This window comes from Mauremys mutica, chromosome 3, assembly GCF_020497125.1.
Source record: "Mauremys mutica isolate MM-2020 ecotype Southern chromosome 3, ASM2049712v1, whole genome shotgun sequence".
In the NCBI taxonomy this organism is placed as follows: Eukaryota; Metazoa; Chordata; order Testudines; family Geoemydidae; genus Mauremys; species Mauremys mutica.
The window spans coordinates 166,370,056-166,513,129 of NC_059074.1; the positions used below are offsets into that span (position 1 = coordinate 166,370,056).

Here is a 143,074-nt window from a genome sequence, read left to right on the forward strand (position 1 = left end):
TTAAGAGGCCAAATGATCAACAGTATCAAATCTATAGGCTCTCAGTGTAGGTCTTTTTCATAGCAGAGACAGGGGCTTAGAATTAATCTATGTGGTGCTTTGTTTTACAATTGCTACAGTTACAGCTACTTTGTTTCAATAGAGATCGCATTTCCAAATGCACTTAAGACCCATTTTCATCAGCAACTGGGGCACTTACAAGTACAACCAGGGAGAGTTTTTAGAACAGGGCTCAGATAACACAGAAGCATTAACTCCCTATCCCAAACCAGGAACCTTTGAAATCTTCACAAGACATGAACAAGAATTAAACCCTTAAGATGCTAGAATGGATACTGTGCACTAGACTAGAATGTTCTGTGTTTAAAGGGGAAAGAAGGAGTCTAAACACTACAATTTCACTTAGAAAACTTCACAATACAAACAACCTCATTTTGTCCCTTCACCCTTCTTTCCTCCTTTGATCCTTCATCTTCCCCCTCCCTACCCATCAAATACATTTGTTACTGTTAGATTTTCATTCCCTGCATTTTGTTGGGTTACGGCACAAATCGTTTGATTCACAAAGGAACGTACAGGCTTAACTGACTCTTTGGGCACCTAATGCCAACATTTAGGCACCGCTGACATTCACAAAATCGCTGCTCAGCTGCTGCCTAGCCCTGAAGGTGTCTATTCCCATAAGCAAGCAGGTTTCCAGTAGGGAGCATGTGCAAAGCCTTCTAAGTCCTAATGCTGCTAATAAGCTGCTCAGAGCCCTATCTCACGCCTAAGGCCCAGCGGGGATTCTCAAATGTGGCACTCCCTTATCCATTTCACCTGCAGGACCCAAGATGATAAAGCATGCCTAACCTGCACAGAAGACGGCCAGGGAGGCGGTGAACAGGTCAAAATTTTAGGGGTGGACTGGCTGGCATATGTGCATCCCAGAATACCTAAAAACCCAATGGGACATAGGAAACCCAGCTTTGAATCCCCAAACCGCCTGATTTGGAGGAGGGACTTGAACCCAGGTCTCCCACATCTCAGGTGGATTCCGTGACCACTAGGCTACACAGTCACTCTCACTTTCACGCTCTTGCTCTCAAAGAATATTTCATTATTAATACAACGTGGAACAGCTCTAACAGAAAGAGATCCACCCTAGACTAGCCAATAGCCTAGTGGTAAGAGAGTCACCTGGTTGGTGGAAGACCCAGGGGTTCTAGCCCCTGCTCCAAATCAGGCAGAGTAGAGATTTGAAAACTGGTCCCACAGGTGGATGCCATAACTACTGGGATAATGGCAATAATGGGGTGGCCTCTCTTGCTCTCGCCAGTTTTTCCTGACAATGGGCTGATATGGCCTAAGTCCAGGAGAGGTGCTTAGCAACCAAGATCAATGGAAATTAGATGCATAAATAGTGAGATGGATCTGGGCCCTGAGTACCACCCCCTTCCTCTGCATTTCACTCCTGGCTAGTTTACGCGGGTCCCCATTCAGCTTGCTGCCTTCTGAAAATCCCTTTCTTAGGGATCTAACTCTCCCAATGCAATACATAGGGAGCCTGGGCAATTCACTCAGGGGCTGTTATTTCCACTGGCAGCAGGGCACCTATTAGTCAGGCATTGCAACACCTAATTCCCCTTTATATTTATAGTCAATACTATAACTTGGGCATGGAAATACTCAGTAAATTTCACAGAAAAAGTGTGGGCAAAAGTGATAAGTCACAGAAAGTTAATCAAAGTAGTTTTTGTTACATCAACACATGCAAGAGCATAGTGAGGGGCGCTGAAAGGCGAGGCCTGGGGGAGTTATAGAGTGAGCTCACCCCACAGCAGCAGCTCCCCACGCCAGCTGTTGTGACTTCGTGCTGTGAGCTAAATGCACTAATCAGCTATGGTCCACCTGCCCCTCTGTAAATGGAGAAAGAAAGGCAGATAAGCCAAACCTGAGTAGCGCTGTGACCCTGTGCACCAGGTCGCAAGGCCACTCTGCTTGGGGGCATAATCAAATACGTTTTACAACCATTTCCAAGATTTCACAGACTTTATTCAAATTCATGATTTCCATGATCACTGTGACAAAATCAACCTTATTTATGACCCATAGTACAAAGAGCAGATGCTCCAGCTGATGCTGTGAAGCACTTCCCTTTCACAATTTGTTTAAAGCTGAAGGACAAATGTGTTTTACTTCTAAGCAAGCTGTTTGCAAGTTACATGATAAACACAAGCATTTAACTAGAGACTATCATTACAGTTCATGATGCAGAGACATGGTAAGGATGGAAGACATTTTCTGTTAAGTCAGCAAATACACAGAGGAGGTGTTTAAACACGTACAATGGAATTTCCACAACAACGTAAGACAACACAGATATAACTTAGATGGAGCCAAGGCTCTTGTTTACAACGTTCAGCAATAAAGGCACAATCTTTTTGTAAACATGTACTCATCTCACATCAGCTATCTAGAGTAGCATTCAAAGCATTTGATGGAGGTATATCAAGTCATAGCACTCCATTGCCTATGAACACTTTACCTTTGTAAAAGTGTTTCAAAATTCAATAGATCACTATTAGGTCTCCACTGTAAGTATTATGATGAATTTATGCAGAAAGTCTTTCCTCTTGCCTGTATTGAGGAACAACAAGTTTCATATACTGTGGTTTTCCCCAAGGCAATTAAAGCTTCAGATTTCACTCACTGACACATTCATGCCTGCAAATTTGTATTTATTTTCTTGTTCTATGTATTGTGCTAAAGACAGAATCCCTCAAACAGAAGGACTGGTTTAAAATTTGCAACACATTTATATTAAAAATACTGCTAAAATATCAATCCCTTTCAGTTGTGTGTCTGCTCGGTCCCTTTCTCCCCAGTAATGGATTGTGCATTAGGAAAGTATGACTTTGGGCAAATGAATTAACCAAATGTATTGACTTCATTAAAAACTTACTGGCCATTTGTTATGACATTTATATTTTGAGATGCAAGTTTCTTTACCATAAGGTTCTGAGCATGCACTGCTTTCAGGAGAGTGGACAACAATCAAAGAAACCTTTACCAATGAGACTACCAAATTTGAAAAACGCTATGATAAATATTCAATATAAAGTTAAAACCGTTTATGCCTCAGGCAAAATGAATTGTGCATCTTCATTCAGTAATACTGCACGACTCACACCAATAGTCTAACAAAATTCGTACTACTCATACATACAAATCCAGTGATTATGCTAATCAGTGCAGTTCACTATTTCATGAAACTTGTGCATTTCTAGAGGTTTTTTCCATCTGCCTCACATGGCTGATTCGGACTGGTTTTTTAACACAGTGTTATTCTTTTCATGATCTGTAGGACTGTCAACTGGTACCTGCAGAAAGAATTAAGGGATTAAGTAGTTATACAAATGAAGCTATCCCTGACTTCAGTTTGCCTGAGAACAATTAGACTAATCACTAAATTCTAAATATAGCCAGTTAGACTACATTACTGTTTTAGAAACTAGATTTGGTGAATAATTAGTCTGAGTTAGACGATAATAGAAAGGCATAAAAAACAGATTCCCTTTCCCCTCCAATTTTTGATTAAAAATTATATGGAATTTAGATCTCCTATAAATTATATAATTTTCCCATCTATATTACAGGTGGAGCGTTGACATGGATTTTACGGAGATTAACATTCAGTTCATCCCCAGTGTATTTAAATACAATAGAGGAGAATCTTGAAAATAAGGAAATCCTGCTGTAACTTATAGGTACATGTGAATTACCTAAAGTAGGCAGAAAACTGTGTGATAGATGCTGTTACAGTAAGACTTCACAAAGGCATCTTCATTTCCTTGAAGGTCAAGAAAACTACAGGATGGAAAGATTTCAATGGTTTACCCTCATTTAAACAACTAGTGACTACATAATATATTGCAAAGCTAACAGCTGGGGTGCACATCTTGTGATCTACTGAAGAACCTAAACCAATGCTTATTGCTCAGCTTTCCTGCACTTCAAAAGGAACAAAGGGATCGGCAGCCTGTCAGGGAAATCCGCTGGCGGGCCAGGACAGTTTGTTTACCTGCAGCGTCTGCAGTGTTGGCTGATCGCAGCTCCCACTAGCTGCGGTTCTCCATTTCAGGCCAATGGGGGCTGTGGGAAGCGGTGGCCAGTACATCCCTCGGCCTGCACCATGCCACTTCCCGCAGCCCCCATTGGCCTGCAATGGTGAACCGTGGCTAGCGGGAGCTGCAATCAGCCAAAACGGCGGACGCTGCAGGTAAACAAACCATCCTGGCCCGCCAGCGGATTTCCCTAACGGGCAGCGTGCCAAAAGGTTGCCAATCCCTAGGATACACCAAAACCACACTCAATAAATTCGTCATGGCATGAAACTCTACCATGCCTTTCTTTTAGATACACGTGGACCACACTTTTTGGGAAGACCATTATATCACTGAAATGTCAAATGTACAGCATGTACTCCTAAGCCACGTACTCCCGCTAAGAGATATACACATATCGGTTACATAGAGAACTAATCAGATAACTGAGGGCAGGTCCTGAAGTGTATCAGTTGCTCTAGCTAAATTAGGAAGCAGTCACATATTGTATTTTGATGTTAAATACTCATGAAATTACAAGTCAAATATTTAAGTGCAATAATACAACCGAAATAAAAAAGGTTAAATCACTTACAGCTTTAATATCTGTGTTCAAAATCCCAGAATTTACAGTGTGTCTCCGCAAATCAGATTTGATTAAGGCTGAAACAAAGAAAACATTTATAACTCCCAACTTTCCCATAACATGACCATTCCAGGAGTCTGACTGTACCATTATGGCACAGATGTGGCAGTTACTTTATCACTTGTTCACAGAAGATTTCTTTATTTGCACTCTGACTTATTCACCTACCCATAGTATTCACAAATTTTAAACTTGCCCCTCACAGAAGTAATTTAACAACAGTTTTTACATATGACATTTTCTTAGCCACATTAAGCCATCAATAAGGGTGTGGTGAATGTTGACATTCTTGGCACATACTCAGCTTTTTACATGTGTACCGGGAAGTAAGTCCCAAGTATAAATTTGTGAACCAAACAATAATTTCTCTAGTCTGAGAATGTTAGAGCTTCCCTCTTCTTGTCAGGCTGTTTGCATGTCTCTAAATCCCCTCAGAAGAAGGCCCTCAGAATAGAAGACCTATGTACAGAATCTCTTTTATCAAAGAACAACAGAACAGTTTTATTTCTAGAGGGAAAGCATCTACTTCCATGCCCCAGCACCTCTTCCATGTTCCCTCTCAGTGCACAATGTCCAGGGATTTCTTATTAAATATCAGCCCACCAGAGAAGAATGCTATCATGCCACCCACTGGGGAATGAAAGCATGTGAGTCGGACGCAGTACTCCAGGAATCACTCTCAGATAAGATTCCTGCAAGTCCGTTCCTCTCTTCAAAGCAACATGCTTTGACATTCAAATGCATTAAATTACAAGTGTGGTCTAGTGAACCAAGCACAGGCCCGAGTAAAAAAAATCCCACACACTAACCATAAATTTGACTTGCTGTGGCACATTGAGCAAGCCACTTTATCTGAGGTATAGATAAGCTCCTGTCTATAAAACAAGCGAGATTTGCTTCAGTTTCTTTGCACCACGTTACTGTAATAACCCTAATTCTTATATCTCAAAAATGTTCTGGATTACTACAAAAGTGAAGCAGTGCTTATTATTCACTTTTATGAGCTGATACTGTAAATAGGCCTATAAAGCTTTAACGACCAAATTTCTAGTTCTTCATTGGATAATTTACCTTTAAAAAAGGTCCATAAGCCAAGGAATCAAACTCAAGCTAGTGAGGGAAAACTTTCACATACACATAAAATGTCATTATTTCCTCACTAGCCAACTGACATCCAGCATTCCTCATAATCAAAAGGTTCTTATCTTAAGCACACTCTCAGTGGTGGGTATTTCTAATTGGCTAACAAGGTTAGTTTTTCTCATTATATTCGATAATGGACGGTTTTGCCTTTAACAAAGAAGTTGCAGACAAAAAATAAATGTGAAGAATGCCAACGCCATCCAAAAATTTAACAAGTCATTAAAAAGTGAATGCCTAATCAGTTCTCAAAAGCCAGCTACAAGATGACATGAAAGGTTTGCACATTAATAGCATACCGTTAAAAACCTTTATAAAAAAAGTTAGTAATTTGTAAGACAATTACTAGTAGAATTGCTTATGCCCCATATACATAGGGCGTCAGAAATCTCTTATCCCACTCAAACACCAATATGCACAAGAGCCCCATCCCCCAATACACACACACCAGTGCACATGTGGATATGTGCAATCCAACACTATAGTGATTGGGCCCACAAAACTTTGAGCTCTCTCGAGCCATCCGGTTTGAGCAAAGCCCAACGATACATTAGTTGCTAGTGGTAGATTTCTAGAGGATTAGTTTTTACAGATTTTAGCCAACTCCTTATTCTCATAATTTTGTAAATAGCACCACCCCTATAGCAGTCAAGTCTCCAGAGAATGAGATAGCTGCCATCACTGATGGCTAATACCGTAACTAGGCAATTCCATCCCTTTTCTTATGGCAACTGGAAGGAATTTGTGGTTTCACCTCCAAACTGGCAGATCAAGTTCAAACAAAGAAACCTCTTTTTCACAAAATAAAATTTTGTTCTGTCTGTTTGTACAACTATTGGATCATTCTATTCTAGAAGAGTGATCACCCCAGGCAACTACTAGAGATAGTCATTCACTCCAAAAATATTAAAATCAATTGTTAAAAAACCTGGTTTTTCATAGGCCAGAAAGGACCATTGTGATCATTTAGTCTGACGTCCTATATAACACAGGCCATACACACAAGGCCAAAATAATTCCTAGAGTATCTTTTAGAAAAAACATCCAATCTTGATTTAAAAACTGTTGGTGATTGAGAATTGACCATGACCCTTAGTAAGCTGTTCAAATTACATTCATTGTTAACAATTTATTTGTTATTTCCAGCCTAATTTGCAGTTATTTGCTGAGCAATGTATTTGATTGGATCTAAAAAAACCCCACATTTTTAAATAATCACTCTGGCTTGTAAACAGACAGACATTACACCCTGTAAATCCATTTAACCAAATCTATCCAAAAATCTCTACACCTTAAGTGTGCTTTTTCATACTTTGGGTTTAAAAATAAATCCAGTTTAATGTACTCTTTTAAACTGATGTATGTTTTTCTCATTTATGTTTACTAAGATGTTTTGCAACACTTTGAAAATAGTCAAATGTTCTAAATTTATGAAGACACTGTAGAGATGCAGCCAGGAACATGACTGTATATGTAGTTGCTGTGTTGTCCTTAGAATGAGGTATGCATGCAGTAAATATTAATAAAAATTCTTTAATCAAGGAATAATTTTCCATCCTTTGACATAGATAAGAAAACTGTGTGTTTAAACGCTATTGCTTTGTTGGAGACACTGACTCAACAACAAAGAACAAAAATACCCACCTAAATAAAGATAAATAGCAAATGTGATTAGTTACCTGTTAAAATAATGCCTACAAACATCCACGCACAGAGGAAAAGATTTCCCGCACGAGGGTCATAATCTGTTATGAGCTTTCCTTGAACCAGCGTAAAGAGAATCCCAAATATCTGTAATCAATCATCATAAAACATTTCAGATTTTATTAGACTCACTTAGTAAATCTCTTCTAATTTAGCTTATAAAAATCCACATCAGTGTATTGCAGTTTATCTACCAGTCTAGAGACTGGTAAAACAAACAAACAAACACTATAGGAGCGCAATAAAATGCCAGTAGCCAAATGTAGGCCTGTTTCCCCAAAAATTCAGGCAGAGAGGCTTTATTAAATGTTACCCTCACATACAAGAATAAGCCTGCAATAACCTGTGCTGAAGCATTAAGGAGTCCTGATGAAGTGCCTTCAGACTCTGGGTATGTAATTTCCGCAGCAAACTCAAAGCCAAGTGGGAGATAACCTGTCATGAAGAAGCTGAAGGGGCGGGGGGGAAAAGGACAAGAGTATCATAAGTGTGGCTCTAATCCATTGTTATGAATATGAAAAACAAACCTGAAGAAAGGTCATTTTAAAGTATCAGTTTACAGTGTCATGTGCTTGATTTGAAGAATTTATATAGTTTAGGGCTTCATCTGGCCCTCCCTAGTTATCTGCCCTTGTCTTACAATTTCATTCTCATATCCTTCCACCATGGATTCTAGTCCTGACACGTTTGTCTTGTTCTCATTCATAAATGATCTGGAAAAAGGGGTAAATAGTGAGGTGGCAAAATTTGCAGATGAATAATTTTGTATCAAGATACTCAAGTCCCAAGCAGACTGCCAAGAGCTACAAAAGGATCTCATTGGGTGACTGGGCAACAAAAATGGCAGATGAAATTCAATGTTGATAAATGCAAAGTAATGCACACTGGAAAACACAATCCCAACTATACATATAAAATGATGGGGTCTAAATTAGCTGTTACCACTCAAGAAAAATCTTGGAGTCATTGTGGATAGTTCTCTGAAAACATCCACTCAATGTGTAGCAGCAGTCCAAAAAGTGAACAGAATGTTGGGAATCATTAAGAAAGGGATAGATAATAAGACAGAAAATATCATATGGCCTCTATATAAATCCATAGTACGCTCGCATCTTGAATACTGTGTACAGATGTGGTCACCCCATCTCAAAGAAAGATATACTGGAATTGGAAAAGGTTCAGAAAAGGGCAACAAAAATTATTAGGGGTATGGAATGGCTGCCATATGAGGAGAGATTAAAAAGAATGGGACTTTTCAGCTTGGAAAAGAGACAACTAAGGGGGGATATGATAGAAGTCTATAAAATCATGACTGAAGTGGAGAAAGTAAATAATAGGCAGCAAGTTTAAAACTTAAAAAAAGGAAGTATTTTTTCACAGAATGCACAGTCAGCCTGTGGAAGTCCTTGCCACAGGATGTTGTGAAGGCAAAGACTATAACGGTTCAAAAAAGCTAGATAAGTTCATGGAGGATAGGTCCATCAATGGCTATTAGCCAGGATGGGTAAGGATGGTGTCCCTAGCCTCTGTTTTCCAGAAGCTGGGAATGAGTGACAGGGGATGGATCACTTAATAATTACCTATTCTGCTCATTCCCTCTGGGGCACCTGGCACTGGTCACTGGATACTGGGCTAGATGGACTTTTGGTCTGACCCAGTATGGTGTTTCTTATGTTCTCCCATAACCATCTCTATGTTTTGTTCCATGCCACCCTCTATATACAGAGCTCCCTTCCCAAAGCCACTACCCTCTCTTCACTAAAACCCCTCTACTAAAAGGCCAATTTCTTAAAAGCGCAGGACTTAGACAATATAGTCACCTAATCTATTTAATGAGTCAGCTGTTCATTTATGTGGAGGAATGGGGCTGACCATCAGTAGAGACACTAAAACTGCACCTGGGGATTGCTGTGGAAATTGGGCAAACTGAATGATGGAGGGCAGATGGGAACCCAATGTACTTACTTTTTACAAAATTATAAAACTTAGACTTAATGCCTATCATCACCACAATTGCTTCGCTTGCATATCCCTTTCCTCACCTCTCTTTGGTTTTTTTAGATTATACGCTCTTGGGGGCAAGGACTGCATCTTCCTCTGCATTTGGGATGTGCCTAGCTATTTTGGATGCTAGGAAAATATAAATTGTACATATTAGCAATTAGTATTAGTGAGCTCAAATGCCCAACCCCCTACTTTTGTTTATTTGGGGGCCTGATCCAATGCCCATTGAAGTCAATGGGAAGACTCATTTGTTTCAATGGGCTTTGGATCAGGCTCTCATGAGAAAGCTAAATTCTGATCTTCATCACACCAGTGAAAATTGAGAGTAAATCTACTGACTTCAGCAGAGACCAGAATTTGGTTCACTCACCCATTGTATCTGTAGCAGAAGATAGGTTGTATGTATGGAAAGGGAGTTTTACAAGTATAGTCTTTTAGTTTAAAAAAATAAAAGCCCTTAGATACCTTTAAATACAGTTTTTAAACTAGAATTACAACATGTCTTCTTTTCCCCTTTGATTCCTTACCCAAGCACTCCTCCAGTCACAAACACTATTACAAGGTTTCCAATGTCCAAGGTGAAAGTAAATATGGTCATTCCAACAAATGAGAGAATGTAAACGATTAAAGTAGTCTGTCTGCAAACAAAACCCAAGAGAAAATACCCATTGTAAACCTGAGAAGACAATACATATTGTCAAACATGGAACAGTCATGTAAATATTACATATTCTCTTTGCTACATCTGAAATATCAGTTTTAAAAATCTGCTTCAGGTAATTCCAACTCAGATATATCATGCATTTCAGCGAGGCTCTGTCCGTCCCCATTCTCCTCATTCCCTTAGTTATATGGCTGCTTTATTCAAGCCGCAATGGAGAGGAATGACTTGCTCAGACTCACAGAGGACAAGCAGTTGCACCAGAAGATGAAGTCAAGCCCTTTGTAGTTCCCTGCTCTATTGTATTCTCAAAATGATACTATGGGATTACATGCTATACTACATCAAATCTCAAGCAGCCAAACTGAACACTATTTCCAATAAAAGTGAAGAGTCAGATAAAAAACAAGCCTAATCTGATTAGAATGAATTATTCATTTTACAAATTGTATTACAGACTGAGCAACTGAGGCACATGCTTGTTTTATTAGCCAATCATATGCAGCACAGCAACCATCCTACTGCATTACCATCCACTAGGGTTATTAAAGCTATTGTACGTAATTTATGATAAAGAAACAGTCACTGAAATAAGAACTTCACTCTAAGACTGAGAGTTCTTGTTTTGAAAATCAACATCCCTTATTTCCCTTGTACATGTTTGCTAAATGCCACAGCATGTGCATACTACAGAGCCTGTAACAGTGTTCTGCTCCACAGACATGGCCTGGATTAAAGGCTGTGTTTATGCTTATTTAAAGATCCACTAGAGGGCGCAAACATTTAAAATAATAAATTAAACTCCTAATTTACATTATGACAATGTGGTGATGCCAGTATGCTCCACCAAAGGAGGAACTTGATGGGTAAAAACTGGAGCAAGATAAAATGGAGAGCGGTGGGACTTCTGGAACCCAAGATGCCTTTCCTATTTTGCTAACATCATGCATGCATTGTCCAGCCACAGGGATAGACAGAAACCCCTACAAATTCACATCACACCATAGTGGACTCAGCCCAACCTTGCCCCAACCTCATCCTGGCCAGAAACCAATGAGATCGAGTCTAAGACTCTTACCACAGTCTCAGTCATGGCACTCCCTCAAGGACAAAGAAAAATCATGGACATACTGATTTTTTTTTTAATCATTTCCCTTTTCCCTTCCACAAAGGTGCACTTGAATCTTTGCATTTTTATAGAAGACTTTTTTTCCCCTAACACAATTGCACATCCACCTACCCCTGCCCATCCCAACTCCACTCACTTACTTGTATGTTTTGGTGTAATCCAGCCACAAACCACAAATAATGGAACCCACCATTCCTGCTACCACCAGTGTCAAGCCAATCCTCCCAGCATTCACTTCTTCTCCCTTTCAACAAATATTTATATGGTTTTTATTAATAACTCACTTCCACTCAAGGAGTCAGACTCTCAGGCCTCATGACAGTTATAAGTACAAACACTAGTACTTATCACCTCCATAACTGTATGGAGCATGCAATTTTAAGGGACTACAAAGGAGACTCTGAATCCTTGATCACACAAAAATGCCTACAAAACATCTGGGACACTAACTCTACAGATATACAAATGAAAAAGCAAAGGATTCAAGAGAAACTTACCGGATAATGTGTTACTATCATTTGGTTCAATAATGTGGAGACAGAATAAAATGCCCCAGTCATCATACCTGCAATAGCAAAACAACATGATGTACCCTCCATATCATTAACCATATTGAAAGTGTCAATAATAATCAAACGTTTACATTAAAAGAAGCAACGTTCCCCACCAGGAAATTCATTAAGTCACCAGCAAGATGTCTACTAATTGCACTTTTTTTTTTAAGGGTTTCACTGTATCTTAAAGCACCCCCACCCTCCCCCTATAATCTGTGCCCAGACTCTCAGGGCTAGTTTTCAAGCCACCTTCTGTCTGGATGAGGAGAATTAGAATGACAACTTTAGGGGGTCTATGTTAGCTATTCCTTAAAAGGAGGCATGAAAATTTAAAAAATAAATAAATAAATAACATGTGCCTGAATGTATTTTACCTATTCTTAAAAATGATAATTAAGATAACAATACCTTAAAGATATTACAGAAGATATATTTATGTTTTCCTCAGTGGGTTTGCTTTGTGCATTTAAAAGCATTTTGTACACCATCAGCTTCATTGTTCCTACAGTTTGTTTCCCTAGGTCTTCCACACATCAGAGAAAAACAAAGCAATAAGCGAGAGGCAGGCAACCTTTGGCATGTGGCTCGCCAGGGTAAGCACCCTGGCGGGTCGGGCCGGATTGTTTACCTGCTGTGTCCGCAGGTTCCGCCGATCGCGACTCCCAGTGGCCGCAGTTCGCTGCTCCAGGCCAATGGGGACTGCGGGATGCGGTGCGGGCTGATGCTTCCCACGGCCCCCATTGGCCAGGAGCGGCAAACCACAGCCAGTGGGACCACAATCGGCTGAACCTGCGGACACGGTGGGTAAACAAACTGGCCAAGCCCGCGAGGGTGCTTACCCTAGCGAGCCGCGTGCCAAAGGTTGCCGACGCTGCAATAAGCAATAAACCTATTTTCCTCAGCAAGTCTTGCTCTCCCAGACTGCGTCTACACTAGAGAAATTTACCATGTGACATTTGTCCTCCCAGAACTACTCTCTCAATCATTTAGCAGCTATAAAGACTATGATGTCAAGGCTTCACATCAATTAAGCTTCAGTCATTCCAGGCCCAATTTGAATGCCAGAAGTGCTAGTACAATTAGTGTAAGTAGTCCTTCTACTATAGCGAGTGAAGGATGTCAGGAGTAGAGCTAATGACAGCCTTTCATCTACCTGCTTCATCCAAAAGTACCATGATGCACTGAATTCTGCTCATAGTTTTTTTAGAAGACCACAGGCCACCCACAGTTTTTGGTCTCAAGCTGCTAAATGAGTGATGGCATGGCAAAGATGAGATGGACTCTAGGAACATATCTAGCCTTTATTACCAGCCTAAAGACAGAAGGCACCACTCACCATAACTGATCAGCAAAAGCACAAAAGGAATATTTCTGAACAGGTTAATTATTGATTGTTTATAAGAGTAATCTTCAGGAGGAATGTCCTGGAGAACAGCTTGAGCCTGGCTTGGAGGAAATTTAGGCTTTTCATCAAACACTAGAACAAACACAAAAGAACAACATTAACAGAATTTTTCACCCTACTAATCTTTACCAGTATGCCTTGAGTAATGGCTTGGGATTTTACGTGAATACAAAATTTTTCAGTTTAAGGAACATTGTAAAGTAGATTTTTATGAAAGCGTAAACAAACCGTCTTCCATTCTAACTTTATCCTCCAATGAGAGCTGGCCAGTCTGAACATGCCACCTCCATTCACTCTGGTTGGAGCGCTACTAACAAACATACTCTAGAGACATTTTTCATCTGTCACATGTTTGGGCCCTTAGAATATAATTAGTCCGAGCAAATGCCAAAGTCATGCTGTGGCATAAATTAATTGGCACACTATTCAGAGCACTATGTCTCTCTCTTTTCAACATGACTGAACAGCTCACCCACACCACTCTACTTGGACCTGGTCCAGTTTGTAGTTGAAGTCCCAGAAGTAAACAAGCCAGTGCATCAGCACTTCCCTAAATACACCTTGAGCTAACTTCAGTTCAGAAAGAAGATGCAACAGTTCAAATCCTGAAACCGAAGCATTAATATTGGTAAGCCTCCACCATAACTTCTTTTTAAAGAGTTTATTTTCCTCCTGGTTGAGAGTAAAGGACCAAGATTAAGGGCTTGTCTACACGAATAATTAGTTTGCAGTAGCTGGGGTCTGAATCTACCCCACAATAGCCTGCTGTGAACTAAATGCCCATGTGGACTCTGCTCTGCACATAAACAATTTGTTAGCACTCTTTGATCTAGTCCTCTCTGAGATGGGACTAGATCAAACCGCATTAATGAACTGGTACAGTGTGTCAGCAGAGTCCACATGCACAGTTAATCCACAACAAGGTAGGTTAGGATATTTACACCCCTGCCTCCTGCGAACTAAATGTTCATGTAAATAAGCCCTAAGAGTCCTTTACTCTGGATATACTTCAAGAGAGACCATTTTGTTTCACTGGAAACTTGTCAAGTTACAGTAACTCAGTTCTCTTCTTTCTGATTGGCCCCACAGATAACTGAAGAACAAAACTTGAGAAAATCTGATTTGTGTCATTGCCCCTTACATTAAAGCTGTGATTTTCAACCTTTTCTCATTTGCGGACCCCAAAAAAATTTTGAATGGAAATGTGGACCCCTTTGGAAATCTTAGGCATAGTCTGCGGACCCCCATGTCCACGGACCACAGGTTGAAAACCACTGTTCTATAGTAACAACAATCTTTTGCAGACTGCTTAAATAACCACTGCATTAGAGGACTGGCAAAAAAAGGGAATAATGTTAAACTGTTAATTGCTCCCTCTCATGCTCTATCTCAGTGGTCCCCAACCTTTTCAGCTGGCAGGTACGAGTTGAAGGACCACTGCGGCGGTGGAGCACCCGCCGAAATGCCGCCGAATTTCAGCGGCATTTCAGCGGTGACGCCTCTCGATGATGTCGCTTGTCGACAGCAAGCGGTGTCAGCGAGAGGCGTCCCCGCCAAAATGCTGCTGCGGCATTTTGGCGGGTGCTCTCCCGGGGGCCAGGACGTGGGCGCATTAAGATGCCCCCGTGGGCACCATGGCGCCCGCGCGCACCGCGTTGGGGACCCCTGCTCTATCTTGTCCTTGTACTAAAGAGGAAGTCAGCTGACCCTCCTTGAAAGCATCTTTGAATCCTAGTTAGATAGGAGATATTCTTTTTGGCTAACATTGCTAACACAACCTATGACAACCTATATTAAGGCCTAAACATACTATAATCTATTAAAATCGTTTAAAAATATATATATATATATTTCATCAGTACATTTGCTGCCTACGTTTTAGAGTCAAACCATTCAACTGATGGAAGTCACTGGCTAAGTACCTGGAACCAGCATTTGTTGAAGAGCTAAACCAGCTTTTGACAGCAGTAGCTTCTTCTGCAGATGCAGAGAGAATATTTTCTTCATTTCAGTTTATTCCACTAGTTCAGTTCAATGACTAGTCAATTCAAAGGTAAGCAACTGACTGGGAGCTGAAAAAGCAGGAAAGCTTGTTTTCCTCTTCCAATGACTGAATAAAAACAAGATGTCAGATATCGACTAGCCCTAAAAACTTGAAGTACATGCAGATAAGAAACAATTACTTCAATTCACTATCTACAGACAGTACTTCCTTTGATTAATAAATCAGTTTGAATGCAAAACTTGTTTCGATTAACTTACTTGTTTTTGTATGTATCCAGCATATTTAAAGTAGTTTAATAAAAGCAATTTTAAAATGCTGTTCTTGTGTATTTAACTGAATTTCAATTTCCATTCAAATTCAATTTGCCACAAATCACAAGTTAAAAACAACAAAGAAAAATCATCTAACAAACAAGGAATGTGTCATTCTTCATTTTCTAATACAATAAAAATATAAAAATGAAGAAAATCTGAATGTATGTTAAAGTATAAAACTGCTAAAATAAATGTGACTAGATACAGTTTAGTAAAAGGTAGCACCAAAAACTTAGTGTAAGGGCTATATTTAATAGCAAATCAACATATTTCAATTGTTACCAACCAGTGAGAATCAGCTATTATTTAGGAAAATAACTAAAAAGTACAAAAGCAAAACAAGATTAGATGTGATTATTTAAATCAAGGTTTTCTGCTTCCTGATTTATATCATGATTAAAATCAATCCACTCTGGAATGAAGCAGGATCACATTAATCAGATCCCCTAACCCTTAAGTATTTAGATGTTCTGCTTACAGTGGCAAAATGAGGGCCAATCTAGCTCCCTTAATTAGTTATAAGGCCAAAAGTGCATTGCTATGCTAACTCCATTATATCTCAGTATTACAACATTTGTGACATAAAGGTCAGAAGATGGAAAGAAAAAAAAAAATCACAACTTTGTGCAGACGACCTGCCAAGGACCTCTATACTGTTTATGCACCATTTTAAAGGGCTTAAATGGTACAGAGTCTTCATGCAGACCCTCTACAGAAGGGTGAATTTCACCCCAATCCTTAAAGATTCTACAACACAAGAGAATAGGGCAAGAACAGACTTTCAGTGGTACCTGAATTTACATGCTTTGGTACGGGTTTGTATCAGACCCTTAACAGTCTGAACTTCTTTTATTTACAGCAGGGGTCCCCAACCTTTTTAGGTCCAGGGACCGGTTTCGTTTGCCGGACCCTCCGCAGGCATGCCTGCGGGAGGTCCAGCTGAGCCGCGGGACGAGCGCTCCCTCCGCAGTCGTGCCTGCGGGAAATCCGCTGCTCTCGGGGCTCAGCTGGAGCTTCCGCAGGCACGCCTGCGGGAGGTCCACCGGCTCCAGTGGAGCTTCCGCAGGCGTGCCTGCAGAAGCTCCAGCTGAGCCCCGGGAGCAGCGGACCTCCCGCAGGCACGACTGCGGAGGGAGCGCTCGTCCCGCAGCTCAGCTGGACCTCCCGCAGGCATGCCTGTGGAAGCTCCACTGGGTCGGTTCGCGGCCCGGTTTCTAAGAGGCCGCGGACCGGTACCGGGCCGCGGACCGGGGGTTGGGGACCCCTGATTTACAGTATTAAAAGTTGGATTTCTGTAAATATACTACTGGCTCCAGAGTTTCTTTAGGGATCTTTTGGATACAAATAGGCCAATGAACCCATTAAAATCTTTCTGACCTTTGTGTACATCTCTAAAGACATAGCCACACCCTACTAGCTCAATATCCTGTGGATATAAAAACAGTGTCAATAATTGTTCAAGTGCCATTCAGCTGTATTTGATGATTTAGCATTTTTCCTTTTTCACTGTAGGTGGAACCACTAAAACAAAGCACATAAAGACTTATGAAATATCTGGTGTAGGAGTAAATCAAGCTCAACTATAGGTAAAAGTTATACATGAGGAACATGGACATATTTGTCCATGTGAAATAAAGCAAAGGGAGTATATCAACTATGAAAGCCTGCAACTCATTAATTTATCATAGATGTAAATCTGCTGCGCACTAGCATGCTACACACAGTCTGCGTGCCGTGGACGCTGCTGCTGTGCGCTGGTTTTTAGCAACCAGCGGAATAAAGAACACTATCCCCAGGGTTCAAAAGGAGTACTCGAACTCTGGCAGCATTAAGCAGAGATCCTGTTTCTGAACACTTCTCTGAACTGACATCAGTCATTTAGGGAATCTCCTGATGTTGGGATGGCTGAAGATTTTACAGTTGTCAATTGAAGGAATGGCAGAAAATCGAGAGACTTCAGTTACAACAAGTCCAAAAATAGACTCAGAGGGAGCAGAGCATGAAGACATGTTATCTGCTGCCAACAGAGATAACCTTGTCCATACCTGGTAGTAATACTGGAGGGTTTTATGGATTGTAGTACAAAATGCAACTTTACTGGACACGCTAGATCAGAAGCTAATGTCTCATAATCCAAGCTGCAAGATGAAGAGACTTTGGCCTGGGGATGCAGAACAAGGCTGTCTTCTTGGGCTAGGCATTCTGAAGACAACCATGACAGATCCAGAAGATGCACATACCTATACTACTTGGCCCAAACAGGAGGGATCAGAATGACCCAGGCCTTGTCCTGTCTGATCACCAATGTACATACAAATCCACAGAATGGGAGAATTCGGCTCCAGTCCCAACAAGAACATATCTCTAAATGCGTTTCCATTGATCTCGGATCTGAAGCAAAACTGAGAGCGCTTTGCATTGCTACACCTGCAGCTAGCCACAGAAAAGGAAGATACTGAAGCAACTGGGGCCAGGCTCTTACAATCTCACCTGTGAACATTCAGTGCCTTGAGGGGACACTTGTGCAATCCCAACGCCCACTGCTTTTTGAGCAAGTTCCCAAAGCTCAGCAGCAACTTGGGGCACATCCCACAAGAGGTAACATGCAGAAACCACCTCAAGTATTATCAGTGTACAATTTATAGAAGCTTATTCTCAATTTTTTTGCTCCGATGGCATTTCAACTGTTTAAAGTTAAAACAGGAAACTGAGGCTAAATCTACTCTTAAAACATCTGCCGGTGTAGAAACATCAGTTAGGGTTGTGATTTTTCTTTTTAAATAATGTTTTATACCAGCAAAAGCTCTAGCTTAGATGCAGTTATACTGGCAAAAAAAAAAGTGCTTTTGCGGGTACAGCTCATATAATTCAGGGAACTGGTATTTGCTATTCTGACAAAAGCACTTTTTGGCATAAGCTGCATCTATACTAGGAGAGTTTGCCAATACAGCTATTCCTGCAAACCTTTTTTCAGTGCAGACTAGGCCTAAGTCTATTTAGGTCTTTTTCTACAGCTCAGGGCCAACACACAACATGGCATAGCATAGTTAAACGCAGACAAACACTATTTTAGCCAAACAAAACTTGCATATAAATTCAACCTATCTAGACACTTATACAGCCCTTACTGTTATAGTAAGCAGCACCTCCCACGAACAAACACCAAGCAAATTTAATTCACCACTTGCTAAGAGTATCTCGACAGAAAGCAGATGTTTGGTGTGAGACACAGATAAGTTTATTCCAAGGAAAGCTAAGTCAAAGAGGCAGGGTTTGCAATTTGTTCTAAAAGATGAAATTCATGGAATTTAGAGTAACTATTAGTTTCCTCTGCTCACACAGTCACTATATGAAATGTTTCACTTACCAACTCCCGTTAATAAGAATAAAAGTGTGGATACTGCTGCTGTTCCATAGAACATGATGCTGATATTATGCCCCATTAGATCAATATCATCAACTGTGTTTGGAACCAAAACTGGTGGTAACAAGAAGCCAATTGCCGTGCCAAGCTGTAAAAAGACAAACAAAAAACAAGTACATTTTCCTGTGAACAAGAGCAATCAAAAGAACAAAGACAAAAAGTCCTTCACTGTGGAATACGGCACTTATATTATAGCACAGAAAGTGATTAATAAGAATTACAAAGGAAAACTGTTCCTGCATTGTACTGAAGGGCAGTAGTTATTGATTTGTCAATCTTACTAACAACCCACAGCCAATATTTCCATAAACCAGATTTCCTCTTCTTCACTGCAATGCTACAGTCAGAATGTTACACACTGACAAAAAAAAATAATAATAATTATGGAAGTCCTTCTTTACAGAGGAAATTTCATACGAGAACACTGCTTTATGCACACACATTTACTTGGCCTGTCATTCTGTGACTGAATGTACAGTACATCTAGATAGGACCCACGTTTCTCTTACAGACCAGTCTTCCCTCATTCTTGATCATAATCCTGCATTTGACTTCACAGCCTGATGTTATAAAAGGGAAGTTCAGCATTATATTTTCACTGTAGGATTAATCAGGAAGAGAAGGGCAACAGGGAAGGGAATGCCTTTGTAGAAACACATTTTCAGTTACTATTAAGCCTGATAAGAAGTGCCATAAAATACAAAAGTAGCAGGTTTATGTTTTGGGCCAGTTTCAATTCAGCCTCTAATTCAAGAAAAATAGAAGGCTGTGCCTTAAAATTTGGCTTCTGGTATGTAAAACATTTGAAAATTTCTGCAGGCGTAAGCATAGCATAGTTTCTTTAAATTTCTCTTGGTTTTGTCTCGTTACTACAGAAAAATAAACTATTTTCTTTTTCAGTAAAAAGTGAAACATTGTCCATCACGCTAGAAACCCCAGTGACTATTTCAAGTAGTTTAACTTCTATAATTATGTCAGAAAATCTTTTGTTAAAAAAAATGCTAAGGATTCAAAGTCAAGCACTCAAGTTAAGAAATGCCAGCATTAAGGTTCCTTGTACAATCTTAATTATAGCCCCCATGTGCATATACATTATGATACAGTCTTTAATTATATGCTCATATGCTACTTTTTCCACAAGACCTGCATTGAATACAGAATTATTAATTTCTTCATGGACCTTTTTAATATTGTTCTTACTGTAGTACCTTAGGACCATGTCTACACTACAAACTTTTATCCCCAGAATTTATATCAGTGTACAGCTACCAGAATTAGTATGTTGCTCGTGCACATGCATACTCGACTACTTGCGTCAGCATAGCATGTACTAGCAAGGAGTGCTTATGGCGATGCAAAACTAGTGCACCAAAGGGGGGTATCCCAGTGTGCCCTGCACTGCCATCTAGTGCGATGCCTTTTGGGAATTTTTTGCCATGTGCTATGGGATAGAAATGACTCACCCAGAGAACTCTGGGAGCTAGAGATCAAGTTCCCAATATGCAACGTTCTCCATCCCATAGTACCATCCATATCCCATAATTTTTGCACCTTATTTTAAAATCTCACTAACCCACACAGCACTTTTTGCTGTCCACCATCTCTGACGGAAGCCTGAAGCCCACAAAGCTCTACACTATTCTCATGAATGTTGCCAATACAAGACACTTGAACCTCTTGTACATGGAGACCTAGAGGAAGTACCACAACATGATGATTTCCCCAAGGACAGTCTGCTGAGGGACATAACGCAAAACAATTTAAGGTTGTTGGTGCCATTCACCAAGCAGCTGCAGATGGTGGAGCACTGCTTCTGGGCTTGAGAAACGAGCACTAACCAGTGGGATCACACAATACAGATTTGAGACGAGCAATGGCTCTGAAACTTTCAGACGCAAACAGCCACATTCCTGGATCTATGTGCTAAGCTCAACACAACTGTCCAGCATAGGGACTCCAGAATGATAGCTGCATTGACAGCGAAGAGAGCAGCGATCACACTCGGGAAGCTGGCAATGGAAATAATTTTGGAAAAACCACAGTGGGAGCCATTATCATGCAAGTGCATAGGACATTAACCATCTCCTGCTATGCAGGACTGTGACGAAGTCAGGCATAGCTGCTCGTGTCTCCCTGCACTACTACTCCCATTCAGCTCCTGCCTCAATGTTGTCACCCCCTAGCTCCTGTGCCTACAACCCAGTCTGCCCGCCCCCCAACCCTTCTGAACCCCCGTCTGTGTGATTCCCCCAGCAGCCCTGTGTGCCCTGCACTGTGTCGTTCCCTCCCCCCCACACATATCCCATGCCCAGGGGCGGCTCTAGGAATTGCGCCGCCCCAAGCAGGGTGGCACACCGCGGGGGGAGCTCTGGCGGTCGCCGGTCCCGCGGCTCCGGTGGACCTCCCGCAGGCACGCCTGCGGATGCTCCACCAAAGCCGCGGGACCAGCGGACCCTCCGCAGGCATGCCTGCGGGAGGTCCACCGGAGTCGCCTGCTGCCCTCCCGCGGCACGCCGCCCCAAGCACGCGCTTGGTGCGCTGGGGTCTGGAGCCGGACCCTGCCCATGTCTCATCTGGCCCGTGGGCAGAGTGCTGTAATGAAGGCCGTCTCTGCCCCCTCTCTCTCCACAGCTGACTGATCCCATCCTTGAGCCAGCTGCCCTCTCTTCTGGTGCCACATCAGATGGGTGGGTGAAAGATGTAAGTGCAGCATGACCCCCTCACAGCTTCCCTTCGCCTCTCCATCAGAATCAATTATTCTGCCTGGGCGGGGAATCTGCAGGGGGCATTAATTCTGCACTTGCATAGAACCCATCCTCCCCCCCCCCAGGAGTAAGCTTTGGCTGCTGCTAGGAAATGCGTGGTGCTTGCTGTCCATTTACAAGTGTCATGTGCTTTGAATACCGATAGGCATTCTTCAATGTGTGCTGAGAACTACTAAAGATGATAATAAATTTCTATTTTTGGAGAATAAAATTAAGTGTCAAAAATAGAGCAGAAAAACAATGTGAAAAAATACAAGCAATGCAATACAATCTTGAAAACATAAATTAACAGAATGAAACTTTGCTGCCTTTCCAATTTCAAACATTTCTGTTGCTTTCAGTTCACAAACAGTCCGTTGTGACTTCACAAACACTAACCCCTGAGAACCATGATTAGTGTATGTGAAACTGCAGTTTTCCTTGCTATCCCCTGGCATGGAGTGGTACGGATAGGATGCAGCATGAGATGCCATGTGATATGCTGGGGGATATAGGGAGCGGTTAACCATGGAGTTCTCTAAGGACTGCAAAGGGTGGGGAGTCTGAGATTTGTAGACTTCCAGGTCAACCAGGGTCTGCAGCATTTAGATTTGCTGCCTGAGGAGACCCATTGTGTCCCTGTGCATCTTCCTCTCCTTTTCCTGTTGGGATTTCCTCCTGTCTACTCGCTCCTTCTCTGTGCCATCTGCCACACTGGCCCTCTCTTCACAGTCCAATGCATCACTGGCTTATAAGATCTCACTGAACAGGTCTTCCACCAGTCTTCTTTCTTCTGTCTATCCGGGTGAGACATTCTATGGGCCAGGGGGGCACCCCTAAAGGCCATAATAGCAGAAGCTACATATAAAACAGACAGATGTATCACTGGCTACACAGTCATAACAAAAAGTCAAGTTTCAAAACTTCCTTCCCTCATTCTGAGAAAAACCCTTAATAAGGAATGCTTACTGACACTTCAGCTTTGGAGTGTCTCTGCACAGCACCGCTCTCCAGCCCCAGCCATGGTGAATATGTCCAGGGGGAGGAGGGAAATTCCTCTGCATGAAATAATAAATTTTTGGTCCCTATTCCATGGGTGTGAGTATAGGGCAATGGCACTGAATATTGGCACTATTTTCCACAGGCAGTAATGGATTTGCTGATATTCACTCTTGAGAATGACAAAGGCACAGGAAGCATAGCTACTACTGGTGTCCTGAAGCTGCCCAGGCCCGTATGTCACCAGTCAGTTTACTGCAATGGTGCCAGACAAATTCATTGCAGAGTGGGGCAGGGAAACACAGCCTACTGCAGAGGAAAAAACAAGGCCGCCATCCCCAGAAACCTTCAGGAGAGAATTGCTGAGTATCTCCATGAAAACCTCCACTGAGATCTCTCAGGAGGATATAAGGGACATTGTGTGTACATAAAGTGTTTTGCACGGCGATCCCCCACCTAGCCCTATGGGAAAACAAAAAAGCACATGCAAACTACACCTACCTCTTCTCATGCAAATTAAACAATGAAAAGTTAATGTGTGTGTCTTGTTAGCTTGGGGCAGGTGCCCTCTTTAAATTTAAAGATTATAAAGAAAAAAAATATATACACACACTTACCTGAGGTCCCTTCCACTTCACTGGGGCTCATCCATGCTCAGCTGGCAGGACTGGACAGACTGCGGTGGAGTCTCGAGCAGGTCCTGGCTCATGGCATGGCTGAAGCCCTCATCTGCATTTCCCCCTCCCCCCTCACTTTTTTCTCTTCGCTGCTTATGGCGGGGTCTCCGCCAAGGTGTCCATGATGGTGTGCAGGTGGGGTGTCCACCAAATATGGCATGCAGCTCGTTGGCAAAGTGGTAGGTATGCGGCTCAGAACCAGATTGACTGGCTTTGTGGGACACTTGCCACAGTTCCTTCACTTTCCCACAGTGCTACTGCTGATCCCTCTCACGCTCCTTTGCCTGCATTCCCCCATGTAATCTGCTTGTATATGTCCATGTTTCTATACCTCGTCTATGGCTGTGCTTGCACAGCCCCTACTCCCCACAAGCGCAGGCGATCCAATGCATTCCTGCCTGGAATAGACAGGAGGTATCTAGTGTGTGGAGCCAGCATGGTTGGTTGGGCAGTTGCACACAACAAGGGAGCACTGCTAAACGTGCTCGCCAAGCTGGGCAATCAGGAAAAGGAACTTCAAAAATAAGTGAGGGATTTTAAGGTGGATAGTGGCTTCTGGTCTCCATGAACCCTAGGCCGTAGAGTTCACAATTGTGACCAGAGTGGTTGCTGTTGCAGGGAATGGGATATTGTGGGACAGCTGCTGAAGAACTGTTAGGGCAGGGGTAGGCAACCTATGGCACAGGTGCCAAAGACGGCACACGAGCTGATTTTCAGTGGCACTCACACTGCCCGGGTCCTGGCACTGGTCTGGGGGAGTTCTGCATTTTAATTTAATTTTAAATGAAGCTTCTTAAACTTTTTAATAACCTTATTTACTTTACATACAACAATAGTTTAGTTATATATTATAGACTTATAGAAAGAGACCTTCTAAAAACGTTAAAATGTATTACTGGCACGCGAAACCTTAAATTAGAGTGAATAAATGAAGACTCGGCACACCACTTCTGAAAGGTTGCCAACCCCTGTGTTAGGGTCCACACAGGTTATACACTGTCTACCTCAGCTCCACACCATTAGAGAAGATGGTTTTGCTGTGTCACCATAACAAGGCACACACAGTGGCAGGAGACATTTTATTACTGATTTCTTACTGAAAAATTCCTAGGTTTTACAAAAACTATTTGGTTTTTACTGCTTTTCACATGAACTTTGGACCACACAAGTACACGAGAATATTTACTATGTTAAGAAAACACAATAAATTAGGTAGACTAATTAACATAAACACATCTAAGTGTAAACACAAGGGTATCAAAGTAAGCCAATGCAGTGGAAGATACATACATGTACATACTGTTAATGTACAGGTCATGAAATAAACTGCAGCATTAACTGCTTTTAGAATCAGAACTGGAAGGGACCTCAAGAGGTCATCTAGTCCAGTCCCCTGCAGTCAAGGCAGGACTAAGTATTATCTAGATCATCCCTGACAGGTGTCTGTCCAACCTGCTCTTAAAAGGCCCCAATGATGGAGATTCCACCACATCCCTGGGCAATTTATTCCAGTGCTTAACCACTTTGACAGTTCGGAAGTTTTTCCTAATGTCCAACCTAAACCGCCCTTGCTGCAATTTAAGCCCATTGCATCTTGTCCTATCCTCAGAGGTTAAGAACAACAATTTTTCTCCCTCCTCCTTGTAACAACATTTTATGTACTTGAAAACTGTTATGTCCCCTCTGAGTTTTCTCTTCTTCAGACTAAACAAACTGAAGTTTTTCAATCTTCTCTCATAGGTCATGTTTTCTAGACCTTTAATCATTTTTGTTGCTCTTCTCTGGACTTTCTCCAGTTTGTCCACATCTTTCCTGAAATGTGGTGCCCAGAACTGGACACAATACTCCAGTTGAGGCCTAATCAGTGCAGAGTAGAGTGGAAGAATTACTTCTCGTGTCTTGCTTACAATACTCCTACTAATACATCCCAGAATGATGTTTGCTTTTTTTTTGCAACAGAGTTACACTGTTGACTCATATTTAGCTTGTGATCCACTATGACTCCCAGATCCCTTTCTGCAGTACTCCTTCCTAGGTAGTCATTTCCCATTTTGTATGTGTGCAACTGATTGTTCCTTCCTAAGTGGAGTACTTTGCATTTGTCCTTATTGAATTTCATCCTATTTACTTCAGATCATTTCTCCACTGTCCAGATAATTTTGAATTTTAATCCTATACTCCAGAGGGCTTGCAACCTCTCCCAGCTTGGTATCGTCCACAAACTTTGTAAGTGTATTCTCTCTGCCATTATTTAAATCACTGATGAAGATATTGAACAGAATCAGACCCAGAACCGACTGCAGGATCCCACTCGTTAGGCCCTTCCAGCATGACTGTGAACCATTGATAACTACTCTCTGGGAACGATTTTCCAACCAGTCTGCACCCACCTTATAGTAGCTCCACCTAGGTTGTATTTCCCTAGTTTGTTTATGAGGTCACCCGAGACAGTACCAAAAGCCTTACAAAAGTCAAGATATACCACATCTACTGCTTTCCCCACATCCACAAGGCTTGTTACCCTGTCAAAGAAAGCTATCAGGTTGGTTTGACACGATTTGTTCTTAACAAATCCATGCTGACTCTCATTTATCACCTTATCTTCTAGGTGTTTGCAAATTGATTGCTTAATTATTTGCTCCCTTATCTTTCCGGGTATAGAGGGTAAGCTGTCTGGTCTGTAATTCCCCAGGTTGTCCTTATTTCCCTTTTTATAGATGGGCACCATATTTGCCCTTTTCCAGTCTTCTGGAATGTCTCCCGTCTTCCATGACTTTTCAAAGATAATTGCTAATGGCTCAGATATCTCCTCAGTCGACTCCTTGAGTATTCTAGGATGCATTTCATCAGGCCCTGGTGATCTGAAGACACCTAACTTGTCTAAGTAATTTTTGACTTGTTCTTTCCCTATTTTAGACTCTGATCCTACCTCATTTTCACTGGCATTCATTATATTAGACGGCCCATTGCCACCAACCTTCTTGATGAAAACCGAAACAAAGAAGTCATTAAGCACCTCTGCCATTTCCACGTTTTCTGTTATTGTCTTTCCCCCCTCATTGAGTAACAGGCCTACTCTGTCCTTGGTCTTTCTTTTGCTTCTAATGTATTTGTAGAATTTTGTGTTTCCTTTTATGTCCCTAGCTAGTTTGATCCCGTTTCGTGCCTTGGCTTTTCTAATTTTATCCCTACATACTTATTTGTTTATATTCATCCCTTGTAATCTGGCCGAGTTTCCACTTTTTGTAGGACTCTTTTTTGAGTTTTAGATCATTGAAGATATCTTGGTTAAGACAGGGTGGTCTCTTGCCATACTTCCTATCTTTCCTATGCATTGGGATAGTTTGCTCATGTGCCCTTAATAACGTCTTTTTGAAAAACTGCCAACTGTCTTCAATTGTTTTTCCCCTTAAGACTTGCTTCCCATGGGATTTTACCTACCAACTTTCTCAGTTTGCTAAAGTCTGCCTTCTTGAATCCATTGTCTTTATTGTGCTGTTCTCCCTCCTACCATTCCTTAGAATCGTGAACTCTATCATTTCATGGTCACTTTCACCCAAGTTGCCTCCACTTTCAAATTCTCAACCAGTTTTTCCTTATTTGTCAAAATCAAATCTAGAATAGCCTCTCCCCTAGTAGCTTTCTCCACTCTTTTGCTTTCAACACTCTTACTTTTCTCTATTTGTTGCCTTTCTATCCCCCCTCCCCTCCCCGTCCCCTAATATTTGCAGAAAATTAACTTCGCAATTTTCTGGGGAATGATTTTCACCTGTTTTTTATTTTTTGTTATAAACATTGATAAATTCCCTGAAAATTTTAAACAAAATAAAAAACTAAAAACATATAAGCAAATGAAGAAAGTCTTATCATGGAAAGTCTTACACAATCTTAACTATAAACACTGATACCAGCTCACCTTGTAATAACCTAGAATGCATATCTAATTTAGGTCACTATGAGCCACTGGAAGGGAAAATATTTTAAATCCCTGTTACCTTTGTCAAATTCACTAAGGGCCTGAGCCCGCACCAGTGAAGGTGATGGGAGTTTTACCATTTTGTGGCCACACGCAAAACACGGTGAGGATGCAGGGGAGCAAGGCTATGGGGGAAGTCTACATCCTGCGATCTTTACCTCTCCATCCCCCACACACTGGGAGACCTATTCACACAGGTTTCAGAGTAGCAGCCGTGTTAGTCTGTATCCACAAAAAGAACGGAGTACAAGTAATCCTATTCACACAGTGAAGCAAAGAAGATATGAGTATCATCATTACCAGGAGGCATTGGAGATGGATTGGCCACGCGCTTCGGATGGAAATTGATTCCATCACCAGAATAGCTATAAGATGGATACCTGAAGGCAAGCAAAAACGAGGCTGCCAGAAAACAGCAAAGAGATGTGGAAGTTGAGCTGAAAAACTCAACTTCCACAGCTGGGGAATCACTGAAAGACTTGCCAGAAACAGACAGGAGTGGAGGAGCTTCCTCATTGCCTTAAACGCCAGACACATAATGCGTACTAACTAAGGCTGCATGTCTGTCACAGAGGTCACGTGACCTCTGTGACTTCTGCAGCGACCGGTGCGGCTGGCTCCAGGGCTGCCCAAGCACAGGGCTGGGCAAGCAGCACTGGCTGCTGCTGAGGCAGTCTGGGTGTGGGAGGGGGCTCAGGGCTGGGGAAGGAGGTTGGGGTGTGCGGAAGCTCCACAGAAGCTGCTGGCATGTCCCTACAGCTCCTAAGTGGAGGAGCCAGGGGGCTCCATATGCAGCACATGATTGCAGGTGCCACCACCAGAGCTCCCACTGGCTGTGGTTCCCAGCCAACAGGAGCTGCAGAGCCAGAGCTCATGGCTGGGGCAACGCAGGGAGCCCCCCTGGCCTTCCCTCCCCCTAGAAGCTGCAGGGACACCTGGAGCCGAGTAGGGAGCTTGCCAGCTCTGCCAAACCTTTCCCCCCACCCCCCACCCAGCACTAGTGGGGGTTCCAGACCACCCCCAGTCCCTGCAGTGCCCCCTTGACCACCACCCCAGAGCACCCACGGTCCCCAGCCCAAGTGTTAGTTAGGGGAATATAGTACAAGTTATGGACAGGTCACAGGCCATGAATATTTGTTTACTGCCTGTGACCTGTCCATGACTTTTACTAAAAATACCCGCGACTAAAACGTAGCCTAGTACTAACGAACTAACTCTTATGGTGGGGTAAGAAGACTTTCAGTTGAATTTCCACAAGACTGAAATTACCAGCTCCTCTCATGAATTATCTAGTCATCCTGGCAAGACTTCTGAGGCTCACCAAAGTAAAATCCCAGTCTGTTCGTCCTGAACTGGTTCATCAGACCAGGACTACAGCTGGTGAGAATGAAGACTTCTACTTGAGTTTAGGAGCATGAATGGGGCAGACCCTCTTGCCTACCCCGAGCATCCCACCTCCATATGGCGTCCCCCACAGAAACAACACATGACGGTTTGAGATGTGGAGTCACGGATGTGCGCAGGGAATGGGGGTAATCAGTTCTTAAAGGGATTTCACAGAGCTAATACCTAAGTAGCCTAGCACACGAAGGCGAGCCTTGATGCAAGGATGGCTCGACTCAGGACTGGATGACAGTTTGCCCCAGGCTCACGCTCAGACCACAAGCCCTGCCTACATCTCCACACCATCTTCTTCCCCTCCCCCCACAATCCCTGATGATGCAGTATTATAGTGGTATTTGTTATAGTATTTATTTTCTCTGCTTTTTGTTTGGGAAAATGATAATCACAGTTATTTAACATAAAGCTAACCAGACCTTCCACCCCATTACAAGTATCAACTAAAGCTTGTTTCTCCATTACTTTTTCTTCAATGCTTACCTAACTTTCACTGGATTAGTGAAAAATTCTATTAAAAATGGAACCATGCTGTACCTATTTGAAACGAGTCTCTGTAAGTTACTTGGTGATGTTACCTCAATTTTGTTCTTTGATGTGGTTTGTTTAGGTACTTGCCATATTGGATTATAAGGGACAGACAATTTAGCTTCTATAACATTTATTTAGTTTAAAAGAAATACATCAATCAAAGCCTCCATTAAATTATAATGAGCCTCTAACACCCATGTGCCCTTGAAAACTTCAGAAGAGATGCTGGATCAGAGCAGTCAGGTTTCTGATGCAATGCCAGCATTGAAATTACTAACTAGTTTAGATTTTCCCCTATGTAGGCCTGCCACACTCACCTGCAAGGAAAAAACTCATTAGTTTGTGGGGAGGACACACAAAAACAGTGTCATAACAAGGGCCAGGGGAGTGAGGCACTTGCCTCAGGCACACAAAGCTGAGGGGCGCAGAAAGCGGTGGAGGGAAAAAAAAAAAGCTGCTGGCACGGAGATATTTATAACCTGGGTGATCTCTCCCTCCCCACCCCCACGCCTCCCCCAAGTGTCCCACCTGCCCGACTTGTTCCCCCCCCCTTCCCAGCCCCAGAGCAGAGCAGCTCCATGCTGCCTCCCTGCAGCCACAGGGTCCTAGTGCCCCCGAACTTCACTGCCAGGACAGACTGACTGAGCCTGCCCTTCCCCCTCAGACCCTTTCATTTTCCAATGGGACCATCCAGCACCAAAGGGGGCCGCCCTCCCGCAGTCGTCACTCCTGCCCCATGCTGGGCAAGAAGGTAGCCCCATCCCTCACCCCCAGCGATGCTACAGTCAGGGGCAACAGCAGGGGAGGAGGCGCATGCAGCATCTTCCGGTACCCACCACGGGGAAGCGAAGGAGATTCCTGGACCTGAGAGGGGCCCTAGGAGCCAATGCAGTGACATTGGTGGGGGTGAATGTGCTGCTGGGGGGGCACGAAAGGGGGGCTCTTCCCCCAGAGCTTGCTGCTGCCGACAGGGAAAGGGCTGGGGGAAGTCCTCCTCTCTGACCCCTGTCCCAGAGCAGCCTGCCTGCACCCCAAACTCATCCCCAGCCCTGCCCCACCCCAGAGCCCACACCCCTAGTCAGAGCTTTCACCCCCCCACCGCACCCTCAATCCTCTGCCCGAGCCCTGAGCCCCTCCAGCACCCCAAACACCTCATCCCCAGTTCCAGCCAGAGCCTTCATCCCCCCCCCCCCCCCCACAACCCAACCCTCTGCCCCAGCCCTGAGCCCCTCCCATTCCCAGCCCTCACTCCCCACACTCCTACTTGGGCAGGTGAGGGGGCGGGTTCTGGGCATCACCAAAATTTCTACAAACCTGCCACCCCTGATCCTGCCCTGCAAACCTGAACTCCCAGCATTCTCAGGACACATGCTGGGAGTTCAGGTTTGCAGGCCTAATGGACACTGTTGATATCCAGCAGCTCCCTCCTCTCTTAACCTGTGAGTCCCTCTCTGGATTGGAACTGGACTGGAACCAAAGACCATCTTGGAAGCAACATTACCAGCCCAAGCAGTCAAAAATCATGAGTTGACCCCCCAAAAATCACAGACTCTACCGCCGCCGCTTCATTCATTCTCCAGCGGCAATTCGGCAGCTGACCCTTCCCTTTGAGAAGGACTGAGGGACCCGCCGCGGAATTGCAGCCGAAGAGCTGGCCCTGGGGGAGGGCACAATTTTATATTCTTGCCTCGGGCTCAAAAATACCTAGTTACAGCTCTGCACAAAAAAGCACTGGATTTTAAATCTCGCCTTCTTGTGATAAAGGATGTTGCTGTGCGCATATCACTGGAAAATCTCTCTCTTGGGTCTTAAATTTCCTCAACAACATCAACTTTGTCTGCTATAGTGCAAAAGCGAGCACGCAAAAATACAACATTATCCAAGTGTGTCCCGTCCCCGTCCCTCCCATCGGCGCCTTCTGAAATTTTCCCCAATTTCAACCAGATTCTTCTCTTCCCCTCCTTCTATCTGGATTTCCTTCCCTTCTTCCTTAACCTTGATTTCTCCCTTCTAAACCATGGATTTGTGGCTGCTGTACTGATGAACACTGACCTACCCCCCTTCCCCCACGACTCAAGCTGGCATTTCCTTTTTAAAAAGAAAGGCGCAAACCTGACTCCCACCTTCCTACACAGCCCATCCTCTCCCCCCCCCCTCGGATATTTTGCTCCCTTTCCCCATTCGCTCTCTCCCCTCCCTCCCTCTGCTCACCTGGTTGCCCAGCACGGCTACAGCGCAGGCAGTGGACACCTCCTTGGGCCCAAACCAGACAGCGGCGATGCGGGAGGGCAGCCCCAGGATGAAGACCTGGGCCACCGCGCACACGGTCTGGGCCAGCAGGGTGAGCGGGTAGAGCTCCTGCCGGACGCTGGCGCACTTCAGCCAGGCGCCCAGGCAGTTGAGGCCGGAGCCCAGCAGGGCGGTGAGGCGCAGGCCGCGGGTGTCCAGCAGCCAGGTGGCCGGCAGGATGAGCGGCACGTAGGCCACCATGTAGACCAGGGAGAGCCAGTCCACGCGGGTGTAGGAGGCGCGGTAGAAGCGCACGAAGACGCTGCTCAGGATGCTGTACTGGATCCACTGGAAGGCGTTCACCAGCGAGTAGAGGCTGAACACGGCCAGCACCGCCAGCCTGCGCCAGGAGAGCCGGATGGGCGCCCGCGCCGCGCCCGGGCCCGAGCCCGAGCCCGGGGCAGGCAGCATGGCCTGCGCCTCCGGGAGCGCCCCAGCATCCGCCCCGGCCGCGGGGCTGCCGCGCTCGGCCTCCTTCCCCGGGAGGAAGCCATTGGGCTGCGGCGGGGGCCCCGCCAGCATTTCCCCCTCCTCATCTTCCTCCTCCGCCCCGTCCCCAGCCATGGCCGCGCCCTCCCCGCCCAGCGTCCCGCGCCGCTCGCGCAGCCCCGGCCCCGGCTCGCAGGCGAAGCGGGCACAGATGCCCGGCGGGGACAGTCCCTGCACCGGTCCTGGCGCACGCGGCTCCGGCGCAGCCCGGCAGGCTCCCCAAAGCCGACTGTCCAATCACCGGAGAGGGGCGGAGCTCCTGCGCCATCCTTTCGCCCTCCCGCTTCCTCTCCCGGAGGCCACGTGTGCTCCCCCAGGTGCCCGCGGCCGGGCCTGAGGAGAGGGGCTCCCCACGTGGGGAAGCCGGGAGCCCGGCAGGGAGGTAGGATCCTGCCCCCCACAGGACAAGGGGGAGGATCCAGCCGCCCTACCCTGGCAGCAGGAGGACTCCCCAAAGAAAGGAGCCCCTCCCCGCGTGCTCACGGTCTCTGCTCCAAGGGGAAGATGGAAGTGATGGGGAGAGGATCCAGCTCCTCTCACCCCCCCAACGACCACTTCTCTAGAGGGAGCCAGAGCCCAGAAAATGTGGAGAGAGGAGCCAGGGGCCTTTCCCTGCTGAACACCCTCTGAATTGGGGGAGCCAGAGTCCAGATGGGGTTGGGGGAAAGTGCCAACCCCGCTTGCCTGCCCAGCAGAGCTACTGTCCAGGAGAGCCCATGCTCAGGAGCAGGTGAGAGATGCACATCAGCAAGGGTACCCATTGTGAACTAACTGATTCAAGTGGACCCTGCTGGTGCACACTGAAAGTTCTGTGGTGCGCATTAATGTAATCCTGTTTCAAACTGTAGTGTATATCCTGCCTGACTAGGAGTGAAGAAAGTCCAGCCCACAGGCTTTCTCAGCCTCCCTGCCCCATCCAGAAAGATTGCAGTAGTGATGGAGAGAATCCAAGCCTTTTGCCCCTGCAGGAGCCCTCTCCCATCAGGGGAGACAGGTTCAGGGTCTACCCCCCTGCCCTCTTGCTCCCTTTGGGGAACTAGAGCCCCAGAGATGAGAGAAGGCATTCCCTCTATACACTGAGCCAGAGCCCAGCTAGAGAGATGTAGGATAGTCCTGCAAGATGATCTCCCTAAGACGCAGAGCCAGAGGTCAAAAAGCAAGGAACCACACCCATTGTTTTATAGTACCCTTCCCTGCAGGAGGAGACAGCCTCATTCCCTCACACTAGTATTGCCAATCTCAAGCTTTCAAAAACCATGAGTCAGGGCTCATCTACATGGTGCCACACTAATTAGGTTGTAAACTCCCAATGTGTACTAGCCCACATGGACCCTGCTGGCACGCACTAAAAGAGCCCTACTGCATGTTAACATAGTACAGTTTGAAACAGGATTACATTAATGCGCACCACAGAACTTTCCGTATGTGCCAGCAGGGTCCATGTGATTCAGTTAGTGCACAACATATTGGTGTGCATTAGAATTTATATCCCTCCCAGCTATGCACAGAGCCCTGCACAGATAAAAAAAATTTGGATCCGCATCTGAGATAATAAATTTGTGTCTGACCCGCGAACTGCACTCCACTTTTTATATGCACCAACATCCTTATCTCATAATCTCACTGTTAGAGCCCTGCAGGGATACAAACATTTGGATCAGTGATCAGCAAAGATGGTAAACAATGCATCCGCAGATGCAGCTATCCACGGATATAAAGTGGCTATTTGCAGATTTGCAGGGCTCTAGCTATGTGGACTAATGCACCATGTAGACAAGCCCTCAGAAAAAAAAATTTCAAAAGCTTTTAGCAGGAAGTTTCCCATCCCCAAAGTGTATGTGATAATTTCACATTCAAAATAGAACCTTAACAACACATACATGCAAGCCACTGTGCTAGCTGCTCAGAGCAGGATGCTGCTTACTTCTCTAAACTTTGGTAGGGGCAGCCTTCACCATTCCTCTCCCTTGTCTTTCTCTTGTCTCCCTTCCCTACCTCTTTGCCTTCATTCACATTCTCCTCCCATGTTCCCAGACAGGACTCTCCCACACCTGCTCTCTCTATTCACCAGGCCTCAGACTTTTCCTCCTTTTACGGTTCCCTATTTTTACAGATTTTCCCTGTTTGCCACTCATTTCCCTACACTCTCCTTTCTATGTCCCCCATTTATCTGTAATTGCCAAGCCAACATCCCAGTCTCTTCCCCCTCCTCACACAGTCACTGCCATCTTCCCTGAGTGCAACCTGACTTCATTGTTACTGAAAACAGTGAACGTTGGTGGCCATCGTTACTATGGGCAGCCTCAATTCCCCCATGCAAAGATAAATGGTGGCCATTTTGACTGAGGGCCTTTTGGCTTTAGCCCTAGTTGAACAAGTAGGAAATAGCAGCCATTTTTAATAAGGAAAAGTTCACAAGTTTGATGACAACAAATGGGAAATTTAAAAAATATGCAAAGCCAACCTAAGGTGACCAGATGTCCCGATTGTATAGGGGCAGTCCCAATATTTGGGGCTTTTTCTTATAATGGCACCTATTACCCCCCCCACACACCCCATCCTGATTTTTCACACTTTCTATCTGGTCACTCTAAACCAACCACACATCATCATGGCAAATCCCAAAGTGATGCAGCCTCCTTGCAGATCGAGTGCCACCCATATTGATCTCTAGCTCACTCCTTAAGGTAAACAGGCTGGATATTCAGTTGATATCCATCATTGACAATGCTTCAGCAACCTTGTCACAGGGCTCCTGACCTACAGCTGGAGATAGAGCACAGGAGGAAAGGGGAAAGAAGTCAACTTCTCCACCTTCCAAAGAACTCTCTTGAACAGGGAGAGCAGTCTGCCTTGCTAGTGACACAGAAAAAGTGACAATGTAGCCAGGGAATGACCTGGCCATTCTGCTGGAACTGTGATGGAAAGTTCTAGAAATATTGTTTGCTCCAGCCCTGCTGCTGGGTCTTCAGAGAATCCTCCATGGGCATGTCTAGGAAAGAGAGTTTCTAGGGAGAATCTTCATATTGAACACCCAGTGTTTAAACATTTGTAAAGCTGTTAATTCCTGTCTATTAGATGCTAAGTGGTATTTTAAAAAGTGTGACTTCAAACATGCTAGCTAATGTTTTAAAAACGACTCCTTTTTTCCTGGTCTAAACAGGGCCTATATGGGCTGTGCATGGGGATGACTGACAAAAGTCTGGGGAACAGGGATGGCCCATCCATATAGGTGAACTAGGCAGTCGCCTAGGATGCCAAGTTAAATGGGGCGCCAAATTCGAGGAAAAAAATCAAATACAAAAATGAAAAAAATTAAAAAGATGAAAAAAATACAAATAAAATAACTACGTCATTATTTCAATTCCCGTGTGCGTACGGAGGGAATATGAATTATAATTCATCTACATTTCTAAGAATTTATTAATATGTCACATCTTTTATTTACTGCAAAAATAAATAATATTTTAGCAATTTTTTTCCAATTTGCAATGTAGGGTCAAGATGACCCTCTCCACAGTTTTGATAAGCAATAACTCAACCACAGTGAAACACATCTGCCAGCGGCAAGAGCTGCAATGCTAGTGACACCTAACTCAAATATACATCATGGTCGCATAGCCAGAAATTCATGTAGAGTGGAGATATCATGAGTTGATACATGTCAAATGGTCATTTTAACACACGTTGCAGGTAGATGGTTAAGAATCAAGTGAATACTGTGGAAAATTGTGTTTCTTGATGCCAAAGAATAAAGAATAATGTCTTTCAGCATTATAAATCCAAAATGTGAGTATCTTTAAGCGTTATTAAACCTTAGCATTATTATCGGGCTATATAATTATGAACTTTTCTTTGTTATAACTGGTTCACATGTAATAAAGAAAGAAAAGAAAAGTAACAGCGTTAACGCTTAATAGAGTATGAAAGTGATGATGTCACACTCCAGGAGGGTAACTGTGAGGAAGGGGATTACTTTCCAAACAACTAGTGTCAGGTTATAACATCAAAAAAGGTCATTTTGTTTCTGTGTAAACACTGAAACTAACTGTTTTAATAGGTAAGTGAGTATATGTTACTAATCATTGAACCTTTAAGCAGTGAAAAGACATGTTGGGATGGCTGCAATGTGGTTTAAATTGCCAACCATGTGGTGTGTCAGCCATCTTTAACGCTGTAATGGTTGCAGTCAGGAGCACAGTACATAACAATATTCAAATGGCAGAAAGAGGAAAAAGAAAACCCTCAGGAGCTGAGTAACGTAAATGAAAGGCTGAGAAGGAAAAGGACCAAGAAAAACAGCAGTTATCCTTCCTGAAATATCTTCTCTTTAATCCAAATAAAGATTCAGTTCACAGCATCCAGATGAAGGAATTTTACTTGGAGAGGAGGTTAGCTCACATCCATATGGAAGCAGTTTGGAACATCAAGATGAAGATATATTACTTCGAGATGAGGGTAGCTCACATCCACAAAAAAAACAGTTTGGAAACTCAAGATGGAAACTTACTTCTAGATGACGGCAGCTCACAGCATGGACAGATTTATTCACCTTCAGGGACACGTGCAGAAATTGAAGTAAATGAAGTAGAAGGAAAAAAGGATGAGAAAGTTACAAACAAGTTACAGTATGGGGACCCAGATTCATGGCCCAGATGTGATGACAGTGTGCGGCAAGTTCTCATGGAAGATGGACCCGAACAAGTTCATTCATTTCCCTTCCCTAAGGATGGAAATAAAAGAAAATTATCTGCTCAGCATTACAAGAGGAAACTCATTAATGGGGAAGAAATTCATCGAAACTGGTTACAGTATTCAGTGTCGAAGGACTCTGTGTTTTGCTTTTGCTGCAAGTTGTTTAGAAATCAAGCAATTGGTACATCATTTACTGAAAATGGTTCGAAGGACTGGAAAAACATCTTCAATTTTCTCTTCACATAAAAGAAGTACAGAACATCTTGAATGTTTTCAAAATTGGAAAGAACTTGAATTACGATTGAAAAAAGGAAAAACTATCGATGAAGAAAATCTATGTGTGATCAAGGAAAAAGAAGAATATCAGCAACAAATATTAGAGCATCTGATTGCTTTAGTGAGAGTTCTTGGTGGGCAAAATTTAGCATTCCGCTGCCGCTGTAGAAATGAAAAATTATACACTGAAGGTAATGGAAACTTTTTAAAATTTGTTGAATACCTAGCTTTGTTTGATCCAGTCATGAAGGAGCATCTACGTAAAATAACTGATCATGAAACACAGGTTCATTACTTAGGAAAAAATATGCAGAATGAACTGATTCAAATCCTAGCAAATGCCATTAAAAAGAAAATTGTAGAAGCTGCCCATTCTGCATAATACTTTTCAATAATATTGGACTGTACACCAGATGTGAGTCATGTTGAACAAATGATGATGATTTGTTTTGTGGATATGGAAAAGTCTGCAGATGAAGATAATGTTGAAGTGCTCATAAAGGAACATTTTGGGGGTTTCGTACCACTGAAGGCAACGACTGGAGCATTTATCACTCAAACTATTCTACAAGAGCTTGAAACAATGTCATTATCTGTTGACAACTTACATGGCCAAGGCTATGATAATGGGAGTAATATGAAGGGTAAAGGCAAAGATGTGCAAAGAAAAATGATGGAAATCAATCCTAGGGCCTGTTTTGTTCTTTGCAGTGCACATTCTCTGAATTTGGTTGTCAATGATGCTGCTAGATGCTCTTTGGAGGCAAGCAGTTTCTTTGACCTGGTGCAACGTGTTTATGTGTTTTTCTCCGGCTCAACACACCATTGGGAGATTCTGACTCACCATGTGAATTCTCTAACTGTCAAATCGCTTAGTCAGACAAGATGGGAGAGTCGCACTGATGCTTTGAAGCCTCTTCACTATGAACTTGGAAACATTTAAGACGCCCTAATTGAAATTTCTGATGATACTACCTTTACTGGATCATCTGGCAATATGGCACGTTCAGATGCAGAAGCTCTTGCAAATGTCCTTTCCAAGTTCAAATTTTTGACTTCACTCATTTTATGGTATAATATCCTTTTAGAGATTAACCTCACCAGTAAGCAGCTTCAGGAAAAGAACTTGAACATACATTCCGCTATTCAAAAATTGCAGCAAACTAAAAATATTCTGGAGGAATTCAGAAGTGATAAAGAGTTTGAAAGGTTTGGTAGATTCTCTCGAGCTTACTGAAGAAATAGACTTTCCGACAGAATTTGAACTGGAGCCAGTTCGCATTCGGCAAAAGAAACAACAGTTTTCATATGAAGGACAAGGCATACCCATTCAGAACCCAAAACAAAGGTTCAAAGTGAATTTCTACTTCGCAGTCCTTGATACTGCTATTCACTCGATTTCAACAGATGCAGCAGCTAGAATCAGTATTTGGCTTTCTATATGATCTCCACAGATTGCAAAAGAAAACAGCAAAACAGATAAGAGAATTTTGTATAAAACTGGAGTCGGCATTGACTAATGAAAATTCAAAAGACATTGATGCTACAGATTTGTGTAGTGAGCTTCAGGCTTTTTCAAGATGACTTAAGAAACATTCCACTCCTGAAGAAGTACTGAAGTTTGTTTGTGAAAATAAACTCACACACAGTTTTCCAAACATTTTTATTGCTCTACGCATTCTTTTAACTTTGCCAGTTTCCGTAGCTAGTGGGGAACATAGCTTCTCAAAGTTAAAATTGATAAAACCGTATCTGTGTTCAACAATGGTGCAAGAAAGACTTGTTGGACTTGCCATAATGTCAATAAAGCATGAAATAGCTGGGAAAATTGATCTAAAAGAACTAGTGACTGAATTTTCAAAACTTAAAGCAAGAAAAGTCATGTTTTAAGAGCACAGAGTGTTTTTTATTCAGAGTATTTTGTAAATACAGGTTAAAGTTCATTGAAGAGTTTTCTTATTTCTTTCTAAATTGGATGTGGTGGTAATGGCTGTTAAAGCAGAATAGCGTAATGGATATATTTGGATTTGTAATAATAAAAATTATAATTAATACTGTAATGCATTTTTATTTGAAATCAGACTGAAATATCATCTAGCTGTCATGTACAAATCTATTCTGAAAATTTCATGTTTCTATTTTATCTGATCTCAGAAACATTGGTTGGAGAGATGGAAGGACGGACAAACTGAATAATTAAGCTTCTGTTTAAAAAAAAAACTTAAAAAAACATTAAAAGGAAAAAAGGGGCAAAATGTTTCCCAGTTTACCAAAAACTTCAGCCCAGATCCGCCCTTGGGGGTAGGTGGTGCTGATTGCATGGTTCGCCTAAGGTGCCAGTTGCTGGCAGCTCATCTAGGGCCGCCCCTGCTGGGGAATGTTGCCTACAACCCGCACATAACCTCAGCAGAAGCAGCACTGCATCCTCAGTGCTCTTGGCTGCAGCTACCCGTGCTGGTAGGGTGTGGTTCTTGGATCTGTACTCACTGACCTTCTAACCCCATCACCCCTTCATGCTGTGTATTCCTCCATGGAGCACAAACTGGATTATGCAAGGTGCATGGACTCCGATGCTGCCTACCTCAGTGTAGTGAAATTCATTGGCCTTTATTGGAGTTGCAGGATTTGGCTCATTGTAGTTGCCATGCAGAAGTGAGAAAAGCTGGTCCTACCTGGTAATTTAAGGCATAGATGGGAGACAACAGTTGCGATGGAACCATGACCAGTTGAATTGTCAGTTGCTAGGCAATATGGATCTTCACCAACTGCCCCTTGTTCCAAAGTCCTTGGGCAAACATTCCTTTGTTTTTTCTCTCTACCACTGAAATTTGGCTTGGGCATCACACATATAGATCCCCCTCCCCAGGTGTGTAGTGTTTTTATATTGTTAAGATATTATTGATAAGATACATATCTTGTTAAGAGACTTTCACTTCCAGACCCATTATTATTTATTTGTATTGTCCTGGACCAGGATCCCAGTGGAATAGGCACTATACAAACACAGATTTAAAAAACAAACCCTACCCCAAGATGCTTAGGGAAAGTTAGAGTGTTTTGTTTTGTTTTTTAAACCAAGCTTGAGTAATGTTAGAAATTTTAGATAAGCTTTTCGGAGAGATCACAGAAGGCATTTTAATCAAATAATATTCTGTAAGCTACCTATGAGCTTTTTAGATGGGTCTAATAGTAACATTCTGTTTTAGACAAGAAACCTATGTTCTTTGCAACAAATGTCCTTTAAGTTCTCACATTTTATGCACTGGCAGTTTTGACAAGATCAAGGATTTGAGCCTTGGTTTTTTGGCACTATTTAAATGTAGGTAATTATTACAGCTAGAATAGTTCTATGAATATATACTGCATTAAAAAAAGTTAACCCTCTGGCTACATTTGCTTTTCCAAAATACTCTAGCAAACTAGTTCTGGCATGGATGTTTGCTGACTCCATGCCTTTTTAGTGAATATTGGAAAATATCCAGAGGAAGGAATTATGAATTCATAGAAAACAGGTATGCATCAGAAACCTTTAAAGATTATGGTCATCCAATCGTGGAGCAGAAAAAAATACTATGTGACCTATGTGTCCAATCAATCCTTAAATATTTTTTGAATATAAAATACAAATTGCTTGTAAATAAGCTACAAGCTTAGGACTATAACAATGTTTAAAAGGGAACTGGATAAATTCATGGTAGCTAAGTCCATAAATGGCTATTAGCCAGGATGGGTAAGAATGGTGTCCCTAGCCTCTGTTCGTCAGAGGATGGAGATGGATGGCAGGAGAGAGATCACTTGATCATTGCCTGTTAGGTTCACTCCCTCTGGGCCACTTGGCATTGGCCACTGTCGGTAGACAGATACTGGGCTAGATGGACCTTTGGTCTGACCCAGTACGGCCGTTCTTATGTTCTTAAGCCAAGAATTTTTTAATGTTAAGATTTTCTCAAATTTATTCAACGATGAAGCTGCTCACCAACAATTCAGAAGAGGCAAAATTAACTAAATAAATGATTCAACACTAACACTTTGTCCAACTCTAGGAACTATATTCTGCCTAAGTTTTCCCTGCAGTTTCAACTGACCTTTTTGTATTTATGAGACTCCATCTGAAGATTTTAAAGTATTATTAATTAATGTTATTAGACTTCTAAGGCTTGATTCTAAACTCACTCTGGTTTTACACCACTCTAACTCCACTGACTTCAGTGAAGATCTTCTTGAATTACTCCAGTGTAAATTAGATTAGAATCAGGCATCTTGTATTTTTTGTTGCTGTTGTTCGTTCCTAGGGTAAGAAAATATGTAGTTGAATAGTTTATTTCTATTTTTATCTGTAAAAAAGAGATACAGGGTAAATGTTTCAAATGCGCCTGAGTAACTTAGGAGTCTAAGCCCCATTTTCAAATCAAAGACACTTTTGCCAGTATAAGCTGCGTCCACATTGGGAGTGCTTTGAGGGTATACCATACAAGTATACCTTCATCAGCAAAGCACTCACAGGCAATATCTACACTACAGAGCCTATGTCAGTATAGCTATGCCAACATAGCCTCCTAGTGTAGATGCAGCATATACTGACAGAAGGCCTTAGGTCTTGTCTTCACTTGCAAGCTATAACGGCAAATGCTTCTTGTGGAGACGTAGCTTATATAGCCAAAAGCGTGCTTTTGCCAATACAGCTTATACCCATTTCCTGAATAATATTAGCTATACTGGCAAATGGACATTTTTACTGGTATAACTGCATCTGCAGTAGGGCTTTTGGTGGCATAGCAATGTCTGTCAGGGTATGATTTTTTAACCACACTAGTAACAGACATAGCTATGCCAGCAAAACTTGTAAGCATAGGCCAAGCCATAGGCTCCTAAATCACTTAAACTCATGAAAATTTTACTCACATATTTTAATCTGATTTAGCCAAATTCCGCCCTTGAATTTCTGTGTGTGGTTCTCATTGAAGTTTGGGGAGTCCCCTACGTTAACACAAGGACAAAATCTTTAGAGCTCAAGAAAATACGAGACCTGATTCTGCTCTGATTGGCTTTTCACCATTGTTACTCCACTGACTTCAGAGTTACTCCTGATTTACACCAGCAAAGTCAGAATCAGGCTGTTTGTCACTGTGGACACATCTTAAGTTTCACTTCCATGGCAAGCGAACAGAGCCAAATACTCTGTTTACGTGAGGATTTGTTTGCTTTTTTATTAGGAATTCTGCTTATAAGAAAGACACCCACCTAGATACAATGGGTGACGCAGAGAAAAAGCGCCTGATTGAACTGAATATGACAAGGGAATCCTTGTGTATGGTGGAAGGAAAAAGTGACTCAACCTGGCTCAGACCTCAGAGGAGACACTTTCCTCAAAGTAATCGAAGTTCACTAGAGACCTACAGAGAAAAAGAGCCTGAGCTCGACACTGGCAGGAGCTCCTGGACAGCACTCACTCCTCTTCACCACAAGGAGAGGAGGCACTTTCCAGAAAGAAGTAAGTTATATGAATTACAGAGAAGAAACACCTGGGGCCAAATTCATCCCTGGTGTAGCTCCATTGACCTCAGTGAACTTAGACCAGAGATTAATTTGACCCACTATGACCAATGGAATATGAGGTTACAGGATAAATGTCTTCAGCCACTTCCTAAACACTGATGGAAAAAGCAGGAGCATTTATCTAATTATGCCAAGGCAAGATAAGGGCCTTGATTCTGACCTTGCACCAGTTTTACACTGATACGGGTTGAACCTCTGTAATCCAGCACTCTCTGGTCCAGCAACATTCTTGGTCCTGCATAGGCACCGACTCCATGGGTGCTCCGGGGCTGGAGCACCCACAGGGAAAAATTAGTGGGTGCGGAGCCTCCACCAGCACCAAGCTCCCTGCTCTGCCCCTTCCCTCCATGCTTACAAACCGCTCCTCTTCCCTCCCAGCGCTTCCAGAGTGACGCAAACAGCTGATTTGCAGCGTTCAAGCTCAGGAAGGGAGTGGGAGGACCTGGGCTAGCAGCTGGGACCCCGGGTGAGGGGCCAGTGGCTTGGACCTGGGGCCAGCATTGGAGCCCCCAGGCGGGGGGCTACTCTGGGAGCAAAGTCTGGGGGTGCTGCAGCATCCCCTGCACCCCTATTTCCCGTGCCTATGGAGAACCCCTGGCACTCTGCATTGACCTCCTGTGGTATGGTACCGGCCAGGTCCCAAGGGTGCTGGACTAGAGAGGTTCAACCTGTCTAATTACACTTACTGAAATGGAGTTACTTCTTATTTACAGCAGCATGAAATGAGAATCAGACCCAAGAAATTTATTTCTGAGCAGGAGGGTGTTATCCAATGAGAAACTTTATTACATAATTTTATTTATAGGATATCATAAGCCCCTGATTTCCACAGCACTTCATTGGCCTTTAAAAAAAAAAAAAGCCATAGTAAGGTGACCAGATGTCCTGATTTTATTGAACAGCCAAATATTCAGGGCTTTGTCTTATACAGCCTCCACCCCCATCCTGATTTTTCACACTTGCTGTCTGGTCACCCTAAGCCACAGGTAGAAGATTTGTATACCAAATTTAAATTCAAGTTGTGTTTTTGAAAAAGCAAAGCTACTTACTGTCTTTGGGCTAAATTCTGCCTCAGCTTGCATGGGTGTCAGTCAGACAGACCAGAATCTGACATGGGTGCTGGAACAATTTGTATAGTGGAGGTGCTGAGAGCCATTGGACCAGATTGTAAACCCTGTATACAATGGAAGCCACTTCAAGCCAGGGAGTGCTGCAACACACACACCCCACCCATCCCCGCCGCACTCCTAGATCCAGCACCTATGGAATCAGGCCCTGTGCGTGTAAACGGTATCATACTTTGCTCTTCTGTAAGACCTTCCAAGAACTCAAAGCATTTTACAAATATGAGTGAGCTAAGCTTCACAACACCCCAGCGTGCAGTGGTGATATTGTGGGTGTTCTCTCCTCATGCCACCCCCAAGGCGGAAGTATTTCAGTGGCTGGTGAACTGATTTTAGTTCACTGCTACACTATGGACAGTAACTTTTATGTTACTATTTACGATTCTTTGGGATGAAATGGGCGCTGTTCCATAAATGATCACACCACAAGTAATATTTTCCTTTTCTGGTGTGGAGGAGAACAAAGCCTATTGGTTATTCACTGCCCGTACATTTCATTAACACAGAGTTGAGACTGACTGACAGTGCCTCGTCCCTTCTAGAACGATCAAGAGCACCTACACTTAAATCTCTGAAAACTAGGAAATAACGAGGTCTGGTACACACCACCCCCACCCCCAATCTTACCTCTGTTGTCAAGCAATGTCCCAACACACCAGGATCACACACTCTAGCACTCTACCCTTACAGGTGCTCAAGAACGCTTTGGGAACAGCACTATACAACAGAGCATATACAACAGTGTCTAACACCTGTTTGTTAAGGCAAAACTCAAGTTAGGTTTGGTTTGGTTTAGCAAACAGGAGTTCCCTACACTTGGTCTATACCCAAATATTAAGTCTACACCACACAGATGACCCCAGACTTGCAATATGTTACTATCGGTTCACCCTTGCCTAAGGATTCCTTCTGAGCCATTGCCTTCGCTTACCCCTCACTAAGCCCCAGAGACACTGCTGTCATGCATGCCACCAGACTGCCGATAATCTCCGTGGCAAGCAGACATTTTGTGCACTTCTACTAATACAACCTACACAACTCAGCACTGAAATGATGCATGCTTGATCCTTCAAGGTACATGTACAAGGTACTCCTCATATCACAGTGACAGCTCTGGCAACCTGCTCCAAGTAATCTTTCTGCCATTCGGTACAGCCACAGCTAACAACGAATGGCAGTTGGAGTGCATGCAGATAAATGATGTAGTGAAGATCTGTGGAACACAAGACAATGGCACATTCTTTTAGTCCTACTTTAGTTCTGGTAATACCCTTTACTAATCATTCCCAGCAGCTATTGCCAGATCAGGAACAATAGGTGGAATGATAACACCACTTATATTAAAGTTATCTAATACTACATATTCTGCTTTCATTTGCTCATTAGTCAGGCAGTTCTTATTAACACTAGTCAACTACAGACAATGTAAGTCTAGAACGCATGGTCTCCTGGTTCTTAGTTTAGGGCACTTTCTCCAAGGACAAAGTGGATTTTGATGGGGGAACACACAGGCCCTCCTGCTCCTTTTGTCTGTGTCCCATATGGAGGTTCAGTTGTGGGTGAGGCTCTGTTTCAGAACAAGAGAGGAGGCTTAGTTGGAGTTAGGCGCATGTGAAGTGCATTTGGAGTGTTCAGGGTTTGAAGGGGCAAGAGCTGAACACGTTCCAGCATACATGTTCAAGCAGCCTTTTTTCCCCTAATGCTTATAAGTTGGCCACATTCCAATGGATTCTCATTGGGACAGCAAAAGGCACCTCTAACCTCAGAATTAGCCCTCAGCTAAATGTCAGGTTCCTGTTCCAGACCACAAGTACTAGAGATGTTTTAAAATGTTAATTTTTTTATTTTTTTCCAAACACCCTATTTTTTGCTGAACTGTTTTTGCTCAATCTTAAAAAATCCCAAACAACAACTGAATCTCAAAGACCAAACACCGAAATTTTAACTCCAAACAGTTCAAGTTTGCCAGTTAGAAAGCAACTGAAACGGCAACCTTATACATTCAGCTACTGCTACTGCTCCTCCTCCTGTAATATAAACATATATTACTAAAAGAGGAATTGGTTTTCATAACTATTTTCAAACTTTACTTTTATCTTGCAGATAATGCCATTTTTGGATGAAGCACCACTTAAAACCTGCCTTCGTGTTTGAGCTCAGGACATTTCACAAAATAAGGAGAAACCCGGTATTACAGGGCTGCTTTTAAAATGAGTTTGGATATCTAACACTGCTAGAAGCTGTTTCAACAGTAGCTCAGTTCCCAATTAAACTCATTACTAACACTCTAAAGTACATTTGAAAAACAACATAAATGTACTTTTCTTTCTCTTCGTGAAACTTGAACCTCAGGACAAAACTCAGAAATGAACAAAAGCTGATTCACTGGAACTGTGTCTGAGACTAAAATTTTGACCATGAAACCTACTGTTTATTTCTAAAACTGAATTAAAATTATAACTTGGTGTGTACGCTGTGCAGATTGGATTTCCAGTTTATTTTATGTGCATTTCAAGCTGTACATTTCAGTCACTAGAGGTTAAAATTTTAAAATTAATTTCCAAAGCATGTAAGTCCACATTTAACTCCCCGGTAGAGTTTTCAGTGCACAGAATGCTCTCACATAGCACAGGAAAAATCTAAGCAGCACAAATGCACTGGACAGCTAGATCCCTCTATCGCTAAGTGATTTTTTAAAATTTGACAAATTTGGGCAACAGAATAGCTTTAAAACAAACCCCCTGAAATTTCATATTAGCTAAAAATTAGTTTTCTGCCATGCTTATTTTAAAAAAGTGACAAAAATGTAGTGAAGAGCCAGAGAATTTGTACAATATCCTGGACTAAGGGTGGGTGGGGAACAGATTGCTGACAGATATAACCCTCTCTCTTCCTCCCACTCCCTCTCTGATCAGGACGTTGATTGCCCAGCTTCCACACTACTCATCTGGTCACTGATCACTTCCCACCTCCTGTGGAGGAGTGGGAGGGGGAGTTGTCAGCCAGTTATCTCTAAAACTACTTAGTTCATATGTAGCACATGTCATCCATAGATAAGTATCATTATCCCATTTTACAAATTGTGAAATGGAGATACAGAAACATGAAGTGACTTGCTCCAGGTTACCCAGCTGGTCAGTGGCAGAGCTGGGAATAGCACTCAGCTCTCCTCCCAGTCCACTGCCTCCAAAAGGCAGGTGTTGTAAAAATACTGCAGTCCTCCGACTAACACAGTGGTCCACCCGCAGCTCAGGGGAAGCATCTACGTTACAGTGGTACAGCTGCAGGGTAGACGTGGCCTGGTACAAAACTGATGGGAGGTCAGAAATTAGGCCCATTGCATTTTCTTATCAACACTAATTGGCAAACAAAGATTTCTGAAAGCAACCCTCTGTGGCTCTGGAAAGCACCAGCTAGGAGAATGCTGTGGTCTCAATATGCCAGTATGATGCAAAAGTTTGGCTTGAGTAGTAGAGAAAAGTGCAGCATTATAAGACGCGAGTCCAGGTCCAGAAGATTCCTCTTTAAATACCAATGGAAATAAGCATTGCTGGACTTTTTGATCTATGTAAAAGGCATGGGAAGTTGCAGTCTTGTTGCTATCTTATTTTCCATCAGTCTGCTCTTAAATTATTAATCATAACTGATTTTCACCTCATCAACTGTAAAATAGCCTGCCTGTATGAATACAATAGGTAAAACTTTATTGGGCTTTTATTCTTTAAGATGTCATTTTGATAATACAAAAATTCCACATATACCCCTGTGATTATATCATACATATACATATTTCATACTATGTACACTGTAAAAAAAAGTAATATAAAATAAAGCCCCAAACCACAAACTACAGAGCAGAGCTGTGTTTCAGATGCTCTCTTTTTATTGTTGTTTGGCAAGTGTTCATTCTTTCAACCGCTGGTGAACTTTGGGGAACAGCTTCAGGGCATTATGTGTTGTTACTTCACAGACTGTTTCTACTGATAGTCCTTTCACTGCAGCAATGTACTGACAAGAAATCCTGATCTGCTCTGGTTCATTTCTCTCCTAAAAGAGAATTGCCAACAAGGTTATACTATACAAGAAATCAAGTGAGATCAGCCTGGCTTACCCAGGGCCCATAGGACTGAGTCCCTCCCTTCCATTAATTACTTCAAAAAGAGTCACCACTGGCATTTACAAATCTTAAACCACAACTAGGCTCTATGGTGTTAGCATCTTAGATAAGTTAGATGGAAGAGTCAGTCTGATACTGGGCAGTTTTGGATCTGACACGAGCACAGTTCATTACATTTTAAAGACAATAGCTGGATCAAGCTCAAGAAATGCTACTTCCTTTATTGCTGAGAAAGAATAAATATTCAGCAACAGTTTGAAGTTCCTGAAACTTCTCTGTGGAGGTTATCAGCAGGAAGAAATCTGCACTCTTTGAAGTTCTATATATATATATATATATATCAGCCTAGACCCTGCAAGATGTCTAGTGCCTAACTAAAACCCAGGGGAGTTATTTATTTAAAGTAATAAACACGATACCTAACCAAGGCTTGAGGCAGTCTGACATCAATGATGCGACAATAAAATCCCAGCGGCATTAAGAAATCATTGCACTGGAACTCGGGCAGCCAGAGTTCAGAAACTCCTTTCCACCCTTTTATTGTTGCAGGAAGCAAAACCTCCACCCTCTCCAAAAACCGTATCACACAGATGTCTTTTGAAGCATGGCCAGAACGTCACCTACTTTGGACTATTTAGAGGAGCTAGTTCCAGAGTCCTGGAGCGCTCAGACAGATGCTCTTTCTTTTATAATGAGGGGAGATCCATCTCGAACGCCCCTGCTGACCACAGCTATTGAGTATGGCACAGGGAGAGAGCTAGTCCTCCAAGTAGGACTGTCCCAGGCCATTAATGGCTTTATAGGTCATAACCAACACCTTAAACTCCACCCGGAGACCAACAGCCAGCCAGTGCAGATCCTGGAGTCATATGCTTCTGGTAAGAAGCCCCCCTCAGTACCTAACATCTCAAGTGCCACTGAAGTCAACAAGGACTGATGACACACAAAAGGTTCAAGCATTGGTCAGCACCTTGCAGGCTCTAATCTATTAAAGAGACATTTTCACATTGATTTAAAAAAAAATTTAAAAATTCCAACTAAAATGGGGGGTTGAGTTTGGATGTAAACATTCCTGTGCAGTTCGGTACCCTGAACACTGGCTCTCATGCATTAGCACAAGATGGCAAAACGAGAAACTGACTAGTCTATTTTCCAAGCTAAATGTAGTGCCAGATGTACACAGAGAGCATTAATGATGACACAATCGATTTCTAAAATTTGTAGTGTTAATTACCTCTGGTGGTGGTAACAACAGAAAGAAGGAAACATGTATTTTAATGATCTGATTTCACATGACAGTGCCCCTTTGATCCAGAGGTGCCTGGGCGTGGTGTTTGAGCTCCAGGTTAAACTGTGTATTTGTTAGTGTGTGTCAATGGAGCGACAGCAATGTAAACCCAGTGAGATAGCAAAAATTAATCCTATAGCATGTGCACCAAGAATTATTTTTCTCTCCTGACAACTTCTTTTGGCTTTTCTTGTTTAAATAAGAGAAGGTGGGACCTCTCTTTGCATCTTGCATATGGCTAGTAGTCAGGGCATTAGAGAGCATAAGCCCCTAATGCATTATAGTCTATGAACCCTAAGAGTCAGTCACTTCATTTCTGAAACGCAGGTTGGAAGGGTTTAGGATTTAAACTGGTAAGCTACATACTTTACTTACTGTACCTCTTTCTTTGGGCCAAGAGAGGGTGAGTCGGTCTCCAAGCAAATGTTCTCTAGTGGAATCTGTCTTATTAACTTTGCTCGCTTGTAGACAGGAGAATAAAACAAGAAATGAACACAAGTAAGAGTCCATTCCCATCACACTAATCAATATAGAAAGGAGCACACTATACATTTTGCACACACAATCAATTCATGGGTAACAAGTCTGCCTTATTGGCATTCAATAGGCTGTTTGAGGATAATCCTATACCTCCAGTGAGCTGCAAACACAAAGGTTAAGCAGTGTCCTGGGCCATCAGAGCCTCTACCATACTACAAGGATTGTGAATATTCACCCCCCTCAAATGTCTGTTAATCTTTTCTAAATGCAAGCTGTCTTGAACATTCTATTAAGTACATCCACTCACCGAATGACACGGTACCGTGGTTGGGAAAGACAGTACAATAGCCAGCCGGGTGCTGGGCTGGTAGTGTAGGAGACCCACAGCCAAGAACATCCTGTGAACTCCTGTTCTCATAACCATTAAACTAATGACTTTAGGTAGATGGGGTGGGTTGTGGTTTTCTCTCTCTTTATCTAGGCAATTATAGCATGCTCACTGCCATGGTATCTGAGCCCCTCTCAGTGCTGGTGTGGAAGGTAAAGGGATTCACTCCACCAGAAGTTCAGAGAAAGGACAACGGGGCAGATGGTAGCTTGGATGCAGGAGGGCCCAGTCTCTCAGCACAAGAATTGGTCATTTGGTGTAGGAATCAAAAAGTGATCAGTCTTGTGATTCCTTGGATGCTTGGGCCCAATCATCCGGCTGAGATGCACTGGCGTGACTCAGTCAATTAACACTGCTAGGTGATCAATCAGATTGATCATGCTCACAACCATGATCGATCTGATTGATCACCTACTAGATCCACAAAGGTACCATAGGCACCTAATCCCCTGATGTAGGCATCCATGTCTCAGTTTTATGCTCCACAAAACTCCCACCACACCCTGTGGGCACCTAAACTGTGGGGGAGGTGCGCATCAGACTATCCCATAGTTCAGGGGTTAGAGCACTCTCCTGAGAGGTGGGGCAACCTCTGTTCAAATCCTTTCTCCCCTCTAGCAGAGGAGGGAATTGAACCCAGGTCTGCCACAATCCAAGTGGGTGCTTTAACCACTTGGCTAAAAGTTATATGGTGAGCCTGGGGATGCCCCAGGTTTTGCATGGATCGAGGCAGGCACCTAACTCATTCTCACAAGAAATGACTTAAGTGCTGTAAGCACCTAAGTCACCAGCTGGCACTCCGGTGGCAGGGCATGGTGTAGCAGGCTCTCATGCTTCAATGGCCCTGGCTGACAACCAGTCTGGCTCTGCAGTAGTCTGCTTCTTCTTGCGGCTCAGCCCTCCAGCTGAGTCACCTAGACTCCCACCCCTTCTAGAGTAAACCAATAGTCCCTCAAAACAGGAAAGCACAATGTCTTGTGGCATCTATGCCAGGTCTGGGGGAGAGGTAGGGGAAATCCAGCCTCTCCTCTAGTTTCCAGCCCAGGGACCCTGTTTAGGTGGTTAAGGGATTGTCGTTCAATCCCTCACCACTACCCTGGGTTGCCCCTACCTTTCCCTACTTGTCAACACCTTCCATAGACCTGGGAACACCGCCATGAATTTGTGGCTCTCCACAGCTTCTTCCCAGCTAGCTACTAAGGAGCTTCCTCGAAGTTGCTCCCAGCCTGTGAAATACAGCCCAGCTGCTGCTAAACAGTCCTTCCCATTTCCTTCCTTATGACAGGAGTCCCCCCAGCTCTCCTTCTTGGCGCTGGATTTGTAGCTTAAGCCCACTGCAGGGCCTCAGCCACCTTCTTCTTCAGCTAGTCCCTTTTCCCGTTAGTCCAAGGCTCAGAGGTTCCAGCAGGCCAGCCTTCTCCTGCTGATCTGCTCTCCTTCCTAGCCAGCCCCCAACCGAGCCATGTTCAGGCCTTTTAATTCCTCCCTCCAGGCTTGACACCTATTGCAGGTGTAGCAGGGTAAGGCTGACTGCATTCATAGGCTCCCATTAACCTCTTCAGCTCCAGTGTGTTTGTTACACTCGCTCACAGGCCCTAAGCCACCTGACTCCAGGAGAGAGGGTCCCAGTTGTGGATGGCTAGCAGAGATGGGCACCTAAGTCCAGCCGCAGGGATGCACTTATCCCTGTGAGAGGGGCAGGTCTTAGGACACACCCTAGGTATCCCCATTGGCCAGCTTAGGCAGCTCCCCACCTTGTGTGCTGGCTTTTGTGGATCCCAGTCTAAGGCACCTGTCTCTCCCCAGTCAGTGTACAGGGAGTCTAGGCGCCTAACTCGACTTTGTGATTCGCAGTGTCGTTCCTGTGATTTCCTAGGCACCTAAGAGTTAGGCATTGCAACGCTCAGCCTCACAATGCCTAAGACCCAAGCCTTAGGCCCCATCTATGCCAGAGTAATTCTCTGAAAATCTCCCACCGATGTTAACACTGGTTCAGTTCCATTGGTGTTAGCAACACTGCGTGCCCTAGTGTAGATGGGCCATCAGATACTGAGCAGGGTCATATGATCATGTTAAAAACAGCATTGCTGGGACTGGCAACACTGATAGAGTTCAACTGATCTTGGTAATGAGTGCTACAGACATGGCCTTTGATTGTAAAACTCCTGGCAGCAGGGACTGTCTCCCCCTATGTATTTGTATAGCGCTTATGTAAACCCACACACCTTCTGGGTGTGGTGTTCTGTCCCATCTAGTGGCACTGAGACCACTTAGAGAGAGAGAGATAAAATGAGTCTGCTCTACAGTCTGTTGGCTTTTAGCTCATGAAGTAAATGCTCATGCACTAAGCTCCAGAGGCCCCCAATTCAATCCAGCCCACTGATGACCAGGGTCTGTCGGCATTACACCTAGCACAGCAAAGCCTCTAACTGGTGCTTAGGAGCATTACTGTAACACAAACAATACCACTACCCATTTAGCTCACTGTGATTCTGCCATTGAGCCAGATTTTGATCTCCCTTACACTGGCTGCACACTCATGGACCTTCACTGGTTTCAGTGGACTCACTCCTGATTTACATCCACGTAAGCAAAAGGGGAATCGTCTGTGTCCTTCTTGCAGAATCAGCAGTGCACATTTTCTCTTGCCACCCTCCATCCCTGATCCCATCCGTGCACCACACCACATCGCTCTCCTCCTTATTCTAACCCCTCTTCCAAACACACAGCAGTTAGTTAACCAAACCCAAATGTCAGGGATTTAAAACATCAATGTGTAAAGATTATTAATGCCATTAACCCCGAACACCAGCTCTAGCTCCATCATCATGTCCCAACCATGATTCCCCAGCTAAGTGTTCTACTCTAGCTGTAGCCCCATAATTGCGCCACACGACAATATATTAAAGTTAATTAATCCTCATTTTAAAAAACCCCAATAAGAACTAAAAGGCCACATATGTTCCTCCCCATCCCTTGCTGAGCTATGTGTGATTTAGACTGTAATCTTCCTGGAGCACAGACCTGACATTCTTCATTTGGCTTTAATTCTGCTGTGATATATATAATAGAAAGGGTCTCTTAGGAAGTATGGGTATCACATGGGCCTATTACACACGTTGGGCCAGATTCTCTTTTACACTAAGGCCCATCTACATTGCTCTGGAGGAGTAAATGTGCCCTAAAGTGGGTATAAATGTACAAAGGCAATTTACTGCCAGAGTGGTGTAAAGAGACCTTGGTTGGCATGAGAATTCAGATCATTGTATGCATGTCCCTTATGGTCATTCTTGCCCTCTGCCTCACCCTACCCTTCCAAAATCTGAGCCAATGCAGAACGTCAGTTCTCATGCAATCCAATTAAAACTATGCTGAAGCAGATTCTGTGAACTTTCCAGGGATTTACCTGATCATTCCTTGTGACAGCTGGAGGAAAAGAAAAACAAAAGCCAGCTTGTACTCCTTCCAGGGCAACAGAGGGCTTGCCAGCAAAGTTATGAAGCAGTGCGTTCCGAATACCTGCACCACATAGAAGAAACCCAAAAAACCTAAAGATACTAAAACCAGGCTGCAAGGGTTTAACAGCACCATGGTAAAGATTTGTATCAAACTTTTTTTTTTCTATTTTAATTGTAAGAGAATTTAGTGCCGGCTCTCAGTCCTGAGGTCCTTTATTTATCCGCAGGCAAAATGTGCATCAACCTTGGCTTTGTAGGATCCCTCCCTGAGGAGTGAGAACATAATTAATTCCACCTGTGACCTCTCTGCTAGGCCTGCCAACAAAGGTGTGGACTCTGATTCCCATGTATCCACTGAGCACTGGACCAAGACCACCAAATTCACTTCATATCAGCACCAGGGAGCTGTCAGTGGTAACAATTTTCAGTTGGCATCTGCCAGGGCCAGACAAGAACCTGTAATTAGTGGTGAAAGGCTCCACAGCTGATTACCTACCTCCGCAGCCTTTCTGTCCTCCAACAGCTTATTTCTGTCCTGCTGTCACTAACTGTGTTTGTAATATGCACAGAGATGTAGATAAGTAAATATTTTAAACATATTTTAATTGTATCTTTCTTCACAAAATAGGCCAATTTTCAATCTACAGATCTGCTGGAAACAAATCATAAAGAGAAATAAAGCTATCTGGAAACCGTACTCTTCTTGCTTCTGTTCAAAGGAGTGTGGTGGAAGTTGATGCTGAGACAGAGGTTGCTTTGCTTCACTCACTCCCCAAAAAAGTTACAATAAAAAAAAAGAAACAATTCTATGTTTCATCAGAGGTTTTCCACTCTGCAGAAACTGTCACTCCTTGAGCATAATACATAAACTTGGCAGCTCTAGAGCATCTTCCACTCAGTTTCCAGACTTTAATGAATGGAGTTCTATGACACAAACGTGAGGTAGGCAAACATTATTAGCTCCATTTTACAAACAGATAAACTGAGGTAAAGGACTCAATTTTCTTCCCAGTTATAGAAGTAAATCAATTAAATTACTGCACACTAGCGTATAACTTGTGTAAGAGCAGAAACAGGCCCAGAGAGCAGTTAAGGATTTCTTCTTGCAACAACAATCAGTACTGGTTCTAAGGGTTTGATCAGAATGGATAGTGAGACTTACCTTGCTCCTTAAGAAAAGCAATAGTTTGTCTCCCAGCCGAACGAGAATGAACGTTTCTGTTCATTACAAAAACACACACTTTAGAGAAGCAGAGAAACACTGGTGATTTTTTTTTAATATAAAGTGATTTCTTTTTAGAAAATAAGATCTCTCTCTATTAAGGAGAAAACATTACTGTTCAGGAAAACAAGGGTTACAACTGGCACTGCTGGCAAAGTGAAGAGATATGGTTCTATTCTGAAAAAGCAACTACAGAAAAATGGCACCTTCTTCCTCACCAGGTCTGCTCCTTGTGTGTATTTAGAGTCAGATCTGCTGAATTTAGTGACAAAAGTAAGGTGTTACTCTTGTTTGCCATGCGGAGCCAACACAGCTAAGGGAGAGCGGGCTGGATTCCTTTCCTCCTACTGCAACATCATCAGAATTGTTTACTTAGTACCAATGAGTTTCACCGACATAAACTGAATGAAGACAATGACACTGCACAGTCACCGAGGGCATCGTGTGATCTGCAGAACTTTTATTACTGGGGATGATGCAACGAAGAAAAGAACCCAGCTTGGTTTTCAAGTCAGGGATTGAACCTGAGGGCTGGCAATTAGGAAAAAACCCCAACATCTTTTTCCCTGGTAAATGGAACACATTTGTTCTGGAAATCACCGGGAGAAAACAAACACAGCACCCTGCCACGCCAAAGTTACTTTCATTGAAACAAAGAAAGAATTACAAACTAAGAGATTTTATTCTCCATCCCCACTTTTTAAAGTTCCTAACGTTTTGGGGCAAAATGAGGTGAGGGGTACAGGTGGTTTTAAATTCTCCTTTGCACTGCCCTACTGCTGGTGCTGCTCTGTCCAGGCCATTATCCCTAAGCTGAAAAGCTATAAGGGGCAAAAAACAGTAGATTAGGATAAGCATGGCACTGAGGCAAGTCTATGAACTTCTCTCCCCACTCCTTTCTCCAGCCATGCCCCCTTTTATCTGCTAAGTCAGCTGCAAGGGGGTCAAGTTGGCATGCTGAATCCATGTTGATAGTTAGGAGAGTTACACATATAGGGAGAAGAGAATAAAGTATTACGGTCTTTGTCTTCCCGTTTCCTGATGCTGAACTCGATAGCAACAAATTAAATATAAAATCTCAGTTTAGTTTTATAAATACTCTTATTTCCCCTCTAAATGTTCACTTACCAAGTACAGTGGAAAACCACCTAGCTAGTGGAACAGAGAGTTTTGGTAGAAATGCTGATTTCGTTTATGCCAGTGTAACTCCTGGAGTTATACCTGCATAACAGAGATCAGAATCTGAGCCACAGAAGTTATTCCAATACAAGCTCTGGTTAAGGGGGTGAGTTTTCCGATGTAAATGACCAGGGGCGGCTCTAGGAATTTGGCCGCCCCAAGCACGGCAGCATGCAGCAGGGGGCGCACTGCCGGTCGCTGGTCCCGCGGCTCCGGGGGACCTCTTGCAGACGTGTCTGCAGAGGGTACGCTGGTCCCGCGACTCCAGTGGAGCATCCGCAGTCATGCCTGCGGGAGGTCCACCCGAGCCGCGGGACCACCAAACCCTCCGTAGTCATGCCTGCAGGAGGTCCACCCGATCCGCGGGACCAGCAGACCCTCCGCACTCATGCCTGCGGGAGGTCCGCTGGTCCCGTGGCTCCGGTGGACCTCCCGCAGGCATGCCTGCGGAAGGTCCGCCGGAGCCGCCTGCCGCCCTGCCGGCAAAATGCCGCCCCAAGCACGCACTTGGCGCGCTGGGGTCTGGAGCCGGCCCTGTAAATGACATACATAGAGGGAGGAAACCTACATTTGAACAACAAGGAGTTTACATAAGAGGGTCTCTTTCTGCTGTGCTGGGTGCATGTGCCTAATCCTGAAGTCTGTGGCAAATCTCTCTCTGGTTGAAATCTTGGCCCTAATGAATTGCGGGGGAGTTTTGCCCTTCATTTCAAGGGGCCAGAATGTCGTCCTCTGACTTCATTTGTGCAGAAGTGGGACATAAAACGATGCCTTGAAATAATACAAGTCTAACCCCCATTAAGTTTTATTTGGGGAGCATAGCTCAGTTCTTATCCAAAAGATGAAACGTGTACAGATGGAAAATACACCCCCTTTCAACAACAATTCTTTCAGAAGAAATGCCAGCAAGTCTCCTACAATTTTAATGATGACTCAGTTAGAGAGGAACATTTATCAACCCTAATCTCCTGATACAGGCTCTGGCTTCCCAGATGTAAGCCGCTTTTTATTATTGTTATTTTTCTTTTTAAAACTTAAACCATTGAATATTTGGATTATTTTTAATCAAAACATTATTGATATGCTTTACCACCCCTCCTGCACTCCAGGAGCTGTGACTTAGGAAACAGGTGCTGAGCTTAGTTAAGATTTGACATATGAGGAAGACTTGGAGGGGTTCTGACTCACACTGGCAGGTCTAGTTGTTTAGCTATATCCAGCTGTAACGCAAAGACCTTTTGCTGCTCCTCACGTTGCTGGGATGTGGACACAAACCATGGAGTGAAGTCTAGACCGATCTGCAATGAGAATCAGTTAGGGGATGATACAGTTTGTGAAATCTTAAGTAAAATTCAAAATGCATGGAGGATTAATGCTTTCAGTCCATTAAACTTCAAATGCTGTAGGCCAGTGATTCTCAAACTTTTGTACTGGTGACCCCCTCACATAGCAAGCCTCTGAATGTGACCCCCTCCCCTTATAAACTAAAAACACTTTTAAATATATTTAACATCATTATAAATGCTGGATGCAAAGCAGTGTCTGGGGTAGGGGCTGACAGCTCACGACCTCCCATGTAATAACCTTGCGATCCCCTGAGGGGTCCCAACCCCCAGTTTAAGAACCCCTGCTGTAGGTTACTATGCCTGAGACAAGCCACTATAACTGAGACAAGATTAGAAGGCACTATAATCTCTATATAAGGTACTGTACCTGGGGGTACAGTAGTACATGGATCCAGAATAAGCTATATCATATATATAAGATAACATAAAAATGCTTTGCTAGGAAAAAAATCTATAGCAGCTCATCTAGTCTCCCTACTGCTGTCCTAGCTGCAGGATTCTAGCATATCTATGTGGCTCGTCTCCAACAGTTATTCATAAAATGATCATCTAGGGTCTGATTCTAGTCTCACGCCAAGAGAGGAGTTGGGTGTTTTTTGTTTTGTTTTTTTGAATTTCAGCAAATATGATTTGTCTATAAAAAGAAACTTAACCCCAATAAACCACAGATTGCAATATATTGCACAGGCCTACCAGAGCAATGGCTGAGCCAAGAAAATCCCGATACTAATGAAATCAAATAAAAGCACTCTACCTCTCCAATAGCCACCAGCTTATCTTTGTGCTTCTCAAAGAATGGAAGGGCAGGTTCCAAGTCCTGTAACAAAGCATGTGAGCTGTAGCTGGTTTGTTAAAAAGAGAGTAAAAAAGGTAAAAGAGGTCCTGGCATGTTAATGAAATTGCAAAACCAGGCATTAGTATACCATGGGGAGGACAGCAGTATAAGGCGGGTATTAAAATTATATACTGAATTGTCTAACAGCTACTGAATGTTTTAAGTACCCATTCTTTAAATACGACTACAATTAGAAATGAAAAGAAAGCCCAATCATTCTGCTGGGCTGCCCAGAGTCAGCCGCACTACTGTGGAGAGTACAGCCTTGGGATGGGGCTTGGCCAGAATGGCCAGAAGATGTGTTGATTCAGCATATCTTCAAGGCAGCCTCAGATGGCAGGGCTCCTGTGGAGTCCTGGGGGAAGTGTAAAGCTGCCCTCCACTGATGGAATCCCCAACAGGGACAGCAGTGGGAATAGCATGGGTCCTCCCCTGAGGATGAATGCCCCAGTATGTAACCTCTCCTGCTGCAATTTGCATCCCATGGGCCAGCAGAGATTAGTCAAGGCCACAGTTTGCAAAGCAGCTATATAAATAAAAGGCATCATTGTTATCACATAGAGCTTGTCTACATGGAATTTAGTGCGTGTAATCTCGTGTGAATTTACCAGGGTGGATAAAAATCAATGATTTTTTTTTAAAAATCAGATTTTTTTATGTTTTTTTCCCTCAAAAAGCATATCTAAAGATAGTTCTAATTAAGATACATTATAGCTCAAAGATCTTTTATCATGGAATAGGGATTAGACATTCTAATTCTATAGTATGAGACAATATATTCATGTAATGTTTAAGAAAAGTTTTGTAAATGAGTTCCAATAGTTCATGGATTAGGGACCCAATCTTATGAGGTTCCACAGGCTTCTGTATAGATTATTTAGGTTAATCTTTCTATCTACCCAATGGGACTCAGTGCTCAGTCTAGAAGATACCATCAGAGATGCTTAGTTTTGCAGTTCTCAAACTGGGGATTTGTGTCTCCAGAGATAACATGCTTGTTAACATCAAAAATGTTTTAAAATAAATATATAAAGGTGAGAAATAATAGACCTCAACTCTATTGTCCCTCTGCAAATTTGTGTACACAGAGTCAATCCCTTACCTCTCTAAAAGTGCAAAGTTTCAAAAAGTTCAATGACTAGAAGATTGTTGGGGGTGGAATAGATCTGGACAAGGAGAAGAAGTCTGGAGATAAATGTGAGAAGTGAGGGACATATGCTTGTTTTGTTAAAATATTATATGTTTGTTGTTGAAGAAAAAAAATTCCAGAATACTTAACTTTGTTTTAGTTAAATAAAACAATTTAAATGTCTGTCTGGTGATGTTCTCCTCCTAATAGAGCATGGCAAGAAAATCCTCCAAATATTAATGATTAACCTGTTGAACTGGAGATATTTATGAAGTCATTGGGAGGTGAACTATCTGCTTCAATTACCTTTGGTAAATGAAAGAACCAAACAATCATTCATTTTCTGTATCAGGAGGTAGCCATATTAGTCTGTATCCACAAAAACAACAAGGAGTCCAGTGGCACCTTAAAGACTAACAGATTTATTTGGGCATAAGCTTTCGTGGGTAAAAAAACCCCACTTCTTCAGATGTGATTTAGAAGTGAGGTATTTTACCCACGAAAGCTTAAGCCCAAATAAATCTGTTAGTCTTTAAGGTGCCACCGGACTCCTTGTTGTTCATTTTCTGATATAGCTGTGAAACTAATCTGAAAAGTTTTCAAAATAAATCACTGCTTAAAAATGTATAGTGTGTACCTTCTAAAAATGAAACCTACATCGATCTCTGAGTTATGAAGAATATGTGCTAAGGTTATAACAACCAACAAGTATGCACTTTTATGTAGAAAACCATGATTAAACCGAATATTCCTGACTAGTGATTTAAATCAAATCCACCCTGGATGCCCCACAGAAACTTCCCACGTGGACACACTGCGCACTACAGCACCTTTGTGACAGACATGGCTAAGACTGCACTGCACAGGGGAACTATGACCATCATGATCACACACCACCCTCTGGAGGCCATGGAAGGAACTGCCTTAATGTCTATTGACAAGGTGCTGCACTGATGGCTTATGCATAAGGCTAAGCTTTTGTCACAGTTATTTTTAGTAAAAGTCACAGGCAGGTCACAGGCTTCTGTGGATTTTTGTTTATTGCCCATGACCTGTCCCTGACTTTTACTAAAAATAACTGACAAAATGGGGACAAAGGAGGGTCCAGCACCCACCGCTGCTTGGGTTCCAGGGTTCTCCCCGCTGCCTGGTGCCTTGGAGCTGTAGGGGGGCCTGCCACCAGCAACAGCTGAGAGCTGTGGGGCCCCTTACAACTGACAGCTCCAGCCCTGCTGCCCCAGCGCTGAAGTGGAAAATATCACGAAGGTCTCTGGAAGTCATGGATCCAGAGACTTCTGTGACCTCCATGACAAAATCTTAGCTGCACTAAGTTATTCACCAAGGAAGGAAAATAGGATAAAAATCAAGGCAGGACACATTTATTTTATGAAGTCTCCTTAAATAGCTTATCATCTGCTTCAAGTCCTGCACCTAACGTTTCCAAGATCTCACCATATTTGCTCATTTTCTTACTTGTTGCTTCATCTTCAAAAAGGCAAAATACAAAAAATTGTAATAACTTTGTGGCCAGCCATGACTTCATAGCTGTCACTATGTTGCACAGCAAGGGCACTCCAAACTTCACAGGGAAGGAACTCCAACCTTCCTGCTCTGAAAGGACAGATCCTTACTACTTAAAGGAGAGTTCCCTCCAGCTGTTAACTAAGTAGGGCCTTTGATGCACAGATGAGCAGATCCAACAGAGAGCAGCATTAGACATACACACTAGCCAGTTTTTTCCCCCAATAAATTGGTGATAATTACATTATCTTTATTAAAGTTGGGCACAGAAGAGAAGTGTCCATATTCACCCATGTGACAGCTGTAGACAAAGCTGCTACCGTGGCAGATTTCTGCTCTAGAGACTTGAAGAGCTACGTAAGTGGAGTTACAAATAATACCCACATGAAGAAATTCATTTGATTTAGCAAAATAAAGGCATGGGAAGCTAGGCAAGTCACCTGAACAGTAACACTGCGATGTCCATCTGCACTGCCCTGAATCGGATGAATCCCAAAACATGCCATGACAGACTCTGGATACCTTTAGGAGGGGGAAAACACATCAATGGGATTAAAACATCTAGCTCAGCAGTGACAGTAACATCATCCAGTGGCTGTTTGATCACTTGTGGGGAATAAGTTAGCGGTTACAGCCAAGTTTCTAGCAGAGAGGTGTCCTCGCTCAGGGAACACACGTCACAATCAGCATTGAGTTGTCATTCTTAGCAGAAACACCAAGGACTGAACAGATCGGGAAGACTGAAATACCCTTTCACCACTAGAGATGGTCTCTCAAAGGCCTGTCTGCACATATTTTTGTACTGGTATAACTATGTGAGTTAGGAGTGTGATTAGTTAGTGATACCATGATGCCAGACAATCCCTACTGTGGACATAGTTACACTGATATAAAAGTGCCTTATACCAGTAGCGCTTATTCCCCTTCATGTATGAGAACAGCTGTAGTGGTATAAAGCTACTTCATACCCACACAAATACATCCACCCTTGTGGGGCTGCACCACTTTGACTATAACAGTATAATCAGAATGGTACAACTTGTGTGTGTAGACAAGGTGGGGCTGAGGCACTTTGGTGAGGCAGCATAAAGGCATCTACAATGCCACCCCCATGCTTTGCCCATTCTTAGGGGAAACAGATGTCTCCAGGGCTGCTCCTTTGCACACTCTCACAAATATGCAGGTGATCAATAATGTTTAACAATGAATATTTGATCTCTTGATATTTCCATGTTTTACATTTTGCTTTTTTTTAAAAACAAAGAAAAATACAATCTCACCCTTTGCCTACAATTGCCTGTAAAGTCAACATCTCTCTCTCTCCCCCACACACATGCGCACACACTATTTTTATAAAGCAAAATATACTCTTTGTTAGCCTGTTCCAGTTCTCCAGCTCTCTGCTGTGGTAAGTCAAAAACAACCCTCAGGCTCATTTGTATGCAGTAGCCCTGTTTAAAGAGGCCATATTGCAGTCCATTCTCCCTTAGAAGAGGAGATAATTTAGACATGTTACCTCCTCTCCCCACAAAGCACTCATGGAAGAATAAATGTATCTTGATTTTAGGTTCTCACCTTAATAGGGTATATGGTCCATTCCCCGCCTCACAACAGAAACAGCTTGCTATTCAGCACATACCCCTCCAATTAAAGGCAAAATCCTGCTCTTATATGCATGTGTGCAGCTCCCAGGGAAAGTCCTGTACAGTATATTCTTAATTGCAAGTATATAGTCAATTTTGCCTTAAACTCCTTTAGCCATTACCTCACTCATCATATGGCTGACATTCCACACTTCGGCAACTCTATGTGATGACACCTTCATAATATCTAGCCCAAATGTTACAACTTCGAAACAAGCTGCTACCTTGGAGGGGTGAAGGGGTCATCTCCCGCATCCTCATACACCTTTAGACACCTGATGACCATTACAAGATCACCTCTTTGTTTCTTCTTTTTCAGGCTAAACATGTTTACATATTCGTCAGCAGACACACACGCAAGGCCATGATTCGTTCTCATTGCCTTCCCCGGTACTCACCCTGTAATCTAGATATTCTTTTTTAAATGAGATGCACAAAAGTTGCACTTGATTCTAAGAATGCCATTCCCAAGACCTTATGCAGAGAGATCCCTATAACCCAGTTGCTAGGGCACAGGACTGTGAGTTCGTGGGCATGGGTTTTATCCTTGGCTCTGGGATGGAATCACTAGCCCTGATTCCCCACTACCCTAGCTCCCTGTGTTGTCATTTACACGTGCACCAAGTGAGTGTGAAATGCTACCAGATCAGAACAGTAGACTTACACTGACTATGCACACATGTAAATGACTATGCAGAGTCCGAGGCAGTGAAGAACCAGGCCCAACAGTATGATCATGGCCAATTCAATTAATCTCTCTGTGTTTCAGTTTTTCTATCAGTAAAATGAAGATAACGAGACCCAGTCACCAGAATCTGGAGATCTAGATATGACAAGTGCTATGGCAAGTGTTAAGTAGGGTATTATTTCTTTGATCTAAAAGATGTCTTTGTACTGACACAAAGCATGCAGTGAAATAACAAACCTTTCTGCTAGATCAATAACCTCCTCAAATTCACTTTGCTGCTCTGTAACGGAAACAAAGGCTTGAACTCCAGCCTGGATTGAAGAAAAACAAATTAAAAAAAAAACAACTGTATTTCTTACTGGTGAATGTTACACTTCCCTCCTGTTTTATGTACGTGTTTCAGTTTATAAAGGACCTAGCTAAGAACTGTTCTAGGAGCACGTTCACTAAACTCACTTTAGTTAAATACATTATTAAATGAGTTGAGGAAAAAAGTAAAGTACTACCAAAATAAATGACTTCTCATCTATTCAACTATGCAGGATTGAACAATATATTAGCCACACTGCCTCTCTGCCCCTCCTAGTCCATCCCCATCTCAAAATCCTGAGGGAAGAGCTAATCCTTAATTTGCCCTGAAGTTCCACAGATTTGGGGCTTGTCTAAACTACCGCTTAAGTCAATGTAAGTTAAGTTGCTAGGGGTGTGAAAAAATCACCCCCAAGCGACATAACTTACATTGACTTAAAGTTATGTCTACACCACACTATGGCCTGGTCTACACTAGGACTTTAAGTCGAATTTAGCAGCGTTAATTCGAACTAACCGCTCAACCGTCCACACCAGGAAGCCATTTAATTCGAACTAGAGGGCTCCTTAGTTCGAATTTGGTACTCCACCCCGACAGGTGGAGTAACGCTAAATTCGACATGGCTAGCTCGAATTAGGCTAGGTGTGGATGCTAATCGAACTTAGTAGCTCCGGGAGCTATCCCACACTGCACCACTCTGTTGACGCTCTGGACAGCAGTCCGAGCTTGGATGCTCTGACCAGCCACACAGGAAACAACCCGGGAAAATTTGAATTCCTTTTCCTGTCTGGGCACTTTGAATCTGACGTCCTGGTTGGACATCGGGGCGAGCTCCGCAGCACCTGCAACGATGCAGAGCTCTCCAGTAGAGGAGTCCGGGCAATCCAAGAATAGAAAGAGGTCCCCAGCATGGACTGACCGGGAAATCATGGATCTGATCGCTGTGTGGGGCGAGGAGTCTGTGCTCTCGGAGCTGCGCTCCAACAAGCGGAATGCAAAGACCTTCGAGAAGGTCTCCAAAGCCATGATAGACAAAGGATACAGCCGGGATGCGATGCAGTGCCGCGTGAAAGTCAAGGACCTGAGACAAGGTTACCAAAAAGTCAGAGCGGCAAACGGACGCTCCGGAGCCCTTCCCCAGACATGCCGCTTCTACGAGGCACTGCATGCCATTCTCGGTGGGTCTGCCACCACTGCCCCACCAGTGACCGTGGACTCTGAGGATGGCATAGTGTACCTGGACAGTTCCTCGGCGATGTTCGCCGATGGGGAAGATGAGGAAGGGTTTGTGGAGGACGGCGCAGGCGACAGCGAACACAATACCGCTTGCCCTGACAGCCAGGATCTCTTCATCACCCTCACAGAGATCCCCTACCAACCGTCCCCGCCCGTTAACCCGGACTCAGAATCAGGGGAAGGATCAGGCGGTAAGTGCTATAAACATGGAAACTTTTATTTTTTAAAAAACATGTATAGAAAAAATAGAAATACTATATACAAAATTTTAAATGTCAAACTATATAAATAGTAGGTCCACACATATAGGGATTGAACAATAATCCTCTTGTGACAGTTCAACAAAGCTCTCAGAGAGCTGCTCGAAAAGCCTCCGCAGGAGGTTCCTGGGGAGAGGTGCCTTATTCGGTGCTCCATGGAAGCACACTCTTCCGCGCCAGGACATCCTAATGTAGAGAGGAATCATCGCCTCCACCAGCATTGCTGCATATGGTCCTGGTCTGTGCAGGGCTTCCATTAGCATCCGCTCTCTCTGACTCCGAGTGACCCGCCTCAGGGTGATGTCGTTCTGGACAGGCTGCATCTAAGTAGGGCAATTAGTGTATTGTTACTATTGTTAATGGTTTAAAATTAGGTTGCATAACAACGACCCTCGCTTAACAGCCACGTGCTGGAGGCTAGAGAGAACAAGCATACATTGATCTTCCCCGTGCACTGGCGGGAGGTGCTGGAAAAGGCTCAGCCTTTCTGCTTTCCAGATTGCCTTTAGCAGGAGAGCACAGCTATCCACTACCTGATAAGCATGATCTACTTTAAGGCTTACCAGGACTGTCTGCAAGACGGATTCAGCTGTCTCTCCCCGCTTTGTCTCCTGTGCAATGGCGCCGCCAATGAGAGCGTATTCCGAAATCTCGAACTTGTCCCGAGATCTCGTGAGACTTGGTGCCCTGTATGGTCTTGTTCAGAGAAACTGACTAGACTGTGTTCACTGTTCGCAAACATGTATCTGTTCAAGGAAATCACTTACTGTTTCCCATCACACAGCTTCTGCTCTTTCCCGGACTGCCCCGGCATCCCCCTCGCAGAGGCTGGCTCAGATTAGGCGGCGAAAGAAAAAGACTCGGGACGAGATGTTCGCGGAACTGATGGCATGCTCCAGAGCCGAGGCAGCCCAGTAGAGCCAGTGGAGGGAGACCCTCTCTCAGCAGCAGCGCTCACAGAGCGAACGGGAGGACAGGTGGCAGCAGGAAGACCAGCAGGCGACTCAAACGCTGCTTGGGCTAATGAGGGAGCAAACGGACACGCTCCGGCGCCTTGTTGATGTTCTGCAGGACCGAAAATTACAAGACGGAGGGGCGGTAGGGGCCGTGAGAACTGTCACTGCACCACAGCTGAGCGCTAATGTACCACACACCTCTGACGCTATAACTGTGGAGAAGCGCTTCCCTTACAGGATCACCCAGTCCCAAATCCAAGTTTCATCACCGCACTATGTAGTAGATTAATAAAAGCTGTTTGCTGTTGTTCACTCTTTCCGTCACGTCTTTCGTGTCAGAAGACTGTGTATGTAGGGAGGGGGGGCAGGGGATTTATAATTGCACGGGATAGCCTACATTAGCAGGGTACAGACTATCGGGGGCAGGATCAACTGCAGGGCACACACAGACTGCAGTCAGTAGTCACCAGGGTCACTCTGTGTGGTGTATGCTGCCCCGGGTCATTCTGTGATGTGTACACTTGTCCATGGTCCTAGCGCCTGCCACCCCCTAATGTTAAGGCATGCTGCCCTTACCATGCACTTCCACCGTAGGCGCGATCCTCTCTGCTGCCCTGAGCCCCAACAAGAGCCCTCATCCACGGACAGATACTCACCCTTCCCCCACACCCCTCACCCCTTCCTACGCCCAAACCCGCAGCCCAGAGCCTGCATCCAAATCCCTATCCAAAGACGGCACCACTCGCCCCTTCCTGCAACCCACCCGTTCCTGCAAAGCCTCCCCTTCATGCACAACCACTTGCAACCGTCCCCCACCCCAGAGACCTATGTAGGAGCAGGAGGATGTCATTCCTCTATGGAACAAGCGGTCTGTACATCAGTGCACACCGTGCCCAGCACAGTATGCGTCCATGTTTCAACACCTGAACAGAAATGCAAAGTAAAACAAAGATTTATTAATAATGACTGTTACAATTAATTTGCTTTAAAACGTGCTTTGGAAGTGGGGGAAACTTGGAGAACGGGGTATGTAACCGCAGATCGAAATCGACACATACAGACACAGGCCCAGGGTCAGTTTCTCTTGAAAGCAAGTGGAGAGTCATAGGTTACCCTGCTCTCCGAGGAAACTTGCTTTCAAAGCCTCCCGGATACACAGCGCTTCCCGCTGGGATATTCTCTCGGCACGGGTGTCTGGCTGAGCGTAAACTGCAGCCAGGCGATTTGCCTCAACCTCCCATCCGGACAAAAAGGTCTCGCCCTTGCTCTCACAGAGATTGTGTAGCACACAGCAAGCAGCAATAACTACGGGGATATTCTTTTCGCTGATGTCCGAGCGAGTCAGTAAGCTCCGCCATCTCCCCTTGAGACGTCCGAAAGCACACTCCACCACCATTCTGCACTTGCTCAGCCGGTAGTTGAAGAGTTCCTTCTCTCTGTCCAAGGCGCCTGTATAGGGCTTCATGAGCCAGGGCATTAGCGGGTAGGCTGGGTCCCCGAGGATCACTGTAGGCATCTGCACATCCCCAACCGTTATTTTGTGGTCCGGGAAGAAAGTTCCTGCCTGGAGGCGTTTAAACAGACCAGAGTTCCTGAACACACGCGCGTCATGAACCTTGCCCGCCCACCCGACGAAGATGTTGGTAAAACGTCCCCTATGGTCCACCAGTGCTTGCAGCACCATTGAAAAGTAGCCCTTTCGGTTAATGTACTCGCTGGCCTGGTGGGCCGGTGCCAGGATAGGGATGTGAGTCCCATCTATAGCCCCACCGCAGTTTGGGAATCCCATCGCGGCGAAGCCATCTATGACGACCTGGACGTTTCCCAGAGTCACTACCTTTGAGAGCAGTTGCTCAACGATTGCGTGGGCTACTTGAATCACAGCAACCCCCACGGTAGATTTGCCCACGCCAAAGTGGTTCGCTACTGACCGGTAGCTGTCTGGCGTTGCAAGTTTCCAGAGGGCTATGGCCACTTGCTTCTGCACACTCAGGGCTGCTCGCATCCGGGTGTCCTGGCGCTTCAGGGCAGGGGCCAGCAAGTCACAGAGTTCAAGGAAAGTGCCCTTACGCATCCTGAAGTTTCGCAGCCACTGTGATTCATTCCAGACCTGCAGCACTATGCGGTCCCACCAGTCCGTGCTTGTTTCCCGGGCCCAGAATCGCCGTTCCACACCATGAACTTGACCCATTGCCACCATGATCTCCACGGCGCGGCGTAACCTGCTTTGTGAGAGGTCTGCGCCACTCTGTGAATTCCTGTCCTCACCGCGCTGCCGGAGCCTCCTCGCCCGATTTCTCAGCAGCTGACTGTGGAAGAGGTGGACGATAAGGTGCGAGGAGTTGACAACGGCCATAAGTGCAGCGATGATCGCAGCGGGCTCCATGCTCGCAGTGCTGTGGCGTCCGAGCTGTAACCGACCAGAGAAGGGCGCGAACAGATTTCCCGCAGGCGCTTTCAAGGAGAGAGGGCGGGAGTGACGGTTCAATAATGACAGTTACCCAGAACCACCCTCGACACATTTTTTCCCCCAGCAGGCATTGGGGGCTCTACCCAGCATTCCAATGGGCAGCGGGGACTGTGGGAACTGTGGGATAGCTTCCCACAGTGCACCGCTTCCAAAGTCGACGCTGGCCCCGTGAATGTGGACTCAGAAATTCGAATTAGTGTATTTAGTATGGATACACAAATTCGACTTCATAAGGTCGAATCCACAAATTCGAACTAAGTTGATTCGAAATAGTCTTGTAGTGTAGACAAGGCCTTAGTCAATGGGAGACGCTCTTCCATCAAGTTAGCGCATCTTCACCAGATGCGCTAAATCAACACTGCTGCATCAATGCAGTGATGGCTGATTTAACATGGTAGTGAAGATAAACCCCAAAGCTCTGTTGGACCAAGGAAGAAAGCAAGCTCCAGAGACAAGGGCCCCTTAATGAGAACACCCTGATGGCAGGCCCCTCTCCCAAGCCCTGATAGAAAAAAGCACTCTTGACTGCTGTTCCTGCACCCAGAATTTGGGGAGCCCAAACGATCTATGCTAATCCTTCCAGTTGCTTCACACACACACCCACCTCCCACGCCTTTCAGTTGCTTCACCACTCAGTATTACCGCAGTCTTGTCCAATTTGAGTCAAGCAATCAAACTGGTCCAGCTGGATGGGATGGGATTACTGATGATGACAGTCAGCCAAGACACTGCAATTCAAACTTCCTCCCTAGCCCTTCTAATGACCCTTTCTGCGCATTAGTGGGAGGTGTGGCAAGATGGAATAAAGTTCAGTGGGCAAGTCATATGCACAAGTGTAAAGTACATACTAATCTGCTCATTTGGCTCCACTAACACAAACAGATCAAAAAACTTCTATACTTACAAACTGTGCCTACAGATTGTCTAAGGGTACGTCTACAGTACAAAATTAATTCAAACTTATTTTATTCGAATTTTCAGAAGTGATTTTATACATTCGGTGTTGTATGTCCCCACTAAAGTGCATGAATTCGGCAGAGTGCGTCCACAGTACCGAGGCTAACATCAAATGTCGGAGTGGTGCAATGTGGGAAGCTATCCCACAGTTCCCGCAGTCTCTGCCGCCCATTGGAATTGTGGATTAAGCTCCCAGTGCATGATAAGGCAAACACATTCTCGCGAGTGTTTCTGGGTGTGTGTCGTCACTCGCTCCTCCCTCCGTGAAAGTTACGGCAGACGCCACACTACCAACAGATGGTGCAGCATGTTGCACCGCCTGTCTCCTGGTACTATGAATCCACCTCGCATGTCCTCTTGTCTTTCTATCTACTCTTTCGTCTAACCATTTCCCGCCTTTTTTTGGCCATCGTGAACAGAGCCACACAGCTTCCGCCACAAACTCTGCTCACGTTTCCGCCACAAACTCTGCTCTCCCACTCTTGCAGCTCTAACGAGCTTCCCGACTCCATGAAAGCTACAGAAGACAATCATTTGCCGCCTTTTATTGGCCATCTTGAACCGAACAGCTCGTTTCATGCCCTTTTTCCAGGATTACCCACACAGGTGTCATAGTGCGGCAAGCATGGAGCCCGCTCAGATCTCCGCTGCAGTTTTGACCATCGTAAATACCTCGCGCGTTATCCAGCAGTATATGCAGTACCTGCGAATCCGGGACGGCGTGATCTCTTGCGATGGTGGACTATGCTGATGGTCACCTGTGCTGATGGTGACCAAACAGGAAATTAAAGTCAAAAGTTCCCAGGGCTTTTCCTGCCCACCTGGCTAGTGCATTGGAGTTGAGAGTGTTGTCCAGAGCGGTCACAAGGGAGCATTCTGGGATAGCTCCCAGAGGCCAATAACATCGAATTGAGTCCTCAATACCTTAAATCTGGGATCTCGATTTAAGCGCTACTCCACTTGCCAAGGTGGAGTACAGAAACTGGATTAAAGAGCCGGCTTTTTCGATTTAAAGGGTTTGGTCATGTGGATGGAACCCCCTTTTTTTTTTTAATTAATTTGGCTAATTCCGAAACAGACTAGTGTAGACCAGGCCTAACATGCTCATGTTAGTGCTGCCCCATCCCCATGCCATCACCTGCCTGCTTGCTTTACCCACAAGTTACATTTTGTCTTGACCTACGGTCCTGCTCCTGCTATATCTGCAGCCCTCTGCAGCTGTGTAGAATCCCATTGATTATACTGCAGGATCGGGGCCTACAATTGTAAGCTTTTTGGCACAGGAGATATCTTTTACTACAGGCGTATATAGAACCTAGCACAATGGGGCACTAATCTAGTTGAGGCTTCAAGGTGCTCCTGTAATACATAATAAATAAATCCTAATAATGCCCTGAGTAATGAATGAGGAATTCTGGTAGGGAAAAGGTAATAATTTAAAATAAGTCACTAACCTTTCTTGATTTTTCAATCACATCATTTATGTCCTGCAAGACACATATAATCAGTTATCATGAAAAGCACTGAGAGACCTGATTTTGTTACATTTAAGTGAGGGATATGTAACGGGTTCCCCCCTGGGGTGCCCCCTGGGACTGAGGTATCACTGAGCCACCCCCCCAACCCACCTACCTGGACTCCCTTTACACTGTACTGCTGTGACCAGCCTGCACTTTCACCAGCACACATACAGATAGGGACACACGCAGCTGCAGTTATATGCAGATGCTGTGATCAGCTCTGTATGGGAAGGCTCTAGCTAAGGAACTTTTCAGCTACGCAGGCACGCACCCTGCTCTGGGGTATATACCCAAAATTATACCATCTTGCACTGCACAAGGAACTGTACAGCGTAAGCTCAGGAAATTTGCCCCCTCCCTCAGTGTGGCGAAGAATATACAACAGCTTTCTGCCCCAAGTTATGACTCCCACACACTGGTTTTAGACAAAGCAAAACCAAGTTTAGTAACTAAAAAAGATATAATCACTTAAAATCTAAGGCATAGCAAACAGATCTCCTAGAAAATAAACAAAAATGCAATCTAAGCTTAATAAACTACACAGATGAGGATTTGCTATTCATATCCTCACCCTAAGTGAGGATACCAGCAGGCTGCAGATTCTTAAAGGGCAAGCTGCATTTGCTTATAGCTTTGAATCCCCCAGGCTAAGGCTAAACTCCCTTTAGCCTGGGTCCAGCACTTCCCCCAGTTCAGTCTTTGTTCCTCAGGTGTTTCCAGGTGTCTCTTTGGGTGGGGAGTCAGTGAAGAACCTCGATGATGTCACTCCCCTGCCTTAAACAGCCTTTGCATATGGTGGGAACCCTTTGTTTCAAAGCTTGGTTCCCACACTAGTCAGTGGAAAAAACACTGATATTCCAAGATGGAGTCCAGCACCAGGTGACCTGGTCACATGTCCCTGTAGTGTCACTGCAGCCATGAGTTGGAGGCTGTCTGCAGCATCCTCAGGAAGGCTCCCCAAATGGGAGATACACTTCTTCCAAGGCCTATTGTTTTCTCCTAATGGCTCATTAACCTGAATGGGCCCTTCCCAGCCAGCCATCTAGACCGAGAGCCTTTTGCCTAGCAGGCATTCCCCAAGTGTAAACACATTTGTAATACAGATACATAGTCAATATTCCTAACTTCAGATATGAAAATGATACATGCAGACAAATGAGATAATCATATTCAGTAAATCATAACCTTTCCAGTGACAACTCACATGACTTATCTTGCATAAAATACATTATTCCATAATCATATCATAATCATATCTCTGTGAAGAACATGGGGTGCCATGTCACAGGATGGCCTTGTGTTGAAGACACCAGGCTGGGACTCAGGACATCGAAGGTTCATTAGTGGCTCTGTCACAGACTTCCTGCATCACTTTGGGTAAGTCGTTTAAACATTGCCATGGACTCAGTTCCCCATACATAAAATGTCAATGACAAAGTTTGCCTAGCTGACAGAGGGGTTGTAAAACTAAATTATTAATAATTGTAAAATATTTTTGAGTCCTGGGGTGGAAGGTGCTTGATGAGTGCAAAGCCTCATCATTGTTATTTTATTATTTCACAAGAATTTGGTGGCAGAGCCAGGAAAAGAAGCCAGGTCTTCAGACAGCACAGACATCCTCCCTTCCTCTCCCAATCTTCTTGGGAGCTAAACATGGAACCCAGCTACATCTGTGCTGGCCCCTGACCCCTAGTGCTGGCCCCTGACCCCTAGTACTTCCCCCAACACTTTTGTGCATTATCTTGCTTAGATTCTGGGGCATTTCAAATCCTAATCTCACACTAGAAGGAGTCTGGGGCAGCCAATGTGTAGTCCTGAGTGCAGAAATTCAAATGGAGGTACTGGAGCTGAGTTCTGATTCAGCTACAGAGAACATCAACTATTATGGGGGGTGACACTCTGTACCCCAAAGCAACACTCTGGCACCCCCATATTTACCACAGTGATATAATTGTTATGTTTTCTACAAAGTATACCTTGTGAGGTATCATGGTAAGTCTTGATCTGTTGAAAATCAATATCCAGTTGGATTGTGTGTGCTCTCATTGTATGTGAAGTTATGAAGTTTGCCATGTGTGTTACTGAAGGATGTTGTAATGTTGGGAATACCCACAACCAGCCTTTCAGGTACAACAATGGGGCAGCCAGATAATGATGATGACCCATGAAGGGGAATATACACTCACAAGGACTACCCCAAGAACTGTATACAGTGGAGACCTCTCCAAGGGAGCACCACAGACAATGGATACTACTTCACTCACCATAGCAAAAGATCTTTCCAGAAAGCTGGAAGAACCTAAAAAGGAAGGGAAGTGACATCATTTGTCCTCATTCCCCCCACAACTTAACACCTGGAAACACATCTGGAGAACAAAGACTGAACTGGGGAAGTGGTCCCAGGCTGAAGAGGATTTCCAGCCTGTGTATGGAAGATCTGAGACCTACTTGCATTGTCTATCAAGGTGAGACACTGCTTGATTCAAATCCTATCTAGTTTACAGAACTCAGATTGCAATTTTACTTTTTATTTCTTAGGTAACCAATTTTGATCTGTGCGCTTACTACTTATAATCACTTAAAATCTACCTTTCTGTAGTTAATAAATCTGTTTTATACTTTACCTAAACAATGTGTTTTGCTTGAAGTACTTGGGGAATCTGCTCAGGAACAAAAACTGGGGCATGTCCTTTCCACACTGAGGGAGGGGCACTGGTCAGGCTTCTCACCAGGGCAAGACGGTACAGCTCTGGGGTCCTAGGCTGGGGAGCTGTGGGGAATTGGCTTGAGCCTCTCTATTGTTGGTTCATGAGTGGCTGGTGAAAGCATTCATGTAACCCAGTGGGTGTATCCTGCCTGTGGATGTCTGTGTTAAGTGCAGTACCTGAAGAGATTTGCAGCTAATCACAGCACCATAGTGTGAGAGGGAGCCTAGTTTGGTAAGACAGAGGGCTCAGTGGTACCCTAATTCCAGGTTGCACCCCGTCACAGTGGGTGTACTGTTTCATGAGATTTGCTTGCCTGGCTTGTTTAAAGAACACTATTTCTTCAAGGAACACCCACCTCAATTACTTCAGCCTTCCAAAGCAAGAGCCCTAATGCTAGTAGCATCACTGACAAGCAAAGGAAGGAGAGGCCCAGATTCTCCCTCTATTTGGTTAATTCTGTAGCCACTTAGGCAGTGATCCTTTTAATACAGGGACACAGCAGTGACTACCAAACCATTGCACGTTCTAGCTTGGTGTCTGACACACACACACACACACACATACCTCTCTCTCTCTCTCTCTCTAATGGCAGCAGCAATTTTCAGGTTAACACAATGCTTTTTCAGAGTTAAGTATAATTGCACAATGATATGACATTCATGTTAGCGCACCAAGTTCATCCCCTGCAAGCACAGACTGTGGTTCCCCCATAGAGGATGTAGCAGACATGAGAAACAGACTAAAAAGATTAACTAAAAGGCTAGGTGTAATCATTTCTTCCTTATCATACTTCTATTTCAATGGGACCTAGATTGCACAATGGATGCATCATATATATGTATTTACTTTGTCCTTGGGAGTGTCAGGTCATTCATGCCATGACACAGTTTTTAATATTCTGGTCATTGGGGAGAATGACAATTGCCAGGTTATTTTATTCTTCATCAGACACACAGCTAATTGTATCTGCTACATTAGTTATCAGATCTTGTGTATTGGCATAGAGTAGAACCTCAGAGTTACAAACACCAGAATTATCAACTGACCGGTCAACCACACACCTCATTTGGAACTGGAAGTATGCAATCAGGCAGCAGCAAACATTTTTTTTAAAGCCCAGTACAGTACACTAGTATTAAACGTAAACTACTAAAAATATAAAGGGAAAGTTTAAAAACATATATTTGACAAGGTAAGGAAACTTTCTGTGCTTGTTTCATTTAAATTAAGATAGTTAAAAACTGCAAATTTCTTCTGCATAGTAAAGTTTCAAAACTGTATCAAGTCAATGTTCAGTTGTAAACTTTTGAAAGACCAACCATAACATTCTGTTCAGGGTTACAGACATTTCCAAGTTATGAACAACCTCCATTGGCAGGGTATTTGTAACTCTGAGGTTCTACTGGATATACCTTGGGAGACTGCACTTGTGTAACAAGTTTTCAAAATGTCTGGTTTTAGCTGTTTGTGTTTAATGTTAACCTAGAAAGGCACGCCTACCCTTCCTATTTTAGCCCAGCCTGGATGGCTCTTTTGGGTTTATCACATATCCCACACTCTACAGGACTGTCTGGATTTAGTTAGGGCCACACAGCCCCCTGGAAGCAATTGCACCATCCCATGAGTTATTTCAGACTCCTAAAGTGTCACCATCTTGCGATCACACCAGCGTCATGACACAAGCAAGACCGGAGGAAGAGCTCTGTGTAGCTTGAAAGCTTGTCTTGCTCACCAAGGGAAATTGGTCTAATAAAAGCTATTACCTCACCCACCTTGTCTCACAAACAAGTTTATAAACTGCAGAGCAGAGTACAAGGAATCCTGCTCCTAATCCCTGAAGTGTATCCACCACCGCTGTGCTATAAATGGGGGTTCTGCCACTGACTCTAATGGGATCAGGAGCTTCTACAGAGCATACTCCAGGCTCTGTGACTACAAGCAGGTAGAGGGAATTCAGTCACTAGCCTGGAAACAGCTGTTGTTGCAATAATACTTCGCATACCCAGGGCTGTAAATCCAATAACAACAGCCCCAGCATAGGGCCTGTGTACAGAGTGCATCTGCTGACTGCAGCCTTCAGTCCTACCTGCCTGAACTCCTCGGCTGTGAGGTGGCAGTGGCAATCGATGAACCAGCCCTTCTCCATATGCAAAGGCTGCAGAAGGCACCCTGAGGCGGCAAGGCCTGGGCTCCTCCTCCCACGACTCTGACAGACAGCAGAAAGAGGCTATCGCTCTTCCCAGGGCAGCGAATACAACCCCTCCCACTTCCACACTGCCAAGCCGCCCAGCTACAGTGCGCAGGGAGCTCGAGTCTGGCGAGATCTAACTCCACACACACACACACGTACACGCACACGTGCGTGCAGCTTTGCAGCATCAAGGCAGGACGTTCCAGCCCCAGCTCTGCACTACAGGAGTGTTTACAAACGGGACGATGGGGGTTGCGGGGAGAGCGCTGTTGTGTCTCCCCCCGGAGTCTCTTTCCAAACGATTACCATTTACTGAAGCCTCAGCGAAATGTGTTTAAAGGGACAGTGGCCGTTTAGAAATCACGTTTCTTACAACAATCAGTTTCGATGAGGCTAGGAACGTCCAGAAGCAGCGAATCTTGTTGTAATCTTCTCAGTCAAACGATGGAAGCTGAAGATTTTGAGTAGACTACACGTTTCTTTTATACCCACAGCTGTAGAATTAGCAATTTCTTCTGCGTTTTATAGGGTCTAATAATTACAGCCTTAGTCCTGCAAACCCTTAAACCTGTGCATACCTATGCTCATGGGCGGTGACCTGTTAGCATTAGTGAGACCATTGGTGAATATTTATAGACATACTAAAGCCTTTGCAGGATCAGGGCCCAGCCTGTAGAAATTTTGGTGGTGCCCAGAATCAGCCCCCACCTGCCTAAGGCTCTGGGAGGGAGTTTGGGTGGGGGGAGGAGGTCTGGGGTACAGGCCCTGGGCTGGGGCAGGGGATTGGGGTAGGCTCTGGGAGGGAGGTTGGGTGCAGAAGGGGTGAGAGGTTGGGCTCTGGGAGGGAATTTGAGTACAGGCACCAGGCTGGGGCAGAGAGTGGGAGTGCAGGAGAAGGGAGTGTGGGTGCAGGCTCTGGGAGGGAGTTTGGGGATGGGAGGAGGTGCAGAGGGAGAGGGTGCAGGCTCTGGGAGGGAGTTTGGGTGCTGGGTGCAGGCTCTGGGCTGGGGCAGGAGGTCGGAGTGCAGGCTCTGGGGTGGAGGTGCAGGAGAAGGGGTTGAGGGGTGCAGGCTCTGGGAGGGAGATTGGGGACAGGAGGGGGTGTGGGAAAGAGGGGGGCAGGCTCTGGGAGGGAGATTGGGGACAGGAGGGGGTGTGGGAAAGAGGGGGGCAGGCTCTGGGAGGGGTTGGGGGAGTGTGGCACTTACCTGGGGCTCCTAGGCAGGGTGGGCTGGGGGGGCCTTCATGCACTGCTACCCCCAGGTATTGCCCCCACAGCTTCCTACTGGCCACAGGGGTGCTTGGGGCAGGAGTAGCATGCATAGACACAGACCCACCCCACACAGGGGCTATAGAGAGGGGCCAACAGCCACATGAAGTGAGCAGGCAGAAACTGTTCAGCCCCACTACACCACCAATGGTGGGTGGGGGCCCCAGGGCTGTTTTAAATCGCCCGGGGGATGCATGGGAGGGAGCACCTGGGGGCAGAATGCGGGGCCGAGGGAGAGACCAGGCCCAGGAGCCTGCCCTGGGCTAGGAACATTCCTGGTGCCCAGGCACCATGGGCCCATAGAACTCTGCAGCTTGTGTAATTTGATGTCATGCTATCTTTTCAGTATCGCCTACAGCGATGTGTTGAGTGTTTTATTCTTTGTTTATATTTAACTTTACCCTTTTTTCTTGTGGCTTTTTAAAATAAAATCTTTCTTGTTAGAGTAAGGCCTGTTGTACGCAGTTTTTATACCAGGGCCCTTGGAGTAAACTTTTTTTAACTAGACTAGTTTAATTGGTGCAATCCGTATTGTGGCTGCAGTTATACAAGGTGCATTTTACCAGTATGGCTTTGTTGAGATGAGTTCCTGTCTGCATCCTGTAAAACTTGCCCATACCGGTATTTCCCTGGCCTCTTCTTTTGTCATTCAGTGTTGAACGCATTCTAAAACAATATGCATTTCCTCACCTTTTGGGGGCGAAGCCAGACTTTAAGGCACCTGCTCCCCTACATGGTGTAAACTTTGCTTGTGCCAATCAGAAACGAACACAAACAGGTTTTGGGCCCCGTCCCCTATGACACTTCTATGATGTCATAGTGGGTACTTTATGGCCTGCCTGCCATGTGCAGGCAGGGAGAGGAGAAAGAAAAACGAATCCTGTGTATACCCGTGTATCCTGTGTATACCCGTGTGTCCTGTGTATACCTGTAACCGAGCCTGATCACCTCGAAGCCTCTCTCTCAGCTCACGTGTTTCAAACAGAGCTTCTACGTTTGCCGGTCGTTATGCATTGGTTTGTATTTGTAAGTATCAGTCATTACTAAATGCTGCATCTTTGTTTATAAATATTGTTAGTAGATATTTTAGTCATTGTGTGTTTTAAGTTTTATTAACTCTATTAGCTAATCATCCACTGCTCCCTTACCCCTTGTAATTATCCCCAATAAAACTTTTAAATTGATTAAGTTTAGTGTATGTGTGTGTGTCTGCAGTTTGCATCGTGACCCACACTCTCCTTGCATCCCTTACCAATATAGTCTGTTGCCACGTGCAGCCTGGTAAATAACAGGCCTGCATTTTTCTTTCGCCCCTGCGAGTCCGTGGCAATCCACAGGCTTATTCCCCTTTCCACACACATTAGGCACTTTTGTACTGGTATAACTGCATGCACACTGAGGGGGAGTTATATCACTTTAATTATACTGTATCATTACAACATGTGTGTAGACACAGTCCACCATGTAAAGTCTGCAATTATTTCAAAGTGTTATAAAATTTTAAAAAATCCTTTTATATGACTAAAAATAACACGAGCTAATCAACCCTGGATGAATTTGAAAATATAATTGACCATTCCTTAACTAAGATGTTTTTATGTGTTGCTCTCTGCTTAGACACTAGCAGACTTGGTGAATTTTTAGTTTATTGTCAATGTCCCATTCCCAGTTCTTCTATATTGCCTGTCATTGTAAGTGTAATGAAGTCTGAAGTTAGCTATCTGAGAACACATAGGGCCCACTCCTTCAAACATTTACTGACATTTGTTTGCAACATTGGACTGTAATGACATCAAATGTAGGATATTTATCATGTGTGTAAGTGCATACAGCACTGCACAGAAGGTGAATTAAATGGTGGGTCTCCACCCTCACCCACATGCTTACATATCTATAGGAAAACATACAAAGACAGGAGAGGGGAGGCTGTTGTTGTTTGTTTTTACAATTACCTCAAAAACATGTTTGTTTAAAATGTTAAATGAAATTTCATCCCATTAAGGATGGTTAAAAATTGTTAATAATTTCTAAAGTCTTGTTTTCAGATGCTCCATTAATAAAAGGCCCAATTGTGTAGGCCCTCGACATCCACCCAGTTCAATGGAAGTTGAGGGGGTTCACCATTGCCTAAGGTCAGTTTCAATGGCAATGGTCTGGAGGTACCTAATGGGCCACCCTCAACTTAAATGTAGCCAACTTAAAAAATAAATAAACCGTATTTACACCAGTTGCAGTTACAACCCCTGCCCTCAAGGCCTTGTGTCAATCTGGGGTTTTGCAGTCACCTATATCAACAAAGAGGATAATCTATGTTCTTCCACTCAGCAAGAGGGCAAAGACCCATGTAAATAGCAGAAGAAACTGACTAATGCCTTGATTCTGCAATCAGAGCCTTAAGAGCAGACCCCAGCACCTGCATGTAGCTCCACTGAAGCCAATGATTCTCCATGCAACACAGACCAAGAGGGCACCTGTGTGAACTGGTTTGTGGGATCAGGGTCTGTCTAGACGAAGGAAATTGATTATCCATAAAATGCAGTCAAACTAACAAAACAAACACACTGGACAAAACAGAGAAAAAGTCTGTCTCTAATCTTTTCCAATGATCATATTGGTGTTACTTGTAATAACAGGAGATAAAATATTTGCACACTGAGGCACAGCTTTTAAGTTGAGGGTTTGCTCTTAACCATTTAAGCAGGTCTAAGTCCATGGTCTGAACAGAAGCAAAAAATGGAAACTGACAAATCAGCAATAGGTAGCGTACATCTATTTCAAAGTTCCCTAGACGTATCTTGAGCTATACACTACCCTTGATCCATGCCCAGAAAATCCTGGTTACAGAAGCTGTGCATGCAGGTGGCTCTATGTCATTAATGATCCTTAAGACCCAAATGTATTTGCAGTTCTTCCTTCTATTTCCTATCTTTTAAAACCATAATACACATTGTAATATATATATGAATGATTCAAATTCAGGTGTTTTCTGAAGACAGAAAAAGACAGACGTTTTCTTAACTTGATAAGCTAATTAGGTGCAACTTACCTTAACATTGCCACTATCTGAGAAACAAGTAAAGCTAACCTCCCCCAAGGGTGATGCAGAAAGTAATCATAGGGATGAAAATGTGAGGGAAAACAAGCACTTAAGGTGGACAGCAGTTACCTTCCACATGACCTGGAAATAGGCTGTTTACATTTTATCTTTCTTAGGGCTCAATCCTTCTCTCACTGAACAACAAACAGCAACACTTCTACAGACTTGAAAGACAACAGGCTGTCTCTACTCCATTGGCACCATGACTACAATTTGTCAATCTGACATCCATTAGTGGGTCACAAAAAGCCAAGGATGTCAAATAGGACTTCAGAACCATGTTTTGTAAGAGATCTTCCAGAAGAATAATTTTTAAAAAGGCAGTTAAAAAACCTGTATATATTAAGGGAGACAAGATTTGACTTGTCTTCAGGGTGTATTAGTCCACATTAGAGGGGTGTAAATTCTAATGCACACACGAGCATGTCACACATTAACTGGCCCATCTGGACCTTGCTGGCATATGCTAAAAAAGTCCCCTATTGTGTGCAGGGGCAGCTCTAGGATTTGCGCCGCCCCAAGCAGGGTGGCATGCCGCGGGGGGCGCTCTGGCGGTTGCCGGTCCTGCGGCTCCGGTGGACCTCCCGCAGACGTGCCTGCAGAGGGTCCGCTGGTCCCGCGGCTCCGGTGGAGCATCCGCAGGCGTGCCTGCGTGAGGTCCACTGGAGCCGCCTGCCGCCCTCCCGCGAGACGCCGCCCCAAGCGCGCGCTTGGCGCGCTGGGGTCTGGAGCTGGCCCTGATTGTGTTAATGTCCATTTCAAATGGACACACCCTGTAGACAAGTCTTAGGTTTTAAAACAGTACAAACATTTGATACATGGGTCCAGACCACAACACTGGGATGCAGATTTGAACTTGCCAGAGTTTGGAGCATTCAGATACAGGGTTTTGGTTCAAGTCAGGTCCAGCTCTGGTGTAGAAGTTTATAGTGGCTATAGACAGAGAACAGATTCTCACTCGCTGCCTTGTTTTAACACAGTAACTCCACAGAGACCTCACATTCTAACCCCTTACTCGGCCGGGCCTTAGGAGTAATGATTAGAGTACTATGAAGATAATTTCTCTAACTATTGGGATGACATCCTGGGCCTGTTGAAGTTTATGGGAGTTTGGCCATTGACTTCAATAGGGCCAAGATTTTACATAGTGTTTAGTTAAGTCAGGCAGCTATAATATTAATTCACCAATATGAGAGAGACCCTTCTTCCATATTTATTTAGGCAACTAATATGAATCTATATCTGGACCAGATACCGGAAGGATGAATGGGTAACAAGATATAAGACAGATCGCATCATACTCATAACTTTCATTTAAAAAGCATGTATATTTGCTGAATTATTTGATAATAAAATCCTGCAGTTAGGACAAGATGGATTTTTTTATTGCACACGTTAGCTGTTGGGATATAATGTAATTGCAAATTTTAAACATTTCTGGGTCTATTTCCAGAGAAATTTCTGAAGTTTGGGAAACAGTTTAAGTGCATTCTGCGTCGTCACTTCTATAACTTCTTCCACTGGGATTCCTTTAATTTTGGCAATATACTCTGCAGCAATGAAAATATTCTTTGGTTCATTTCTCACCTGCAATGTACAAAAACAGAATAAATTAAAGAATCTGAAATTACATTAGTGTCAGATTCAATTTATCTTCAGAACCAGTTGTTGCAAACGGTTTCAAATATACCACTGATAGGGCCTTATATGTAATTTCTATTATATTTGCTTATCCTCCACCAGCCTCCTCTCAATCTATTCCTGCAATTGACAAGAGTCTTCTCCTGTGTAGTTCCAGCCTTTGGGAACTGGCTCCCTGTATCACTCTGCCTTATCAATCTGCTATCTCTTTTCCAATTTCATCAGACAATGTCTTTCCTTCCTTGTCTCTGCCTATTCAATTTTTGCCCTCTGTTACTGTCCTCAGTAAGCTACATGTTTAGAAATGTAGAAATGGAGAAACCAACAATTTACCTGTTTTTCAGGACCTAGTGCAGGAGAATCGGTTTCTAAGCACATACATTCTAAGGGCAACTGTTTCACAAGCTTCTGCTTCTTAAAGGAAACAAGAAAGCTATTAAATGGCTCATTCACTCAAACTAGGAAAAAAAGCAGAGAGAAAGAGAAAGAGAAAGGTATGTTTCATGTTAAAGGCATGGCAGTAATACACGTGGGGATCTTGTAAATTTATTTTTGCTAATTGCACAATTAGGAAGTCGGAAAAATGGTCAAGAATACATGAACTACGTTTTAATAAAGTCTCCATAAAATACACGATGCCACCCCTAGTGAAGCACTCAGCCCATTATTATCTATTAAATCAAGTAATATTATTGCACATTTAAATAACAAACAACAAATAAAAACTACATTAGGGTTGCAAAGTAAAGCACTCAAAAGCTCAGATATATCAGAATCAAAGTTGCCTGTGCAACCCTAATTCATCCTCTTTGTGCATATGTCTTATGATACAATATTTAATTACATGCTCACATACTATTTTTTCTCCTCAAATCTTGTCCCACCTCCCATCCCCAGGGTTCTTGTCCCAATCTATTCCAGCATCGTAGTCTGGCTCTTGTCCCTTCTGCATTCAGATCAGGCAGTTGCTTCCTCCTCCAACTGCCTGGGCCCACCAGGGAGTTACTAGAGTATAGGACAGGCAAGCTCCCTGCTCTCATTTCAGGTGCCTAAACCCAGCACAGCCTGCAGCAATGCAGGGAAAGTCCGGCTTGGCCTGTGGCTGTCGTGTGCCCAATGTGGATGGGATCTTTGAAGAATATAGCTGCTAAAATTTAAAGTCTCTGCTGAGCATGTGCAAACTGCAGTTTTTTGTGGACATATAACTTCGCCAAATTGGAGTGGATTTTCACAGTAACAGCATAAGGCTCATTCCTGACACCCAAGTCTCCCCCTGCCAAATTCTGAGTCCCTACTCCAAAGCGAGGGAGCACTAGAGCTTTCCAAAGAAAAGGTCACCAGAAGTTTACATATTATAGGGTTTTTTAAAAAACAAAAACAAAACAGCCTAACAGAAAGTAATATTTTCTTTGTGATAAACTGAGGGTTACAGGCTGCAATCCCCAAATACTGAGATAGGACTAGTCCCTTTGAACTTTACCTGTTCACTTCTTATAATGGAAGGAGGAATGGAGAAGAAATATCCAGCTTTCACTCCTTCCATCGCCACAGATGGCCTCCCATCAAATGCATGGAGCAATACCCTTTCAGCACCTACAGAGAGCCAAACAAATTAGGAAGTAACTATATTGGTGGTAGGCCTATGATGTCACCTCGTAGTTCTAGAACCCTTGGTCTCGCTGTACTCTAGGATTACAGTGCTCTGGAGAGGAGCAGAGTCAGAACTGCTCCTGTGATGCCAGCACAGTTGCGATGCCAGCGCAGTTGGTGCTTACGGTGTCAGACAGCTAGGTTATAGATCAGGTAGAGGGGTGGGACGTGGAGAAGAAGAGCCTGTTACGAGAGGAGCCATGTTGGGAGATATGATTGGGATTGCAAGCAGAGACAGTTTGGGGAGGGAAGGAGGTAGATAGCACCATGGGAACAATTCTAATCTCCTTCTCTTGAAAGCATTACAGTCTGAGGAAAGCACAGTCGGACCAAGGAGTTTCTGTCAGGAGCTGACATCATCATTCTAACATAATAGAGACAGACAGAAATTATATTCACTTTCCTTCCTTTCTTATTTTTACGGGTTTCCCCCCATTAAGTAAGGCAAATCAGGCAATAATGAAGAGAGGAAAAAGAAGACCTATTAAATCACCGAGTCCATTCCCCTACCAGTGCAGGATACCATCCCTCAGGAGTGTGAGTATTTGATATTAAACTGATATAACACTTGATCTTAGTTCAAAACATAAGAGATACCAGAGCCTTAATTTTTTTATCAAACTATTTTATCAAACATGATTCCACTTCATGAGCTCCAAGACTTAAGCTATACAAGTATCATATCAGTTAACACTCTTTGAAATATTTAAAATGTCCACCTTTTAAAAATAAAAAAAAGTATAATTTCAAATGCCGACCTGGAGAGTGTGATATTCTGAACAGACGCTGAGCATGGATCTGTATCTGTCAGAAGGTGTATTTGAACTGACAAACTGCTAGTGGCTAAGGCAATCTGAACAGTTCCTCAAACAAACAGTAAATCCCATAAATTAAAATTACAGTACTTTGAGAAGGACCTCCATAACTGTGCCCATCCGGCTTTGTGTATGCAAACGGACATGCATGATAAGGAGATATGGTAAAACCAAAGAAAGGCTGCTGAAAAAAAATGAATTTTTAATAGCAAGAAGTGACCCAAAAAGTACCTTGTTCTTTTAGGAGGCTAATGGTTGGTCTTCCAGCTGAACGAGAATGGACGTTTCTAGTGAAGAAAAGAAAAACTAGTATTAGGAAATTAAGCAGAGATTTTTTTAAAATAATTAACTGATTTGACGGCAATTTTTATAGCACCATTCACCAAGAAAGATCCCCTAAGAACTTTACAAACATGTATAAAGAAATCACTTCAGCCATCATGAAAATACAGTAGCAACAGTCTAGGACAAGAAGAGAAGAAGACTACAGTATGCAACTGAAACTACAGGGGTTGTCCCAAGTAGGCACAATGTAACTACCATTTTGTAATTTGGCCAAGACAATGAAGTCAATATCCTCACTTTTCTAAGTGCTCTGGGCTCTTTAATAACTACAGATATGGAGGAATTTGATTTTAGATCTCTTCTGAAACACAATAACCTGTCAGTATAAACAAGACCTACAAAGGCAAATCCAGTCTTTTCGCTAATTGAATCTGTTTGGTCAAGACTTGTCTTTGCTCTTGCTTCTGTTCATCAGTGCTGGCAAATCTGGGAGTGAAATCTAGTCCAACCTACAGCACAAGAGGAGACATAAGAAAGTTTCATCAACCTGATTCCTTTACATACTAGTCTGCAGTTCAGTAAAGAAATATTTTTTCAATCCTGCCAGTCAATTTTAAATGTATACATTTGGGAAGGATTGCCATTAAAATGGGATCTATAGGAAATGGTCTGTTACCAGCTTAGATTCAACATTCAATTTATTTTCAACTCCAAAAGTGTTTGAGAGACCCAATAACTTTATCTAACATTTTAACCTATATATGACTTTTGCGCAGCTATAACCGTGGTTTAACAATGATTTCCAAACTAAAGCCCCATATCCAGAGTCCTCTAAATTCCAAGGGAAGTTTGAATTCAGATCTGAATCTGTAGCTCAAGCCCATTTCTAATGAAGTCGGCCAGCTATATAGTATTGGAATTAAATATTTTCAGTTCATTTTTAAGTTTGTGAAAGGTTCATAGCTGTACCAACCGAAGTCCTTGACTTATCTACAGAACAGGTGCAGTATACCAAATTTACCTATAATGACAGGTCAGTGTGACTCAACCCTGCACGGTTAGAGGGTAAACCAAAGGGCATCCAGGTGTAAGAGGATACTTCATACTTATTTAATTCTCTCTGCTAAGACTTCAGGCAAGATAGTCATTTGTTGTGGTGGTTTTGAGATATGACCATGTGTCCTGCACCAATCACCAGTCAATCAAGCCACTGTACAGCTATTCTCCTTCATGTCCTGTAATAAACTGCCATGTAGCATTAGCTGTGCTCTAATATTGCTCGGCTGCATTCCACCCTGAATTTCAGTGGCAATTCAAGTGAACACTATGAATTCCCTACCTATTACATTGTGTTTTGAGGGTCAATAAATTGACATTTTAGTTTTATGTCAATACATTCATACATACATGATTTCTGAAGCGCTGTGGAATCCACTGAGAGGAAGTAATAACAGCTTTACTAACATTAATTAAGCAAGCCTCAAACCACAATAGCATATAAAACCACACCACAGTTTAGGACAGGAAGTAAAGGAGAATCCCAGCCAAACGAAACTGCAGTGGGATCTTTAATGAACCAAAGTCGTCAGGACTTGGTTTTATATCTCATCCTAAAAACAGCACCTTCAGCAGCAGTGTCCCTGCACCATACCTCAGTTCAGTACTGAGTCAAAGGTAAGAGATCAGCAACTGAATCACGGACACGGCTTTCCATAGCCTCTAAATGGTCAGTGGAGATCTCCGATCCAAGTACTGACCCAGCCTGACCACACTTTGCTCTCAAGATCACCGCACAAGTTGGCATGGCTGCAGGTGAAAGGTAATATGTATATTTAAGATACTTCATACCAAGTCCATACTATTAACTAAATATAAAATAAAAAGTAGCTAATAGCTTTTAAAACCTCCTCCTTTTCATTCAACCTGTACTGTCAAGTTCCATTGGCACTTTCCCATTGGGTTGAAATCAAAACACTGAGTTATTCTTAGCAGGAAAGGGCAGCTGCAAGGAGTAGGATGGGTCAGGAAACTCTAAAAATGAAAAGTACAATTGAAAAAAATTGAGAGAAAAAGTGGGGAAACTGGAAAGATTGGGGGCAGGGGAGAAGGAAGATAAAAAAATGCTATTACTATATTTTTCTTCTTTTTTTTTTTCAGGCTATTCCCCTACTGCTGTGTGAATGGTAATTCCCATTGCCAATTTATTTATTTGAAGGGCATTAATAGCAGATTCATAGGTAGACAAAAAAAATTCTTGTTCAGATGAAAAATTAGTATTGCAAAGTAAGTAGCAGCTGGGGGGAAACAGGGGGAGGGAGACGACCGGGGAGATGCACCAGGGAAGTATATGAAGGAAAATATTTTCAGTGCTGGAATGACAGGTCAGGTTCTCCAGCTGCTCAGATTATTAGTATTACTTTTTGTTTATACAGAGCTGATGATGTGCTAAGTGCTTGTAACTCAGAGGACCTATGCTGGCAAAAAAAAAGAGGATTTAAACAAAACACAGAACTTTGACTTACCTCTCCGATTGCCAACAATCTATCTTTATAGAGTTCTATAAGAGGCAATGCAGCATCCAGGTCCTGCAAGAAGGAAAAAAAAAAGAAATTAAAGAGACAACCCTCTATCCTTGCAAAGCAAGAGCAGGATGAATTCAGTTCCACTGTGATGTAGAACCACTTAATCTGTTGTCTGTGTACCTTGAAACGTGCTCCTACAGTAGGTTAGGGAGAAAAGAGGACAGGCTGTCAGGTTTTAAGATCCTGCAAGGCCATTCTGCCTTAAAGCTTATTTTTTAGATGAGTGGAACATGTACCTCTTCAGGACAAGATCTATTAATATCCTGAACATGCCAGCTGTTAGTCTGAGTGCAAACAGTCACCAAATATGGTCAGGGCATGGACACAGATGTATACATCTCTCTTTAGTCTTCCACTCCCCATGGAAGTGGAGGGACAGCTAAATGTGCATGTTCATTATGTTGACTGTAAGCAGATCATCCGCTCCACTGTAGCCCTCTGTGAAACAGAGAGCCAAATTACTTCAGTAGCATTTTGCTTGAGTATTAACAGAATCAAAGATGAGTAAGGACCTCAGGATTTGATCCACAGTGTTTTCTGTATTATGGCAACATGTACAATATTGGTTGGATTTATTTTAAATGTTAAACGAGTCAATTCTGAATGCCTGCTGCTTGGCCCTATCTGGACATGTGGCAATTAAGAGTTTATTTATACCTTTAAAGTAACACTGCATTGTTCCTCTGGTGGAATACCTTGAACTGGATGAACTCCCAGACATGGCAAGACAAACCCTGGGTACCTAGAAATGAGAAATACATTAGAGTGGGAAACATCACAAAGCATGAAACATCATGACTATTGTAAAGAGCTAGAGAAAAAAAGTATTAACGAATCAATTAAGGCTACAGTACATTCCTTGTCATCCCAATAACCAGCAATCCACTTGAGCAGCAGCACATCTTATGCCTAGTACCAGAGAATAAAAGTCAAAGTACCTGGGTTCTATTCTTGCCTCTGACTGGACTTGCTCTCTGACACTGAGCAAGTCACAGCCAGGCTTTCAACAGTCCTCTCTGATTTTTGGATGTCCAATCTGACACATGTAGTGCCTGATTTTCTAAGGTGTTGATGACTCATAATTTACATAAATTTGGGTGCTGAGCACCTCTGAAAATCAGACCATGAGTGTTGGATACAAAGAAATTGAAGCAACTGAAATCAGTAGTGTCTGAAAATTGTAGCCTCAACATCTCTGTGTGCCAATTTCCCTCCCTCTGTAAGATGTGGGAAAATACCACAAGGGTGTTGTGAAGTTTAATTAAAGTTTATAAAGAACTTTGAGATCCTCAGTTAAAAGGAACTACAGAAATGAAAAGCATATTATTCTTTCATAAAAATACTGCTACCATTCAATTACAAGTTTAATCTTGTAACAAGTTTTGGAGATGCACTTTTTATGCATGTAGAAATCCAAATAAACAAGATAATACAAAATAAAGACACTAAAAGGAAACCTAATAAATACCAGCAGGATTCCAGCTTAAGATGCCTTTTTGTGCTTGAGTTTTTCGGGTTTTGTCACAACTCTAATACCAGTAAAGAGGAAAGAGCGCAGAAAGATTTTAGATATTGCAGAGAGCTCCCTACTCAAACACCCTACATTTGATTATGCACAGAAGAGTCAAATAGAAAAAATGCTTAGTACAATACTATTGACTCTGAGAGGCAGTGTAGCTAATGGTTAGTTCAGAAGACAGGAGTCTGGATTTCTAGATTCTATTCCCATTCTGCCCTGACTCACCATGTACCTTGGGCTACTCACTTAACTTCTCTGTTCCTCAATGTATCTGTTTGTAAAGTTGCATATCCTAGCTCTCTAACAAGAACCTTAATTCATGCTTGCAAAACCCTTAGGAATTTTTGGATGAAAGGCACTGGAAAAGTGAAAAATTATTATTATTGATTCACCAAGGTCTCATTTATCAATTATAAATTGATTATTATTTATTTGTATTGCAGTAGCACCTAGGAGCTCCAGTCACATACCACAACCCTACTGTGCTAGGCACAGTTCAAACACAGAACCAGAAGACAGTCCCCACCCAAAAGGAACTTACAGTCTAAGTAAAGCCTTGTTGCATCCCTTGAACAGCCCTTAATCCTCCTCTGTCCTTTGGGTACTGCCCATGCAACCTGTGTTTTCTTTTTATCCTTTTCCATAGTACATGCTTTCCTTGATGTTTTGAATCCCATGGCACTAATCTTATCAAACTGCACTGCAGTCATTTAAAAATAACTATTGTTTTAATCACATGCAAAGAAGACAACATCGTTGGAATAAACAATACCTTTCCGAAAGCTGGATAATTTTTTCAAATTCTCCTGAGTGTTCAGCAACTGCCACAAGGGCCAAAACTTTAGCCTGAAACAACAGGAAATAAAATTGCTGTAGCATGGAGGAACAAATGTAAACCCTAGGTTAACTTCCCAGCTTGACAGAACTTCCAGGCTCTCTCATAGTCTGCATTTAATTGATAAAAATTAGGTGGGGATATTTCATGTACAATAAACCCTTCTCTGAAAAGCCTAGTGCTGGGGTGGGATTTGGGAGAAAAGGTTTAAATTCCATGTGTTCCTAGCAACCAGCCCTGTGCCACCTCCTGGTACAAGTCCTGAAAAAAATAATCAGAATAGTTTTCAGAAATGTCCATGAATTCAGAATTTTTTTAAGACAACAGGGCATTTTTAAAGGATAGGGTAGGTTAGGTATTTAAGAGTCCAAAACAAATCAATGAGCCTTATGCTTTTTGGCACATCTAGTGTAGGTTAAACAGGAGGGACGTGACATCTCTGAGTTTTGGTAATGGGCTATGGAACATTTCAACTCTAGACCACTGTCTCAAATACAACTAGATGGAAGCAAAATCATGCCCGTAAAGTCGATGAAAAGACCCCAGTTTATGTCAATAAGAGCTAGGTCAGCAGTAAGTGAAAGTTTATTCTATCTGATGGCTTTCATTATGGTCTAGGTAATAGCCAAATGGACAAGTAAACCAACACATTTATTACTTATTTACAGCCTTGTGGCAATCTCAGCACCAAGGACTGAATAGCCATGGAAACTGAAGTACCCTATTGCTCCTAGAATTGGCAGCTCCAAAGTCAGGTTGAAAAATGAAAGCATCATACTACAGGGAAGTTTGCACGGTTGCTGCTCCTACCGTAACTCTTCTGTGATAAAGGATTTCAGTTTACTACACTAGCACTAAAGCAACCTGTACCAACATTTATATTAATGATATTAGAAAACCATTATTAAATGAAACACAATTTTGACTAATAAGAGAATGAAATAAGAAAAAATAGGTGAATTAGAAACCCTGCCCTCCTAATAAGGATTTTTCCATAGGATCCATGAACAAACAGAAATGACAGGTGATTTTCCTGTCCATACAACGGTAGCAAAAGCATCTTAACCATAAATAGTTCCTTTAAGAACCATATGCTACATACAGATTTATGGCTTCAGAAAAATATAATGTATTCAACCAGATTTGTCTTTCTCAAAATATAACCCCAACTACTTTGTCTGCAAAGCTTGATCCTGCAAGCTGCTTCACATGGAGAAACCACTGCACCTGCCCAGAGTCGGTTAACTTCACAGGGGCTGGGTACAAACTGGGTGGTCGTTTAAGGCAAGCTGGGCTCAGCCTTGTCTCTAACCAAATAACTATCCTCAAGATGAGTGTGATGGAGACTTAATAATGACTAACCTGAGCTGCAAGGAAGGAGGGGAACCAGAGAGAGGACTACTTAGATCTGGGAACTCAGTCTGGAGAGGAGGAAAAGGGATTTCCTTTCTGGGGAAGTCAAGCTGGAAAAGATCTACAGGAAGTAGATCAGGCTCCTGTGGGGGTGAGCAGAGGCCCTTGGATAGGGCCTGTAAAGAGTAGGGAGATTCCTGAGATGTGCTGGTGCTGCCAGAGTATCTAACACGGCAAGGCAGTGGGGGGAAGCCTGCTGAGATGTAACATAGGAGAAACTCTGTAGGGCCCAGGAATAGTGGCAAAAAGGCAGAGAACTTCAGTGTAGCCTAAGAGGTGCAAAGTATTATTAGTGAAAATATTTATATGGATTGAGTTGGACCTCTTGTTACCCCAAAAGGGGGATGAATTTTTCAGCGATCTAGAGAGGACCCAGCCAGACAGGCCCTGGGCGGGGCCAAGGAAGTGATCACCAGGAGGTGCTAGAGATGAAGACCCCAGTCTCCCATCATCCAGACATGAGGAGGAAACCTTGAAGTGAATACATGCAATTATAGGGCTCCATTCGGGCATGAGTTGGCCCACAAAGAATAGTAGAGAAGTCAGTGGGGCTCTATGGGGGTACAGTGGCCCGGCTGTGCAGAGCAGTTTGCAGGATCAGTCCCCAAGTCACTAAAGTTCCTGGACAAAGCACAGCCAGGGGAGGTTTTTACTTTATTCCTAACAGTCCCTAAGCCAGGCTGTTGTCTAGCTTGTCCTTGTCAGACAACACAGTCACTGTCACAGATAACTTGAGAGCTGTGATGTAAGCACACATCTGTAAATCAGAATCTCCCAAATTCTAATCTCAGTTCTAACACGGACTCCTATTGTGAAGATTACTTCATGTTTGTATAGAGTTTGAAAGTGCTGAATATTCAGACTTCATTAGGCTTCGTATAAATTCCACATTTAACTAAATTTTGTGTTGCAATCCTGTATTTTAAAGTATAAAACTTTGTGCCCAGCTAACAGGAAATGTGCAACGTTAGCAGAATTGAACTTTTTTCAGTATAAGGCCCAGATCCTGCAAACACACAAGTTCATGCATCACTTTAGAAATGGGGGTAGCCTGATTGACCTCAATGAGGCCATTCATATGCCTAAACTTAAGCATGTGTGTAAGTGTTGACAGGAGCAAGACCAATGTTTAGTAAATAGTAATACCCACCTTCTTTGCTTCTTCCAATACATCCTCAATATCCTGAAAGAGATTATAATGTTTTATTAGAAACCTGAATCAGAGAGGGGAACAAGACTTTTAAAATGACAAGTGTCTACTCTTGTAAGGGATCTGCAAATAGAGTGAGAGCTGAAGGGCTACAGTGGAAAAGTCACGGAGTGATGCCACAGGGCTGGAAAACACCCATCTGCGAGTGCAAACCTTCCACTTGAGGGAAAAGCAGTCCCTGAGCAGCCCCTCACACCCCAAAGCAAGGGCCCCGGGTGTAAAGCACTGGGGGTGGGGAGCAAGGTGGAAGGGGTGACCAGGGGGCAGGACAAGGGGGCTGATGAGGCAGGGTCCCAAAAGGGCACGAAGGGAAGGTGACCAAGAGGCTGGAGAGAGGGTCACTATGGGATGGGGGGTGCTGGTGAAGTGGGGAGGGGGGTGACCAGGGGGCAGGGTGGGGCATGGGGCGGGTGACGTAGGGGCGGGGGGGGGGTGCTGGTGGAGTGGGGAGGGGGTGACCAAAGGGCAGAGGCCGGTGGGGCACGGAGCGGGTGACGGAGGAGCGGGGGGGGCTCCCGATGAGGCGGGGGTGAGCAAGGGCCGCACCCGCTCAAAGTCCGGCGCCGCGAGGTGGCAGTGACAATCCACCGGCCCCGCGCTCCCCATCCCGAGCGCCCCAGGCCGGAACGGCCGAGTGGTGCCCGGTTTCCGCCTGGACACGTGAGCTGAGGCGCCGGTTGACGCTGGGCGCGGGCGGGTTCCGCTTCCGGCGGTTTGGAAAGCGGGAAATGGCGGCAAGCCCGGCCCGGCCAGGAGCGATGGAGGCGGCGAAGGGGCTGGAGCCGCCGCCCCCGCCCCTCCGGGAAACGCGCGTCCGCTGCTGCTCGAAGCGCTGGGTGGGCGAGGTGCTGGGGCTGTGCGCCCCCTACGTGCGGGCGCTGGCCGACGGGCAGCCCGGCGAGCTCGGGGCCGAGAGCCGGGAGCGGGCGCTGCGGGACGCGCTGTGGGTAAGACCCGCCGCGGGGCTGAACGGGAGGCGCCCGCTTGGGGGGGGCGGGGGCGGCCCCGACCCCGACCCCTGGCGTAGAGACTGGAGCCCCGCCCCGTCCTCCCGGGCAAAGCCAAGCGGCCGGCAGATGCCCCTGGGGAGGCCCAGGCCTCAGCCAGCCCCGAGGGCCACAGTCCCGCAGTTAAACGTCCACCTCAGTGCGAGCCGCCTCCGACCTGGGGGCTGGAGTTGGTGAGAGCAGCCATAGAAATGGAGCCCTGGAAGGGACCTCCAGCGACCGCCTAGTCCGGCCCCCTGCGCTGAGGCAGCCCCACATATACCCTAGAGCAGGGGTGGGCAAACTTTTTGGGGCGAGGGCCACGGGGCAGAGAGCTCTGCGTGCGCACATGGAGCCCTTTGCCGGCTGCTTCTGAGAGCATAGAGCATCCCGGACAGGTGTTGGGAGGTTTATAAGAACATGTTGGACAACGATGTGGATTCCACAACCTCCCTTGGAAGCCTGTTGCAGAGTTTAACTACCCTTATCATTAGAAAGTTTTTCCTACCATTTCATCTAAATCTTCCTTGCTGCAAATTACTTTTTGCTCTGCCTTGCGTGGCTCTGGATAACATCCTTTTTTCCTCATCCTCTTAAATAGGTTAATGAAGCAGAAAAAACATCCAGCTTTTTTATTTTTGTGGCTTTCATGTTCTGAAAAATGTCATAGATCAGGGGTTCTCAACCTTTTTCTTTCTGAGACACCCCCCCCCCCCGCAACATGCTATAAAAACTCCAGGGCCTGGGGGGGGGCAAGAGGGGACTCGGGGGTCTGGGCCACGGTGGGACCCTTGGGCATAGGCGTTGTTTGACTTCTATTTTGGGGAGGCAAGGGCTGGCAGGGCTTGGGCCAGCTTCACACAGTGAGGTCGGTAGAGGAAGCACCACCTCCACACCCTGACTCACCTCAGCAGGCGACCCACCTGTCTGGAGCCATGGCTACACTTGCAGATGTGCAGCGCTGGGAGTTACAGCTGTGTTCGTACAGCTGTGTAGGGAAAGCGCTGGTGTGTGGCCACACTGACAGCTACCAGCGCTGCAGTGTGGCCACATTTGCAGCGCTGTTGGGAGTGGTGCATTATGGGCAGCTATGCCAACGTTCAAGTGGCTGCAACATGCTTTTCAAAAGGGGGGTGCGGTGGAGTGTGACAGGGAGTGTGGGAGAGCGAGAGAGTGGATTTTTTTGAGCCAACACTGTGTGAGCTCCCTGCATTGCAAAGCCTGCCTTGCAAATTCTGTGTCAGCTCCCTGCCTTGCAAAATCTGACCATTTCCCCGACACCTCATTCACTCTTAAATGCAAACAGCCTGCAGACCAGATAAGCAGCTGCTCCGACGGGCTCCCTTTCCCCCTCCCCCCCCGTGCTGTTTCTCTCCTCAAGCAAACACTAGCTGTAGACATTCATCCTCCTGTCTGTCTCATTCACAGCAAACAGGAGCTGTGTTTGTTTTTTAGATAAGCAGCTCCGGGAGCCCGGAGTTCACAACAAAACAAAGAGAGGCATCATAACAAAACAAAGAGAGTAATTTAGTTAAAAATTCCGGAGGTCAGTTACAGCGTATTAAGATTAATCACTGTTTACACTTGCACTCCAGCGCTGCATCACCAGCGCTGCAATAGTTATACCCGAGGCAGAGCAGGAGTACAGCCAGCGCTGCAGCCAGGAAGATGCAGCGCTGTATGTGCCTTGCAAGTGTGGACGGTGACTAAGTTGCAGCGCTGTAAAGCCTCCACCAGCGCTGCAACTCTCCAGTGTAGCCAAGCCCTGGGGCTGTGTGCCGGTGGTTGCTTCCCGAGGGCTCTGCCGGCCCCAGAGCTGGCTTCCCGCCTGGGCAGCTCTGACCAGCTGCGTGAGCAGTCAGAGGGGGCTGGGAGCCAAGGAGCAGCTGCAACACTAGGCACCAGCAGCAGACGGGGGGAATGCCACAGCTGCCCACTCCATGGCACCACCAGCCAGAGGAGCAGCTTCCCCGCACTGCCTGGCTCTGGCTTCCCGTCTATGATCTGGCCAGAAGGTGGGGCTGGAGGGGAGCTGACAGAAAGGAGGAGCGGGGGGGAGAGCTGCATCCAGGACTGCCCCACTCTGGGTAAGGCACTACAGTTTCGGGGAGGGGGGAACACACTGGAGCCCTCTCAACTCTGCCCATGGGCTCAGGGCTTCTGCCTGCGTCAGGGCTTCAGCCCCGCTGCTCCTGGCCTCAGCGGAGGGGAAGGGCGAAGCTTGATGTTTCAGCTCCCTGCTGCTCCGACTTCAGGTGTGGGGAGAAGAGAGCTCGGGGTTTCAACCCCGTGCCGCTCCCAGCTTCAGCCCTGCAGGGGGTGCCCCCTGCTTCAGTGATGGGGCCCTGCTTCCCTTATGAAAGGGCTCATGGACCCCAGGTGAGAACCACTGTCATAGACCATAAAGAAGTGTCCAGTACCCAACTCCACAACAGAAGCAATATTCTTTAGAGGTGAGAATTTGTAATTGTCTCACATGGAAAAGAAAACCTGGCTTCATTGTTGAATTTGTATGGGTTCTTAATGAGCTGCTCCATACTGATCTTCTATGGCTTATTAATAACACTACATTAAAAGAAACATTAAGATAGCAAAGTCAAGTGCTCAGAAATTAGGTAATGCTAAATTAAGGTTGCCTGTGCCTCCCATCATACTTGCTTGGTCTGAGGCTAGCACCTGTTGACCATCTTTCCTCTCTCTGATTCAGCCCTCTTTGTGTAGACTTCTGCTCAGGCTTAAAAATTGGACCCAAGCCCTGCCAACCTGAACCCAAAAAGGTCAAATAGTTTTCTGACCTGACCCCAACCCTTCCCCTCCATATCCAAGTCAGCACTGTCACCACTGCCCACTTCTGCCTGTGGGGTCAGCACAGCGGTGTGCCCTGCTCCTGCTCTCCACCACTCCCTGCTGTGCAGCAGAACATGAGGGGTTGCAACTCCTTGGTATACTCACTCTGCAGCATACGCTGTGATGTGGCAGTGATGTGGCAGCAAGAGCAGGACATGCTGCTGCCGATGTACCAGCCCCACTGGCAGAAGGAAGAGAGCCAACCTGGCCTGAGTCCAAAAGGGTCTGTTTTTTTTCTTACCCAGCTAGACCCAGACCTGACACTTGTTGGGTCCTGTTGTAAGGCTCTAATCTTGTGTATACACATTATGATACAGTCTATCATACAAACATATACTAATTTTTCTATAGGACCCCATCTCATTCAGTGCATGGAATGGACTATGCTCTGGGAATGAATCAGGGTTGCATAATGAATGACACCTCATCCCCTATTTGTTGCAGAAATTGTAAGGTGTGTAGTGAATGTGGCAGAGGGCTGCAGGAAGAGAAAGGAGAGTCCTGTGAACCCCCTATGTCTGTCACGTAGTTCCTACATCCTGCAGGGCAAGACACTTAAACCAAACTTTTCACAGGTGGGCACTAATTTGTTGCTCCTCATTTTCTGGACACCCAACTTGAGACATCAAGAGTTGGATTTGAAGTAGTATCAAGCACTCAGAACTACCACTGAGATCAGTGGGAGTTCTGTTCTGACCATATAAAGTGCTATAAAAATTAGGTCCTAGGTTTCTCAGTTTGGGCACCCAAAATTAGTTGATCCTTTGGGCTTTAATTTCTGTACCTTAGACCGATATTTGTAAAAAGGGGATGATAACGCTGTGTTAAGATGTGTGTGAATAGCTAAATTACTATGGTGAGAGCACTATAGAAAAGCTCAGGAGGACGTTAATTTATTCTGTATTCAGTGTTTGGATAGTGTGCAGTAAATAAGGTTGGGGGGCACACTTTGAATGATGACGATTAAAAACAAAAGTATTGAAAAGCTACCCATTTAGTATGCACCATCCATTCTGTGCAGTGAATGAGAGAGGGGCTCTGTGTAAAGTAGGGGATCCTATAACTAATGACTGTATCATAATGCATATGCGCAAGTGGGCTGATTTAAGGTTGCACAAGCTGTAATTTGACTGGATTTGATTGGGTTTTCACAGGAATAGCAAAAGATATGTCCCTGACACCATGGTTACCTACCTACCAAATATTCTGTGCCAAAGCTCAACAAAACAGTTGTGGTACTTTTTTTTTTTTAAGATGGACAAAGCATATGTTTTTCCCTAACCTTGTTCTTGGAAATGGCTGAACCATTTTAGCTGAAACATATAAAAAAATTCAGCCTGAGTCAGACACTTGGAATGAAAATTTTCATTTCAGACAGCTTGTTTGACAAACTTATATGCAACTGAAAAGAGGATCTTGTAATCGAAAGTGTAGGATAACCTATAGACCAGAGGTTTTGTACTGGTGACCCCTTTCACATAGCAAGCCACTGAGTATGATCCCCCCCTTATAAATTAAAAACACTTTTTTATATATTTAACACCATTATAAATGCTGGAGGCAAAGCAGAGTTTGGGGTGGAGGTTGACCGTTTGTGACACCCTATATAATAATCTCACTACCTCCTGAGGGATCCTGACCCCCAGTTTGAGAACCCCTCCTATAGACAAAAGTAGCTGCATGGCTTCCTCTTTATCCTCACTAAGTCCAGGAGAGGAGGCCAGCACTTCTCCTTACTCTGCAGCAGCTTCTGCCCCTGCCAGACAGGGGGATGGGCTACAGCACTCATACTTCCCTTCCCATTATCCTTCACTTCTACTTTCTTTCAGTTTTTTCTTGCCAGTCCCCTCTTCCTGGATGTTTGGAACAAATGACCATCCTAAACCAAGAGACCACATTCATGTGTTTTAAACTTCGGTTAAGGTACCACATGGGTGTGTCACACACAAAATAACTCAAGGGAACATGGATGGAGTCCTTGCCTGAATGAAAATGCTGAACAAGTTCTTTAAATTCAGTTGTCAGCTGTGTTATATTATATTGGTAGGCTAGTAAGCATATTATTTCAAATATTTTGATTGTTCTGAATTGCTTACAGAACTTTGAAACAGCAGTTCAAGAGAATATTACCATTAATGGACACCCATGGCAGGAAACTTCAGATGAAGCTGAGCTTCAGAATGGTGTGTGTTTGGTTTTTAATAATGTCTTCACTTTAATATGTTAAGTGCTTAGACTAATCAAGCAATTGTTCCTGCTGTTGTTGCTAATATATGTGATGCTGAGGGAAGAGATCAGACTGAACCCAAGCCTGTGTGTGTTCAGATTAATGAGTTACACCTTTTCAATAAAACCTTTCCCCTAAAACAACCTCCATATATAAATTAAAGGAGGAAAAATTATCCTTGAATATAAATTCCTGTACCCCTGTGACTTGGAAACAAATGGGGTATGGGAGAGAACTCAGTTTGTTCTGACACTTCAGATTTGTTCGATACTCAATTATCAAGATGATGGGTGATTTATAAATAATAGGTAAATGATATTTCAAATTAAAGAAGTTTATATAACCAATGTCCAGGGTAATTATCCTGCAGAAGGGTTTATAACAAAAGGACTAGTGCAGTATTTACAAAATTAGATTTAGTTTGAAAAAAGAATCATTTTACATGATCACTTGTTATAGTCCCATTCACTTTGTCTTGTTTCTTCTCTTATTTTTACTATCTAAATTGAATAGAACAAATGGAAGAGATATTATTTTTAAAGCTGTAATACGAAATAAATCAGATTTAACAAAAAAAAGAAACTAATGTTCTTCCTAGTAAACTCACAACCTTTTTTTACTTCACAATTTTTTTAAATCATGGCACCCCAGCCTATGAGTAACTCCCTCACAATGATAGTAAGAAGAGGAATACAGTAACAGTTAACATATAATAGAGTTTCCAATGGCTGCAAAGTAATGAAAGGCCCACCCCTGCAAAACCACCAGCCAAAGATTAATGACAAGTTAAATTCCTTGTGTATCCTAGACGAGCAAAATTGATGTTAGGTAGTACTACTGTAATTTCCTATACTATCTTGATGGTTGTTTGGTGGTATCTCAAGCCAGTTCTTGTGAGAAAAGTATGTTTACATCACAGGGATTGGCATCCTTGAGTATATCCAGAGACACAAGAGTGGATGTAATGAATAGATGAATGAGAAAAATGTTTATTTTGCAGTGTAACAGTGTTGCACTCACCTCTTGCAAGCACCCCTGGTAGAGTGCAAGTGCCTGCACTCTTTCAGTTTATGGTGGGTCTTTGCTGACTCAGCCATCCAGCCAAGTCATACATATTCTGTCTGTGAGATAAAAGCAACACAAACCTCTTTTGGGGTACATGTTCAACAGGGCCTCTCTCAGAGCCCTCTCATGTCTTTCAGTTTATCCCTGCTCCGGAATAGAGCAGTGCCTCACGGCTCCTTCCCTGGAGGCAGTGTGTTCACCCTCTTGGGGCTTCCTGGCTACAGCTCTCCAGCTGGGTCACTATAGTTTAGATCCCCCTCTGTAGTGCCTCATTGTCCAAGCTGCTTCCCCCAGTGGCTGGTGGGAGGTGGGAGGTGTGAGAAGGGGCTGTCCACTACTCCAGGTCCCAGCCCAGGGATCCTGTAGATAGCTTTCTGCTGTGTCCCTTTATCTAAGGCTATGTCTATACTACCGCAGTAAGTCGACCTACACTATGCAACTCTAGCTACATGAATATGTATCTTACGTCAAGTTACCACGGGGGGTTGGCGAGAGAAGTTCTCCTGTCGACTTACCTTACTCTTCTCATTGGGCGTAGCGTACAGGGGTCGACTGGAGAGCAATCTGCTGTCGATTTGGCGGGTCTTCACTAGACCCGCTAAATCAACCACTAGTGGATCAATCTCAGAACATGGATCCCAGCCATAGTGTAGTCCTGCCCTAAGTCACGCTGCTGCTCTGATTCTCTGGGCCACTTCCCCACAGCCCTGTGCCATCTTCACCCTTACGTCAGGATCTTGTCCTGATGGAGTCCCCGCAATCAGCTCAGGGCTCCTTCTCACTCTCCCTGGCTTCTTGTAGCACTACCTCATCTGAGGTCCTATAGCTCTATTAGCCAGCCACACACTATCCACACTCCTACAGCTCCAGCAAGGAACTGAACTTGCTGTGACCCTGCAGTTCTTCTTATACTGACCTGTTGGACCCTGAGTGGCTGCTTCCCACACAGCCATTCTAGGCAGCTTGGAGGACCTCTATACTGCCCTTTTCTGGGGTGGGATGTGGCAGGATCACAAGGCCTCCAGCAGGGGGGCCTCAGGCCTAGTCCACCCTGTCACATGCAGTTACTGCTTTTAATATCTTTTAATTTGTAATAATGAGGATTCTTAGTATTCTCTAGTGTTCACAGAAAACAGTCAGTGTGGTTCGGTTGCATATACCTGTTAGTGAGTGTCAGGTATTCTTCCTCACATGCAACTGCTACCCTTGGTTGAGTGAAATTGAAAACACAGGTATGGACTTGAATGTGGAAGAAGAGTTCCCTGAGCTGCCGCTTGGTCAGCAAGCTCTATATACCCTGCAACTGATGACCTAGGCTGAGGAAACACTCCAAGCTATGTTCCAGAATCACCACCTCTTGGCAGGAAGTTTGAATCTGAGAAAATGGATTCTGACTTAAACCATTGTAAAACTGGTATTTTTCAAGTTTGCATCATCTTGGGAACTTTCTTTCTATTTTAATGTGGATCACTTTTTACTGGAATACATTTTTCTTTATGGAAAACTTTTTCCCTGTTTTACAAAAAATCAAACAAAAGTTTGAATTTAAAAAAAAATGTAAAATTCTTACCCACTTTGGATCATCTTGAACTAATGTCAATTTTAATTTCTTATTGGAATATCAGTGGAAACATGCCAGAAGTACTCAAGTCAGCATTTAAGTTTGCAGTTAATACACTTCTAGGAAAAATATTTATTTTAAAATGTAAACTATTGATTTTCATTACAATAGTGCAAAATCTGTTACAAAAATTCTTATTTTATAAGTCTTGTGAAGTGTGTGTGTGTGTGTAAATAACCCAATTATTTTGATGGGAAAACAAGGTTAGAGCACAACATTGGTTGTTTGCTCTCAACAAATCAAAACTTCAGGGTCAGATTTAGAGCTATTCCACTTTGTATAAATAAGTACATATTTATTGTACCAGAGACAAACTGATTATATAGCCAAAGTAGAACAGTTCCAACAGGAAAGATGGAAAGAGGAATTCCCTCTTGTACCCCAAATAGTCGTCAGCCTGGTGGTCAGGGCACTCGCCTGACAGGGAGGTGTCGGTTATTTTGTGAAAATGTTTGGAAGGACTTGGTTTTGTCCCAGTGCAGAACAGGAAATATTTTTGAAATCTCATAAATTTTCATGGATGGGAAAACAGTTTCCCACCCAACTCTATTGTTTTGCTTATTGGCATTTCTTCCACATCCATTGATGCTGCGCAGATTGACCAGTAGAGGGTGCTGAATATCCATTTTTCCCTAATACACTAACATCTAAAATGTTCTCAGCCTTTAGATCACATGCATTCTAGAATACAGGAATGTAACTGTTACAAAACAGAAGGAAATGGGGTTAGGGTAACTCTAGTTTTTATAGTGTGTAATGATTATATGACTTTAAATAACATAGACAGGTGGTTAAAGTTTGCTTGAAACCCCAGACAAATCTAATAGTATTTAGTTTTAAAAATTGTCAAGTTTAATTGCAATATTTGGGAAGCTAAGAACTTATTATAGGACACACATACTGCAAACACTACTCACAAAATACTTCTCTCCTTACTTTACAGCCAAAGGAAAAATGGCTTGCATATTTTGTCTGATACTTTTAAGAATTTGCTCTTAGAAAAAAAAAATTATGTATTACAAAAAGATCAACTCATAAGTGTGTGGTGTCTGTATAAATACAGAGGGAAAATATATTTTTTATATTTTTCATTGCATAGCTCAGTGTCAGGATTACCACCCTTCATTCCCTCAGAAAATGTATTTTTTTTTTTTAATGTAGTGAAGAATAGCAGCCATTACTGCTGGAAGAAGAGCATTGTCTCAAAATAGCCAGTGTTTGTTCTAAGTCACAGTATAGTTACGGCACACCTTGTAATAATTCTCAAGGAGTGCAAAGTTTGTCTGAAGTCTAGCATGTGTCTTCAGGCTGAATCCATGTCTGAAAAGGCTGCCACAAATATCAAAGTAATGAGGTTTAGTAGATCTGACAGAACACTTGTCAAGCTTGATGGCCTGATTCAGTGCCCAGTGAAGTCCATGGGAGTTTTTCCATTGGGTTTAATGGGCTTTGGATCAGTAGTCACGTCTAATGGCTAGTTTGCTCCAACATATACTATCTTTGCTGAAGGGAGCTGATGAGAACTAGCCTCTTAGGACTTGTCCACTCACAGAAGTTGTACTGCAGTAACTATACTAGTATAGTTATAGCAGAACAGTCCCCCTAGGTGGATACAATTATAGTGGTATAAAGGAGCTTATATTAGGCTAACTTACTCACAAAAGGGAATAACTAGGGGTTGCCTTGCTATAACTACTTCCGAATAAAATCCCAGCCTTGACCGAAATAGTTGTACTAGTATAAAACTAAAATGTGTAGCCCATCTCTTAAAAACAACCAATGCTCTCATAAATCTGAAGCTTCTCAGAAGGATTCAAGGAATCCAGGAAATTAGTATCATGTGTGAGATCTCTCTATATACAGTTATAATATTAAGCTGACTTTCAGTGTTGGAGTTCTAGAAAGCAGTTACTTTTGGACAGTGCCATGTCATGTCTGTCTGTGAATCAATCTCTATTTAGTGAAGAATAGCAATATTCAGTGTGGAATCTGAGCACTTAGTACATGTACCTTTAGCAGCTTTACACTTTCGTATGGCTTCACTGTATTGTATACATTTATGAGGGGATGGGGCATCCCTCATGTAGGCTCACTTTACGTGATTTAGACTGATGGATGCTAACTTCTCCAAAAAATAGGAAACACAAACCTGACCTCACCCTCTCTCTGTAGCTAACTAAATTTACTTCGATTGTAAGCAGTTTGGGATAGAGAGAGAGATCGTCTTTTCATTTTACATGTGTACAGTGCCTAGTGCAGTGGGGCCTGATCCTTGATTGGGTTCTCTAAGCACTGTTCCGGTACAAATAATACCAGCTACCCTGAAACAGGGGATAAGGAGACTAATTGCCATGAGAAATTTCAATGCCTGCTGTTAGGGGGAAGGACTGACCAACATTTTGCTTTATTTTTCTTTAGTTTCCTGTAATAATTTTAGTATTTTTTAAAGACACTCTTAAAATAACTGTGTGTACTGTGTCACCTTGTTTTTCTTGTGAATTTAGGTTCTGACATCAAAATCCTCGAGGATCAGTTTGATGAACTTATAGTAGAGACAGCTACGAAGCGTAAGCAATGTCCGAGAAAGATATTAGTACATGTAATCAAAACCATGAAAGCCGAGCAAGAAATGTTGGTAAGTATCTTTATTTAGCATTTTGTAAAGATGAAGTAGTAATAAGACTTTGTCACACTCTACTATTAAATCTTTGCTGAGATATGCAGCAAGACTGTTCAATTTTTTTTTTTTTTTGCTATAGTTAATGTTTTCAGGTTACAAAGTGAATGTTAATTATGATTGATAGTAGTCCTAAAGGTAATTTCCCCGAAGAGACCTCTTCTCTTGCTTTTGTTACTGATGGTCCTTTCAGATTTTGCAGTTATACTAATTAGATTATTCTGTTCTACCTAAATTGTTCAGCAAAAATTACAAAGTTGTTAAAATGTGGCATCACTATACATCACTTTCAATCACTTTTGAGCAATAGTTTTTTATATTTTCCTCATCTTTGGCTGTAAGGAGTCCTCATAGGCAGCACAACTCCCAATACCACCACTGTCTCAATATATGTGTCTCAAGGCAGTGGCTTCATATAATAGCCCATAACAGTGAAGTTCCAGGGCTTCCTTACACTTTTCTCCAAAAAACACTCCTGAAGAACAGCTACACCTGCTCTGCCCAAGTGTGTCAATCTCCCTACATCTGTCAAAGGAAGGCTGCCTCCTTTAAGGCTCTTCAAGTCAATCCATTAAAAATGCTTGATCAGTGCAAGTTGTATACTTCCCTCAGTTGGGACAGTTGCCTTCTGTATTTCCAGATTTGCTAACAAAGTGTGTGAGCCACAAGAATTTTGTTCCAATAGTGACTAATGACAGAAAGAAGTGACTCTCTTATCCTGGTCTGCTCACAAATTTGAGAGGTGACTTGTAGTGGAGAAAATATTTTATGGGTCAGACTTGAATATAAATGTTACTCACCTTTCCCTTGTATTATAAAAACTAAAAACATTTTCTAACTGTTGAAGATGTTGGTATTGAAATATGTTTCTTTCCTGGAAAGGGCAAATATAGTGCCCACCTACAAAAAGGGAAATAAAAACAACCCAGGAAACTACAGACCAGTTAGTTTAACTTCTGTGCCAGGGAAGATAATGGAGCAAGTAATGAAGGAAATCATCTGCAAACACTTGGAAGGTGGTACGGTGATAGGGAATAGCAAGCATGGATTTGTAAAGAAAAAATCATGTCATACCAATCTGATAGCTTTCTTTGATAAGATAACAAGTCTTGTGGATAAGGGAGAAGCAGTGGATGCGGTATACCTAGAATTTAGTAAGGCATTTGATACAGTCTCGCATGATATTCTTATCAATAAACTAGGCAAATACAACTTAGATGGGGCTACTATAAGGTGGGTGCATAACTGGCTGGATAACGGTACTCAGAGTAGTTATTAATGGTTCCCAATCCTGCTGGAAAGGTATAAGAAGTGGGGTACCGCATGGGTCTGTTTTGGGACCGGCTCTGTTCAATATCTTCATCAACGACTTAGATGTTGGCATAGAAAGTACGCTTATTAAGTTTGCAGATGATGATAAACTGGGAGGGATTGCAACTGCTTTGGAGGAAAGGGTCATAATTCAAAATGATCTGGACAAATTGGAGAAATGGTCTGAGGTAAACAGGATGAAGTTTAATAAAGACAAATGCAAAGTGCTCCACTTAGGAAGTAACACTCAGTTTCACACATACAGAATGGGAAGAGACTGTCTAGGAAGGCGTACGGCAGAAAGGGATCTAGGGGTTATAGTGGATCACAAGCTAAATATGAGTCAACACTGTGATACTGTAGCCAAAAAAGCAAACATGATTCTGGGATGCATTAACAGGTGTGTTGTGAGCAAGACACAAGAAGTCATTCTTCCGCTCTACTCTGCGCTAATTAGGCCTCAACTGGAGTATTGTGTCCAGTTCTGGGCATCGCATTTCAAGAAAGATGTGGAGAAATTGGAGAGGGTCCAGAGAAGAGCAACAAGAATGGTTAACGGTCTAGAGAACATGACCTATGAAGGAAGGTTGAAAAAATTGGGTTTGTTTAGTTTGGAAAAGAGAGGACAGAGAGGAGACATGATAGCAGTTTTCAGGTATCTAAAAGGGTGTCATAAGGAGGAGGGAGAAAACTTGTTCACCTTAGCCTCTAAGGATAGAACAAGAAGCAATGGGCTTAAACTGCAACAAGGGAGGTTTAGGTTGGACATTAGGAAAAAGTTCCTAACTGTCAGGGTGGTTAAACACTGGAATAAATTGCCTAGGGAGGTTGTGGAATCTCCATCTCTGGAGATATTTAAGAGTAGGTTAGATAAATGTCTATCAGGGATTGTCTAGACAGTATTTGGTCCTGCCATGAGGGCAGGGGACTGGACTCGATGACCTCTTGAGGTCCCTTCCAGTCCTAGTGTCTACGAATCTATGTAGCAGATGGCAATGCTTCTCCCATAATATCTAGATTTTAGCTAAAAATCTTGCTTTCCTCTGGACTAACAACTGAGTTTAGAGTTTGGCAAAATAAAGCTTAATATGGTGTCTATATACATTTAAATAAGAAATGGACTGACAGAGCTAATTAGGTCACTCTTTCTAGCAGTTCTCTATTGGATGTAGAGCACTAATCCCACTAACCATTTTTATTACAGTAGTAACCCATTGTGCTAGGTACTGTGAAAAACATAGATTAAGACACTACTTAAACCAAGGAAATATTTCAGAGTGAAAAATATTTTGAATTTATTTTTGTATATGCAGAAGCTCTACCAGCCTGTTGTAAAGCAAAAAGAGATAAAGCCTGAGCCCTCTCAAGGTAAGTGTGCGTTTGTCATGACAATGCAAATGTATAGAGATAACATTACCTAATGGAATCACCGAATGCAAATTTTTAAAGAAATGCCAATAAAATTGTTCTCTTTCAAGTGTGACTTTCAGACAAAGATTTTTAACCTGTTCATTCTGTTGGCATAGTTATACAAGTGAGAACTGGGTTATTTGAATACACTTCTATGCTGGATGTAACTGTGCAGACATAGAACCTTGAGGTAGCTGAGCATACTGTTACATTGCTTTATTTGCACACATCTAGTTCTCTTGTCCTGAAACCTTCATGCTATTACAGGCTGTGCTTCAGGGCAAAAATCAGCCACTAACAAATGATGGGGGGTTGGCAAATATTTCCTGTGGATCAGGTTATCCAATAACTGTCTGTGGCAGAGTTTCTTGCATCTTCCTCTGTCCACTGTTGTAGACAAGATGCCAAACTCAATGAATCACTGGCTTCATCCATTTATGGCAATTCCTGTGTTCCTAATCATGTCTTATGAGAATACCACTTGGTTCTCAACATCAGTCAGTAGGCAAGCAACTGCTAAGAACTGGCTGACCTGGTAAAGAAGCATAAAGTACACATTTTTGGACATGCTTTTATCATTCAGTATGGAGTGGCACAGAGTTTATTATAATTTTTAAGAAAATCAACACTCATGTCACCTTTTAAAGTACATCATCAATGGGACACACACGATATATAAATTGTAACTGTTAAAGCAGAAACTATTTAATCAGCGTGCTAAGTTTACTAGGTACTTTGTAAACAGGACACTGTCTCTGTCCTAAGGATCTTACAGTTAAGAACAAATAAAACATTAAGGGCATGAGTAGGATGCAGTCTTTCAAGGCTTGTCTTTACAAGATGGATTATCTTCACTACCCTATTTTAAAAGGTTTATTTCTAGCATTTTTAATGTAGTAAATCATACCCTGTGGTTTCAAGGTCCTCAGTGTGCGTTGGCTGCGCAATGTCATTCACATAATATAAAAATATTTAAACAAATAAAAACATTAACTAGAACTGAGGTGAAGTTTTGATAGACGCTTTCAATTCTCAAATTGCTGATCTGACTTTACTTTAGGCAATGTTTCCTTTCTGTAACTGAGAGGAGGCTGCTCTGAGGAATGCCAGCTTTTGTAGCTAAGGTGCCAGCAGGAGCTGTAAAGAACCTCACTTCATAGTTGAGGTTTTTTTTCCCCAGTGGTGGGGTTAGTGTCCACATCTGCAGGTTTAAGCATGGATTAACTTTTGGAACATAGGCAGTCTTTATTTTGTTGCTCTTTTTAAACAAAACAACAGCAAGTTATTAACAAAAAGCATATAATTTGTGCTGAATTTTAGTATTTGCATAGTCTCTGGGAAGTTAATGCATTCCAATTTAGTAAGTGCAGTGGCCAGAAACCAAAAATGTTTAGATTACTCAATACCTTTCATATCCTTTTTTCATTTCCCTATGTTTTGAAAAGCCTAGACCAATGAAGAATATAATGCTCTCCATGTAAACCTAAACTTTAACCAATGAGTACATTTAACATGTCACTAATGTGCCATTGTTTCTGATTACCTAGTGGGGTCTCAAGTAACTGCTTTTGTCTTCTCCCTCACAATTTGAGGGAGTCCTTACTTTACTCAGCCTTCCATCACTCTGTATCCTGTCATCAAAACTTCCTATCGCAGATATACTGTCCTTTTGGATGAGTGTCCATTCATAGTCCACTGCTCTTTCTTTAGTTAGAGGGATTGCTGTGCAAATATTTTTCCTCCCAAGGTCTGAATAATCCTGCCTTTTTAACATCCTTTGCTATTCCTGAATTATGCTACCTAACACCTGGATAGGAAATCAGATTAGGTCTCCACTAGTAAAACTCTTCCCAGGACAGAGTGCTCATTTTCCTGCTATAGCAGACGAGTGCAGGATTGCTTTTGGTAGACTGTTTGATGAGAAGCATAATAGGTCTATTATTTTAGCTTGCAAATTATTCCAAATTTTTGATTTTCCTACTCATCAAAGTGATCACAAGAACTAATTTTGCATAGAGACTCTCATCCTGTTATTGCCACAGTACGGTAAAATGAAAGTGTTTCCTTCATTCTGCATCTACTGCGCAACGTAATTTCTTCCAAACTTCTCTCTTCTTTCCAAATTGATCTAATAGAACACTTTCCCATTTTGTTTATAGTGAGTTCTTAATTTTTCTGGAGTAACACTTATCACTCCAGTTTTGCTGAGTGGGAAAGGTTAACTGTAACTCTGAATGCTGAGGGCAGCAAGTCCAGTTGTGTATCAACAACAAAACCTTCCCTCAAACCTGCTACTTTTGTCTAACTTTCCATTAATGACCTCTTCACATTTGTCTTCTGCCCTATTTTATTGTCTTATATAATGAAATCTTTCAAGCTTCATAAACAAATCTTGAGGTTTTATTTGTTGTAACTGTCTTCCTTCCTTCACCATCTCGTCGTTGTCATTGTTTCCTTTGTTTATCTAACTTAGGTTGAAGACCTTTGGGACAGGGATCTTGTATCTTGCTTTTCCTGTCTGCACCTCGATGAGGCCTCTAGGCAACACAAATGACTAGGAATAATAATGGCAACATATAAAACTTAGCACAGAGAATCGTAATTTTAGGGGTGGAAGTTGGTAAATTACCATCCACATTCAGGTTTTTAGAGAGTAAGGCCTATGCTATAGGTGAGTTTAAAGACATTTATGCAAGTTAATACTATATTTTCAGTTAATAGATCTAACTTTATACAAGTTGCTTACAAGTATTGTGCTGCATGTATGGTAAACAGCAGGCTATCTATACTGGTGAATAAGAAACAATAGAAAGTGCCTCTGGACTTTGTGTTTTCATGGCGCACATTTAATTACACGTTTATCAAGAAATCCTAAGATGCATACCATTACTTAGCCTTCTCTGGTCTTTTTAAAAATGTTTAGGAGGCTTCAGTCAAGGAGACTTTGAGAACACATGGTGTGTTGGTTATTTCTCACAAGGTAGCATAAAAAGTGAACAGATAGGAGTAATAAGTATAAAGAGCAATAAATAGCAAAATATTTCTCATTTTGTATGCTCATATTCAAAGACCCTAGAACCAGAGCCCTTAAAATCTTTAGTTCAGTTCAAAATTAGTTCAATTACAACATCTGCAAATGTATATAAATAACAGCTCATGTGATTGTGGGAAGATTACTTGTAAACATTTGTTGTATATTTTTCCTAAGTGAATAAAGCTGTGACTGGCTTGTGGCAACCCTTTGAATGTGGAAACAATATTCTTCTATAAATGCTAAATGAGAAAAATGGGTTGTACAATATGACGTGAGGCAGTACTGGCTTGATATATTGCCCCAGTCTTTAAGTGACGGGAAACCTGAGGGCTGCTTATTTTTTTCCCTGCTACTGGATAACCTATCAAACTGTTATTAATGGGAATCACTAAATTTACAAAGCAGTGTATTCTTTTAGTTTCCTGTTGCATAAAATACTGAATCACAAAATGCCTTAGAAAGCAACAAGCAGATATCTAATCATTTTTAGGAGTATTTTTAGTTGGTAATATTCTCTTGCTCTTTATTTAAAAAGAAAAAAGTATTTTTTTGGTCACTTCATAATTCTGGGGGAATATAAAATTGTTGATGTTTGTGTTTCTTTGCAGCTTCTCACATGACAAATCTTAGGCAGGTAACAGGGGTCACATCCAAGCAGATTAGTGAAGCAATGAAGGTAAGATTTCTGTGTGCCTGTTGGGAGGAAATCTTTCATTGTGATTTTTGTCACATAATATTTAACACATTTTCCATCAATGCTGTAAAACAGCCGTATGAAGCAAATATTCTAACTAGCCAATATATCCTTTTTGTACAAAAATTTGTCACCTGTATTTGTAAAATTACTGATTCTACATCTTTATCAGACATAATTGCAGTAGAACCCTTGCTTTGGACTAAGTTTCCTTTAAGATTCACAGTGAAAGACCTGTAGAAGTATTTTTGTAATTTGGAATATCCGCAGTGTTGTAAAGATATAAAGATTTCTGTACCTGCGGTGTTTGGAAGATTAAACCATCATCTTAGAAGAATGGTACTGCCTCTATATACTAAATGGCATTTTATCACTTTGGTAAGAAATTTGAAATGAGCTGTAATATTTCCACCATATTTATTCTTGATAAACTGTTCATATGTTCTTCTGCTTAGTCTTTAAACTTGCACTGAAATCTCTTTACATGAGCTGCTAATGCAGACTCTTGCTACTATTGGTCTATGAGTTAGTATTGGTAACTCAGAACTATAATTCCAAAAGATTGTGTTAGGTGGGGGTTTTATGGATGTCAAATTCTAGTTAACATGTTTTTTCTACTCATAATTAATATTGATAATGTTAGTTTAATTTTGTAACTTGGGATTGGAGATGCTCTGTTGTTTTTTCCTTTGTAGTCCCTACCAGCATTGATAGAAAGAGCAGAGGGATTTTCCCAAGCGTTAACTTTGCAGCCCATCTTAGAACTATGCAAGCTTCGCCAAGAAGTCTTTGCTGGCTGTAAGGCTAAGGAAGAAAATAAAATCCAAAGCTTTCTAACACAAGTGGAAGTCACACCAGCAGAGACTGCTGCTAGTAAAAATTCTAATGCTATCCTGAAAAGAAAGAGAACCACAGATTCACCACAGATGAAATACTACCCGCTGCGACGAAGAATTACGTTGAATACATGAAAGTTTTTCTTACTCTTACTTTCAAACTTGAAAATCTACTCTCCCCATTTCCACAGTATAGTTTAACTGTGTTCTTTCTGACAGTGAATTGCAGGTTTTTTTAAAAAGAGAATTTAGTGGCTGTGTAGCCTTTAATGTTTTTATATTTTTTTCTCTTTACTGTTACAGCCTAGTCATGTGAAAATGTGTACATTAGCAGTGATCATCAGAGTGCACGTATATCCCCCACAAATTTTTCTCTGTCCTTCAAAATAGTAAACTCTATAGATTAGCCTATAATTCTTTCTATATTCTTTTATTGTAGGGATAAACTCTGGTTTTGATCCTTCAGTTGCTTGCACAAGTGCACAACTTTATGCATGTGAGTAGATCTGTTGTGTTCAATTGGATTATTCATGCATAAAGCATGTGTATAAAAGGATTGGAGGATGAATCTATCATATTGCTCCCTTAAATATAGCTAGCTAGATAGCTGTTGGTTTCTTTAATTGTTGAGGAAAAGTAATTTTAAAACACGTCAGTCTCTGTATAGCAGATATAGTTTCATTTATGAAATTTGTATGCAATTGCAAAACTGGCCTTTTTTAGTACCATTATTTTTATTCTAAATTTGGGTGGGTTTGACTTATTATTTTTATAATCCATGTTTTTATGTAAATATGGAATTTTAATAAAATGTTTATATATTTACCTGTAGTATAGTTTTTGAACAAAACCAGGCCTTTTTTTCGGTCTTGTAATCTATAACATATCAGCATTTTCATGTCATCCTAACTACAAGTGTCTAAGTGCAACCACTTTGGGAACCCTAGAGGACACTTCTCCATGTTAGAGGATCTCCAAGCAATGTTGTATGTATATATATCTGTAAGTAAAATATTTTTGACTAGACTTTTAAATCAATGTAGAGTAAAATTAATTTAATATCAAGCTGAACTATCCAACATCTGAGTTTCTTCATATTATAACCGAATAACTAGAAGATTGCAAAGTATTAAATTGAGCAGCTTGCCTTAATAATTTATATTTCAAATGTTTCAGAAGTCAAAGCTATTAATATATCTTTTTTCCTGGCTTCTGATTACATACACTTGCAATATAAACTTATCTCTATAACGTGTAAAGTGCTTTCTCATACTGAATAACTTTAATTACTCTTTATTGGAGATTTTCACAGATCAGAGAGACTCAGTAAGAGGGAAAGAATAGGCCCCACTTAAACCTTTCAGAGACTGAAAATCTTTAAGAAAAATGTGTGGCAAATTTTAGTTTAAAATATTGTGACTGATAAATATAAACTTAGTACAGAGTGAGAATTTGTATGTTGAACATTTGTACATAAATATTGTTTTTATGACTTGTATATTTGTAAATAGACATTTGTGCTATTATACAAAGCAAATAAAACTAATTAAATACTATATGAAATCTCAATGTAGTTTATTTACCACTTCAAGAGTAACTATCTAATCTGGGAATATGTAGTGACTATAGTGGGTTACCTTTGGAAACCACTTTCAGATGTTGTCTTGGGTACTAGTAGGGTGACCAGATAGCAAGTATGAAAAAGTGGGACATGGGCGTAGGGGGTAAAATAGGATCCTAAGATAAAGCCCCTAACATCAGGACAGTCCCAATAATACCCTAGGTACTGGTCCCATTCTGGTTCTTATGTGTCCTCTCCAAACCACTGCATAACTCAGTATGAACAGAAATATCTACTTGAGAGGCCCAAGACTGGGATTGCAAGAGTGGTGGGATTACCCGTATTTTTCCGTGTATAAGACGCCCCCATGTATAAGACTCCCCCACTTTTCTAACCCCAAATTCAGGTGTTTTGTTTTGTTTTCCCCCTCCTGTTTTGCCGCTCCGGCCATGCCCCAGGTTTTTTTTGTTTTGTTTTGTTTTCTTTCCCTGCTTAGCCCCTCCGGCCACGCTGCAGGTCCCTCCCCCCCGCTGCGCCGTAGGTTTTTTTTTCTTTGATTGTTTTTTTTCCCTCCTGCTTTGCCATTCCAACCATGCCACAAGTTTTTTTGTTTTGTTTTCTTTGCCCTCCAGCCGCGCTGCAGCTGTCCCCCCCCGACTTTGCTGCTCAGGCCCAGGAAAAGGACACGGAGGTAGGGGTAGAGAGAACGAGGAGGGCCGTGCGCCCCGGCTGGTCTCCGGCAGTGGCCCTGCCCGGCTCCTGCCGCGTCCCTCCCCGGCCGCATGACTCCTGCCGCCCGGCTCCCCGCGTCCCCAGCCCGCCCGGCTCCCCGCGTCCCCAGCCCCCCCGGCTCCCCGCGTCCCCAGCCCCCCCGGCTCCCCGCGTCCCCCGGCCGCCCGGCTCCCCGCGTCGCCCGGCTCCCCGCGTCGCCCGGCTCCCCGCGTCCCCCGGCCGCCCGGCTCCGGTAGTGCGGTCTGGGCACTGCGGCGGCCGCGACCCCACCTACCCGGATGCCCGTCTCCGGACACTGCCTGGCCCCGTGGCTCCGACCGCCCGGCTCCCGCCACATCCTCCGGCTCCGGCCCCGTGACTCCTGTCCCGGCCCCGCGCTCCCAGCTCCAGCCGCGGATGGACTGTAGCGCCGCCAGCCACGTGCAGGCAGCGCGGTAAGGGGGCAGGGAGGGGGTGTTGGAGAGAGGGCAGGGGAGTTCCGGGGTGGGAGGGTGGATAGGGGTTGGGGGGGGTCAGAGGGCAGGGAACAGAGGGCTTACTTCCGTGTATAAGACTACCCTCAATTTTTAGTCTAAGGATTTTAGGAAAAAGTATAGTCTTATACATGGAAAAATACGGTATTTTAGCATATAGAATATAGATAGGAAGGAAGAACACAATCTACCTGCATTATGCGCGGTTGTGTGCTTTTTATTTTTATTGGTGAGGATGAGAAGACACCAACCACCCCATTCCTTCACCCAAATGTTGATCCACACACACTCTTCTCAGTTCCTTCTGCCCCTTTTCCCTCAACCCCGCAGATAAAACTCCTCCTCTTCTACTTGTAAGACCAATATGCGAGTGCTATTTATTTTAGGCTTTTTTTACTGGCAACCATCACTAGTATCTAAGCATCTCCTAAGTTAATAGAATGGCATAAGAAAGTCTCTAGTTGGTTTCAGGGAGCGTTTGGCTCTTCTTCCTTAACAGTTGTAGTTAAGCACCAACAGTGTGTTTGATTTGTACAAATCAACAGACTTGACTCCTGACCCAAGGAACAAGAATTCCAAAAGGCAAAAATCAGGTAAACACCTTAATAGAACCTGAGCAAGACATCTTGGAGCTACTTTTATAAACAGAGCTGAAGATGGCATCATATTGACAATGTTTTAAGGCTCCATGAAAGGTGGGATTTCAAGAAGGATATGAATGAAGTGAGTATGGATACTTAGTGTTCTGCAGCAGGGAGAACATTCCAAACACAGGATGTGATGTGGAAGAGGACACAAACCTGAGTGGTAGGGGAAAAGAGGTGTGGCTGCCAGGTTAAGCAAAGTGGTCAAAGGGAAACTTGGTAAGAAACAAAAATATCACTTTAAGTCTTATGCGTAGGCCAGGGGTAGGCAACCTATGGCACACGTGCCAAAGGTGGCACACAAGCTGATTTTCAGTGGCACTCATACTGCCCGGGTCCTAGCCACTGGTCCAGGGGGCACTGCATTTTAATTTAATTTTAAATGAAGTTTCTTAAACATTTTTAAAACCTAATTTACTTTACATACAACAATAGTTTAATGTTTTTAGAAGGTCTCTTTCTATAAGTCTATAATTAAAACTAATGTATTACTGGCTCACGAAACCTTAAATTAGAGTGAATAAATGAAGACTCAGCACACCACTTCTGAAAGGTTGCTGACCCCTGACGTAGGCTCTGTATCTGAACAGGGATGCTCTTATGAAGTTCAGGATATCTGATGACAACCATGGGCCAGACCTACTGGCAGAGGACATGACAGAGGCAGAACGTCCCAAAAGGCTTCTCTTTGGAGCGGATGTGGTAAGATGAACTATATGGTACATACGTTGCTGTTTATAAATATGGAAAGCTTTTTAATGCGAACCAAAGAGTGACCCTTCATGTACTTTTGCAATGTTCCTTGTGCATGGCCTCAAGTGTTCTGTCTTTTGTTGTTGTTTTATTTTTTTCTTTCTTGGTCTCAATATGCAAAGCGCTTCGTTTTTCTTTCTAAGATACTTTTCCCTTTCAATGAACTTTCCACAGAAATCAGCAATGTTGCAAGGCAAGTGTCGGAAGTGTGCACTTACTGAAATGGCACAACAGTCAAACTTATTTTTAACAGGGTAAATTGGTATTGCATCAGGAGACGTCTAGTAGTTCTTAATATAGCCTCTGAATTCTGCAAGAGCTACTTACTCGATAAAGGAAAGACTGTTCTTGATAGTTAAAGTTCCCAGCCACATTTCCATTATACATTGGATTTTTGACCCATTACATTTTTCATTTTAGATGTAATATATCTTACATTGTTGCCACTCTCTCAAGCAGCAGCAAATGTTGGGGCCCTACAGATCCGCTCCCATTGGAGGAGAAATCAGTGATGCATAGTCTGGGTTTATTTTTGTTGTAACTTGTTTTATTTACACTTTATATACTGGTTCTTGAACAGAGGTGATCACAAAGAGCATGTAAGTAAATTCCTTTTTCAGAAATCTCTACCCAATGCCCAGTTTCTAAGAAGCAACTCTTCCCCAAGAATTTACTCTAGTTGGAGAGATTAAGAAAGAGAACAAACTCTTGCTGATTGCCACAGCTCCCCCAAAGAAAACTATACCATCAAATTAACAATACAGCATTTCTGCAAGGACTGTGTACTGCTTGCACACTAACCGCTTGTCTACATGGTGAAGTAGTGTGTGGCAAGCCAGAGTGTGAATCTACAGCATACTGCTAATTCATTGTGTGGGTCCTGCTAGAGCACACTAAAAATTCTTCTTTAAGTAGATGCAGCTTAGGTGTGTGCGCTGAAGCTGGAGAAATTTGTGTAGCAGTACTGATAGAGGAGTGGCCATATCCCCTCCCCTGGCTATATGAGGCAGCACTGTCCCGACCCCCCCCCCCCTCAGTGCCTTCTTACCACTCATGGTTAGAGTTGAAGCTCTGTGCAGTGAAAAATTGTGAGGTTAAGAACTATTGCTTAGTGTATTTCCTAGTTGTATGTAGTTAGGAGAGAACCTGAGTCCAGTACTAATGAGTGATGCTAGCATTGGCTGTTTTCATGCTAGCTGACCATCTTTGCCTTTCCATCCCAACCTCTCCCTTGGCCCAGGACTTTGCCAATGCTACATAGTTTATAGTCTCATTGTTTTATGGGCTGCTGAACTTTTGGGTCTGTTGGCACCGCCCCCCAATGTTCACTTTCCACAGTCTGGAAGCAGAGCTGGTGCTGGGCTTGGTGCAAGGGACTGTCTCAGCACCATTGCATTAGTCATCATTAATATTACTGTGGTGGCTCTCCCCGCACTCCATTTCGGCATCGTCAACTTACTTTGATGCTACTGCTGACTTTGGGGTCAGTGCCACTCCCAGCACTGAGAACAAAGGAGGTGTACTCAGTGCTGACAGTACCATTTCCACTGTCAGCGCCAGCGGGCTCCTTCTTTTTGGGGAACGGATAGTCAGACCAGTTACTTGCCCCTTCAGGGCTGGCTCCATCATTTTCCCCAGAAACTCAAAACTAGTTGACATCGAGGCTGGGCTCTTCCTCCTCTCATTCTCCACTGCCTGGCCCTCATCAGGAGCTGTTTATGGAGCACAATGGGTATCAGGATTGGCACTCATCTCACTGTTGGGATGGGGGGCCCTGGACCAGCACCTTCTGGCCATGAATGTCTTATCCTTATGCCTAGTGATCTCCAAGACTGCGCTGAGCATTTAAGCAGAGTTCCTACAGAACACCCATAAGTTGTTGGATATTCTGCAGCCGTCTGCTCCTGGGAAAGTGGCCCTCCCTATAAATGATGTGCTCCTAGATCCTGCAAAGGTTCTTTGGGGCATGCCAGCTTCAGTACCACCTATTGTGAAGCACATGAAGAAACACTGCTTAGTCCTGGTGCAGGAATTGGAGGGCTTTTACTCCCAACCGCTCCCAAATTCCTTGGTAGTAACCACAGTGAATGATAGAGCCCAGCAGACAAGAAGTCTAAAAGATGGACTTAATGGGTAGGAAAATTTACACTACCTTCTCCCTGCAAATACAGATTGTGAATCAGCAGGCACTGTTGTCCAAATACAACTTCGTAAAATGGACTGCCGTGCCTAAGTTTGCAGAGAGGCTGCCTGAAACCTCCACAGAGGAGTTTTGGGTGTTGATCACTGAAGGCTGCTTGGTGGAAAAGATGTCGCAGTCCCTTCATCCGGAATTATGGCCTCCATGGTGACCATTAAAAGGAAGTCCTGGATGCAGAATTCGGGGATTGTTCCCAATGTGCAGCAGGCTGTAGAAGATCTGCCCTTCAATGGCTGGGTGCTTTTTTTGGACAAGACTGAGACTGTACTCCTTCAGGGATTCCAGAGCTATCCTCTCTTCCATGGGGGTGTATGCACCATCACTGCAAAGGCACCACTATGGTGGTCAACAACAGATGCAATGACATCTGCAATACATCTTTGGGCAGCCTTTTCCTCTCCCACGACAGTGGGACTACCCCAGAAAGGGGCATAGGGCCCAGAGGAGAAGGGTTCGGATAGTCCACATGCCCTCCCCCAATGTCCCCCAAGTGCCCATTTTGATTCCTTGGTCCAGAGCAGTGTCCCAGCCATCTCTCCCTTTACCCCGCCTCTATTCAAGGACAGGACGGCTTTGCTTTTATGATGTTTGGGACTCAATTACAACCGACAGCTGGGTCCTAAGCACCGTCAGTTTGGTCTATGCTATCCAGTTCCTCTCCACTCCTCCTCCCCACCCCTCTTCAGAAACCTTTCTCACAAGATATTACTCCTCAAGCATGTCCATTCTCTACTGGCTTTGGGAGTGGTGGAGGAAGTTCCTCTGGATCACCAAGATCAGGGCTTCTATTCCCAGTACCTACTGGTCCCCAAATCCAAAGGCGGGGTAAGACCCATTCTTGACCTTTGCAGACTCAATAAACATATCAGGTACATGAAGTTTGGAATGGTCACCCTATCAACTAGACTCCCCACGTTGTCTCAGAACGACTGGTTTGCTGCTCTGGACTTTCAGAATGCCTATTTTCATGTGGCAGGTTTGCTGAACCACAGAAAACTCCAGTTTGTCATGGCAGAGTGCTATTTTCAGTACACAGTGCTTTCTTTTGGCCTCTCTTCTGCCCTCTTTCTCCTCCCCCCAGGTTTTTACCAAGTGTATGGTTGTAGTGACAACGTACCTCAGAAAGAAGGGTATTCATATCTTCCCATATCTGGATGACTGGCTGCTAAGGGACAGGTCCAGAAAGGAAGTTCTTTCTTTCTCAAGTATGCATTACAGTGTGCATACTTGACTGTCTGTGGTTCATCCTAACAACCGGGAAGTCAATGTTGGTTCAAACTCAGAAAATCAAGTTCATTGGGGCCCTAATAGACTCTACAAGTCTGAGAGCATTTTTGCCAACCTACCATTTTCAGACGATTGGCCACCTTTGCCTTGCTCTGCAGTCCAGCATTCCACGACAGCTCAGATATGCCTGAGGCTCTTGGGCAGAGGAGGATTAAGGGGTTGTGGGGCCCTGGGCCAGAACAAGTGGGGGCCCCTCTCCACCCCTTCTGCCTGCAGTCCCTCCCACCCCACACGCCTGTGGGGAAATGGGGTCTGGGTGCGGGGGCTTGCCCCCCTGCCTGGCGCTCCTGCTGGGGAGCTGGGCGGGGTGCAGGGGCTTCCCTTTCCCACCCAGCATTCCTGCCTGGGAGCAGGGTAGGGTTGTGGGGGCTTCCCCTGCTCCCTGGCAGGAGCACAAGGCGGAGCAGGGCAAGCTCCCATGCCCCGACTCCGCTCCCTGGCAGGAGTGCCGATGGGGCAGGGCAAGCCCCCATGCCCTAACCCTGCTCCCTGGCAGGAGCGCCAGGCAGGGCACAGGGTGCCCATTTTTCCAAGGGCCCCGCAATTGGCCCTTCATCTTCAGAGGAGCAGCGTCTTTATGCATTAGCCTCTTATCTGGACAGGACTAAACCATTTTGTGCTTTACCTCCTCTGTGTCATATGCAGATCTTATGAAGGGGCAAGTGGTCTCTTCCCAAACAGTCTCTAAATGGATGACATCCTGTATCAAGTCTACATATAAAATAGCCTCAATCACACCTCCTCAGCAGGTGCGAGCTCATTCTACAAGAGCGCAAGCTACGTCAATAGCGTTCCTTAGTGACGTCTCAATATTGGATATTTCCGGGGCTGCCACGTACTTTTACAAACCACTATGCCATTACTGCATCTTCCAGAGCTGATGCAAAATTTGGGAAGGCAATTCTGCCATCCCTGTGTAGATAGACTCTGAGCCCCGCCTCCTGAGGGTGTTCCTTGTGAGTCACCTAAGTGAAATACATAGCTGCATCTACTCAAAGAAGAAGAAATGGTTACTTACTGTAACAGTGGTGTGATGCAGAGATGTAATGTAGACATGTATTCCATGACCTTCCATCCCCTCTGTATCGGACTCTAGTGTGCGAAGGAACTGAGGGGGGTCGGGGCACTGCCGCCCCATATAGCCAGGGGAAGGGATATGGCCATGAGGCACAAGCACCGCATGTTTATGCGTAGGCAAAATTCTCCAGCTCCATGTGCTGAGTGCACACACCCTTTAGTGGAACACACATCTGCATCACATCTCAAAGACCCACAGTTACAGTAAGTAACCATTTCTCCCATAACATGCTTTCTGTACTTTTAGGTCAAATACATTATGGATCTTTTATTGACAAGTCATTAGAAAAAGAATTTGTAAGACCATTAACAATGCCATCTGGTGTTCTGCTGTCCTAACAATACTTTTCTATAGCAGGAATACCAGTATTTTTCATTGAAAACATTCTTTAAAAAATAGCAAAACAAACATGTCACTAAAATGAAGTTAAGGTTATAAAGACATAGAATTTTTGTGTGTATGTAAGTGTAAAAACCTTACTGGAATTTTGATGTTTGAAATAAGGTGTAAAATTGAAATTTTTTTTACAAAGTTTATAGTAATTTTAAAACTAAGTCTGAAAATATGGAATTATGTTAAACTTAATTCTGCCTCCCTCCAGAGCAACCATTGCATGTGCATTGCCTATGATGCTTCAGTATTTCTCTCTGAATACTGTAGTGTGAATAGTTTGCAATTTAACTTTGTAAACAAATTGCTGCTAAACTTTCACAACAAAACTTTGTATGTTGTGTTGTAAACCCAAATGACTAGTCTTTGCTTTCTGGATTCAATTTCTCTTTGACAAATTTTCTCATGCACATGTGCTTCTGCTCAAATAATACTTCCAATCCACAGCAGAAGTTCCTTATGTATTTTCTTACGCACTAAACAGAAGCTTACTCTCTAAGGAAGTTTTTACCCCCTTCATTTCCTTTGTTATTGTGAACGAAGGAGACCTTACGTAGCCAGATCTCTCAAGGGGATTGTCTCTTGCAGTATTGTCTGTCCTTTTGGAACCTCTTGGAAACTCTCCATTGTCAGAGCTCTAAAGGATTGGTAGTCTGCCAGATTTGGTATAGGTTGGCTGTAGCAGGGGACTAACTTCTCTCCCTATTATGTTCACAGCTAGAGCCATCCCTTGGGTAGGGCAAATCAGGGCAACCGCTTTGGGCCCCCCTGAGCCGGTGCGATTGGCCAGTGCGGTCGGTCCCAGAAGAGACAAATCTGTCACTTCTGCCCTGGGCCCCGCAGGCCCCTAGGGAGGGCCCTGTTCACAGCATTTATACACAGAAGTTAGATAAACATACAAAATGCTCTTGCTGAAAGTTTGTACCATAACACTGCTCTTTCTTATAACTCAGAACCCTAGCCCATAAGAACCCCAAAACAGCTTACCCCACCATACTCTAGGCTGGCTATCTGCGGACTGGCTGCACAAGAGTGATGCAGATTGCACACTTCTTACTGAGCCCCCTAGCCTGTGAGTAGGATCAGGAAACCACTTACACTTAAAGTGATATCTTGCAATTTTGACTCAATTTTAAATACACCACATACCCCAGCACTATTGTCCCTGATAAACAGATTGGGTATTAGTGCAGTGCTAACTTTTGCTGGATCCCTTCTGCAACTACATCTCTACCCCACCAGGGAGGACCAAAATCAATGACGGCATAAGTCCTGGAAAAGATGTGTTGGTGGAGAAGCAGGAAAGCTCCACAGAGGGAGCAGTCCAGTGTTTCTCTGCATCCTCATTAAATGGGGCTTTTTCCCCTGCAGACCCACAGATATTAGAGTCCAATTCCCTCCCACACACACATTCCTCCACTCTCCCCCATCCCCTGCACGCACACCAGGACAATCCCTTGGAAACTCCTCAGGGTTCTCTGCCCAAATAACCTATGTGGATTTCTTCAAAGGAGGGGATAAGTTTGTCCTCTGTTTTAAGCCAATACTAAAACGAGTGCACTTATAATAATGCTTCAGTGTGTTTGATCTCATTCTTGTACCTGTAGCTCAGAAAACCATCATACAGTCTGGCATAGCTGGTATTCTCTGCTCAAACTTGGAGTTCCTGACTACAGTGGCACTAGTATAGCCAATATCTGTGAAGGTACATTGACGCAGTTACATGTGTGACGCATAAGCCCTGCTTGCTTGAAACAAGCATGTTTCATGTCTACTAAAAGCCCCTTGCTTTCATGAGCAGCAGTTGTATTTGCAAATTTTAAGAAAAAAATGTTGCAGTGGAGAGCAGGGGGTGAGAACAGAATTATTTTAAAGTCAACCCTCTCATCTCTTCATGCAGTAAAGCAGCCTTCATCATGGGTTTGGTAATTCCCAAACAGCAATGCCAGATCGTTGAGCCCTCCACCCTACAGTGCACATCATCTCGCAACCGCAGACTGCATCAGCAAGAGAGAATTACTTGTGTGCTCTCTAAAGTATGAGCATTTTAAAAGTAAAGCTAGTAAAATATTGACAGTTGAACACTTCTCAGGAGGACAGTTGGCATCAACGTTGATTATCTTAGATTCATGGATTTTAAGTCCAGAACAGATGTATCATACAAGCCAAAAAACCACACCCAATATTTTCTGCAGAAAACCCAAAACTACTGTTTAATCCATTTTACCACCCCCTGTAATTTAACTGCTAAGAGGCTCCATAACAGGTCACTGGACGTCAAACCAGGAACCACAATCAATGTGGTGTTTAGCTGCTCACCAAACAAATGTTCTCTGGCTCATCCTTTTTGAAGGCCAATTGTAAAGCTCTTTGGCAAACAGCAGCAGATTGGCAGAGCTGAGAAATCAGTCCTGCTGCCAATTGCCTTTATGACAATCTGCACATGGCATTACGCACAACTTTTTCCTACATTTGCTAATCTATCCATGTGTTTATATTGATGTTGGCTTACAAAGGGCTGGATGCTCCTTTAACAAGTAAACATCTGCTACAAAGTTTGTCTCCATCAGTAGAACGTGGTTCATTGCTTCAGTCTGTCAGCCAAAATTTAAAAAATCCATCCTGCCCACCGAATCTGCTATTGACCTACAGTCTCTATACAATGTGTACATAAGCAAGATCTGAACTGCTCTGCCCATTTGAGTAGAGCTAGGGAAGCATGAACGTGTTCCATATCCTTGGCATTCAGAATATCCCACCGCGTTGTGGAAGAATCTTTTAAAAGGTCATTCTGAAGAACGACATTGATTTCCACAATTATTAAAATATATTTTGTTTTCCTTCTCAGAGCCACAATTTGTTCCCCTGTTGCATGATTTTAAGTGAAATCTGAAGGTCTTGTCTGATCTTTATTTCTCAGTTTTTTATTTTGAAATATTACAAAATAAAATCAAGTATTTCAAATTGGGATTTGAAACTATAAATCTGAACTGGTTTATAGTTGGGCACCGTATAATTCAGGGACATTTCTGTTATGATTTGGGCCTTGATCCTACTCTCAGGTAGGTCAATGGAAGTTTTGAACTGACTTACGAAGCCGCAGGATTCTTGTGTGCTTATACAGAACTCCTAAAGAAAGAGGATTGAATATGTCTACATTGACAATTGCTCCTAGAATTTACAGTGTACTAGGTATGTGATATAGAAGTTTTCCCCCAAATTTAACCAAACCAAATTCTTCAGTGCAATTAGGGATATGTCTGCACTGCAGCTGGGATGTGTAATTCCCAGCTCAGGTAGACAGATGTGCCCTAGTTCTGCATGAGTTAGCATGTTAAAAATAGCAGTGTGGCCACAATGGCTCCAGCTGCTAGCCTCCCAAGTACCTACAATCGCAGATGGAGTTGTACTTGGACGGCTAGCCCAAGCCACCGCTTGTGCCGCTGTGGCAACTCTGATAATTTTAGGTGCTAGGTCAACTATAGCTAGTGCTCGTAGGTCTACCTGAGCTGGCAATTACACTTCCTAGCTGCAGTGCAGACATAGCCTCAAATGTGTGTAATTTCTCAATTATAGATACATCTACTCTCCTCTTATGCACTTGTCTTCCAGCAATGGCAATGGAACTTGTGTGTGCAGAGGGAGAAACAAATAATGAAATTGGTTTTGTGTCAACTACTGTACATCACCTTGCATTTGGCTAGCGCAGCTCAATACTTCTAGCATCAGTTGTCTGAGGTTCAAATGTTGTGACACCTCTTAGGCTCTTTGATATAGCTATGTGCTGTTGCAATACCCATTTTGCAGTTGGGTAAAATGAGATAGGGGATGTTTAAGATGCTTGCCTGAGCAATACAGTAAGAGCTGGCACTAGAACACAGGAATTTTCTCTCCCAAAGTCTACTTAACTCCCATTGAAACTAATTTAGTTAGGTGTCTAAATACTCTTGAGGAGCTGGGTCAAAGTGACTTGCGTAGAGCAAGGAGTTGAGTCCGGGTCTCCAGGGTCCCAAGCTAATGCACTAACCACTGGACCAGCCTTCATCTGACTCCCATGGACTTCCCTGAGTGCTGGATCAAGTCCCTGGCCTTAATGCTTTATATTCCATGTAATTGAATTAATATTGTACATTAATTTGTGAGCTGTATTACTTGACATTAATTTAAATTGTATGAATCACATGAAAAGATCTGGGAATACCAGAAAAATGCAGAAGTACCCAATTAAAAATGTAGACATGCCCAATTAGATCATTATGATAGATTAGCTGAGGCTTTACAACTACAGCATCTGTTGGGTGTTTTCTTGGGCTTGAGTCTATGAATTTCACAGCTGAACAAAATAATGTATGCTATTAGTAAGCTATTTAGATATTTCATCTAAATGTGCATAGACATTTTAACCAATACAAATATCCATTGCCTAGTTTAAAGAGGTATGGGAAGAATCAATATGTTAATGTCTGAAAAATAATTTGAAGATGAAAAGAAAAGTATAAGTGTTAAAGACTAGTGCTCCATAATGTTGTTAAAATATTATTTGGATAATAAACATGGCTTAACCTTTTAATCTTGAAACAAAAGGATTGCATGTTTTCAGCAGTCAGACTCGATTTGAATCTAAATGAAAAATGTGCTAAGTACTTATAAAGGAATACCATGACTAGTGCATGTGAAAAATAGCTTTTCAAACATCTCACTTCATGATCCCTAGACAATACATACATAGTATCTGGCCCACATTTATCTCTAGTATAACTGCACTGAAGTCCACTCCACTTCTGACATCAGTGTTGTTACACCAGGGATGATTTTATTCCACTATGCACAGGGGGTCTGATCCAAAGTCCACTGATGTCAGTGGAATCCCCTCCATAGAGAATATGTGATAACGTGGGAGGTTTAGCTGGGATGAGTTTGAAATGGCTGTATTACCCATGAGGGGTGAAGCCACAAGTGAATTATTCAGATTATCCCAAATAACAGTCCATACAAAGGTAAATACCATATTGCATCTCCATATCCTCAGTATCGACCCCTCATGTTTAGAAAAACTACTTTAGAAATATTTGAGTTGTTTCATATTCCTCCACTCATAAAGCCAGTCTGCCTTAGGTACTACAAGACCAACTGCACTGTTCTCTGAGAAATGAGAAAATTAGTCATACATTTTGGAAACCTTTAAAAATGCCCTAAAATAGCTTTTCTATATATATATATCTCTGAACCTACTGGGAAAATAGAAACAAATGTAGGTTTCTCTTTACAAAGCTGAGAATCTTCCCTTTCAGTCATACCAAGCTTCCATGTAACCTTGAGGGATCACAGAATATCAGACCTCATACTTGTCAGAAGTTCAAAAATTAATATTGCCCATCCTGAGCCTTGGCTCAGTGTATTTTGTGGAGGAAAGAATTTAGGGGAAACAGAGAAACATTTTTCTTCTGGTTATTTTTAAAAGAGAAGCAAAACTGTTGACTCACATGTACAGGGAGGAGTTTGGAATGTAAAACCATTGTATCTTCCTTTTAAGTAGCATTGGAACATTTTGCATCTGTAGTATCATATCAGCTTCCATATATGTCACTATCAAGATATGTTAAATTTAACCTCTTGAACTTTTGACTTGTACTAATAATTTTTCAAGAAAAACATTCAGGGAGCTATAGCAATGCATGTGTTGATGAAAGGAGATCCTCATGAATAATGAGGCCAGAGGTAGCTTCTGGGCATAGCAAGATATCGTTTGTCCCTACATCATCTTTGTCTTTCTAGCTAGATGAGGTGCAAGAGGTAGTGTCTTGTATTGGACTAACTTCTGTTGGTGCAAGAAACAAGCTTTCGATCTCTTCTTGTCTGGGAAACTGAGGCCTTGTGTACATTATCAAGTTTTGTTGAAAAAAGTGATGTTGATGCTCAAAAGTCGGCATAATAAAAATCAGAATATCATAGTCACACTCGCTCCCTCTGTCAGCACAGCACGTCAACAGTTGGGGCACTATCATTGACAGTGTGAGCAACGCACTATCCCACGGTCCAGCTTCACGCCTTCTGTCGCTAGGTGTTGTGGGAAGGCGGAGCGGATCTTGGCACATCTTGGGACCGGGCTCGATGTCCCGTGATGCATTGCTTTCTGTCCCAAAATGGGCTTCTGGCTTTCTTTCACAGCATTTTTCAATGGCCCTTCTTTGCTGTGCACCTGGGCATGTTTATGAGAAGGGATGGATCCCGCATATGCTCTGTTAACTATCATGAAGACATTGCAGATGGCAGTGCAGTTAATCGCGAAGTTCCTAACTGAAGAAGACTCCCAGGTGCCTGACATGCTGTGTGATATGGATAGGAGCAACTTTTTAGATTGCTTTTGGCATTTACAGAACAGCTGCATAGGGTACACCATCGCTTTTGGGCTCGGGAAACAAGCACTGAATGGTGGGATCATATCATCATGCAGGTGTGGGATGATGAGCAGTGGCTACAGAACTCTTGGATGCGGAAAGCCACCTTCCTGGAACTGTGTGCAGAGCTTGCCCCAGCCCCCGGGCTGGTGCAACAACTAGGCAGCCGCCTAGGGCGCCAAGTGGTTGGGGGCACCAAAAAGCGTGCTCAGGGGAGGCGGTGGAGTGGAGGTGAGCTGGGGCAGGGAGGCACGGGGAGGGCTGCCCACAGCAAGTAATGGGGGTGTGTGTGCAGGGGAACCGCTCCCAGCCCTAGCTCACCTCCGCTTCGCCTTCTCCCCTGAGCATGCCGCCCCTGCGCAGCTGTTTAGCGCGACAAGCCTGGGAGGCGGGATAAGTGGAGCGGCACCGGCGTGCTCAGGGGAGAAGGTGGAGCGGAGGTGAGCTGGGGCTGGGAGTTGCCGCGGGGGGCCCAGCTCCTCTCCATGGCTCCCACTCCATCCCCACTCTCCTGAAATCTGCAGCTAGGCCCGACCCTGCACTCACCACATGGTAAGTGGAGCAACCCAGCCCCAGCCTGGTCTGCTCCCCTGGCTCCCAGCTGCGCCGCCGGCGCGTGCTGGGAGGTGGTTCCCTCCTCCCCCGAAGCCTGGGAGCCAGGGGAGCAGAGCAGGCTGGGGCCAGGTCACTCCACTTCCCGCAGGAAGCAGCCGGCCCCTGTCCCCCACGGAGGTCTTGGGTTACCCCACCCCCCGTGGAGGCCTGGGGCGGGGAGGGCTGTGTGGGGCACCAAACTAGCTAGGGACGGCCCTGGATCCCAGGGACGGAGCGGGGGCGCAAGGTGGAAATTTCACCTAGGGCACAAAATATCCTTGCACCGGCCCTGCCCGGCACTATGGCGCAAGTACCCCAGAATGAAAGCTGCCCTCTCGGTAGAGAAGCATGTGGCAATCACTGTGAGGAAGCTGATGACTCCAGACTGCTACTGGTAGGTCTCGAATCAATTTGGAGTCGTGAAGTCAACCGTTGGTGCTGTGTTAATGCAAGTGTGCAGGGCAATTAATCGCATCCTGCTACAAACAACCATGACTTTGGGAAATGTGTGAAACAGTGGATGGCTTTGCAGAAATGGGTTTCCCTAACTGTGGAGGGGCGATAGATGGCACACATTCCAATTTTGGCACCAGACCACCTTGCAACACAGTACATCAATAGGAAGGGGTGCTTCTCCATGGTGTTGCGGGTGCTTGTGGATCACCCTGAGAGTTTCACTGACATCAACATGGGGTCGTCTAGAAAGGTGCATGACGCATGTATCTTCAGGAACACCGACCTGTACAGAAAGCTACAAGCAGGCACTTTCTTTCCAAACCAGAAGATTACATTCAGAGATGTTGAAATGTCATAGTGATCCTGGGAGACCCAGAGTACCCTACAGCCTTGACTTGTGAAAGCTTACACAGGAAACCTGGACAGCAGTAAGGAGTGGTTCAACAACAGGCTGAGTAGGTGCCGGATGACAGGAGAATGTGCTTTTTCCAGATTAAAGCTGCGCTGGTGATGCCTTTATGGAAGGTTATACCTTAATGAGGATAATGTTCCCATGGTCATAGCCACGTGCTGTACATTGCATAATGTTTGTGAAGGTAAGGGTGAAAGGTTTGCTCAACGGTGGAGTGTCGAGACACTGCTTGTCTGCTGATTTTGAGCAGCCAGATACTAGGGCTGTTAGAGGACCCCAAATGTGGGGGTGGGTGGGAAGGGATTCAAATCAGAGAGGCTTTGAGGTAACATTTTGAAAATAAGAACCAGTAATGTATATCTCTGATTGGTGCTGTAATGTTACATTACATGTAGTTTTCCTAGGAAGCAATGGTGACATTTGGGGCCTTACAGTCCAGCAAGCACATGAATAAACTGCCCGTGTATGTATTGGAAGTGCCTGCTATCTCAATTTGTAGAAAACAAATAAAGATAAGTTACCATTCAAAAACTTTGCTTTTATTGCACAAGAAACAACACACACAAAGATGCTTTGTGACAAAGGAGGTACCAGGGAAGGGCGGAGTTTCATAATAAAAGTTGGACCTACACACAGCTCTGAAAGTTGTCTGAGGGGGTGGAGTGAAGGCAAAACCAAGAAGCCTCAGCAATTGGAAAGGACTGTGTGGGAAGAGTTGGGGGAGAGGGCATGGAAAAGTATTCTGAATGTGCTGCAGGGGAGAGTGGGCACAGATCTGCTCACTCTGCAGCATTATTAAGGACTTCAGCATCTGTGTTTGCTTCTCCATGACTTTAATCATCCACGTACTAGCATCCTTAACAAACTCCTCATTTTCTTTTCTGTCCTGCCTTTTGGCTTCTCACCACTTGTGTTCCCCTTTCTCTGCATTGGAGGAGTGCAGTATCTCCCAGAACATGGTTTCTTTGCTCTGTCTTGGGCACTTTCTTATCCAGCGGAGATGCTCGGCCGGTGTGTGTCGGGGGTGGAGGGATGTTCCTGAAGGCCACATCTGGTGAAGCACAAGGAACAGTGCACAGAAGCATGATTGTTAAATTCACGCACAACCTTGAAATGTTTCAGTAAAATACACCTTTTGCAACATTCAATCACTTTCTGACTGACCCTTAGCAAGCACACATTTCTGTGAACACCCAAAGCATGGTGAATGTGGACAGGGGTGCTCCACATGGGGAAAAGAGCATTCACTCTGCAAGGGTTGTGGTGCAGCCGACTAGGAAAAAAATTCTAAAATTCTCTCTCACTTTTCCACAGGCAAGGGTCATTCTAGCAGACATCTCACTGCTAAGGGTAAGCAGGGAAAGGAGGGTACATCTGCTACATGCTTGTGACTTCCACCCTGCTCCCTATGTTGCTTGCCTGTGTGCCGCTTTGGTCCCTGCACAAGTGATTGCTGAATGGTGCAGGAAAGTTTCCTACAATGGGGGAAGGAACAAAGCTGGAACCGTGGGCAGGAGATTACTGAGTACCTCCAAGAAACTTTCCTAGAGTGGAGGATTCCCGTGAGATCTCAGCGTGCATCAACACCCTGTTCCGCCACACTGATTAGCTACACAGGGAAATGTCCAGCTCATGGAAACACAGCCAGCCTCCCGCATTGCTATGTCCTGCACCCACCTCCGCACTGCACAAACCAAGCCACTTACCAGGTGTCTTCTCCTGCTTCTTGCTCACCGGAGAGCAACTGCTGAGACTGGCCAGACACCTCTGGAGTGGTGAACAGTTCCTAGCTGCCTGCCCCACCAGCAGACCTCGCCAGGAGCTCCACACAGGGCTGGCTCCAGACCCCAGCGTTCCAAGTGCATGCTTGGGGCGGCATGCTGCGGGAGGGCGGCAGGCGGCTCCGGTGGATCTCCCGCAGGCGTGCCTGCGGAGGGTCCGCTGGTCCTGCGGCTTCGGTGGAGCATCCGCAGGCGTGCCTGCGGGAGGTCCACCGGAGCCACGGGACCAGTGGACCCTCCGCAGGCACATCTGCAGGAGGTCCACCGGAGCCACGGGACCGGCGACCGCCAGAGCGCCCTCCGCGGTGTGCCGCCCTGCTTGGGGCGGCGCAATTCCTAGAGCCGCCCCTGGCTCTACATCCTCATCTAACTCCACCTCTTCATCAGTGACTTTGTTCTCTGAGTTAGTTCGTCTTTCCACCTCCTCCAGGCCCGCTGAAGTATCCATGGAGCTCTTGGTGGTGAAGGTGGAGTCACCACCGAGAATAGCGTCCAGCTCCTTATAGAACCAGCAGGTCTTAAGTGAAGTACCAAAGCGATGGTTTGCCTGCCTCAGCTCCTTTATCATCGCTCTGCACTGCAGCGTGTCCCGATCACAGCCCTTTTCACACAAGCCTCGAGAAATGTGCCCATAGGTATAGAGTGACCAGAGAGCAAGTGTGAAAAAATTGGGACAGAGGTGGGTGGGTAATAGAAGCCCATATAAAAAAAGCCCCTATAAAATCAGGACATTGGGTCACCCTACATAGGTATCCCTATTCCTATGGCTCAAGTGCAGCTGGGACTGCACTGCTCCTCTCCCTATATACTGAGCCGATCCAACAGCTCCGCAGTGGTCCAAGTGGAAGCAGGAGAGCGTTTGCTGCGATAATTGGCCATGGGCACCTGGGAAGATGCGATGAGACCTCTCCAGGCTGAGCAAACGGGAAATGGAATTTCAAAAATTCCCAGGACTTCTAAGGGGAAGGGGCAGATGGTTGTTTTCCTGGCTGCAGCGCAGCAGAGTTCAAACTTCTGACCAGAACGGCCCCCTATGGGCATTGTGGGACACCTCCTGGAGGCCAATTAAAGCAATAAAATCAAATGTGATATCTACACTGGCACTTTGTCAACAAAAATTTAGAGGAAAAATATGTAAGGCTGTGTCTACCCTGCCACTTTCTGCACTAAAACTTTAGTTGTTCAGGGGTGTGAAAAAACACCCCCCTGAGCGACAAAAGTTTTAGTGCTGAAAATCGCCAGTATACACAGCACTTTATCACCAGGAGCTGTGGGGGTGGTTATTTTTTATCACTGGGAGAGCTCTCCCCCCCGGCGATAAAGCATCACTACACTGCCCATGTCACAGTGCTGCTGTGGCTGCACTGTAATGTGGACAGTGTGGACATACCCTTAATCTCTCGTTGGGGTGGTTGTATTTTGTTGCCAAAACAGGGCATTTTTGCCACCAAAAGTCATATTGCAGTATGTACGCACTCACTGTTTTGTAGACAAAAGCTGCCTTTTGTCAGCAAAACTTTGTAGTGTAGACAAGGCCTAACTCAAAGTGTCACAGCTAAATACCGCAGTTGAACAGATTGTTTAGTATAAGTAGTTAACACATTGCAAGGGCCCCTTCAAAGTGAATTGACCTGTTAACATCCTTCCCATGGGAGGGAAGGAAAGCGGGGGAGAAGGCAGGCAGTTGGGAGGGTTGTTAGTGCCTTATACATTCTTATAATAAGGCACAAATCCAGTGTGTCTGTTCAGTCCATGATTTTTAGTAGTTAACATCCTTCTTGCTAAGCATTTATACTGTTCTCATCACTGTCCTGCTGGCAGGATAGACCCTTTTTAAATAGGGGAAATGGTTGGTTTCACTGTCCCACAAGAGAATCCATCTAATCCAGTGTATGGCTGTGCAGGAGGGAGCGTATTAAGGACTGTGATCCTGTTTCCTCTTCCTCCTTACACTCCTCCTCCTAGCCCTTAAAACATGTCATTGTAGAAATGGGGCTAAGTCCAAACCCCGGATCTGAGCACCCCCTAAATCCCTGCCCCCCTTCAGAGCCGGTCCTGAGTTTTCTCTCTAAGGAGCTGAACTAAACTCTCCTGTCCAGCCCCCTCTGACATGTTCTCTCTTTGCTCGGGAGGGGGGCGGAGTTTGTCTCCCATCGCCAAGGAATCGCTTTACGGTGCCGGTCGTAGCCTTCAGTTCTTATTTCCCAAATTGCCCCCGCGCTAGGGTATCCATGGCTCGGAGTATCGCTCTCACGAGCCCCCCGTGGCGTGCGGGGGAAGGGAGCTCTGGCCTCCCCCCGCCTGGCCGTGCTCCGCAGCCCCTCTCGCTTCCCCACGCAGCCACCCTTGCGGTTTAGCAACTAGTTCCCTCCTAAGTTTCAAAGGGCGCCACGTGACTTCCATGAAATTGACAAGTGAGCTGCTGCCGCCGCCGCCGCCGCGAGTGCGGGACTCCCAGGCTCTGCCTCCCGGAGGCTGCGGCCGCGGCCAGATCCGGGCAGAGGGGGCGGCTCCTCCCCGGGGGCCGGGGAAGCACAGAGAGCGCGCGAGCCGCTGCAGCCAGGTGCAGGCTGCCGGGATGCCCCGGGCCGGAGTTTCCCCCTAGCGAGGCTGGGGACAGGAGTGCGCTGGCAGGGGCCGGGGTGCGGGGAGCGTGGCAGCTCTTCGGGCTCCCGCCGCGGCCCCGGCCGCTCAGCAGCTCCCGGGATGTCGCACGGGGTCCCGGCTTCGGGCAGCGTTCTGCAGCGAAGCGCCTCTTCCGATGGGAATCAGCCGCAGGTACCGGGCCGGGGCCGGGTGAAGCCGGGTCCGAGTGGCGCAGCAGCCGGGGCGTGGGGCGGGACACCCGCAGGGCAGGAGCAGGCTGTGGAGAAGCACGGGGCGTGGGCAGGGAACTCGGCAGCTTTTCCCTGCCTGTTCTCATCTCGTTTCCCGCTCCCGTACAAAGGTAGCCGATGCCCCTCAAAGTGCGTTGTGAGCACTTAGTGCTATTCTTCAATTTGGCACCGATTCCTCTGGGGTCTCCCCCCCCCCTTTTAATTTGAGCAATTACTACTTATTCTTTATGGACTCCCTGCAAATGACATCACATAAGGAAATGTTTTCCGCACTGCCATAGATAGCATCCTTCACCTCCATCTTCCTGAGGCTGTAGATCAGGAGTCCAGCATGGGGATCACTTTTGACAGGACCATGTCCTGATCTAGGGCACAGCTGGAACTGGGTCCCAAATACATAATGCTGAGTCCCCTATAACATAGTGACCAGAGTCAGGCGGGAGGTGCAGGCGGAGAAGGCTTTTCTCCTCCAGGGCAGATTTGCAGGATGGAGCCAGGATCAGGATGTACAGGTAGGAGACAGGATGATCAGAACGTAGGGTTGCCAGTTTTGGCTGGACATATTCCTGGAGGTTTCATCACATGATATAACCTTTAGTTAAAGATTAATCTTGAATTCCTGGAGACTCCAGAACAATCCTGGTGAGTTGGCAACCCTAAGAGAAATGGCTGCTTCCATGCTTCCCAAGCTAAAGAGCAGCATCTCATTGATGCTGGTATTGGTTGTCCTGACCTTGTCTTGGGACACCAACTCCTGCCTGGACATGCCTGTGCTGTAATCTCTAAACCCGTAGGGAAGATGCAGAAGAGAACAGAAGATGCGGAAGAGATGCCCTCTTTCCATGGATCTGTAATTACCATGGGCGCTCCTTTTGCCCGCTCTAACCCTTTCTTTCATGAAACCACACACAGACGTCTGTCTCTCCTGTGCATGTCTGACACGTGGGGTGGAATTCATCACTGATGTGACTCCATTGATTTCAATAGTGTTACCTCAGAGATGAGTTCAGTTCCCGGACTTTAGCAGTCTGGGTAGCAGTGCATTACAGCTCCTACCAGGACAGCTTCTTCAATCGAGGACATGCAGTTTTAAATACTTTCTGCTCTGTTGTATAAATCTTCCTTGTAAGAGAGGAAACAGTGGTTAACTTGACAGAGTAAACATTGCTAGGAGCAACAGCAGCCACCGCCAGCAGCCTTAATGCTGTCGTTGACATGCTGGGATGAATTCTGTGTCTTCTTTCCAAACCAAGATGAAAGGCAAGTGATCATGTCCTGTTACAGAGCTGTGGGGGAATACTTGCAGCATGCTTAGGGAACTCCTCCCCCTGCTCCCCAATCCCAGCTCACTCTTCTGCAGAATATGCTGCAGCTTGGTGATGAATGTGCTTTCTCTGGACTATAAAAATCTTATTGTTGTCTAAGTCGAATGTGACTTAGATCTGCAGACAACTGTTGCTGGGCATTGTTAGCTAGCAGGCAAGCTTATTTACCCGATTCCTTTAATATATATAAAATTCTGCTCCAGCCTGAGAGGAAGCAAATGACATTTCAGACCTGACGGAGAATTTTTCTGGGATGTGAGGGAGAGTTAATCATTGGATTTATAATGGAAAGCCTCCCAAAGCCTCCACAAACCATGATCAAGACTTCATAATGAAAACAGAAAGTTATTTTCTAGGTTGTGAGTGGATTTTGTGTGTGAACAATACAGGAAAACGTTAATCCAAAATAAGATCTCTTACTAAGATATTTTATATAGCAGATTTTCCTGTCTAAAAAGCCAAAACCATCTGTGATTGTGTAAATTTCAAAGATACCCTGGCATGTTTATTATATGCTATTTATGTAATCAACAAGGTTGTTTCTGGAAAACTACCTGGTCTACTGGATTAAGTGGACATAAAACACTATTATTCTGATTGGTAGAGTTTTATATCTACTTTTCATACACTCGTATAAGTGGCTACAAGATACAGGCAGGGATACTGGAATAATTTTTATAGTGGGGAAACCCTGCATCTGGTTGTTATTACTACTTCAAGCCGGGGGTGCTGCTGATTTCCATAAAGCCTTTGACAAGGTCCCTCACCAAAGGCTCTTACGTAAATTAAGCTGTCATGGGATAAAAGGGAAGGTCCTTATTTCCTTGCTTTTTGAATCTCAGTGCACTTTAAAAAAACAACAACAAGGTGTTTGGTTTGGTTTTTCAGAGTCCCGAAGAGGATGATAGGAAGATAAGACGGAGAGAAAAAAACAGAGTCGCTGCCCAGAGAAGCCGGAAGAAACAAACGCAGAAAGCAGACAAACTCCATGAGGTGAATGGGTATAAGAACATAAGAACATAAAAATGGCCATACCGGGTCAGACCAAAGGTCCATCTAGCCCAGTATCTGTCTACCGACAGTGGCCAATGCCAGGTGCCCCAGAGGGAGTGAACCTAACAGGCAATGATCAAGTGATCTCTCTCCTGCCATCTATCTCCATCCTCTGACGAACAGAGGCTAGGGACACCATTCTTACCCATCCTGGCTAATAGCCATTTATGGACTTAGCCACCATGAATTTATCCAGTCCCCTTTTAAACATTGTTATAGTCCTAGCCTTCACAACCTCCTCAGGTAAGGAGTTCCACAAGTTGACTGTGCGCTGCGTGAAGAAGAACTTCCTTTTATTTGTTTCAAACCCGCTGCCTATTAATTTCATTTGATGACCCCTAGTTCTTGTATTATGGGAATAAGTAAATAACTTTTCCTTATCCACTTTCTCAACATCACTCGTGATTTTATATACCTCTATCATATCCCCCCTTAGTCTCCTCTTTTCCAAGCTGAAGTGTCCTAGCCTCTTTAATCTTTCCTCGTATGGGACCCTCTCCAAACCCCTAATCATTTTAGTTGCCCTTTTCTGAACCTTTTCTAGTGCTAGAATATCTTTTCTGAGGTGAGGAGACCACATCTGTACACAGTATTCGAGGTGTGGGCGTACCATGGATTTATATAAGGGCAATAATATATTCTCAGTCTTATTCTCTATCCCCTTTTTAATGATTCCTAACATCCTGTTTGCTTTTTTGACCGCCTCTGCACACTGCGTGGACATTTTCAGAGAACTATCCACAATGACTCCAAGATCTTTTTCCTGACTCATTGTAGCTAAATTAGCCCCCATCCAGGGGCGGCTCTAGGCACCAGCAAAACAAGCTGCTGCCTAGGGCGGCAAAATATAGGGGGCGGCAAAAGGCTGGGGCTGGGGCCCCAGCTCATCCTGCCGCTGCGAGCCGAGGAGCGGCCCGTCCCCTGCAGCCGGGCAGGGCCGCGCTACCGGCTCCGCTTGGGGGAGAGGGGAGGCCCCTGACCGGTAGCGCGGCCCCGCCTGGCTGCAGAAGACGGGCCACTCCTCCTCCGCTTGTTCCCCGGGGCCTAAACAGCCCAGCAGCAGCTTGGCTGGGGGGGGGGGGGGATGGGGGTGTGTGTGTGTGTGGCTAAGGGGCAGGGAGTCCCGGGGACACTCAGGGGGCAGGGAGGGGGCACAGGTTCTGTGGGGGGGGCGGTCAGGGGCCAGGGAAGGGGGGTTGGATTGGGGGGGGTCTCAGGGAGGTGTTTGTCAGGCACCACCTGACCCCATTACCCTCCAGGCCCAGCCCTGACCCCCAGCTCCAAGCCCAGCCCCTCTGAGGTGGGCACCCCCCCCAAACCCATCCTCCTCACCCAGCCCTGACCCCCAGCTCCAAGCCCAGCCCCTAGGACCTGGGCACCCCCCCGGCCCCATCCCCCTCACAGCCCTGACCCCCAGCTCTGAGTCCAGCCCCTCTGATCCAGACACCCCCCTCACCCCATTCCCCCCACAGCCCTGACCCCCAGCTCCGAGCCCAGCCCCTCTGATCTGGACACCCCCCTGACCCCATTCCCCCCACAGCCCTGACCCCCAGCTCTGAGCCCAGCCCCTCTGATCCGGACACCCCCGACCCCATCCCCCACTGCCCTGACCCCCAGCTCTGAGCCCAGCTGCTCTGAGGTGGGCACCCTCCGACCCCATCCCCCCACCCCAGACCCCCAGCTCTGAGGCGAGCCCCTCTGAGCCAGACAACCTCCGACCCCATCTCCTCACAGTCCTGAGCCCAGCCCCTGTGAGCCGGGCACCCCCCAGAGCCCAGCTCCCCACCCAGCCCTGGGCAACAGCAGCACCACCTCCAGGCAGTGACAGCCCATTGGCACCAACCATCACCCAGCAACAGCCCATTATGTAATTGCAAATGTATACAGACCAGTAAAGCATTTAATGTTTTTAAATAATGTATTTGGTGTATTTTCAAATTATTACAAATTAATTTTCACTAGTTATTTTTTACATTTCCAAATACATGTTACTATAGTATTGCAACTTTTTTTTATGGAAGGGGCCCCCAAAATTGCTTTGCCCTGAATCCTCTGGGCGACCCTACCCAGTGTGTGTGAGGAGCCGGGGAGGGAGGGAGGGAGGGAAACGGGGTCCCCTGGAGCCGAGCCCGGGCTGCGATGGTGGCGAGGGGCTCCTGGAGTGTGTGAGGAGGTGAGCGGCCGACTGGGTTCGTCGGTGCTGAGCAGGTAGCCCCGCAGCCGGAGATCCTCGCCTTCCCTCCTGCCAGGGCTGGGCCAGGGCACCGTGAGGCTGAAGAGCAGCAGGTCCAGGGGGGGCTCTCCAGGTCTTTGGCCGCCAGCATGTCGAGGGTGAGGGCGGTGAGCGCGAACTGATCCACCTTGGCCACCAGCAGTGCTGCGAAGCCCAGGGAGGGGGCCGTGTTCTTTGCGCCACCCCGTAGCCGTGCCGCCACCTGGAAGTACTTCCGCGCCGCCCAGCAGCTCCACCCGCATGGGGACGGAGTCGCAGCTGGGCCAGGGCTCGGCTGCAGTGTGCTGGTAGCGGATCCCACATTTGGGGGGGAGGCCAGTGCTGGGGCAACAGGGGGTGTGAGTGGGGGGTACTGGTGGGCGGGGGGGGGGGCTCATGTCTCGGGGTGGGGGGGGCAGCCAAAAATTTTTTTGCTTGGGGCGGCAAAAAACCTAGAGCCGGCCCTGCCCCCATCATATTGTATGTATAGTTGGGGTTATTTTTTCCAATGTGCATTACTTTACATTTATCCTCATTAAATTTTATTTGCCATTTTGTTGCCCAGTCACTTAGTTTTGTGAGATCTTTTTGAAGTTCTTCACAATCTGCTTTGGTCTTAACTATCTTGAGTAGTTTAGTATCATCTGCAAACTTTGCCACCTCACTGTTTACCCCTTTCTCCAGATCATTTATGAATAAATTGAATAGGATTGGTCCTAGGACTGACCCTTGGGGAACACCACTAGTTACCCCTCTCCATTCTGAGAATTTACCATTAATTCCTACCCTTTGTTCCCTGTCTTTTAACCAGTTCTCAGTCCATGAAAGGACCTTCCCTTTTATCCCATGACAGCTTAATTTACGTACGAGCCTTTGGTGAGGGACCTTGTCAAAGGCTTTCTGGAAATCTAAGTACACTATGTCCACTGGATCCCCCTTGTCCACATGTTTGTTGACTAATAGATTAGTAAGACACGATTTCCCTTTACAGAAACCATGTTGACTATTGCTCAACAGTTTGTTTTCCTATGTGTCTGACAATTTTATTTTAACTATTGTTTCGACTAATTTGCCCGGTACTGACGTTAGACTGTAATTGCCGGGATCACCTCTAGAGCCCTTTTTAAATATTGGCGTTACATTAGCTAACTTCCAGTCATTGGGTACCGAAGCCGATTTAAAGGACAGATTACAAACCTTAGTTAATAGTTCCGCAACTTCACATTTGAGTTCTTTCAGAACTCTTGGGTGAATGCCATCTGGTCCCGGTGACTTGTTAATGTTGAGTTTATCAATTAATTCCAAAACCTCCTCTAGTGACACTTCAATCTGTGACTGTTCCTCAGATTTGTCACCTACAAAAGCCAGCTCAGGTTTGGGAATCTCCCTAACATCCTCAGCCGTGAAGACTGAAGCAAAGAATCCATTTAGTTTCTCTGCAATGACTTTATCGTCTTTAAGTGCTCCTTTTGTATTTCGATCGTCAAGGGGCCCCACTGGTTGTTTAGCAGGCTTCCTGCTTCTGATGTACTTAAAAAACATTTTGTTATTACCTTTGGAGTTTTTGGCTAGCCGTTCTTCAAACTCCTCTTTGGCTTTTCTTATTACACTCTTGCACTTAAGTTGGCAGTGTTTGTGCTCCTTTCTATTTGCTTCACTAGGATTTGACTTCCACTTTTTAAAGGAAGTCTTTTTATCACTCACTGCTTCTTTTACATGGTTGTTAAGCCACAGTGGCTCTTCTTTAGTTCTTTTACTGTGTTTCTTAATTTGGGGTATACATTGAAGTTGGGCCTCTATTATGGTGTCTTTAAAAAGGGCTCACGCAACTTGCAGGGATTTCACTTTAGTCACTGTACCTTTTAACTTTTGTTTAACTAACCCTCTCATTTTTTAATAGTTCCCCCTTTTGAAATTAAATGCCACAGTGTTGAGCTGTTGAGGTGTTCTTCCCACTACAGGGATGTTGAATGCTATTGTATTATGGTCACTATTTCCAAGCGGTCCTGCTATAATTACCTCTTGGACCAGCTCCTGCGCTCCACTCAGGATTAAATCTAGAGTCGCCTCTCCCCTTGTGGGTTCCCGTACCAGCTGCTCCATGAAGCAGTCATTTAAAGTATCGAGAAATTTTATCTCTGCATTTCATCCTGAAGTGAAATGTTCCCAGTCAATATGGGGATAATTGAAATCCCCCACTATTATTGGGTTCTTAATTTTGATAGCCTCTTTAATTTCCCTTAGCATTTCATCATCACTATTACTGTCCTGGTCAGGTGGTCGGTAATAGATCCCTAATGTTATATATTTTTATTAGAGCATGAAATTTCTATCCATAGAGATTCTATGGAACATGTGGATTTGCTTAAGATTTTTACTTCATTTGAATCTACACTTTCTTTCACATATAGTGCCACTCCTCCCCCTGTACGACCTGTTCTGTCCTTCTGATATATTTTGTACCCCGGAATGATTGTGTCCCATTGATTGGTGTCAGTCCACCAGGTTTCTGTGATGCCTATTATATCAATATCCTCCTTTATCACAAGCCACTCTAGTTCACCCATCTTATTATTTAGACTTCTAGCATTTGTGTACAAGCACTTTAAAAACTTGTCCCTGTTTATTTGTCTGCCCTTTTCTGATGTGCCAGATTCTTTTTTATGTGACTGTTTATCATCTGATCCGGCCCTTACATTATCCTCTTCCGTCCTCTGCTCCTGACTATAACCTGGAGTTTCCCTATCATCAGACTCTCCCCTAAGAGAACTTCATATGTTGCATTGCCTTTTGAGCGTTGTGTGCAGAATTTAACAATACTGTGCATTTCTTAAACAGATATGGGGTGGTTTTTGTACTAATCCAGCAAGAGGAAGTTTGGTTTGGTGTAAAAACATATGAATTACCATACTGGACCATGCTGGTGAGCTGTCTAGTCCAATATTTTGCCTACATTGAAACATCTGGAACTTGCCAGTGATGCTAGATCCTTATACTGAACAATTAAGGAATAAGCTTCCCATGGGGAAGCTTCTCCTAACTCCAATAAGTCACTGAAGTATGAGGGTTTAGACATGTTGTATATATTTTATCCTATCTTAAACTGTGGATGTTCCCGTTGTGCATATAAATGTCTGATCCTTTTTGAAATCCTATTAACAAGCCCTCAGCATCAATAATATAATATGGTAGCCCTACTGTCTGTTCAGTTGTAAATCTGACAGGGCAGGCATTGTCTCTTTTCTGCGTTTGTACAGCAGCCAGCACAATGGAGGCCTCTAGCTTGACTGGGCTTTGGGCACCACCATACTATAAATATTTACGACTATGCTACTAACGCCTTTATGTAAGTGACGCAGCTCTCAGGGCCCAATTCAGCACAGAATTATCTCTGTCTTCTACACTGTGAAAATAAAATGTAGCCACAGAAGACAATTTTTCATGATGTCTTTTGTCCTTGCAAAACACTGTGAAGTGCAGGAAATACTTGTAATGGCGTCACCAGACCTGGGTTCCATGATACCAACTTCTAGAGATGAAATGCCAAATTTCTGTGCTTTTCTTCCCCTGGTGTCTACTACAGAAGGCCTCCAAACTCTTCTACAATTCAGTTCAGTTAATTCATTCCCATAGGCAGTCTCTGTTCAGGTAAGAAGCAGGACTGGAATAACAAGGGTGTGGTCAGGATTGACGTGGGTGCAAAGCAGAGCGGTGTTTAGAAACCAGCATTGAACCTGCCTGCATATTTGATTCTTCATAGTGCTCTTGTGAGCATTACATTCAAATACATTTTAAAGGGGGAATAATAAGGATAACTTCAGAGGGAAACAGTTTGTTACACTTGCTGGATTGTGGGCTATTTTCATTCTTTAGTTAGGAAAATATGATGAGTGATTATTTTCTTGCTATATAAGCACACTGGTCATGGTGGTTGGACAGCTTGTGTTGATCTAGATAGGAACTTCTGTGGAAATGTTTGCTAACCCACATTCAATTGAAAGTGAAAACCAGAGAATAACTGAAGTTACACTGAAACACTGGTCCCACAGCCTTTTCACACCGATCAATATAATCTCATTGTTTCCTTGTATTCCCCCATCTGTCTGCATCCGTCTGTTGTCTCGTCTTATATTTAGGTTGTAAGCTCTTTGGGGTAGGGACTGTGTTATTGTTGTGTGTCTGTACAACACCTAGCATAGTGGGGATACTGGTCCATGAGTGGGGCTCCTAGGTGCTATACTGATACAAATAATAATATTTAGTTAATAATAATGCCCCCCCAGCATATATACCAGTTCAGTTTATATTACAAGGTTTCTAGCAAGTTACTGAAGTTCCAGATGAGCAGCAGATGATAGCAGAAAATGAAGGGCTCACAGAGGGTTTTCAATTTTGTAATCATTAATTTATCTAGTAGATAATGCAGAAGAAAAGTAGTGCTTAGTTTCGTTCTGAAACATAAATACAGATGTAGAGCTGAGTTAGCTGCTATCAGGGCCAGACTTTGGGCTCAGTAGCTTCCATGGTATTACATGGCCAATCTGGGCTTTGCAGCCACACAAGTCATTGTACTACCTGAAAGGGAAGAAACCCCAGGCACAGATTTAGCACTTAGGCAGTTGCCCAGCTACTCATGTTTCCCAAAGCAAACCAGGACTCTGCCCAGCCTAACTTGGGTACTTGTGATTTTTTAGGCAATACAATACCTTTTGCAGACTGCAGAGGATGTATCCTGAGTGGAAGGATCTTTGGATGGTTTGGAACTCCTAAACCACCCCCATCCCTTCAACCTGTGCAGAGGACATGGCTGGGGAAAGAAGCTGGATGTTCTGGTCACAGCCCACACTCTTGCAATCACTTGCCAGAATGGTCCCTTTGGGCCATTGCCAGTGAGCACAACCTAGAGCACCCTTAGGGTACAACAATTTGTGATGGGGGAACCAGAACAACATAGATTAGCCCAGGATCAGGAGAATGCAAAGGTGGCTAAATGCTACCTTCGCAATCCCCTCCTGAGTGGGACTACATGCTTCACGGCCACAGCTCAGGATCTGGGCCCACAACTGTAGCTCAATAAGAACACGGATAGTAACAGTCGCATTGTTACAAGCATCTGTATTTATTAGGCTAGTTCAGTATTTTGATTCTTATGTTAGATTTCAAAAACATTAAATAAGCAGAAACAACAATTTATTCTGCTATCATTTGATTAAAAACAGGTGAAGGCACTGAAAGGAACGTTTTTATTAGCAGTGGGCTTCCTTTTTTCATTCCAGGAATATGAGTGCCTTGAACAAGAAAATACCTCCCTGAAAAGAGAGATTGGGAAGCTAACAGATGAGATGAAACACCTGAGCGAGGTGTTGAAGGACCATGAAAAGATCTGCCCTTTATTGCACTGCTCCATGAACTTTGTGACCATACCCAGGCCTGATGCCCTCACCAGTTGCCTGCCAAGATGAGAGCTCCTCCTTATTGCCTTTAAATGCTGGTTATTGTTGCACGTAAATGGGAGAGATTTAAAGATCCAGCTTCTTTTTTTCACCACAATGCAGGTATATCCTCCCTCTTGCAGAGGGATGGACTTTATCTAATAGGCAATTACATCTCTAAATCCTCTGAATATCAAAAAGGTCAGTGTGGGGAGAACAAGACTAAGCTACAATTTATTTTCTAGAACCTGTAATACACTGTTTCATGTTCATAAATGGCAAAATATGATACAATCTGCTTTTACAGGATGGAAACTCTGGAAAAAAATAGCGGTATAGGCTAGAATATGATTTACGCCACACAGTGCTCTGGCTATTATTTCTGAGTTGTTAGATTGTCATCCATAGATCTTATATATATAATATCCTGGCTGCTCATTTTTTGTTTACACTGGGGTTTGGCTAATAAAATCAATGTGCTCTTTTTATCTTTATGGTGTCCCCCACCTTCTTCAATATCCAATGCCTTTCGAACTCCTTTACATTTGCTCATTTGTCAAATCCAAAGTCTAATGCTAATCTCCCTGCTTTCAATGTCCCTTATTATTTTCTTATCACCAGCTTCAGGATGTTTGAAAAGCTTTATTGGCTTCCCTTCTGAAGCTTGTGTAACAACTGAGTGTAGATCATCTTCACTTCCCTAA

The 143,074-nt window shown here is 44.1% G+C and overlaps 6 protein-coding genes across 12 annotated transcripts; 3 read left to right on the plus strand and 3 right to left on the minus strand.

The window, feature by feature from the left end:
• Positions 1–2,021: 2,021 nt before the first annotated feature.
• On the minus strand, positions 2,022–32,355 carry FLVCR1 (FLVCR heme transporter 1). 2 transcript variants are annotated; one of them, XR_006578144.1, is made up of 11 exons: positions 31,608–32,355; positions 19,015–19,159; positions 13,260–13,400; positions 11,867–11,934; positions 11,510–11,613; positions 10,107–10,217; positions 7,919–8,024; positions 7,551–7,662; positions 4,681–4,748; positions 3,765–3,849; positions 2,022–3,362 (listed from the first exon to the last, which is right to left on the minus strand). XR_006578144.1 is itself a non-coding variant. In XM_045010161.1 (10 exons), exons 1-10 carry the CDS (start codon positions 32,247–32,249, stop codon positions 3,288–3,290), a joined length of 1,572 nt encoding a protein of 523 aa, XP_044866096.1. In that variant the 5' UTR covers positions 32,250–32,355; the 3' UTR covers positions 2,023–3,287. The 2 variants fall into 2 exon arrangements, 1 of the variants encoding a protein (XP_044866096.1); XM_045010161.1 differs by lacking the exon at positions 3,765–3,849 and having other exon boundaries at positions 2,023–3,362.
• A 193-nt stretch (positions 32,356–32,548) lies between these two features.
• SPATA45 (spermatogenesis associated 45) lies at positions 32,549–44,811 on the plus strand. Its single transcript, XM_045010335.1, is given in 4 exon segments — positions 32,549–32,904; positions 42,359–42,636; positions 44,727–44,776; positions 44,779–44,811. Coding segments are annotated over 4 exon segments (375 nt in total). The 5' UTR covers positions 32,549–32,890.
• A 1,186-nt stretch (positions 44,812–45,997) lies between these two features.
• LOC123366570 (putative deoxyribonuclease tatdn3-A) lies at positions 45,998–76,142 on the minus strand. 5 transcript variants are annotated; one of them, XM_045010163.1, is made up of 10 exons: positions 76,034–76,142; positions 70,763–70,795; positions 63,357–63,430; positions 61,229–61,310; positions 58,058–58,120; positions 57,146–57,255; positions 54,719–54,774; positions 53,505–53,617; positions 49,611–49,691; positions 46,010–47,872 (listed from the first exon to the last, which is right to left on the minus strand). In XM_045010163.1, exons 1-10 carry the CDS (start codon positions 76,034–76,036, stop codon positions 47,729–47,731), a joined length of 759 nt encoding a protein of 252 aa, XP_044866098.1. In that variant the 5' UTR covers positions 76,037–76,142; the 3' UTR covers positions 46,010–47,728. The 5 variants fall into 5 exon arrangements, with proteins under 5 accessions (XP_044866099.1, XP_044866101.1, XP_044866098.1 ...); XM_045010162.1 differs by lacking the exon at positions 76,034–76,142 and adding an exon at positions 75,623–75,771 and having other exon boundaries at positions 46,013–47,872; XM_045010165.1 differs by lacking the exon at positions 76,034–76,142 and adding an exon at positions 75,623–75,783 and having other exon boundaries at positions 47,756–47,872; positions 49,597–49,691.
• Positions 76,143–81,402: 5,260 nt separating this feature from the next.
• Positions 81,403–92,755, minus strand: LOC123366747 (putative deoxyribonuclease TATDN3). Of its 2 annotated transcripts, none has more exons than XM_045010425.1 (10): positions 92,591–92,755; positions 91,985–92,017; positions 89,359–89,432; positions 87,725–87,809; positions 87,008–87,070; positions 84,885–84,994; positions 84,432–84,487; positions 83,216–83,328; positions 82,069–82,146; positions 81,403–81,681 (listed from the first exon to the last, which is right to left on the minus strand). In XM_045010425.1, exons 1-10 carry the CDS (start codon positions 92,648–92,650, stop codon positions 81,538–81,540), a joined length of 816 nt encoding a protein of 271 aa, XP_044866360.1. In that variant the 5' UTR covers positions 92,651–92,755; the 3' UTR covers positions 81,403–81,537. The 2 variants fall into 2 exon arrangements, with proteins under 2 accessions (XP_044866360.1, XP_044866359.1); XM_045010424.1 differs by having other exon boundaries at positions 82,069–82,149.
• On the plus strand, positions 92,694–112,303 carry NSL1 (NSL1 component of MIS12 kinetochore complex). The gene is made up of 6 exons (XM_045010423.1): positions 92,694–92,991; positions 97,976–98,060; positions 103,295–103,425; positions 106,092–106,146; positions 109,831–109,898; positions 110,612–112,303. The coding sequence occupies exons 1-6, from the start codon at positions 92,773–92,775 to the stop codon at positions 110,885–110,887; spliced, it is 834 nt and encodes a 277-aa protein (XP_044866358.1). The 5' UTR covers positions 92,694–92,772; the 3' UTR covers positions 110,888–112,303.
• A 19,659-nt stretch (positions 112,304–131,962) lies between these two features.
• Positions 131,963–142,845, plus strand: BATF3 (basic leucine zipper ATF-like transcription factor 3). The gene is made up of 3 exons (XM_045011412.1): positions 131,963–132,289; positions 134,562–134,666; positions 142,215–142,845. Exons 1-3 carry the CDS (start codon positions 132,218–132,220, stop codon positions 142,398–142,400), a joined length of 363 nt encoding a protein of 120 aa, XP_044867347.1. The 5' UTR covers positions 131,963–132,217; the 3' UTR covers positions 142,401–142,845.
• Positions 142,846–143,074: the final 229 nt, after the last annotated feature.

What these genes read in the sequence shown, in the direction of transcription:
- FLVCR1 (XM_045010161.1), bottom strand. Translation starts at nt 32,249, where the DNA reads ATGGCTGGGGACGGGGCGGAGGAGGAAGATGAGGAGGGGGAAATGCTG. An exon ending in TAGCCGTGCTGGGCAACCAG is followed by an intron (nt 19,160 to 31,607) that starts GTGAGCAGAGGG and finishes GTCTTTTTACAG; the next exon opens with CTTGGCACGGCAATTGGCTT. An exon ending in TGATAGTAACACATTATCCG is followed by an intron (nt 11,614 to 11,866) that starts GTAAGTTTCTCT and finishes ATTTGTTGAAAG; the next exon opens with GGAGAAGAAGTGAATGCTGG.
- LOC123366570 (XM_045010162.1), bottom strand. Translation starts at nt 75,682, where the DNA reads ATGGAGAAGGGCTGGTTCATCGATTGCCACTGCCACCTCACAGCCGAG. An exon ending in ATCGCAGTGTTACTGTTCAG is followed by an intron (nt 58,121 to 61,228) that starts GTGACTTGCCTA and finishes GCTTTGTTACAG; the next exon opens with GACTTGGAACCTGCCCTTCC. An exon ending in AGCTGGTGGCTATTGGAGAG is followed by an intron (nt 57,256 to 58,057) that starts GTAGAGTGCTTT and finishes TTCTCATTGCAG; the next exon opens with ATCGGTCTAGACTTCACTCC.
- LOC123366747 (XM_045010424.1), bottom strand. Translation starts at nt 92,650, where the DNA reads ATGGGGAGCGCGGGGCCGGTGGATTGTCACTGCCACCTCGCGGCGCCG. An exon ending in AAAAGACTGGATTTGCCTTT is followed by an intron (nt 84,488 to 84,884) that starts GTAGGTCTTGTT and finishes TTTCTTCACTAG; the next exon opens with AAACGTCCATTCTCGTTCAG. An exon ending in CACTAGGTCCTGAAAAACAG is followed by an intron (nt 81,682 to 82,068) that starts GTAAATTGTTGG and finishes TGTACATTGCAG; the next exon opens with GTGAGAAATGAACCAAAGAA.
- NSL1 (XM_045010423.1), top strand. Translation starts at nt 92,773, where the DNA reads ATGGCGGCAAGCCCGGCCCGGCCAGGAGCGATGGAGGCGGCGAAGGGG. An exon ending in CGCTGCGGGACGCGCTGTGG is followed by an intron (nt 92,992 to 97,975) that starts GTAAGACCCGCC and finishes AATTGCTTACAG; the next exon opens with AACTTTGAAACAGCAGTTCA. An exon ending in AAGCCGAGCAAGAAATGTTG is followed by an intron (nt 103,426 to 106,091) that starts GTAAGTATCTTT and finishes TTGTATATGCAG; the next exon opens with AAGCTCTACCAGCCTGTTGT.
- BATF3 (XM_045011412.1), top strand. Translation starts at nt 132,218, where the DNA reads ATGTCGCACGGGGTCCCGGCTTCGGGCAGCGTTCTGCAGCGAAGCGCC. An exon ending in CCGATGGGAATCAGCCGCAG is followed by an intron (nt 132,290 to 134,561) that starts GTACCGGGCCGG and finishes TTGGTTTTTCAG; the next exon opens with AGTCCCGAAGAGGATGATAG. An exon ending in AAGCAGACAAACTCCATGAG is followed by an intron (nt 134,667 to 142,214) that starts GTGAATGGGTAT and finishes TTTTCATTCCAG; the next exon opens with GAATATGAGTGCCTTGAACA.